At 51.6% G+C, this 121,896-nt stretch overlaps 1 protein-coding gene and 1 long non-coding RNA gene across 2 annotated transcripts; both read left to right on the top strand.

The window, feature by feature from the left end:
* Window positions 1-18,101: 18,101 nt before the first annotated feature.
* Window positions 18,102-39,015, top strand: ASB13 (ankyrin repeat and SOCS box containing 13). The gene is made up of 6 exons (XM_042990947.1): window positions 18,102-18,160; window positions 25,920-26,107; window positions 27,109-27,259; window positions 29,279-29,413; window positions 35,447-35,638; window positions 37,342-39,015. Exons 1-6 carry the CDS (start codon window positions 18,118-18,120, stop codon window positions 37,467-37,469), a joined length of 837 nt encoding a protein of 278 aa, XP_042846881.1. The 5' UTR covers window positions 18,102-18,117; the 3' UTR covers window positions 37,470-39,015.
* Window positions 39,016-44,405: 5,390 nt separating this feature from the next.
* On the top strand, window positions 44,406-50,476 carry LOC122240558. The gene is made up of 4 exons (XR_006220339.1): window positions 44,406-44,519; window positions 44,931-45,008; window positions 45,153-45,243; window positions 49,868-50,476. It is a non-coding gene; the product is annotated as an uncharacterized LOC122240558 (long non-coding RNA).
* Window positions 50,477-121,896: the final 71,420 nt, after the last annotated feature.

Here is a 121,896-nt window from a genome sequence, read left to right as displayed (position 1 = left end):
CAGCACAGAGCCCAACTCAGGGCTCGAACTCATGAACTGTGAGATCATGACCAAAGCTGAAGTCACACATTTAACTGGCTGAGCCACCCAGGTGCCCCAAGGATGCCCACTCTTAACACTTTTATTCACCATAGTGCTGGAAGCCCTAGCCACAGCAATCAGAAAACAAAAAGAAATAAGAGGCATCCAAATCAGTAAGGAAGAACTAAAACTTTCATTATTTACAGAACAAATGGTACTATGTACAGAAAACCCAAAAGACTCCACCAAAAAACTCCCAGAACTGATAAATACAGTAAAGTCTCAGGATACAAAATCAACATACAGAAATCTGTTACAATTCTACACATCAATAATGAAGCCATAGAGGAGAAAATAAGGAATCAGCCCATCTACAATTGCACCAAAAATAATGACACGTAGGAGTAAACCTAACCAAAGAGGTGAAATATCTGTACTCTGAAAACTATAAAACATTATTGAAAGAAATAGAAGATGATACAATGAAATGAAAAGACGTTCCATGCTCTTGGTTGCGAGGGACAAGTATTGCTAAAATGTTTTCACGACCCAAAGCAATCTATACACTTGACGCAATCTCTGTCAAAATACCAGCAGCATTTTTCTCAGAATTAGAACAAACAATCCTAAAATTTGTTTGTAACTGCAAAAGTCCCCAACTAGCCAAAGCTATCTTGAAAAAGCAAAGCAAAGCTGGAGGCATCAGAATTCCCAGACTTCAAGTTCTATTGTAAATCTGTAGTAATCAAACCAGTATGGTACTGGCATAAAAAGAGAGACATAGATCAATGAAACAGAATAGAAAACCCAGAAAGGAACTTAGACCCATAAGGTCAATTAATGTTTTACAACTCGGACGAGAATATCCAATTGCAAAAAGACAGTTTCTTCAACAAATGATGTTGGAAAAACTGAACAGCTACATGCAAAAGAATGAGACTAGACTACTCTCTTCCATTCTCTGCAAAAATAAACTCAAAATGGATTAACGACCTAAATGTGAACCATGAAATCTCTTCCTAGAAGAGAATACAGCCCGTAACTTCTTCGACATTAGCTGTAGCAACTTTTTTCTAGATATGTCTCCTGAGGCAAGGGAAATAAAAGCAAAAATAAGCTATTGGGACCCCATCAAAATAAAAAACTTCTGCACCGCCAAGGAAACAATAAAAAAAAAAAACACTAAAAGGCAACCTACTGAATAGGAGAAGGTATTTGCAAATGACATATCTCATGAAGGGTCACTATCCAAAATGTATTAAAAACCTATAAACTCAACAAAAACCAAATAATTAAAAATTGGGAAGACCACATGAACAGAAATTTCTCCAAAGAAAACATCGGGGTGAGCAAGAGACACACGAAAAGATGTTCAACATCACTCATCATCAGGGAAATGCATATCAAACCCACGATGAGATGGCACCTCGCACTTGTCAGGATGGCTAAAATCAACAACACAAGGAACAACAGGTGTTGGCGAGGATGTGGAGAAAGCAGTGTTGGTGGGAATGCAAACTGGTGCTGCCACTGTGGAGCGGAGTGAACAGGATGGAGTTAAAAATAGAACTACCTTATGATCCAGCAATCATACCACTAGGCATTCACCCAAATACAAAAATACTAATTCAAAGGGATACATGCACCCTTATGCTCATAACAGCAGTATTTACGATAGGCAAAATATGGAAGGACAGCAGAATAGAAGGAACTGGTTTCTGGAAACTTTTGGAGCAGAGCCACTTGCCAGCCAGACTGCTAGCCTGCCTCCTCCTGTCAGGGGGAGGGTAAAAAAATAGTCTTGGGGTGATCGTGTTTTGGGGATTCTTCGTACCCTAATATATTTGGTAAATGTCTCCCTAGCCCAGAATGCCAGTGGGAAGTACGCTGTATTTCTATGTTACAGGCTCCAAGAACAAAGTATTTGTTAAATAGATGAGTCATAAGAAAACATAAGTCCATTCTCAGGAATTTAACCATGACTCAGAGGAAATGTATTCAGAGGAAACCAAAGAATCCTACCTGGAGAAATAAAAGTGAATAAATGAAAAGGTATCACATTCATTCCCGAGTATCAGGTTAAATTCAGAGGGATGAAGTCATTCCTGCACTGGGCACCCTAAAGCAAGTCCTTTAAAGCTTTATGTGACTGCCGCCCGGCCCATTGCTTTTGCTTATGCAGAAAGGGAGGGGAAATCACTCCCTTAGGCTTTGTCGGGGATCTCTGATGCTTCAGGCTAACATGGTGTGAACTTTGCTCAGGTGGGTGCTCCTTCTCCTGGGTGGCAACATAATCCTAATATTTACCTGACACCCTTAACCCTTACCATTTGGAAGAATGAGCGAACGAGAGCGCTAACATCTTAAAAAGGAAAAGGTAGACTTACCCTACCAAGTTATAAAACCTACAATCTGCTGTATGGTTTTAAAAGTTATGAAGATAGTATGTTTTATAGTCAACATGAAAAGCAGAGAAAAGTAGAAAGAACACATCGCCCCCTCAAAAACTATTCCCACCCGTTACTGTTAATAGGCTGGTTTGAGATTTTTTCCCCTATAATTTGGTATTATTTTAAAATACAGATGTAATCATATAATCTTCACATTTTTGGTTTTGATTTTTAACCTAATCTTATAATTTTTCAAGTTATTTTATATTGGCTCCAAACATTTTTAAAGATCCCTTAGTATAAACCACTTGCCCATTACTTTGTGTTGAAATGTAACAACTTTTTACTGTAATAATCATGCAGTGAATATCTTATTCTATATTTGCTATTTTTAAAGTTTATTTTGAGAGAGAAAGAAAGTGGGAAAGAGAGAGAGCATGTGCGCATAGCAGGGGAGGGGCAGAGAGAGAGAGAGAGAGAGAGAGAGAGGGAGAGAGAGAGAATCCCAAGCAGGCTCTGTGCTGATGCGGAACCAGATGTGCGGCTCAAACTCACAAACCATGAGATCATGACCTGAGCCAAAATCAAGAGTCAGATGTTTAACCAACTGAGCCATCCAGGTGTCCCTGGTATTTTTAGTAGATTCCCAGATATCAGACATTGGGTGTGAAGTTTCTAAAGACTCTCTTGATATGTAATGCCAAGTTGATTTTTAGAAGTTTCCTAATTTAGGGCACCTGGTTGGCACAGTGGTAGAGCACGCAACTCTGGATCTTGGGGTCCTGAGTTCAAGCCCCACCTTGGTCATGGAGCTTACTTTAAAAGTTTCCTACTTTATACATCTGCCAGCAGAACTGTAAAGTGATGGCTTCATAATAGGTTTCTCTAACTTTCTACTTAATATTAAATATTGTCATTTAATAGTTAAAATTAGAATTAAATTACCCTTCATTAGGATACATAATTTGTTAATTCTTGTGTTTGCTTCACGCAGTTGTGATTCTGAAGCGGGAATAGTCTGCGCACGTTATGGCTGACTAATTTTGTAACCTCTTCAGTGAAGCTTCGTAAACTCCACCGAGGCTTTGGACCCAGACTAACCTGAGCTATAATCGCAGCTCTGACCCTTACTATGTGTGACCTTGGGAAAGTCAACATGTCAGAATCCTGCTGGGTAGGGTTTCATGAGTGTTAACAGCAGCGTTCGGAAAGCAATTAGCGCATAGTAAACATTCAATCCGTGTTTGATCCAGTACAACCACAACCCAACACCACAGTCTGTTTTAGGTTTACCATTTGTGAGTTTGTTCTTTAATTGTTTGCTACAGCTAATAATGTACTAAATAAACCAACCATTTATCTATTTTCTAGACTTCTCAATTTTTTAGGTTTTATTTTGTTTTGGAAGCTGGGCAATTTAGCCTCTAGCTACTAATGGGACAGATATGTTTGGCCTAGACTTCTGTCAATACTTCATCTTATACTTTCTATTTTTTTGGCATTTAAAAACACTTCATTCAGTATGCCTTACGTATTTCTTTGGCGAATTCGGGGACAAAGATGTTTATTTTTAATTGTGAAGTATTTCAAACATACAAAAATAGAAATATTGATATTTATGTACTTACATGAAGATTAAAAAGATGCTAATTTTATGTTGTATTTAAGATACCCCTCCATTCTTAGCACTAAAATTGTACAAAGTACTTCTCCTCTTCTAGGGAAACATTATCTTGAAATGGAGGGGTTATCATTCCTCTGCATATTCCTGTTCTTTTGGGGCATACATGAAAGTGTGTTTTTACACAATGGCATCATACTGATAATATTCTTGTATTCTTGCCCGTCCCTTTTTTACTCAAACTTTAGAAGCAGTTTTGGGGTGCTTGGCTGGCTCAGTTGGTAGAGTCTGGGACTCTTGACCTCAGGGTTGTGTGTTCAAGCCCCACATTGGGTGTAGAGATTAAAAATAAAATGTTTTTTAAAATTTGAAAACATTTATGGGGCGCCTGGGTGGCTCAGTCAGTTAAGCGTTTGACTTCAGCTAAGGTCATGATCTCACGGTTCGTGGGTTCGAGCCCCGGGTCAGGCTATGTGCTGACAGCTCAGAGCCTGGAGCCTGCTTCGGATTCTGCGTCTCCCTCTCTCTCTGGTCCTCTCCCACCAGTGCTCTCTCTCTAAATAAATAAATATTTTTTAAAGACATTTAAACACTGTTAAAATATATATCCAGGTTGATGCATGTAAATGTTTGTTTTATTAATAAACTATTTTATTTTATTTATATTTATATATAAATATTTATATATATTTATATATGTAAATATTTATATTTATATATTTATATTTATATATATGTAAATATTTATATTTATATATTTATATTTATATATATTATATTTTTATTTTATTTATTAATAAAATAACACAATTCATTCATTCCCTTACAATTAGATGGCTTCTAGATTTTCTGTTGAAAACAGTGCCACAGTGCAGATTTCTGCACATCTCTCACAGCACACTTGGCAGAGAGGCAGAAGTGCGTCACCATAGGGTGTGTATAGAGTGACCATATAATTTACCCTGTGGCCCAGGACACTCGGGAGATGAAAGGAAGGCTTACTAATAATTATTCCGGGACAAGACGCTGAAGCCAGGAGTTTCCCCAAAGAGCCTTAGGTGTGTGCCTCTTCGGATTTCCTAGGCTTTGTTAGAGTGGTGATACCATTTGGCCCTCCTACTAGTTATGTACAAGAGTTCGTGTTTCCTCACAGCCTCACTGACCCTCCTTATTGTCAGACTTTAAACTTTTAAACCCAGCCGAATGGGTATAAAGTGGCATCTCACTGGCATATCAAATGATTTCTTTCTCTGTGACTTGTCCATCCGTATACTTGATTGGCTTATCTCTTTCTCATGGATCTGTAGAACGTCATTATGTTATACCACGGATCAATCTTGTTGACTACATGGATTGCAACTATCTTCTTTCTAACTGTGGTTTATCTTCTCTGTTTATGGGGTCTTTTGTCATACAAAAGCTTTTTATTTGACTGCAATACTTTTCACGACCAATATTTTCCTTTAGGCTTGTGTGTTTTGTGTCTTAAGAAATTCTTCCCGGGTGGCTCAGTCAGTTAGGTCGCCGACTTCAGCTCAGGTCATGATCTCATGGTTCATGAGTTCAAGCCCTGTGTCGGACTCTGTGCTGACAGCTCAGAGCCTGGAGCCTTCTTCAGAATCTGTGACTCCCCCTCTCTCTCTGTCCCCTCCCCAGCTCATGCTCTGTCTCTGTCTCTCAAAAAATAAATAAACATTAAAAAAAAAAAAGAAATTCTTCCCTATCATAGTGTCAGGACAGTTTTTTTTTTTTTTTTTTTTTTCTATGTTATACTCACGTTGTTGTTTTTCACACTTGGCTTTTTAATCTGGAGTTAATTTTCATGTATGATGTGATTTTATGTTTCTTCACATAGACATTTGACTCAATACAATTTATTAAATACGTCAGTCTTTCCCATGGATGCTCCCTCTACTGAACACCAGGTTCCCTCATGTAAGTGAATCTGTTTCTGGAAAGTTCTTTTACATTCCACATTATCATGCTGTTTTATTACCGACTTAATTGCCACTTCACAGAAAGTTATCTGGCAGGCAATCTAACTCTTTAAGACTTCTTAGTTCATGATGTGTGAGAGTCCCTAATGCACCATTTTCCAAATAGCTGTCTTATTTCAAAGGAAAAAAGTTATGATCTTATAAAAGGACATTTATGTTAAAAATGTAGTGGTTAGTTTAAAAACTACCTACTTAAAAAAGAGGCGATCAGTAAATATTTGCTAAATGAATAGAACTTTTATTATATCATAGAGAGTCTTCCCATAGATTTGAAAGATAATCAGACACTCGTAATGAAGTGAGTATACAGGGAACATACCTCAACATAATGAAGGCCACATGTGACACGCCTACAGCTAACATATACTCAACACTGAAAAGCCAAAAGGTTTTTCTCTCAGATTAGAAACAAGGATGCCCATCTCTTGCCACTTTTATTTAAAGTAGTATTGGAAGTCCTAGCCAGAACGAATAGGCAAGAAAAGTAAAAGGCATTTTCAGATGACACGATACGAACACCATAAAGTATTCCACAGAAAATCTGCTAGAATGCATCCAGTACAGTTTCAGGATACAAAATCATTCTACAGCAATCTGTTGCATTTCTATACACAAATGACAAACTATCAGAAAAAGAACCGAACAATCCCATTTACAATTCCATCAAAAAGAATACCAAGGAATAAATTGAACTAAGGAGGTCAAAGACCTGTACACTGAAAATTATGACACTTATGAGATAAGCTGAGAAAGAAAGACACAAATAGATGGAAAGGTATTTCATACTCATGGACTGAAGGATATCATTAGAATGCCCATCCTCCCCACAGCATCCATAGCTTCAGTGCAATTGCTATCAAAATTCCAGTGGCATCATTTCACAGAAATAGAACAAGCCTCATATCGGTCTGAAACCAAAAAAGGACCCTGAAGAGTCAATGCAGCCTTAAGGAACAACAACAAAGGGGGAGGTATCACACTTCCTGACTTCAAACTATATTACACAATCCGTGGTCATTAAAACGCTATAAAATTAGCATGAAGACAAACACGTAGAGGGATCGCTGGGAAGATGGCAGAGCAGGAGGACCCTGAGCTCACCTTGTTTCATGGATACAACTAGAGGACACTCACATTAGTGTGTATCACCCACAAAAGGACCCAAAGACTGGCAAACCAAACTCCACAACTAAATGTAGAGAAGGGTCCACATCAAGAGGGTAGGGAAGGGCAGGGATGGGTGGGGAGCTAGACAGACCCCAGGGACTATCCGTGGGAGGGAGGGCCCCACAGGTGCAGAGAGGTGCACTGTCAAACTGGACTTAAAACATGGGATTTTAAAAATAAGCAGGCTGGATCAAGGCGAGCCCAGAGAGCAGGAGGCAACTGAGTGCCCACCCTTAAAGAGGCAGCACAACAAACACCCTGTAGAGATGTAGACAAGAAGCAGCAATTTGAAAATTTCTTGGGGCATACAGAAGGGAATGTTACTTACTAATCTCAGAGCAACTCCCAGAGAGGCAGAGATCCTTGGGGGATTCTCCAGGAACAAAGGAGCTGGCAGGAGCTCCCTCCTTCTCCCATCCCCCACAGCACCTCCTACCATAAACACACAGCCACCTATGGGACCCGGTTTCCCTGCACTCACTATACAACTTATTCACACCACGGGAAATGCATGCTTCGGCAGATCCAACCCTCCCACCCCCAGCCAGGCCTGTCTCATTCCCAGTGTAGCAGGGCCCCTCCTGCAGAGGACCAGTGGCGTGCAGTATGTCACAACACTGCCCTGCCAGCCCGTGCGTGTTGATGATCTGCCCTCTAAAACACTCTTGGCCAGAGGCCATCCAGGATGGCTCACAGGCCTGGCAGTGTGCGAAAGCTCCAACAAGGGCCAACACCACTATACCGTGATTCCTGCCCCGGGGAGAGGGAAAGGTGAACACACATAGCAGTCAGACTGGGGCCCAGCAGTGTGTTAATGGCAGACATCTGGTCTGACTAGAGGCCCCGCACACCAACGAAAGCTTCCCAGGGGACAACACAGGAAAAGCACCCTGGAGTTTAATGCCACTGCATCTCAGGCTAATGCCTGGTCTGACTCAACTCAAGCCCACGGCAGCCCCAGACTGACCCACTAACACCACAGGGACCAAACACTGCTCACAACAGGCAAAGAGAGCCACTGCAGACAATCGGGCTGGAGGAAAAAGTGGCCCAACCACAAGTAGGGTAACACAACACACCTAAGAGACACCCTAGAAGTACCAGGTCCTGGTGCACAGGGGATACTACACTTTAGGGTACTACAGAACCCTTCTTCATAACGCCATTGCTTTCAAGAATAGGGAGATGTAACTGAATTTCCTGACATATAGAAACAGACATAAAGAGAAAGAGGAGACACAGCAACATGTCCCAGATGCAAGAAAAAGAAAAATCACAGCAAGAGACCTAAGTGAAATGGAGACAAGTAATATGATAGAGACTTTGAAGTAATGGTCATAAAGATCCTCACTGGACTTGAGAAAAGCGTGGTGAACCTGATGAGACCCATAATAAAGAGATAAAAAGAAGCAACCAGAGGGGCGCCTGGGTGGCGCAGTCGGTTAAGCGTCCGACTTCAGCCAGGTCACGATCTCGCAGTCCGTGAGTTCGAGCCCCGCGTCAGGCTCTGGGCTGATGGCTCGGAGCCTGGAGCCTGTTTCCGATTCTGTGTCTCCCTCTCTCTCTGCCCCTCCCCCGTTCATGCTCTGTCTCTCTCTGTCCCAAAAATAAATAAAAAACGTTGAAAAAAAAATAAAAAAAAAAAAAAAAAAAAAAAAAAAAAAAAAAAAAGAAGCAACCAGAGACAAAGAACACAATACATGAAATTAAAATTCACTAGGTGGAATAAACAGTAGACAAGAGGGAGCAGAATAATGAATCAGCGACCTGGAGGACAGAGTGATGGAAAATATTCAAGCTGAGCAAGTAAGAGAAAAAACATTATGCAAAGTGACAATAGACTTAGGGAACTCAGTGACACCATCAAACATGATAACATTCACATTATAGGGATCCCAGAAGAAGAAGAGAGAGTAAAGGGGACAGAAAAATTACTTGAAGAAATAACAGCTGAAAAGAGTACCAATATGGGGAAGGAAACAGAAATCCAGATCTAGGAGACCCAGAGAGCCTGCAACATAATCAACCCAAAAAGGTCCACACCAAGACATATGGTACTTAAAATGGCAAAAAGTAGTAATAAAGAAATAAATCTTAAAAGCAGCAAGAGAAGGGCACCTGGGTGGCTCAGTCGATTAGGCATCTGACTCCGGCTCAGGTCATGATCTCACAGTTCGTGGGTTTGAGCCCCACGTAGGGCTCTGTGCTGACAGCTCAAAGCCTGGAGTCTGCTTCAGATTCTGTGTCTCCCTCTGTCTCTCTGCCCCTACCCATCTTATACTCTCTCTCAAAAATAAATAAACACTAAAAAAAAATTTTTTTTAAAAAGCAGCAAGAGAAAAGATGACAGTTACATATGAAGGAAACCCTATAAGTCTATCAGTGGATCTTTCAACAGAAAGTTGGCAGGCCAGAAGGGAGTGGCATGATATATTTGAAGTGCCGAAAGGGAAAATCTGCGGCCAAGAATACTGTATCCAAAGGCTATCATTGAGCATAGAGGAAGAGATAAAGAGTTTCCCAGAAACACAAAAGTTAAAGGAATTTACCAACACTAAACCAGCTGTGCAAGAAATGTTAAAGGCGACTCTGAGTGGAAAGAACATAAGCAGGAGTAAGAAAAGTAGGAAGGATCACAGCAGGAAAATTAAGTATATCCATAAGAATCAGTCAAGAGGCTCACAAAATAAAAGGATGTAAAGTATGATGCCATATACTTAAAACATGGGGATGGGAGGGAGAACAGTAAAGAATGGGTTCTCTTTTCTATGAGTTGTACCAAAACATCTACTTAACTTCTTTCATTTATACCATTCCTTTAAATTAAGGAATTTGGTACATCTCCCCAAAAAAGAACAGGTTCAAACTTAAGTGACCATCAACTTAATATATACTACTATATGCAGAAGATATTATATGCAAACCTAATGGTATCCCCAATTCAAAAACCAGAAATAGATGTGTAATAATAAAGAGGAAGGAAGCCAATTATATAACTAAAGGAAGCCACTTTATTATGAAACAAGAGAGCAAGGGAAGAAAGGGACAGAGAAGACCTTTGGAAACAAGTAACGAAAGGCAATAAATACATAGTTATCAATAATTACTTTGAATGTTAATGGATTAAGTGCTCCAATCAAAAGACATAGGGTGATGGAATGGATAAAAAGTAAGATTCACACATATGCTGCCTACAAGTGACTCAATTCTGACCTAAACATCCATGCAGAGTGAAAGGGAAGTGATGGAGAAGCATTTATCATGCATGGGATGTGAAAAGAATATGGGGTAGCAATACTTATACCAGACAAAATAGACTTTAAAACAAAGACTATAACCAAGAGACAAAGAAGGACACTCTCTATATAATCATCCAGGGAACAAGCCAACAGGAACACATAACAATTGTGAATATTTATGCACCCAACATGGAAGAACCCAAATACATAAAGCAGCTAGTGGCAAACATAAAGGAACTAATCTATAGTAATACAATACTAGTACTTGATGTTAACGTCCCATTTACATCAACGGACTGATCATCCAAACAGAAAAGCAACAAGGAAACCGTGGCTTTGAATGGCACATTGCACCAGATGGATTTAACAGATATATTCAGAACATGCCATCTTAAAAGAGGAGAATACGCATTCTTTCAAGTGCACATGAATAGTCTCTAGGGTAGATCATGTTAGGCCACAAAACAAGCCTCAACAGATTTCAAAAGACAAAAGTCATATTATGCGTCTTTTCTGACCATAGTGACCAACATTATGAAGCTAGAAATCAACCACAGGGAAAAAGTAATGGAAAGAGAATACATGGAAAATAAACAATGTGCTACTAACCAAAAAATGATACAACCAAGGAATCAAAGAAGAAATGAAAAATACATGGAAACAAATATAAATGAAAACACAACAGTTGAAAACTTTTGGGATACAGACAAAGTGGTTCTAAGAGGGAGATTTATAACAATGCAGGCCTGCCTTAAGAAGCAAGAAAAATCTCAAACAACCTAACATTACATCCAAAGGAGCTAGAAAAAGAACAAACGGAACACAAAAGTAGCAGGATGAAGGAAATAATAAGGATTAGAGCAGAAATAAATGAAATGGAAACTAAAAAGACAAAAGAACAAATCAATGAAACCAGAAGCTGGTTTGTTGAATAGACCAACAAAATTGATAATCCTTTAGCCAGACTCGTAAAAAAAAAAGACTTAAATATACAACATCAGAAATGAAAGAGAATTAACAACCAATACCACAAAATACAAACGATTATAAGAGAATATCATGAAAAACTATTGACCAACAAATCAGACAACCTAGAAGAAATGGATAAATTCCTAGAAACATATAACCTGCCAAAATCGAAACAGGAAGAAAATTTGAACAGACTGATTACCAGCAATGAAATTGAATCAGTAATCAAAAAACTCCCGACAAACAAAGTCATGACAAGATGGCTTCACTGGAGAATTCTATCAAACATTCAATTAGTTAATTAATTAATTTTAAGAAAGTAGTTTAAGTTTATTTATTTGGGGAGAGACAGAGACAGCTTGAGTGGGGGAGGGGCAGAGAGAGAGAGAGAGAGAGAGAGAGAGAGAGAGAGAGAGAGAGAATCCCAAGCAGCCTCTGCACTGCCAGCTCGGAGCCTGATGCATGGCTCAAACCCCTGAGATCATAACCTGAACCAAAGCCGAGAGCTGGATGCTCAACTGGCTGAGTCACCAAGGTGCCCCTCTATAAAACATTTAAAAGAAGAGTTATTACCTATTTTTGACACTATTCCAAATAATTGAAGAGGGAGGAAAACTTCCAAATTCAACCTATGAGGCCAGCATTACTCTGTTACCAAAACCAGATAAAGATACCACGAAAAAAAGAGAAGTAGAGGCTAATATCTGATGAACATTGATGTAAAAATCCTCAACAAAATACTAGCAAACCAAATCCATTAGAACACCCAAAAAGTCATTCACCACGATCATGTGGGATTTATTTCCAGGTGCCAAGTGGCTCAGTATGTGCAAATCAATCAACATGCTACATCACATCACATCAACAAGAGAAAAGATAAAAACCATATGACATTTCAATAGATGCTGAAAATGCACAACATCCATTCATGATGAAAACCCTCCACAAAGCAGGCTTAGAGGGAATATACCTCAATACAATAAAGGCCATGTTTGAAAAACTCACAGCTAATAATGTACTCAATGGTGAGAAACTGAGAGCTTTTCCCCTAAGGCCAGGGACAAGACAACGATACCCACTCAAAACATTTATTCACCATCATATTGGAAGTCCTAGCCACAGCAATCACACAAGAAAAAGGAATAAAAGGAATACAAATTGTAAGGAAGAAGTAAAATTTGCACTATTTGCAGATGGCATGAAAGTATATACAGAAAATTTTAAAGACTCCACCAAAACACCACTAGAACTGGTCAATGAATTCAGTAAAGTCTCAGGATACAAAATCAACGTACAGAAATCCATTACATTTTTATATATGATAGAATGAAGCTGCAGAAAGAGAAATTAAGAAAACAATCATATTCATAATAGCACCAAAAATAATAAAACACCTAGGAATAAACTCAAAGAGGTGAAAGACCTACCACTCTGAAAACTATAAAACACTGATGAGAGAAATTAAAGATGATGCAAAGAAATGGAAAGACATCCCACGCTCATAGGTTGGAGTAACAAATATCGTTTTGATGACTCTACCATCCAAAGCAATCTATAGATTCAACACAATCCCTATCAAAATATCAGCAGCATTTTTCACAGAGCTAGAACAAACAACCCTAAAACTTGTATGCAACCACCAAAGACTCTGAATATCCAAAGGCAAAGAAAAGCGAAGCTAGAGGTATCACAATTCCTGACTTCAAGTTTTATTACAAAGCTGTAGGAATCAAGACAGTATGGTAACTGGCATAAAAACAGCCATGTACATTAATACAGATGAATACAAAATCCAGAAATAATCCCATAACTATATGGTCAATTAATCTCCAACAAAGCAGGAAAGAATAACTGATGGAAAAAAGATAATTTTCAGTAAATGATGTTGGGAAAACTGGACAGCTAGCTACATGCAGAAGAATGAAACTGAATCACTTTCTTATACCATATACAAAAATAAATTCAAAATGGATTAAAAAAAAAAAAACCTAAATGTGATACCATAAAAATCATAGAAGAGAGCACAGGCAGCACACACAGCAATGTGTGTGACATTGGATGAAACAATATTTTTCTAGATTATGTCTCCTGCAGCATGGGAAATAAAAGCAAATATAAACTAATGGAACCACATCAAATAAACGCTTTTGCACTGCAAGGGAAACAAGCAATACAACTAAAAGGCAACCTACCGAATAGAAGATATTTGTAAATGACATATCTGATAATGGGTTAGTATACAAAACATATAAGAAACTGATACAACTCAACACCAAAAAAAAAAAAAAATTCAAAAATGGGCAGAAGTCATAAACATCCATTTTTCCAAAGAATACATGCAGATGGCCAACAGACACATGAAAAGATGCTCAACGTCACTCATCACCAGAGAAATGCAAATCAAAACCACTATGAGATATCACCTCACACCAATCAGAATGGCTAAAATAAAAAAACGCAATAAATAACAAATGTCCATCTGGAGAAATAGGAAGCCCTGTGCACGGTTGGTGGGAATGCAAACTGGTGCATTCACTGTGGAAAACAGTATAGAGATTTCTCAAAAAGTTAAAAATAGATGTACTCTATGATCCAGCAATCACATTACTGGGTACTTACCCCCCAAATACAAAAACACTAATTCAAAGGGATACATGTATCTGCATGCTTATAGTAGCATTGTTTACAACAGCCAAGTTATGGAAGCAGCCCAAGTATTTGTAGATAGATGAATCGATAAATATATGGTATATATACACAGTGGAATATTATTTAGCCACAAAACGAGTGAAATCTTGCCATTTTCAACAACATGAATGGGTTAGAGAGTATGATGCTAAACAAAATAAAAGAGAAAGGCAATATCATATGCTTTCACTTATATGCAGTATTTAAGAAACAAATGAACAAAGGAAATGAGAGAAAGACAAATCAAGAAACAGATTCTTAACTGCAGAGAACCAATGGTTGCCAGAGACGACTGGGTGGGGGGATGGGTGAAATAGGCGAAGGGGATCAAGAGTACACTTATCGTGGTGAACACCGAGTAATGTACAGAACTGCTGAGTCACCGTATTCTACACCTGAGACTAGTATATCGCTGTATGTTAACTACACTGGAATTTAACAAAATAGACGCATAAATTGATGGAACAGAACGGCATGCCCAGAAATAAGTCCGTGAGTGTATATGGTGAATCAATTCACAAGAAATGAGCCGAGACCATACCATGGGCAACGGACAGTCTCTTGGACAAATGGTGTTGGGGAAACTGGATAACTACATGCAAAAGAATGAAACTGGACCACTCTTGTAAAATACACAAAAATCAACTCAAAATAGGTTAAAAACTTGGACCTAAGACCTGAAACATAAAACTGCTAGAAGAAAATGAGCGGTAAGTTCCTGGACATTGATTTTGGTGATTTCTTTTTTCTTTTTTTTTTTTTTGGATTTCACACCACAAGCAAAGGTAACAAAAAGCAAAGACAAACAACTGGAACTACATCAAAGTAAAAAGCTTCCGGGGCGCCTGGGTGGCTCAGTCGGTTAAGTGTCCAAATCTTGGTTTTGCCTCGGGTTGTGATCTCATGGTTTCATGAGTTTGAGTCCTGCCATCAGGCTCTGCACTGACGGTGCAGAATCCCCACTGCTTGGGATTCTGTGTCTCCCTGTCTCTCTGCCCTTCTCCCACTTGCATTATCACTGTCTCAAAATAAATAAACTTTTTTTTTAAAAAAAGTAAAACTTCTGCACAGTAAAGGAAACCATCAGCAAAATAAAAAGCAAACCTATTGGATGAGAGAAAACTATTTGCAAATCATAGATCTGATAAGGAGTTAATACCCAAAATATATAAAGAACTCCTACAACTCAATAGCAAACAAATGAGCTGATTAAAACACGGGCAGAGGACCTGAACAGTCACTTTTCCAAAGGTGACATACAATTGGCCAACAGGTACACGAAAACATGCTCGACATCATTAATCATCAAAATCACAATGGGATATCACTCCACACCTGTTAGAATAGCTATTAACAAAAAACCCCAAGAAATAACAAGCATTGGTGAGGACGCAGAGGAAAGGGAACACCGCACTGTGGCACAGCCATCATGGGAAACAGTATGGAGGTTCCTCAAAAAAATAAAAAATAGAACTACCACTTCTGGGTATTCATATGAAGAAAACGAAGACCCTAATTTGATGTGGTGGTTTCTTCCAACATAAGGCTGTTTTATCTACATTGATAAGCTGGCGTAGCCAACTTTGTTTTCTTTGCTAGATCTTCTGGACCTTGCTGCTTCACCACGCAGGTTTTTGTTCGGGAGACGGGCAACCCAGGTCTGCGAGTTTTTCTTCTGCGGCATCCTCACCTCTCTGTGCGATTGAGGAGTCAGGGCCTTGCTCTGGATGAGGCTTTGGCTTAAGGGAATGTGTCTGGTTCACTCTTTCATCTAGACCAAACTTTGTATCAACAATAAGGCTGTTTGCTTTCTTATCATTCCTGTATTTGCTGGAGTAGCACTTTCAGTTTCCTTGAAGAAATTTTCCTGGGGTGCCTGGGTGGCTCAGTTGGTTGAGCGTCCGACTTAGGCTCAGGTCATGATCTCGCGGTCTGTGAGTTCAAGCCCTCGAGTTGGGCTCTGTGCTGACAGCTTGGAGCCTGGAGTCTGCTTTGGATTCTGTGTCTCCCTCTCTCTGCCCCTCCCCCACGTGCACTCTCTCAGAAATAAACGTTAAAAAAAAAAAAAAAGAACAGAACTTTTCCTTTGCCTTCACAAGTTGGCTAATTGTTTGTTGCAAGAGGCCTAGCTTTCAGCCCGTCTTGGTTTTCGACATGCTTTCCCCACTAAGCTCACTCATGTCTAGCTTTTCATTTAAAGTGAGAGATGTGCGACTCTTCCTTTCACTTGAGCAGGTAGAGGCCATCGTAGGGTTGTTGATTGGCCTGATGTCAACATTATTGCATCTGAGGGAATAGAGAGGCCCGAGATGGGGAGACTGAGGGAAAGAGCCTGTCAGTGGAGCACACAGCATTTATCAAGTAAGTTTGAGGTCTTCCATGGGTGTGGTTCACGGCGCCTCCAAACAATACAACAGTAACATCGAGGATTATTGATCATAGATCACCATGATACTGAAAACATTTGAAATACTGCAAAAGTTACCAAAAAGTGACACTGAGACACAAAGTGAGCAAATGCTGTTGGAAAAATGGTGCTGATAGATGCTTGCCACAGGCTTGTCACCAACTCCAATTTGTTAAGAAAAAAAAAAAAGGCAAGATTTGCAAAGTGCAATAAAGTGAAATGCAATAAAATGAGTATGCTTGTATGCAATAAAAGGAAATTAACACAAAGATAGATAAGTTACTATTTAATAATATTTTAAAGAAATTTATTTTAACTTGGAGGAAAATTAACTTAGATTCTAACCGCCGCAAAAAATTCCAGACTTAAATACTTACCAGCAGAACAGAACAAAAATAACATACCTGCTCTGGCCCTTGCCAGGGAAGTACATTCTGAATATGAAGAGGGAACACTCTCAGAGTATGTGTATCTGAATATATAAACACTTAAAGCTCTTCTGTAATACTGAAATCAAGCAACAGAAGAAGGAAAAATTTACAAAATAAGCTAATGAGGAAATATCTGCTAACGTTTAACAAATAAGTAGTAGGTACGCACACAAACAAAAATATATGGTTTATAAATATATATGGCTTACACAAATATACAGTCTATACTAAGACCTAGAAGAGACTTTGCCAAGGAATAAAAATCAAAGAAAATACAAACATACAAACAAGGCATCGTCATAGGAAAAAACATAACATCCCGCAGCAAACACATTTTTTAAACGTACGGTTAATACAGAATGCAAGAAACTGGCAAGAAAAATGCAAAAGCCTAATTATGGTACGCAAAGGGGTGCAAAGCCACTCTAATAGGCTTGAGATGTCACTTGCAAGGCTGGGGCTGTGACTCCCCAGCAACTCTGGTCAGACCGACAAGGTTCAGCCTCCACTCATTGCGTGCCTGTGGTCTGGACCGGAGGAACATTCGAGTCGTCCAAGCGAGAGATCAGACCTTCCGCACTCCAGTAGTCCTCCTGTATTTCCGCATCAGGTAATTTCTGGTATTTTTACTTTCCAGCCCAAGCTAACTTCTACAGGTAGGCTCAGCACAGGTCAGACCGGGTGAGAAATCTCGTGACCAGGCCGCAAGGAACTTGGACAAAGTTAAACCGGCCGCATCGCGCAACTGCCTTTTGTAAAAGCAAAGCAAAGCACAAGGGCTCATTCAGTTGTCCGCCTGGACTTAGGAAACCGGCTCTTTCCCGCCGCGAGGCTCGGAAAGGCGCGCCTGCTGGGTCCTCCCGAACCTAAGCGATTCAGGTGACAGACACGGGGAGCGTCCCCGCTCCGGCAGGAAGCCCGACTCGGCGTCCCAAGCGCGGAGCGGCCCTGGGGCGCCGCGGGGGCTGCAGCCGAAGCCGGGTCGGGAGCACCAGCGGGGCGCGCACGGACTCCCCGGCGCCAGGCCGCGGCGGAACTACAACTCCCGTGGTCCCTCGGGCGGACGCCGCGCCCCGTAGGCCCGCCCAGCCAGCGGAGCCCCGCCCAGGTCGCGGGCGCCCGAGCCGCTGGAGTGTGCGGGCGGGCGCGCGGCGGCGAGCGGGCGGGCGGGCGGGCGGGCGTGCGGCATGGAGCCCCGCGCGGCGGACGGCTGCTTCCTGGGCGACGTGGGTACGTGCGGGCGCGGGCGGCGTGGGGGCGGGGGGCGCGGGGACCGCGGGGCTGTTCCCGGCCGGACAGGTGCGTCGGAGGACGCCGGCAGGCGCGTTTCGGTGGGCCCAGGTTGGAGCGCCGCCGTGTCCTCACGGGGAGCGAGGTCGGTAACCCCAAGCATCTCAGGCGCTCTCTGCGTCCGGCCTCTTGGCCCCGGTCAGCCAGTCGCGGGACTTCCCAACCTCAGACCCATCGGCGCACCTTGGGGAAGGCGCAGGGAGGGGTGGGCATGGTCATCCCCAAGTTCAGAGCACCCAGAGTTGCCTCTGGGGGACCGCTCCTAGGGCATCCCCGCAGAGCCCGGTGTGGGAGCCGGAACATCTTCCAGGGGCCCTGTGGGAAGGTCGTGTCGCACTGTCATTAGCATCCTACAGGTCTATCCGGCTGTGACCGAAGGCGTGTGCCCCAGAAGGAAGATAATGCCCTTGTGACAGGTCACCCCATGTTTAAAAAAAAAAAAAAAAGCCATCTCGGTTCTTCCTACCATTCAGGCTACGGGGGAATAAAATGGATCCGAGGGCAAAGGGACATTCTGTGGGGAAGGAGACTTCCCTACGAAGTAAATACTACAGCAGATGAAGTGACCCGAGAAAGCACTTAGAAAGCCTGGAAGCAAAAAAACCAAAACCAACCAACCAACCAAAACTAAAGTACTTTGACACTGGTAAAAACAGTGCCAATAAAAGTGAGACATCTTAAGGGTAAATTTGGCGTAAGGGGACTTGAAGTCATAGCAAGGCAGATATTTGAATGGGTCCTGGAAAATAGCCACCTTGAACATGATCAAAGACATTTAGTAAACATCTGCTTTTACTTGGCATTCCACCGCAGGCGGGTGCAAGACTTTGACCCCTCCAGTGCCATCTGTGTTTGGTTCAGTTAAAATAAGCAAAGAATGGCTGACCAGGGCCACGTGGACACGTTTTCATGCTTGTGTTCATTGTGTTCATTGATAGCGCAGCCTTCACTTTTCTGAGCATAGTTTAAGGAATCTTTAAGAGAAGAGCTTGCTCAACCAATGGGTTTTACAGCTTCTGGGGTTCATGGATATTTTTGACTGTCATTGTTTATTTCCTCTAAAAATAGGTTCCTGACATTTTCATTCTCAGCATTAAGGGATAAGCTGAATGTATTGAATCCAGAACACCGCTATCCCAGCAGAAGCAATGGCCCACTGTAGGGACTGTAACCCATTTTAACTTTCTGATCTGAAATTGTAGATGTGTGGTGTATATATACTTCAAAGCACGTAGATTTTTCTTTTTTTTTTTTAATAGAACGTCTCACAGAGGTAAAGATTATACTTATTAAGGCCATATTGTAAAGCTCTGCAGAGAATTTAGGGCAAGCCACCTCCTAAGTGAATCCTATATTTATAACTTAGCCAATGTAATACAGGTTGTTATGGACCCAAGGGCAGGCATCCTTTTGCGAAGTGGAAAAAGGGATCCTGTGTTCAGGATCTGTACTCAAGAGCTGTATTCGAGAGGCTGGCAGACAATGACAAAAGGGTACCTTAAGGATTTGAGGTTCTAAGCAAGGTGAGCTGGTTTTTTTTTTTTCTGTCATCCTTAGCCGTGAACTCTAAACACAGCTCGCTGCCATCGGGGGGGATCGCTACCATCTGGAGAGAGAAAGGAGAGACGGTTTCTGGGACCCCGAGAAGAGCCTGGTGCTGCTTAGGTTATGTGCCAGTGCTGGTCACAAGCCCAGAGGCAGCTGCAGTACGCTTATTATTGACAATTTAGAGGTACGGTGGAGTTCACACAGCTAGAAAGAGGCAAGGCTGAGGTTTAAACCCAGGCGGGGCTTTCCTGGGTTGCTGGTTTTTTGCTAAAAGGCTCACACCCTTCACATCAAGTACATTCATCTGTAATCAGTTTGTAGGGCTACTTGGATTGCTGGGCTGGGTGGATAAGCCACGTCCTGCTGTGGGTTTCTCAGGGGACACGGAAAGCTTTTACTGCCTACCTCCCACCTCCACTTGTTACTATATGGCCTTTCCCACCGTGAGACACGTGTCTGCCTGTGGGGTCCACGATCAGAAGCACAGCTTGGTCTGCATCCCCGTGCCTGGGAACCTACACAGGCACACCTTGTAGTGTTTTGGGTTCAGTTCCAGACCACCACAGTAAGTGGATGTTGCAATAGAATCACATGAATTTTGGGGGGTTCCCAGTGCATATAAAAGTTATGTTTACACTGGCCTGTCGAGTATGCGATCCTCTGAAAACATACCTTAACTGTAAAAGTGCTTTAGTGCGAAGAATGCTGTCATCTGATCGTCTTGCTGGTGGAGGGTCCTGCCTCGATGGTGATGGCTGCTGATTTAGCAGGGTGGTGAAAGTTGGGGTGGCTGTGGCAGTTTCTTAAAATAAGATAACGAACTTGGCCGCGTTGCTGGACTCTTGCCTTCACAAACTTTTTCTGGAGCATGTGATGCTGTTTGATAGCAATTTATCCCCAGAAGTTCTTTCAAAATTGGAGTCAGTCTTTTCAAACCTTGCTGCTGCCTGGTCAGCGGAGTTTATGTTATATTCTAAATCCTTTGCTGTCATTTCAACAGTCTTCACCAGGAGTAGATTTCATCTGAAGAAACCACTTTCTTTGCTTCTCCGTGAGAAGCAACTTCTTTTCCGTTCAAGTTTTGTCAGGAGATTACAGCCATTATTCCACTTTACGGCCCCACTTCTGATTCTGGTCTGCTCTCTCTTTCCATCTCATCTGCAGTGACTCCCCCCACTGAGGTCATGAGCCCCTCAAAGTCCTCCACGAGGGCTGGAACCAACGTCTCCCAACTCCTGTTATCCTGTGAATGTTGATATTTTGGCCTCTTCCCATGAATTATGAAAGTTCTTAATGGCATCTGGAGTGGTGAATCCTTTCCAGAAGGTTTTCAGTTTTCTTTGCCCAGATCCATCAGAGGAATCACTATGGTAGCTATAGCCTTATGGAATGTATTTCTTAAATAATAAGACTTGAAAGTTGAAAGGACTCCTTGATCCATGGGCTGCAGAATGACGTCGTGTTAGTAGGTATGGAACCATGAATCTCATTCATCTCCATCGGAGCTCTTGGGTGACCAGGCACATTATTAATGAATATTTTGGAAGGAATCTTTTTCCAAGGAAGAAGTCTCAACAGTGGGCCTAAAGTAGTTAGTAAACCATGTTGCAAACATACGTGCTGTCACCTGGGCTTTGTCGTTCCATTTATAGACCCCAGGTAGCCTAATTCTTAAGGGCCTTGGGATTTTTGAAATGGTCAGCGAGCACTGGCTTCAACTGAAAGTCACCAGCTTCATTAACCCCAGCAAGAGAGTCAGGCTGACTCCTCTCTAGCTATGAAAGTTCTAGATGGCGTCTTCTCCCAATAGAAGGCTGCTTCATCTCCACCGATCATCTGTTTGGCATAGCCACCTTCGTTAATTTTCTTAGCTACATCTTCTGGATAGCCTGCTGCAGCTTTGACATCAGCACTTGCTGCATCATCCTGTGCCTCCATGTTTTAGAGCTGTCCTCTTTCCTCAGACCTCACAAACCAACCTCTGCCAGCCTCCAGTTTTTCTTATACAGCTTCCTCACCTTTCAGCCTCCATGGAATTGAGGAGAGGTGGGGCCTCGCCCTAGGTTAGGCTCTGGCTTAAGGGAATGTTGTGGCTGCTTTGATCTTCTGTCCAGACCATCTGAACTTTGTCCAGATCAGCTGTAAGTCGGTTTCACTTATCATCCACGTGTTCGCTGGAGTAGCACTTTTAATTTTCTTCAAGAAAATTTTGCATTCACACCTTGGCTGTGGGGGTCAAGAAGCCTAGCTTTCAGCCCGTCTTCGCCTCCGACACACCTCCCTTACCGAACTTAATCATTTCTAGCTTTTGATTTAAAGCGAGGGATGTAGGACTCTTCCCTTCACTTGAAGACCCAGAGGCCATCGTAGGCTTATTAATTGGTCGTAATTTCAGTGTGGTGGTCTTAGGGAATAGGGAGGCTGGGGAAAAGAGCTGGTTGGTGGAGAAGTTGGAACACAATGTTTGTCGATTCAGTTCACCATCTTACGTGGGCACGGTTCATGGCATCCTGAAACATCACCATGCTAACAAAGATTATTGGTCACAGATCACCATGACAGATGTAGTGAAGTTTGAAATATTGCAAGAATTAGCAAAGCATGACAGACACAAAGTGAGCAAACGCTGCTGGAAAAATTGCAACACGGGATTGCCACAAGCTTTCAATTCGGAAAAAAACGCAATTATCCACAAAGTGCAAGAAATGGAAGGTGCACTGGCTTTCCTGAGCTGCATGTCCCTTTTTTGCTATATGATCCAGGGCCTCGCCCTGCCCTCCTCTTTTGAAGGTTGCAACCCCTCGTCCTACCTGTGGGGTTTTGCTTCTTCCAGTGTGACTCTGGAATGATAGCCACTTTTCACTAACCCCCAAGACAGGTGTGCCCATGCCTGGTAGTCACTGCTAAACATACATACTGGGGGGTCCCCTTCGTGAAGTGGTAAATAGAAAGTTCCACACGCTTGGCTTTTATATTTTGTGAGAGTCAAATCTGAGTTTCAGCTCTCCTTTTGCTCCATCCTCCACCCCCCCACTCATACGATCAAGTCCCCATTTCATGGGGTCACAGGCTCTTTGGCTAGCAGACAAGACAGGTAGGCACGATTGGGGAGGAGGGGTATTATAAATGGACCGCATTTACTGAGCACTTTGTGCCAGGCCCCACACTAGGTGCTTTCACTCATTATAATCTACTGAATTTTCATAACCCACCAATGAATAAACTATTATCATCATCCCCATGTACAGGTGCAGAGACAGTCAAGGGAAGCTACGTCCCACAGAAGCTGATAAGTGGCTGAGCCAAGTTTCAGATGTAGCAGAGCTTAGTCCCTGTGCTGTCCCTGTGGTGTCCTTTCCACGGGCTGGTGGGGACAGGGAGGCAGGCTGACGGGACACAGACGAGATGCTAACCCAGGGTGGGTAGGGGCAGAGGTGGGGCAAGTCCTCCTGGAAGAAATAAGCACTGGATTGCAGCGTGGAGAGGTACAAGCAGAACTCATCCAGGGTGAGTGGGAAAAGGTGGGAGTGAGGTGAGGAGATGGGGGGAGAAAAGGGCCTTCATTCAGAGGGAGAGGTATTGTCTAAAGCAGTGGTTCTCAAAGTGCAGTCCCCAGGCCCCAGCGTCAACATCAGCATCATGTGGGAACTTATTAGAGACGCAGATTCTCAGGCACCAAGACCTGCTGACTCTGGGGTGGGGCTCAGCAGTCCATTCTCATAGCCCCCAGGTGGCACTGTTGGACGCTCAGGTGTGAGGGCCACTGGTTAAAGTGATCAGGAGGTCAGAACACTTTTTGTATAGCCAAAGGGAGTGATGGGGAGGGGTGAGCCAGTGTAGGAGAGAGAATTTTACTCCCATTTTGGGATCAGAGCAGTGCCTTGATCAATTACAGGTTTGTTGAATGTATACATTGAGGTTGGAATGAATGTAAAAATAGTTTTAGTTTGAGATGAATAAAAATGAGGATAATCTACCAAACTCATGAGAGGAGAGTCCCAGTAGCACTTGAAGGACTTTTATAGCTGTAAACATTTAAGAGGAAACGGCTCAAATCAATATCCTTCCACCTTAAGACACCGGAAATAGAAAACTAGAGCTGAAGGAGGTAGAAGGGAAAAAATAATAAAGATTAGACAGGACATCCATGAAAACTGGAGCTGAAGGAGGTAGAAGGGGAAAAACAAAGATTAGACAGGACATCCGTGAAATAGGGAATAGAAAAAACAACATAGAAAGCCAACAAAACCAAAAGTTCTCTGGAAAGAGCAATGAAATCGACAAACCCCAAGGAAAAAGATGCAGATCACGAAGATCAAGGAGGAGAGGGATGACGTTACTCTGGCCCTTCTAGAAACAAGGACCACAGAGGGACAGCGTGAACGGTGGCATGTCAGTCTGCCAGGGCTGCTGTGACAAAATGCCACTGGGTGGCCTGCACAGTGCACGTTCATTTTCTCACAGCTCTGGAGGTTGGAAGTCCAAGATCAGGGGCTCAGCCGGGCTGGTTTTTGCTGAGGCCCCTCTACCCCTTGGCTTACAGATGGCCACTTTCTAACTGTGTCCTCACATGGCCCTTCCTCTGTTCAGGCCCATCCCAGGTGTCTGTGTCTTAATCTCCCCTCATGAAGACTCCACTTAGATGGGTTTAGGGCCGGCTCTAATGACCTCACCTTGACTTTATTACTTCTGAAACCGTGCAGACTCCAAGTGCAGTCACATTCAGAGGTATATAGGGTTCAGGCTTTGCTTACGAATTTTGGGGACAAAATTCAGTCCATAACCAATTGTAGGCCAACAGATTAGAGGATGTACACGAAGTGGAGAAATTCCAATAAAGACACAAACTACCAAAATTGGCAAAAAATAGACACCAAAACGGACTCAAAAAAAAAAAAAATAGAAACTCTGAATAGACTTGTAGCAAATGAAGATGTGGAATTAGGAATTAAAGCTTATAGCAAAGGAAAGCCCAGACCCAGAGATCTTCCCAGATGAACTTGACCCAACATTTAAAGATTCAATACCAGTGCTTTCCAATTTTTGGAAGAGACAATAATTTCCTGACTCATTCTATGGAGCCGGAAAAACCAGATAAAAACATCAATCATAAGACAAATGACTTACGAGTGTAGATATAAGAGTCCTGAGAACACTAGCAAACCAAACATGCTATGGCATCATGACCAAGGGGGTTTATGCCAGAAATACATAGTTGGCTTAACATCTGAGAGTCCGTTAATGTACTAACCACTTCCACAATTAAGGAAGGCCGGCAGGAGCACTGCACTAGATGCAGAAAAAGCATTGAACAAAAATCCAACGCCATCTGGTGATTAGAAACAACAACAACAACAACAACTAGAAAGGGAGGTGAATGTCCTCCACCTGATAAAGGCCACCTGTGAAAAAGTCACAGCTAAGCTCATCCCTGACGTGAAAGTCGACGAATAAGGCCGGGACGTGCTCTTACCGCTTCTGTTCAGCATCGAGCTGGAAGTCCGAGCCAGGGCAGTGAGGCCGGAAAGAGAAGAGGCATCCAGATTGGAAAGGAGGTGGTGAAACTACTTCCGTTAGCAGGTGACACGATTTTACATGTACAAAGTCCTGAGGAACCTGTTAAAGTGGATTAAAGGTGGTCCCCACTTTCAAGGCACTCCTGGGCAAGGATGGGGTGGAGAGGGCGTCAAGCTGTAAATGAGGGTGTGCGCGCGAGTGTCGTGGAAGAAGGGGAGACTTCAAACGGGTGCAGGTACGGCAAGTGACAGGAGACTCTAACGGGAGATTCTCCCATCCCGGCGCTCCAGTCTGCAGAGGTGGGGGATCCCAGGCGGAGAGGCAGGTGTGGAAGGGCGGTGGGCACGGAGCAGCTACAGGTGGCACCGGAGAGGGGTCAGTGGGGGGGGGGGGGGAGGGCTCAAAGAGGTGAGCAGGGCCCAGGTCGCCACCCCCGACAGGCCGTGCCAACGAGTATGACCTCCACACTCTGGCAGTGGGGATGACCCGAGCATTTTGAGGAGCGTTTCGGCCAACTCCGTGATCCTGCATCGGGTGCTGGGTTTCATGAAGTGTCCTTGCGACCCTGCCATGGTCTCCTGACCTGGGTACACGTGTCCCCGGGTCTCAGCACTGGGTCTGCCTTCCTTTCCAGGTTTCTGGGTGGAGCGCACCCCTGTGCACGAGGCTGCCCAGCGTGGCGAGACCCTGCAGCTGCAGCAGCTGATTGAGAGCGGGGCCTGTGTCAACCAGGTCACCGTGGACTCCATCACGCCCCTGCACGCGGCCAGCCTGCAGGGCCAGGCGCAGTGTGTTCAGCTGCTGCTGGCCGCCGGGGCCCAGGTGAGGGGCCCTTTGGGACAGACCCCCGGGGACGGGAATGGATGGAGCGCGTATGGAGGGAGGGGAAATACTAAGAGGCTCGGGATTCGAGTTGCAAAATGCACAGAAAGTAGACAAACCACGGGGGAGGGGAAGGAAGCCTCCAGCGTGGGGTGTAGTGGAGGCCAACAGAGGAGCCGGCTCTGGGGCAGCAGTGGTCACGGCTGGGCTGCCGGGAGGGCACGGGTGGCCAAAGAGCGGGCGGTTCTAGTTTCTCGCGAGGGAGACGTCTGTGAGGGCTGGAGGCCGTGGCTGAAGAGCCACTGCCTGGGTCCAAGAGCAGGATTCTAAGCGCAAGATCGGCATCTGCTTCCCTGCGCACCTGCTCCTGCTTGCGGGCTGGCTTGAGCCTCCAGCCGTCGCCGCGAGCAGAGTCGCTGGGCGGAGGGCAGCGGCAGCAGCGGGCCAGGAGCCCGGAGCGTGGGCTGCAGCCTCCGGGCCGAACGCACTCAGGAGCTTGGCTGTGAGGGCGCTCCCGCAGGAAGCGGACCGAGCTGTCGCGCGTACCCACGCAGCAGCTGAAGTCTGAGCACAACCCGCCAGCCTGGGGGTCGGCTTTCCCCTCCGGGTCATTTCCCGGCTAGAGGGGGCACGATAAGCAGCTCCGGGCAGCCCTAAGCCGGAATTAAAACGCCCTTTTTACATCCTGCCTTCGTCACCATGCAGTCTTGGGGGGGAGGGGGGCCTAGGGGACGGGTAGGAGGTGGCAGGAGTGAGACCGAGTTGACCCTGTCCCAAGAGAAGAGCCTGGAAAAGGGCCCCTCCCGCACTTGGTGGGCTCAGAGGCGCCGCCAGCCCGTCTCCCTTTGTCCTTGAACGCCCTTGCCTGGGACGGCACCTTGGCACACGCTGCAAAACTGCTAATGAGGGTCTTTGCAGAGATGAATGTGTGTCAGGATGAGGAAGCGAGTCGTGTGGGCTTTTCCCCTCCACCCTGACGCTCGTTTCTTCCTCCCCACCAGGTGGACGCCCGCAACATCGACGGCAGCACGCCCCTCTGCGATGCCTGTGCCTCCGGCAGCATCGAGTGTGTGAAGCTCTTGCTCTCCTACGGGGCCAAGGTCAACCCCCCTCTGTACACGGCGTCCCCGTTGCACGAGGCCTGCATGAGCGGTGAGTCCGCGCCAGCAAAGCGAGCACTGTAGCGGAAGCCGTCAGCCGGCCGAGGTTCCCCACCTGCCCCCATTCGGTTTCTGGAGCTCGGGTACCCGGCCGTGGAAATCCTCAGCTTTTCCTCCTGTAGACCCTTCCCCGCCAGGAGCAGGGGCCATGGTTTCTAGGGTAGGATTCTACTTCTTAGCTGGGTCTCCAGGGCCTTTCAGATACTAACGCTGGAAATCAGCCTACCCTGTGGTGGCTCACTTGGTCTTCACCGTCTTCTGCCCTGTGGACCCCTGTTGTATTTCGAGGAGACCCAGCACGGGCCCAGGACAGGGCACTCATCCTGGGGGCTCGGGGAACAGGTGGGATTTCAGCCACCCTGCAAGAAGGAGTAGGTTTCAGAGGAAGAGGAAGGCCACTCCAAGCAAGAGAAAGTGACTTGTCCAGGCTCATTGGACCGGAAGCTCCCAGGAGAGGGGTGACAGAGAAGACGAAATTTAGGGCGAGACCGGCAGGTGGGAGATCTTTAAATGACACACTAAGGAGTTTGGATTCTACTCTTCTGAGCGAAGTTTGCAAACGTGTGGCCAATATTTTGATTGGCGGGCACAGTGCCAGCCAGTGTTGTGTTCGGGTGTCTGAGACGCCACTTGCACTCAAGTCAAGAGAACGTGGTACGGTTCCAAGGGCACTTTATGAAACCCAGGACCCTGCGTAGGATCACAGAGTTGGTCCCAACGCTCCTCAAAATCCTTGGGTCATCCTCACTGCTGGACGGCCCTACCAGTCATACTTGTTGGCCTGTCAGGGGTGGCGACCTGGGCCCTGCTCACCTCTTTGAGCCCTCCCCCACCACCGGCCCCTCTCCGTTGCCACCTGTAGCTGCTCCGTGCCCCCCGCCCTTCCACACCTGCCTCTCTGCCTGGGATCCCCCACCTCTGCAGACTGGAGCGCCGGGACAGGAGAATCTCCTGTTAGAGGTTACGTGCTCCACCTGGCCTGTAGAGTCCTCTCATGCTCTGGGCTAAGGGTCTGGAATTTTCTCTGGTCATTACTTTGTCTTTCCTGGTAGAGGGGGATGGGGAGACCGTTTTGAATTTCTGTCCCGCTGTTAGGCAGATGGGGAGGGGGGCAGAGAGCTTTTCTTATATCTGCCGTGTAATTGCTTTAAGCTCAAAATAATCCTTATGCTAAAGAAGCAGATTTTGGGGGAGGCGTAGCTGCTGCTCTTCCATAGAGGAGCGATGGGGCTGGGGTATCCTGACGTGGAGAGAGGAGTTGGAGCCCAGGCAGGGCGGATTCATTTAGAAACCTTTAGGGGAAGAGTCAGCAGGATTTAGTACGGGGGACAGGACTACGCAGTGGTCCAGACATCCCCAAGAGAGTGGCCAGCAGAGGGCTGTAGGGAAGAGGCTGGATTTCAGGGCCACACGTGGAAAACTTGGCCGCTGCTGGCGATGAAGCATGAATAAGTGAGGAGAGAGGATGGAGCCTGGGACAGAATGAACCTCCACCCAAACCCAGTTAAAGATGCCGGGAAAGAGGCAGAAAAACACCTGCCAGGGAGAAGGCTGGGGGACCTCCGAGGTCAGGAAGCTTCGGGAAGCTCCTCCAGGGGGCTCGGACTCGGGCTGCCAGTAGCTTCAGCTTATCACCTCCAGGCCTGGTGCTCCCGACGCCACTTAGGAGACCCCGGAGGTGGGGAGCACCTTCCTGCTGAGGAGCCGGGTCTGGCTGCTCAGAGGTGCTGTTCCCAAACCTACTGCTCTCCCCCGAGAGGCTCACCCGTGCCCTCTGTCCCTCGTGCCGCCAGGCCGGGCCGGGGGAACCGTGCACGCCCAGAAAGCACAACGTTCTGGCTCCGCAAGGCAACTTGGGGTTGTGACCCACTTTCAGTTGGGGTGCGGTTCTGGTTCCCCGTTCTCCCCCAGCAGGCAGGCGTGGGCTTACCTGTTCAGCTGTGCTTCTCTCAGGCTTATTTCAGATGTGTATGCTCATTAACGGTCCTCATCCTTTTCCGCTTGCTTTAAGGAAGTTCCGAATGCGTGAGGCTTCTTATTGACGTGGGGGCCAATCTGGAAGCACACGACTGCCACTTCGGGACCCCTCTTCACGTCGCCTGCGCCCGGGAGCATCTGGACTGCGTCAAAGTGCTGCTTAACGCAGGTGTGCTGGCGCCTGCTGCCGCTGGCGTGTCGGTATTTATGCCGCGCGGGCGTGGTGGGCTTACACCCGTGGTGCTCGATGTGGGGTGTTGCATTTATACGCGTGCTCCTCAGTGCAGCTGTGTTGTGTTTACTCCTGCTCTTCAGGGCAGGTGTGCAAGTCCATTGGCTTTTATGGCTGCTCTCCTCAGGGCAGGTGTGTCCTGTTTCTGCCTGCCCTGCTCGGTGCAGGGGTGTTGGTGATCGTATCCGCCCTGCTCGGCACAGGTGTTCTGTTTACCTGCACCGTGCGCTGGCCGTGCGCTGGGCGGTGGACTCAGACCAGGTTGAAAGTTGGCTCTCCCTCTTGCCAGCCGAGACCGTGGGCCTCAGTTTCTATATCTATACAACTGGAAAAGGAAACCTTATTTTGGAGGGTTGTCGGAAGGATTTGTGATCATGTTTCTGCAGGGCCTGATGCTGAGTGCATGCTAATCGTTATTTTTGGTGGCCTCGGGGCCATCCCCAATACCTGCCTAATTCGATCGCCATCTAAATTTTTTTTAATGTTTATTTATTATTGAGTGAGATAGAGTGTGAGTGGGGTAGGGGCAGAGAGAGAGCGGGAGACACAGAATCCGAAGCAGGCTCCAGGCTCCGAGCTGTCAGCACAAGCCCAACAGGGGGCTCAAACCCACAACCCACGAGCTGTGAGATCATGACCTGAGCCGAGGTCGGACACTCAACCAACTAAGCCATCCAGGCGCCCCGGGTGCCTTCTAAATCAGAAAGAGATGGGGATCCGAGGGAAATGGAGCTGGCAGCATGTGGAATCCAGATCCTTGTCGGGTGTTCAAAAAAGGATAGGGAGGCTCCCAGGATGAAAAATAAAAAACAAGATGGAAAACAACCCAGTGAAGTAGAGGTTGGCTTCGGGACCTGTCTACCACAGGAGTTTGCAAATGTAGCCAAACTGGGTATTGGGAAGGAGTTTTCATTATGAACCCAACTTAAACATTTTGTTGGAAAATTTTAGCTCAGCCATGCTGGGTGCAGCTTAGGATAAAAAAACAAAACTGGTCAGGAATAGAAAGCTTACCAGTTCTCTCCGGAGGACGGTCGTTTGAGCTTAGGTTGTATGTACTTTTCTATTTGTGAGTCTTGCTCACTTTAATGTGCACTTTTAAGTCTTGAGCAAAAAGGATTCATTTTGTATAAGGTTTGCCATTGCGGTCGTTTTTATTTATATATAAAAAAATTTTTTTTCAATGTTTATTTTTGAGAGAGAGAGAGAGAGAGGGTGAGCAGGGGAGGGGCAGAGAGAGAGGGAGACACAGAATCTGAAACAGGCTCCAGGCTCCGAGCTGTCAGCACAGAGCCTGACGCGGGGCTTGAACTCATGAACTGTGAGATCATGACCTGAGCCAAAGTCGGCTGCTTAACCGACTGAGCCCCCCAGGTGCCCCACGCTTTTACTTTTTATATAGTGAAAGAATGTCTAGATGAGAAGCAGCCCTAGATCTTCTGGCCAATTCACTCAGCTTTTCTATCAGCCTAGGGTACCTGCCAGGCATTACTTCCGAACTTTTGAAATAGTTTTCTGGTCCATAGCCATCTGCAGAGCGCGTGGTACCTGTGTGCTCAGTACACCTCAGCACCCGTCCTTTTTTCCTTCCTCTCCTTGTGGCTGTAGGGGGAAGGATAAGACTCGGGGTTTGAACCCCAACATCCTTTCTGCACAAAGTCCTAACTTAATGGAAATGGTTCCTCATGTGTAAGCAATGGAAAACCCACTGTAGGGGCTGCGAGGACCAGAAGGAGGCAGCTTTCGAGGCCAGTTTGTCCTGAGGGTCAGCAAGATCATCGAGCCCTCACGTTCCCTGAAATTTGGAGGTCTCCTGTCCAAAGTGTTCACTTGATCCTATGCCCGGGGCCCCTAACGGCGTTAAAATGGCTGCATCAGGGTCGGGCTGAAATCCAAATACTTTTTGCTCAGGAGGCTTCTGGAGGCTTCTGGTAGCTTTCTGAGAAGAGTGAAAAACCACTTGTCCAGATGCCTGCCTAACCCTTCCCTCTTGTGTCCAAGAGGAACCTGCGCCCAAATTGGAACCTGGGTCCAAACCGAATCCGGGCCCTTCTTCCAGACTCAGCCGAATTCTGATTGGGTGGGGCCCAGATTATTTGAACCAATTACTGGGGCTGGGGAGAGGGATTAGCCAATCAGGACCCACACCCAAGGCTGGAGCCTAGGTCATCCCACCCCCACCCTAATAGCACGCGGCCACTGCAGGCTGTCAGCGCGGCGGGGCTGGCTGGTCAGAGTGGGAGGGCGGCAGTGGGGTTCACGCCGGTCTCAAGCAGGGGTTCCCCAGATGCGCCAGTGGTGGCCGCCACCACCAGGCCGTCAGCTCTGGGCTTGACTGCAGCTCTCCTGTGACAGCTCCTCCTCCCTAGATCAAATGGATTCTTTTCAAAGAAAACGTTTTCAGCTGCAGGAAACCTCAAGCATACAGAAAAAGTAGGGAGGGCAGCACGTGGGTTGCTCTTAAAGTAGCCATTCTTCACGTTGGTGGGGGGGGGGGGGGCAGGCCCCTTGGAAAGCCCAGTGGAAGCGGCATCTCTGGAAAGCAGGTGCCCCCCGACCCACGGGGTGGGCACCGGATGGCCCAGCTGCAGGTTAGTTGTGCAGAGGAGGGGGCGGGTGAAGGTGCAGCGTGGGGAAGTAATAGCGACGCTTAACAGCTGCCACAGGATTTAGCTCCGCAGGAAGTGGTCAGACGGAGTGATGGGTGTTACAGGGCCAGGTACTGAGCTGCTTGGCTTTAATGTCCCTGAACCGGCTCCGTCCCCCTCTTTCCCTCTCCCTGTCTCCTCCTCCCCCTGTCTCCTCCTCCCCCCTCTCTCCTCCTCCCCCCCTCTCTCCTCCTCCCCCCCTCTCTCCTCCTCCCCCCTCTCTCTCCTCCTCCCCCTCTCTCCTCCTCCCCCTCTCTCCTCCTCCCCCTCTCTCTCCTCCTCCCCCCTCTCTCCTCCTCCCCCCTCTCTCCTCCTCCCCCCTCTCTCCTCCTCCCCCCTCTCTCCTCCTCCCCCTCTCTCTCCTCCTCCCCCTCTCTCCTCCTCCCCCCTCTCTCCTCCTCCCCCCTCTCTCCTCCTCCCCCCTCTCTCCTCCTCCCCCTTCCTCTCCCTCCCTCTCCCCCTTTCTCCCCTTCCTGTCTTTCCCTCTCTTTCTCCCCCTCCCATCTCTCTTCTCCCCTCCCCCTTTCTCCCCCTCCCTCCTCCTATCCTCTTCCCCTCCCTCTTCCCCTCTCCCTCCCTCCTCCTCCCCCCTACCCCATCCCTCTTTCTCCCTTTCCCCCCTGCCCCCCTCCCTCTCTCTCTTTCTCAGTTCAAGGCACATTATCATCATCAGTTCCCAGGAAGCCACCTTCTTCCCCTTCCCTCTTTCCTCTACCCTGCCCCCATTCTAACGTGAATGTGTATGTGCTTCATCTGTGTTTTTGTAAGACACTCATTACGGGTTGGGACATGTATTTTTAATCGACCTAAGTGGTGCTGTGTTACAGAGTTTGCCTTTTTGCTGTTTTTTGTCCTGCTCTGTAGTTTCAAGCCCCCCACCCCCATCTACTCTGTTTGCCCAGGGGTGTGGCTCCCCAGCTGCAGAGCATGCCGGACCCCTCCTAGTCTCCCCGTCCAAAGGAGCCCAGCGCACGGTGTAAAAAGGTCCTGTTTTGTACCTTGGTATGCCACCTGGTGGAAAGAGTCACCGTCCGAGGCCTGGAATCCTGAGAAGCCCTAGTAAGCGGGATGGAAGGGAGGTGTGAGTTGTACAGCCACCCCTAGCCATAGTGTTCTCCTTGACCTTGAGAGGAGCTTGACCGCCTGGGCCCCCTTCTCTCTTGCTATAAGTAGAGACAGTCTCTTTCCTCCGCACTTGGCAAGATTATTGTGACAGTTAATGACCTGCGAGACAGCTGCCTGCACTTCAGATCGTTAGACTTTACAGTTTATTTTTCGTTGCAAGTTTGCATCTAGCGTCCAGACCTGCCTTTGCTTTATGACCGCGGAACTATGCGAGTCTGTATTCTGCCGGGCAGGTATTGGAAGAGCGCCCTCAGGTGGTGGAGCGGGTGCACGGTGCGGGGATGTTTTTTGAACGGACTGCCCTTTAGTACTATTTTTACCATGCATAGCTGTTGAATTAAATAGCTAGGTAATGTAGTCTTCTTCCTGAGGGATTTTTTTTTTTTTTTCCCGTACCTGACTTGGGAGTTTGGGCTGTGGGCAGTGGAGAGCATTACTTGTATTGTCTCATTGCGGTGCTTGGGGATTAAAACTATTTTAAGTCAGAAATCCGAATTACCCACTATTTTCATTGGGACAGGAAATCTAATAGCCTTACACCCCTTATTTCCTATTTTGGGCCTCTAAATTTATCATTACATGGAGACAGGCTGGTGATATGATTTCTTTAAACCCCACTTTGCTGATATTTTGTGACTGTGACTTGAATCTATTTTGGGGGGATAGCTTCAGTGATGCTGGACTATTTGCTTGGCTTCTTTAAAATTCTTCTGGCCACCTGGGTGGCTCAGTTGGTTAAGCGTCTGACTTTGGCTCAGGCCATGATCTCCATTTGTGAGTTTGAGCCTCACATTGGGCTCTGTGCTGACAGGTGGGAGGCTGGAGCCTGTTTCGGATCCTCTGTCCTACTTTCTCTGTGTTCCTGCTCATGCTGTCCCCAGAATAAATAAATATTTAATAAAATAAAATAAAATGCTTTTCTCCTACCCCCCTTTCTCTTATAACGTCCTTATCCATTAGGTGCAGACTTCAAAGAAGTTGGTATTTTCTTAAAAAAAAAAATTCCAAGGCTGTAGGAGATCCCCTTGCATAGAATTGGCGATGGCTGTGCCCTAAGAATGACGCCTTACACAAATCATAGTTTTAGCAAAATCTTTACTTTTTAAAGCATCTAAAACTACTGTAATTAGCTACTACTTGTTCACCTCTTTCTGGATGTCTACTATTGTCCCCAAAACAGATGGATTCACAAGTGAGACACCTCCTCTCTTACCTGAACTGGTGGATGATGTTTGGGGAACATTACCTGTTTTCCCTTTGAGCTTCTCTTTTGTGAAAGATGTTTATGTTTAAGGACTCTTCATCCATTCATGCAGCACACGTTGTCAGCGCCCCTGCCCTGCGCCCGTCGTGCGCGTGTGGGAACCATCAGAGAGCCTCAGGACCAGTGGGGACGGACTGCATAGGGTCTTAGAACTGCTTCTGACTCACAGAGGAGTTTTCTGTTTTATCTTTCTTCTTTTTGCTTCTGTTTCCAATTATATTACTTTCTTACCGCGATCTGTGTTTAGCTCTCTTGCCATAAGAAAAAACGTTAATTACCGCATTTGGATCTTGAAGATGATTTTGAGTGGGGCGCCTGGGTGGCTCAGTCAGTTAAGTGTCCAACTCTGTACTTTGGCTCAGTCATGATCTCACAGTTCGTGGGATGGAGTCCCTGAGTCTGGCTCTGCACTGACGTCACGGAGCCTGCTTGGGATTCTCTTTTACTCTCTCTCTGCCCTCCCCTCCTTGTGCATGCACTCTCACTCAAAATTCTCTTTTAGTGTTTATTCATTTTTGAGAGAGAGAGAGCAAGCACAATCGGGAGAGGAGCAGAGAGAGAGAGGGAGACCCAGAATCTGAAGCAGGTTCCAGGCTCTGAGCTGTCAGCACAGAGCCCGATGCAGGGCTCGAACCCATGAACCAGGAAATCATGGCCTGAGCTGGAGTCAGATGTTCAATCAACTGAGCCCCCCGGGCACACCTCTCTCTGAAAATAAGTAATAAACAAATATTAAGAAAAAGAAGACAGGTGGAAGGCTCCATGGTCTTGTAGACAAAAAGATTTTGAAAAGGCTGTGGCAGAGTCTGTCTGGATTTTCTCTCCTGGGGGATCGCTTCTGTGCACTGTGCTGAACGAGAAGGTACCGGTCGGGGTTTCTCCTGGCTGTGCGTACCCTCCTCAGTGATACCGTTCCTTGCTTTGGACCCACAGGGGCCAATGTGAACGCAGCGAAGCTTCACGAGACAGCCCTGCATCACGCAGCCAAGGTGAAGAACGTCGACCTCATTGAGATGCTCGTCGAGTTCGGAGGCAACATCTACGCGCGAGACAACCGGGGCAAGAAGCCGTCTGACTACACGTGGAGTAGCAGTGCACCCGCCAAGCGCCTCGAGTTCTACGAAAGTGAGTAGAACTCACTTTCCTGTTGTTGTTGTTTGAGTGGTGCTTGCTTGTTTGGAATTGCACGAATCCACTGTGCAGGAAGCTTTGTCCCAGATGGTCTGTCCAGCCCTGTACAAGGCAGTCAGCTGTACTGATCCCTGTGAGCAGCCCTCGCTCGCCCTTCAGGGGACAAGGGACAAGTGATCGGGAAAAAGGACAAGACTTCTCTGGGTACAGATTTTTAAATGAGTTCACACCACCTTACAACCACATGAGGCTTTCAAACACCTCTTGCTTGCGGTGGGGGGGGGGGGGGGGCGGGAAATGATTTATTCAAATTTTTGTCGGCCCCACCCAACCAAACTCCAAAAGAATTTAGAGGCAAGTACCATCCACATCTGTCAAATGTTTCCTGGAAGACAGTTTTCCTGCATCCAAATAATCTGGAGATAAAGGAACATGGGAAAATGAATTTCTCCAGGACTTGTTTTTTCTCTCACAAAGAACGTATTTCATGAATCTGCAGAAGTTGAGAATATTGTGTTTGGCTTATTTATATTTTTATCAAGCAGATATTTGCATCAAACATGGGGGTTTTTTAAATATTTTTTTTAAGTTTATTTATTTTGAGAGAGAGCGAGCAGAGGGGAGGGGCAGAGTGAGGGGGAAAGAGAGAGAATCCCACGTAGGCTCCACCGCTCAGCGTGGAACCCAGTGTGGGGCTTGATCTCGTGACCGTGAGATCATGACCTGAGCCGAAATCAAGAGTCGGACACTTAATGGACTGAGCCATCCAGGCACCTCTCTACTTGGTTGTAAAGAATCGAATTGTTCTAGGGGCACCTGGGTGGCTCAGTCCGTTAAGCGGACTTCAGCTCAGGTCCTGACTTCAGCTCAGGTCATGATCTCACAGTCCGTGGGCTCGAGCCCCACATCAGGCTCTGGGCTGACAGCTCAGAGCCTGGAGCCTGCTTCTTATTCTGTCCCCCTCTCTCCCTGCCCCTCCCCTGCTTGCACACACATTCTCTCTCTCTTTCTCTTTCAAAAATAAACATGGAAAAGATTTTTAAAAAATTAAAAAAAAAGAATCAAATCGTTCTAAAAGGCAGTTGTGAGGCCAGACTCTGCACATGTTCTGGCACCTCAGCTCCAGGGGCCTCCAGGTCCTTTCCATCTTTGGCCCTGGTTTGCTGGCCAGCTAGCGACAGGCTTCATCTCTGGTCCTGAAGGCCTGACCCTCAGCACTGGGATGTGCATGCACAGACGGTTTCAGCCGGAGCAGTTTTGTGACACGTGTCACTTCTCGTCGGGTGCCTTGGCCCTGCCGTACACGGTGCTGAGAGCCTGGAGCCACAGGAGCTGGTGGCCAGGCCCCTGCCCAGCACTAGCCCTCGCCCTGGCCCTCATTTGTCTGCAAGTTTGAGAAACGAGCCTAGTAGCCTTAGATTAGTCCTTGGCTGACAAATCTGTGTGTCAACTTACGACTTTATAGAAAAGAGGAAAAACCTCCCCAGGATCCCACAAAATGAAACCCCAGCACACATCACCCGTATCCCATTTCCTGATCTTCCTTCCTAGGTCCCGTCCGTCCGTCCGTCCTGGTAGCCATCCAGGGAAAGCATGCAGGGCTGGCCTATTTCTGGTTCCACCTCGGTATTTGCTAAGTTGAAGGATGTTATGCTATTTCCTTAGGCTGACCTCATGTGCTTCCTGTTCCCTTTCAGAAACCCCTCTGTCCCTGGCACAGCTCTGCAGGGTGAGCTTGCGGAAGGCCACTGGCGTCCGAGGACTGGAGAAAATCAGCAAGTTGAACATCCCTCCCCGGCTCATCGATTACCTTTCCTACAACTGAGCTGCAGGCGCGCGAGGCAGGAGCCGGCTGGGGGCCCCCTGGCCTCTCCGAGCCCAACGCTGGGCTGCTTGGCCCTGCCTGGTCTGCGGCCGTTCCACTGCTGTAGATAGAGCAACGCTCCCAGAGGCTGTGCCGGCTGGCCTGCTTTGTCTTCTCTGCAGACTCCTGGACAGTGTTGCCAAGGCACTGAGAAGGCCCTGCCTGGTCCCGGCCGTCCGGCGCTTTCAGGAAGGGCTCTGCAGGGAGCGCAGGGGAGGGCCAGGCGGGGCCGGGCACCGGGGTGGCCCTGGGCATCTGGAGGGAGGAGCCTGAGCTACAGAGGTCAGGGTCGGTCCCGACCCTGTGGCCTGGGACAGCTGCTTTGGTGATATCCTGCCGCTCGGATGCTCTTTTCTGGAGCTGCGGTTGGCACTTTCCAGGGCCCACCTGTGCCCAGATGCACCCGTCACTCAGGGGGCTCTACACGGATCTCGGTCGGGGAAAGGCTCGGGCCGTTTATTCCCCACAACCAGCACAGTGCTTCTTGGGACCTTTTCGGGCCCCAACTCTTAAAAAGCTTATGTGGGGATAAGACGCTTGCAGAGCGTATATAGGCTGTAGCGCTTGGGTGCTGTCAGTGGGTCTCTACGACAGGTGACGTGTTCCAGGAGTTGTTCCAGGCGCGGAGCGCCAGCCGACTTTAGGGATGAGGTCTCCTCTGTTCCTGCTGTTGCCGACTGAAACCTTCTCCTACCCTGAATTTTGCTCACTCCTTTGAAGCTCTGAAGTCGGTAGAAGAGGTCGCCAGCGCCCAGTGGGTACTCACAACCACCGATTCGTGCATTTTGCAGCCACTTACGGGATATCTGTTACGTTTCAGGAGTTGTCGGAGTGCTTTGAACCGGTGGGAATCAGGCTCCCGGTCCAAGGCAGTGAAGGAATCTGTTCCTGTAGTGCTAGAAACAACGAATTCCACCCTGTAGGCAGGAGGTGAACTCACTGATATTCGGATTGCATTTGTCTAAGATTCTGTCTCCTAATTGAAAAACCAAAACCAGGGAGTTAAACTAGAGGACGTTTGTACAATTAGCTCATGTGTATCTAGTTTCTGAGGGAACGGGGAAAACACCCTCCTGTGAGTCATGCCCGAAGCCGGCGTCCCCAGAAACGCGAATGTCCCCAGGCGCTTCCGGGAAGGCCTGCCCAACGGAAGGAGCCTGGATTGCTGGGCTGCATGACCGACCCGCGGGGTCTCTTCACGGTTCCTCGTGGGGCCCACATCTGGGGAGAGTTTCACGGCTGCCGCAGGTATTTTCTGTCTGCGCTGTTTGAGCTGAGAATGAGCCACTCCCGTTCCGTTAGAGTCTGAGATCCGAGTTGGGGGTAAATCCGTGTTTTTGCATGTGCCAGTAACGACAGCGACAAACAAAGCACCGGGATCTGCCCGGGCGTCTCTGGAACAGAAGCTTGCCCCTAGCAGTGAACGCCGACGACACTTCCTCACGCGGCACACCGAGTGCAGGGTCAGACCCCACACCCACTGCTCAATAAAAATCGTTTGGGTCCATCCTTATGTTCCCGTGGCCCTTGTGTTGGGAGCAGAAACGCGGGACGGGCTTCGCCCTGTCGAGAGGGGCTGCTGTCGTCTTCTCGTGTTTTGGAAGGTCACGTGATGGGGCCTTGCCGCCCCCAGATTCATTCCTTTCTGCCTCTCCTTGCCTCCTAGTGCTGATGTACCGCCCTCAGGTGGGGACACGCTGCCCCGGGGGATCAGATGACTAAGATTTTAGGGCCTCCTGTCCCTCCCCCACTCCCCCGCCCCCGGCTTTAGTGAGATGTAATCGACACGGAACCCACCCGAACCCTTAGTAGGGCTGTGACCGTAGATGCATCTCTGTCCCTCGGAGCCCCGGCCTCCCCCACTGCAGCGGAAGGATGGAGGCTGACATCGATCATTAGAAGGACATCGGTGACCAACTCCTCAATCTTACACATTTGGAAGTGTGTTCACTCCTATGTTCTTGTGAAGCTGAAAAATAAGGTGATTAAAAGATGCCTTGAAAAGTATAAAGTGCTCCCCAAACATAAAAGTTACATGTTTGTGTCTGTACTGTGGTTTTGTTGATGTCTGTAGACTTTACAGCCGTGTAAATGATTCTCTTCTGACCCTGGGATGGTCCTGGCTTATTTCAAGATAGTCCTGACTTAGGATGGTCCGGACTTATTTCATAGATCAGAAAGAGCGCTCAGTTTACATCTTATTTTATATATATATATATATATATATATATATATATATATATATATATATATATATATATTTTTTTTTTTTTTTTTTTTTTTTTTTTTTTTTAAGAGTATTTTGAGAGCACAAGTGGGAGAGGGGCAGAGAAAGTGAGAGAGAATCCCAAGTAGGTTCTCGCTGCCAGCACAGAGCCCAGCATGGGGCTCAAACTCACGAAGCCATGAGATCATGACCTGAGCCAAAACCAAGAGTCAGACTTAACTGATTGAGGCACCCAGGTGCCCCTCTCAGTTTACATTTTAAAACTCGATGTGTCGCTGACAGATTTGGAGAGACATTTGCAGCACAGATAACAAATGACTGGTAATCAAAATATATAAAGACCTAGAAATCATTAAGAAAATGATTCATAACCCAACAGATGAAAGAAAACAGGCGAAGACTCTGGACAAGAAATTTATGAAAGAGAAACCTCGAATGTCCCCTGAAGGGAAAGGGTGGTTAGTAATGATCAAGGAAATGCAAATTAGTAAATACTTAATTCAACAAAAGGATATCAATATATAGCATCTTCCTGATTAAAATTAAAAGGTCTGATAGTTTATGTGGATGGGGCATAAGGGGGACACAGCTAATGGGGGTGTCAGTTGAAGTGTGTATTTTGAAGGGTAGTAGATGATACTGAGCCCCATTAGAAGTGCATACCACACGTGCTCAGTATTTCTCCTTTTATAAACGTGCGTTAAACTCCGGCATATCCTGCAGAGACGTGTACGAGGACGTTTACGCAGCAGTGTTGGTAACAGTGAGACCCCGTTAGAAGGGGTAAGGTAGAGAGTATATTCCTACAATGCCTATGTTCTGTTAAGGTGAAGATGAATTAGAGTTACGTGTTTTCACTAATAGACTAATCTAAATGCTAATAGATCTAAGACTTAGAATGGGAGATGGAAAAAAAGTTGTGCACCTTATTTATGTGCAGTATGGATCCATTCATATCCTGAGTATCTAAGGATACCTGTGTGTATAGTCCATGCACACCATCACGGAGCCAGTGTCATGCTGGGGGCTCGTCCGGGCGAGGAAGGGACGTGTGACTTGGGAACAGGCGCAAAGGGAGTGTCATCTCTCTGTGACATTTAATTTCTTAAAGTTATAAGCAAACACAGAATTCTATTTGTTCAGGTTGGGCAGCAAACAGGTAACATGGGTGTATTCTCTATGTGTTTTGGTGTTTTGTGTTTTTTCATAATAACAATGTAAGGCCCAGAGGAGGAACAAATGGCAAAAATGTCTTTTAAGAAAAGAGGAAGAGATCCCTGCCACTGTTATAAAGTGGACTCTGTTTAAGAATACTTTTCAGCTTGGGGCACGCACCTGGGTGGCTCAGTCGGTTGAGCGTCTGACTTCGGTTCAGGTCATGATCTCACGGTCTGAGTTCGAGCCCTGCGTCGAGCCCTGTGCTGATGGCTCAGAGCCTGGAGCCTGCTTCGGATTCTGTGTCTCCCTCGCTCTCTGCCTCTCTCCAGCTCATGCTCTGTCTCTGTCTCTCGCTCTCAAAAAATAAACATAGAAAAATACTTTTCAGCTTCGTACCGGCTACGAGGTCCTATTTTGGTTGGGAGACCTTACGTTTCACAACAGTTGCTAACACTCGCTCACCGCCCATATTTTTGGGCAGGGAAACAGGTTGTAGCTACTTTCTTAGGTAAACTAGACTCCGAAAGCCCTGAGCGTGCCGTGTGGCTCCCAGGGCCTGCCCGCCTCTCATCTGAGGTTTTAGCCCTTAGGTGATTGTGAACCTTCTAGATGTGGCTCTGGGCAACGCTCCCAGCCACAAATCCTCCTCTTTGGAGAGATGGGAGCCTGAGGACCTGGTTCACTAGGAAGACCCATCTTCGGGCTCCGGGGCGCTGCCGGCCCCCCCACAGGTTGAAGCGAGGGGAGGTGCACTGTCCTGCCCCTCTCTGGGCCCCCTACTGTCAGGACGGAAGGACGAGGCGTCGCCTCCTTTCCTCCTCCCCGCTCTGATGTTCGCACTCACCGAAATGCCGCACGTGGCATCCCGTCCTTACTTCGGGATGAGTCTGCGCAAAGCTTCGAAGTTGTTGGGGACAAAAAGAATGCCTTTCGTAGCACGTCCCCTTTCCCTCCTGGGTTGCTTGGCCGTGCTTTCTGTCCGGGGGCAGCAAGCCACCCTTACTTTCAAGCCGCCGCGCTCCGTTACTCATGAACGTGGGCCTAACGCGGGCCCTGCACACAAGGCCCCCTGTGTGCTCATGTCGTGAGCCGCCGTCTGTCCCACAGCCGTCAGGAGGGCCAGCAGGCTGGCAGCTGTCCCGGCCTCGGGGCGGCTCTGTAGCCTTTATTCTTCTCCCTGTAATGGCCCAGAAAACACCTCCAGCCCTGGGTCTTTGCTTTCTCTCTTTCCTCCGTGTGGGCACCTCATGGCATTGACAGCCGAGCCCCATTATGTTGGTGTGAAAGTCTTGTGATCTCCGGCAGTTTGAATGAAACCGTGTCTTAAGTGCGTCCAATCTAAACAAGGCGCCTCCTATAAGCCTAATGTCTCAGAACCATAAATCAAGGGAGAGAAGATTCATGAGAGGTCTCCCCCACCCCACCCCCACCCCCCAAACACACACTTACTTCTTTATATGAAATTTTCCTTTCCAGCAGCTGGTCTGCAGGTGTGTGGTTCTGGGGACCCAGACGTCAGAGCGGAGAGAGAAGTTGAAGCTGAACCCTGAGCCAGGTTGTGCGATTACTTCGGCTTCCTGCTCTCTGCGTGATCGATGCAGGAAACCCCCAATGCTTCTTGCTGTTAATGCAAATCCTGAGACTCATTCTGCTGCGTTAGAGACAGAGTGCCAGATGGGACAAGAGGCAGGAACGTTGACTCAAACCTCGGTTCACTTTCCCCGTGCAGCCAGCCAGCCTGCCCGCCCGCTAGCCTACCCTCCCTCTAGCCACCCATCCAGCCCTCCCTCCCTCCCTCCCTCCATGCACTCAGTTTCCCCTCCTGCCCTCTCTCCACCCAGCCAGCCAGCCAGCCATCCCTCCTCCCTCCCTCCATACATTTATCCTTTGTTCCTTTCTTTTTATTTACTTTAAAACAGTTGTTTCATTTTAGGTTCTCTGCTGGTCACTAAGGATTAAAAAAAAAAATCCATAAAAACGAAGCTTGGCCCTGAAGGATTTCAGGGACCATTTCTCGGGGAGGAGACATGGGAACAAGTGCTGTGTCCAGAAACGTGGTGGTTGGGGCATGAGCCTCACACAGGACGAAGAGCTAACTCTGCTCTTGGCAGAGGAGGGAAGCGGGATGCCCGGGATTCGGCTCCCGGGTCTTGGGTTAATCAGTGCAACTGCGTTCATTTTTATATTCACGGTGCTGTGTAGTTTACAAAGCCTTATAAAATGGCCATTACTGGCTGTACGTTTCTGTGGTAAATGACTCGTTAGGTTTTTTTTCTTTTGGTGGCGGTGAGTGGGGGATGGAAGTCAGAGGGGTCCCTTGCTTCTTTTAAAAAAACAAAGAGGGGGCGCCTGGAGGGCTCAGTCAGCTAAGTGTCCAACTTTGACTCAGGTCATAATCTCACAGTTTATGAGTTCGAGCCCCACGTCGGGCTCTGTGCTGACAGCTCGGAGCCTGGAGCCTGCTTCGGATCCTGTGTCTCCCTCTCTCTCTGCCCCTCTCCCTCTCACACTGTCTCCTTCTCTCCAAATAATGGACGTTAAAACAAAGAGTATACAATTTTATTCAAGGAACATAGCAACAATATGCTTTGATTCCATATACCAGACTGGAAATGGAAGAAGGGCAGGCAAGGGAAACCAGCTGTCCTTTGTGGCATCAGCGGAGGGGACACCAGCCAGCGCCGTGTGGGGATGGGAACTTTCCACTCAGAGCAGGTTGACAGTAGGGTGCAGCTTTGGATGCCTATGGTGCCGACCAGAGCGATGTTATCTGAATGCCTGGATGACATCCGCCTCTCCCCGCCCCCGCTGTCCCACCAACGAGCAATTCTCAGACCTGAGAGCTGCACCTGAAGGGCTCGGGGGGCCTTCCCCAGACAGTCTGACCTTGTCCGCGGATCACGCCTGTGCAGCCCTACAATAGGGCAGCATAATAACTAAGCCTCAATGAAGCCAACTGACATTTCTAGTGATGAGGAGACTGTGGCCCAAGACGGGGGCCTTCGGTTCTTATTTTGAACACGTTCCTTCACAGAAACAAATATTACAGGTTCCCAGGCCAGCAGCCTCCAAGCACGTATCCCTTCACATTCTAGAAACACTTAACTGTGATGGTTAGGACATTCTGCGGGCTTCTGCCTGGGTCCTGGAGGAATGAAACCCAGAGTAAGGCAGCCGGCCAGCTGCAAACACAGGTTCCTGCTGGGGGCTGTCGGGAACGGGCAACCATGTCCCGTAAGCACGTATGATGGAGTCCAAAGGACAGATGGTCAAGAAACGTGACTGCATCTACTCGAGCCCAGCAAAACAAAACATGATTTCCAAGATAGGCTTCCGATTTGTCCGGACCATGAGAAAAAGCAGGAAGAGGTGGAGGGGCGGGGAAGCTTTCCTGGGATGCCAGAGGGGCTGTGGGAACCTGGAAAGGTTTTACAAGTTTGTACCATCGGGTGGTTCCTTCTCATCACAGGTGCACTTCCAGATCTATTGTGTGTCACCAGAGAGGCCAGTCTGAGCCAACAATGGCAGGGGGAGAGTGAGAAAGATTTGAAAAAAGTTTCTCAAGCTACTGGGCAAAAGTCAGGTGAGAAAGTGACAATGTTGGGACGCCTGGGTGGGTCACTCAGGTAAGCCTCTGACTCATGGTTTCAGCTCAGGGCATGACCTCACAGTTCGTGAGTTCGAGCCCCACATCAGACTCTACGCTGACAGTGTGGAGCCTGCTTGGGATTCTCTGTCTCCCTCTCTCCGCCCTTCACCTCCACCCCCTCCCTACTCTCTCAAAGTAAATACACATTAAAAAGATTATAAAGAAAGCAACAATATATAGGTTAGAGATAATCAGAAATCTGGCCCAGCATAGCCTAGTTACTACCTGGAAAAATATTCACGGACAGGACACTTGAGGGTAGATGGCGAGAAAGGGATTCTATGAGGGGTGTGAGGGTTAATTTTATGTGTCACCCTGATGGGGCCAAGGGACGCCCAGGTAGCTGGAAGGTTATTTTCCAGCTATTATTTCCACTTATTATTTCCAGGCACATGCGTGAGGGTGTTTTCACAAGAGATGCACACTGTGTTTGCAAGACTGGGTAAAGCAGGCGGCCGTCGGCAAGGTAGGCATTGCCCACTCGGCTGAGGGCCTACGTACAACAGAGAGGTGGGGGAAGGGAGAATTTGCCCTCCCTGCCTGAGCTGGGCCATTGCTTTTGTCCTGCTCTCAGACCAGGACTTACACGACAGGTTCCCTTGCTTCTCAGGCTTTTGCGCTTGGACTGAATCACACCAGCGGCTTCCGGGTTCTCCAGCCACAGATGGGAGACGGTGGGACTTCTCAGTCTCCATAACCACGTGAGCCGACTCTGATAATAAACCCTTATATCTGCATGTATCTCTCTATATCCCGTTAGTTCTAGTTCCCTGGAGAACCCTGGCTACCACAACGACTGAGTGGTTCGCAAATCTCGTTGTCATAACTCAACGTGGTGATCCCGTTTGACCTTGAACCTAGGACCCATCATTTGCTATGCACCAGTGTTGTTTAGATTTGGCATTTGTGAAGATACAGCCTATTACCTCCTGGGCTTTTTGCTTTTTGTCAGGGCGGTAATGTAGGAAAGCAGCTAGGCTGGGATTTCCGGGGCTCAGGGTCAGACGGAGCTGAAACGTCAAACCCCTCGCCCCGATTTACCAGGGGGGCGGCAACGGTGGTCATGCAACCTTCCTGATCTATTCCAGTTGCTCTCAGCGCGGATCAGTCACCTGGAGGGCTTGTTCAAACAGATCGCTGAGCCCCACTCCCAGAGTTTCTGACTCGGTGGGTCTGGGGTGGGGCCTGAGGTACATTTCTAGTAAGTTCCAGCGCTGCTGCTGCTGGTGGGGGTATCGGGAGAAGCCACACTGTGAGGCCACTGCCCTCGTCTGCTGCAGTCCGCCCTTCACCAGACTGTGTCGTTTTACTTTCTAGCCCGGGTGTAAGGAAATGTCCTTGAAGCCTCATTTGTTAGGGAAACACGGAGTTTCGAGACTCCGCACCCAGCCAGGCTGTTTCCCATGTGGACCCTGCTCCTTGCTTCCTGGAGGAACCGCTTGGACCACATTTCTTTCTTTCCTTCTTTCTCTTCCTTCTCTTCCTTCTCTTTCTCTTTTTCTCTCCCTTCCTTCCTTCCTCTCTCTCTCTTTTCTTTCTTTCTCTCTCTCTTTCTTAAAATATATTATTTTTTTTAATGTTTATTTTTGAGAGAGACAGAGACAGAATGTGAGTGGGTTAGGGGCAGAGAGAGAGGGACACACAGAATCCGAAGCAGGCTCCAGGCTCTGAGCTGTCAGCACAGAGCCCGACGCGGGGCTTGAACCCACGAACCGCGAGATCATGACCTGAGCCTCCCCAGGCACCCCAGGGACCAGGTTTCTAAGGCTGAGGCCCCAGAGATGCGCTCTGCAGGCCTTGACCGTAAGGCACACGGTGGTGTTGTCCCCCGTGCCGCCCTCTGCTTAGGCGTCCAGCTATGGCCCAGCCGCCCGGTGAATGTGGTGCTGACAGAGGAGGGCACATTACCTGACACTAGCTGCAAACCATTTTCCTCAGGCCACTCTGGCCACTGAAGGAAATGATTGATGAACGGAAGGGGCCCCACGACGTCAGATAAATCTCTGTCTTACCAGTGAGTAAGCCCTTGCCCTGCAAAGCGGGGTTCTTTGGTGTTTCTTCTACTTCCGAGCAAGTCAAGGCCCTTTGGAAAGCCGGCCCTCCGCAGCTTTGTGAGGTCAAGGGGACGAATCCTGCCATCTTTCTGCACCAAAACACGGAAAACAAAGACGCAGCTTAGGGGGACAGTGCTGCCCACCAGAAGGTCACCTTGAGACAGCATCTCTCCGTGAGATACCCGCTCATATTGGGAAGCGGCCACATCCAAGCACATGGCAGGACGGGGAAGGCCTCTCACTTTTGGGAATTTGCCAGACTGTGTCCTGGGCCGCACCCTATTTCCTCAGGAGCCCCTTTGGCCCAAGCTGGGACATCTGGTCCCCTTAGGAAATCAGGATGCCCCCCTGGGCTTGTGGCGGGCTCCCCGGGGGACATGGGGAAGGCTGCTGCCTGGGGTCGGGATGATTTCCTGCAGGGAGGGAATGGGACAGCAGCCCAAGGTGAGGGACAGGAAAGCTGAAGCTTTTAGGAGCGTTTAGGGTGTATTCGACCACAAGGAGACCCCAGAATCAAAGTGGGGGGCGTCGGGGTGGCTCAGTGGGTTGAGCATCTGACTTTGGCTCAGGTCATGATCTCGGGGTTCCTGAGTTCAAGCCCCGCGTCGGACTCTGTGCTGACAGCTCGGAGCCTGACGCCTGCTTCGGATCTGTGTCTCCCCCTCTCTCTCTCTCTCAAAAATAAACATTAAAAAAATTTTTTTTTTTTTTAACTGTGTTCTCTCAGGGAACAGGGAGTTGAGCTGCAGGCAGGCCCCAGGTCATCTAACCCCCAGCCCTAGACCATCGCAGGTGGTCCCCTGGGCAGAGGGCCACTGTGACGCCCCCACACGACAGTGTCCAGAGGAGGAAGCGACATTGTCTCTTTTCTGTTGTTCTCTTGTGGGAGGGGGAAGCATTCCCTAAATCTCCCCAGCCGACATCCCTTGTCTTTCTACAGCGCCCCCCCTCTCCGCCCCACTCAGCAGACACGGGGTAGATTTGAATTCACGTCCAACCCTGAACCAATCGCCAACAAGGAGTCACTGAGATTTGTTCACACTATCACTGGGGGGAGTGGGTGTCGGGGGTCCACGGGGACCCCCGTGAAGGGAGCGCAGGGAATAGAGAAAAAGACCACCTTCCGTGGCACAGGACACGTGAGGTGCTGATCCGTGAATAAGGAGGAGGAGATGGCTGGGCTGTAAATGCCAGGGGAAGGAGCGCAGGGGAGTTTTATTCCGGGGACGGATTTCAGTCAGGGAGTGATAAGAGCAGAAACACGCATGCATATTCTGGAATGTTCTGGAAGATGGGCAGCAAGCAGCAAAGGGGGACGCGGGGTCTGTGAGAGGTATGAGAGGGAGGGAGAAAAGTGAGGAGGGTGGTGCCTGTCAATCCGGACTACTGTCCACTGGATGGGTGACCAACAGGGTAAGTGTGGGGGTGGCTGGTCTGGTGAATCCAAGCCTCAGCTCCTGGGAAAATGGGATGCCGTATAAAATAACATAAAGGGATGGAGAAATGGGGCAGGCTGCCCTGCGGCCACTCCCTCACCCACCTGAGGACCCTGGTTCCCAGTCACCTGACAGGGGTGCTCTAAGGTCACGCATCTGAACTTGCCGCTCAGAGCCGGGAGGCAGAGGCAGTGAAACAGCCAAGTCAAGAATGAAAAGACTTACGGACCTCGGAACTGGTGGAAATGAGGGCCGGGGAGCCTGGGTCCCGCCCGTGTGCTAACGGCCTAACTCCCCACTCAGCCTGTAGCATCAACAGAGCCGAGATTCCCAGAGTACAGAACTTCCTTTCTCCCCGCAGGGGCCAGCTTGTCCTTGCTGGCACTCAAAAGCTCGAGGGCATCCTTGGCTCTCTGACCTTGGCCAAGCTGGGAAGGTTCTCTCTCCTTTTATGTAACCCAAATAGCGACAGGAAGAGAGTCCCCGCAATCTTTATTTGGGGGAGTTAGCCCCCTGAAAGCAGTCCCACTATTTCCACATGTTTCCAGCATCGAGCTCAGCCTAGGGGCTCGTTCTCTCCTGTAAAAACCCTGGCGTCCAGTCTCGTCACCCTTGTGAGTCGGTTCCTCAGGGGAGAAGGAATGGGACCGTCCTCTTGAAAGCCTGAGAGTTCCACTCTGAGCCTTCTCCAAGGCTCCATTCTTCAGTCTCTGTAGTGGTCAGGGGAGCCAGCTGCTGTAACAAATAGTCCCAAGCCCCAGAGGTATAATACGATATAGTTTACGTTTTCTCCATGGCACTGGGGACGTGGGTTGGTGGGAGGGCTCTGCTCCCTGTGGTCAACACGTAGGGCCTTGGGATTCTCTGAATCTCTTCCCACAGATACGGGAAGAAAGGACATGTGGAAGACACCTTCTCCCCCACCTCAGCTGGGGCGGGTGGGGGGGGGGGGGGAGATGCCCGCCACTGCCACTTATAGCCTATTGGGGAGAACAGGTTCCCCCTCGATGGAGCGGAGCTGAGAATGTAGCATAGCTCTCTGGTGGGGAGTTTGCAAGCATGGATACTGGCGAACAGCTAGCCAGAGTCTGCCACTGTGCCCAGGTCATGCGCACGTATTGAGACATGCCAAACGCATCCTCCTCCTAGAATTTCCCTCGGTGTGGTGGGCCAGATTCAGCTCGTGGGCCATAGTTGGCCAACCCCTGCTGTCAAAGCTTAAATATGCCAGAGCCAAAGTTTTTCAACTTTCTTGACTTTTCCCACGTGGTCCCAAGATGGCTGCCACAGCTCCAACCACCATGTCCTTGTTCCAGGCAGGAAGAAAAAGCAAGGAGCAGGGACAAAGCGGGGTCTGCCAGCTACATAAGCCTTGTTTATTGGAGGCCCCGCCCAATAGCTTCAGTTTTTTTAAAAAAAACTGAAAAATTAAAAAAAATTGTTTTAATGTTTATTTTTGAGAGAGAGAGACAGAACGTGAGCAGGGGAGGGGCAGAGAGAGAGGGAGACACAGAATCCAGGCTCTGATCTGTCAACACAGAGCCCAACATGGGGCTTGAACTCACGAACTGTGAGATCATGACCTGAGCCCAAGTTGGACGTTTAACCTACTGAGCCACCCCAGCGTCCCTAATAGCTTCTATTTAATGAAGATATTCTTATTAACGAAGAAAGAAGAACAGATAGTTAAGGGGTGACTTAGATGAATAAAACTTATAAGAAAACAAATAACAGATGTTAAATAGCACCCAGCAGTTCCTACCACTGCTGCTTGTTTTTTGGAAACAACCCTCCAAGGATCTGTCCATAAAGCCTCCCCCGTTCACTCATTTCAGGTCACGAACTTCACTCCGTGCTGAAGTCCTCAGAGGAGGGTACAACCTTCACAGTGTAACGCTGCAAAAAGACTTCTGGAACTTTCTGATCCTTGTCGAAAACAAGAGGCCACACAAGTCAACAACTCCTGTCCAGCTGCGTGGGGAACGAGAAGGCGGAGGCCGGGGAGCAAGGATGTGGTGTGGGGCTGCCCACAGTGACCGTGGGCAGCTGGAGGGGGCAGCTGGAGGCTCCCGGCCTCGGGGACAGGACCGACGGCCCGCGGTGGGTGCCTGGGACTCTGTCCGGGGAAGCAGATTCCATGACGTCTCTGGGCCGTCATTTCTAATGCTCCCTCTTCCAAAAGCATGTTATGACAGGGTGGGAGTTCTCGAGCCCCAGGTTTTGCTCTGTTTTTCTGCAAGTGTCTCCAAACTGCAGCAGAGACCCTGCGGACACTCTTGGTTCCGAGGCACGGAGTGCTGCAGAGAGTGCCTGACCTGCACACCCAGGGAGGCCCATGTCCTTGGGGACGAAAGTGTCATAGTCTCTTCCATTCTCTTTCCCAGCATCCCTTTCTCCTCTGCAGAATGGGCGCCTTCTTTTGAGCGACTGGTGACAAGGACAGGACGAGAAGTTACCATTAGAACCCGGGAGGGCTGGTAGGGAAGAGGAGGGGACTGCCATGCCCCCCGCCAGCCTGTCCCCTTGGTCGAGTGACGGCCCTAGGCGGTGGTTTGCGTCCCCTGGTTTTTACATATTTTTAGTGACTCTGACACCCATCTGGGCCCCTCCCTTCTCTTTCTGGCACTTTCTCGTCCAGCTTCCATGTTTTCTAGTGTGTGGCTCAGACCCTGTCCGTGCAGCTGGTGGTTCTGGAAGGAGATTCGTGCTGGATATCTGTGGCTTTGGGACTGGAATCTGTGTCTCCCACCATAATCGGTACCCCCACCACCGCCCCCCGCCAGACATCCTTGTGAACACGAGGAGGCGTCTGGCCAGCTGCAAACCCCACGCGGCCTTCTCTGCCTCTCCTCCGTCTCGCTGTGAAAATGAGCTCAGACTGTGTGGAAGGCTCGCCAGCTCAGAGCTAAACTCCTCGGTTTTCAGGGCTTCAGCTCATGTGGGGCCTTTTCGGAATCTTCATAAATTCTCTCCGACCGAAGACATGCTCCCTCTCTGGGCTTCCGCCTGTGTTACTTACAACCGCACTCAAAGCACCTGACGCTTCTGTGACAGTCTGATCAGACGCCATTCTAATAATTAATTCATGAGCTTGTGGAGTTGCCCAAACCGTAGGTGCCCTGAGGGTGGTGACCGGGTCCTGGCTCTCATCAGCCATAATCCTGGTGACCTGCCTGGGTGTGCCTCAGGATGGTGTGTCCCGTCTCCGGGTGCCCACAGTGCGGGGGAGGGGTGCTGCCGCGCCCTCCCCGTCTCTCCGGTGCATACTGGGCACTGAGGAAAGAGCCCGAACATCTCAGGACTTTATTTTGTTATCATTTCCACGGAGACACTGAGCCACGAGTAGCACGACTGCAGGCAAAGCCCCCTGGAGACGCTGAGAGGTCCAAGAGCGGACAGCTTGGCTAGGCCATTTCTGGGGTCAGTGGCTAAAGAGAGGGGGCTGCCTGATAGCGGAGTTTGAGCTTCAGCTGCAGCGTGGCATGAACAGGTGATGACGTCCCTGCCCTGAGCTTGTTGACCAGACAAGGCAGGAAGCCTTCCATGGAGATTTCCAGAACCTGCCAGAAAGAAGTAGCCTTCTGGCCAAGATGTCGGCCACCACCAGCTTCACCCCCACAGCGGACAGAAGTTCAACTGCCCTTTGGGCTTTCTGACCTTTGAACCAGTAGTGATCGGCACGTCCTGGCCTCACGACCAGTCTGCAGAACCTTGTCCTCAAGCCGGAGTCTGTAACAACCGGAGACAAAGCTGGGTGGCTTCTATATCAGAGACCAGCCCTGCCATGCAGGGTGGTCAGTGATGGGCCAGCTCCTGGAGGATCAATGGAGGAGATCGCTCGCGATTTTTCTGGAACCTTCTGTGAAGGTTCTCTCTCCCAAGGCCGGTCCTCCCTCTCTCCCAGGGAGAGAAGGCTTCCTCCTCCGTCCCCTGTATCTCCCAAGGGAGTGTATGTGCCCTGGTCTGGCCGTCTGTCCTGAGCTCTAGCCGCCTCACCATCCGGTGCTGAGGGGACCCTGCTACCTGAGGCAGGGACTGGCCACCACCACCAGAGGGCGTCTGCCCGTCTTTGGACAAGTCAGGATTTGCTCTGAGAGGACAGGGAAGCTTTTGAATCATGGGCCTTTGCTCTATCCTTGGGACTAAAGGAAACATGTTTACTTTTTCTGCAAATAACAATGACGATGATGATTTGTCTTCATCAGCTTGGGCCGCCTTAGCCACAGACATTTATTCCTCGCGGTTCTGGAGGCTGCAAGTTCAAGACCAAAGTGCTGGCAGATTTGATTCCTGGTGAGAGCTCTCTTCCCAGCATGCAGATGGCAGGCAGCCTTCTTGCCATGTCCTCACATGGTGGCGAGAGTCAGCTCTGGTCCCTCTTATAAAGACACGAATCCTCCCACAACCTGATTCCTTGTCACTATTATGAAGCTTCCATTTCTCTCTTATTTTTTTTGAAGTTTATTTATTCTGAAAAATTCCCGTAAACACAGCATTGTATTGGTTTCAGATGGACAATATAGTGATTAAACAATTCTATACACTACTCAGTGCTCATCGCGAGGAGTGTGCTCTTAGTCCCCACCACCTGCTTGCTGTCCCTCCCTCCCCCTGGTGACCATCAGTGTGTCCTCTGTATTGAAGAGCCTGGTTTTTCTGGTCTTTTTCTTTGTTTTCTTTCTTAAATTCCACATGAGTAAAATCATACGGTATTTGTCTTTCTCCGACCGGCTTATTTCACTTAGTATTATCCTCTCCAGATCCATCCGTGTTGTTGCCAATGGCAAGACTCCATTCTTCTTTAAGGCTAATCTTCCACTGTGTATTCATAGCACATCTTCTTTATCTGTTCATCTGTCGATGGGCCCTTTTGGCCGCTTCTACAAATTGGCTATTGTATGTAATGCTGCTATACACATAGGGGTGCATGGATCTTGTCGAATTAGTGTTTTTGTTTTCTTTGGGTAAATACCCACTAATGGGGTTACTGGATCTTATAGCAATCCTATTTTTTTAATCTTTTTAAAAAAACTTTATTTTGAGAGAGAGAGAGAGAGAGTATGAGAGAGTGCACACACGCACGAGGTGGGGGAGGGGCAGAGAGGGAGGGAGACAGAGAATCCCAAGCAGGCTCCACGGTGTCAGCACAGAGCCCAAGGGGCTCGATACCACAAATGGTGAGATCACCACCTGAGCTGAAGTCAAGAGTCGGATGCTTAACCAGCTGAACCACCCAAGCACCCACCCCTAGTAACTCTATTTTTAATTTTTTGAAGAACCTCCCTTCTGTCTTCCAGAGTGGCTGCACCAGTCTGCATTCCCACTAACAGTGCAGGAGGGTTCCCCTTTCTCCACATCCTCTCCAATACCTGTTGTCTGTGTTGTTTCTTTTAGCCATTCTGACAGGTGTGAGATGATATCTCATTGTCGTTTTGACTGTCATTTCCCTGATGATGAGTGATGTCGAGCACCTTTTCGTGTGTGTGTTGGCCATCTTTTTGGAGACATGTCTGTTCATGTCTTCTGCCCATTTTTAATTGAATTATTTGTTTTTTTTTTTCTGATATTGAGTTCTATAAGTTCTTAATATATTTTGGACGTTAACCCCTTAGCAGATGTATCATTTGCAAATATCTTCTCCCATTTGGTAGGTTGTCTTTTTGTTTTGTTGATGCTCTCCTTTCCTATGCAGAAGCTTTTTATTTTGGTATAATCCCAATACTTTAATTTTGCTTTTGTTTTATCTTATTTTGCTAATTTTGCTTGCTATAGGCGATATACCTAGAAACATGTTTCTATGGCTAATTTCAAAAACAAATTGCCGCCTACGTTTTCTTCTAGGAATTTTATGGTTTCAGGTCTCACATTTAGGTCTTTAATCCATGTTGAGTTTATTTTTGTATATAGTGTAAGGAAGCGGTTCATTTTCATTCTTTTGCATGTAGCTGTCCAGTTTTCTCAACACTATTTGTTGAGGAGACTGTCTTTTTTCCCACTGCGTATCCTTGCCTCCTTCGTCATAATGGACCGTGTAAGCTCTATTCTGTCCTACTGATCTATGTGTCTATTCTTGTGCCAGTACCATTTTTGATTACTATAGCTTAGTAGTATATCTTGAAATCTGGGATTGTGATACCTCCAGTTTTGTTATTTTTCAAGATTTCTTTGGCTATTCTGGGTCTTCTGTGGTTGCATACAAATCTGAGGATTCTTTGTTCTAGTTCTGTGAAAAATGCTGCTGGTATTTTGATAGGGATTGCATTAAATCTGTAGATTACTTTGGGTAGTACGGACATTTTAACAATGTTTGTTCTTCCAATCCATGAACATGGAATATCTTTCCATTCGTTTGTGCCCTCTTCAGTTTTTTTTTTCATCAGCATTTTGCAGTTTTCAGCATACAGGTCTTTTGCTTCCTTGGTTAAGTTTACTCCTGAGTATTTCGTTATTTCTGGTACAACTGTCGAGGCAATTGTTTTCTTAATTTCTCTTTCTGCTACTTAGTGATTAGTGTGTAGAAATGCAACAGATTTCTGTATACTGATTTTGTATCCTTGAGCCCTCATTTCTTGAGCATGCACGATGTGTCCCCAAAGCTATCCCAGATAAGTGTGCCTGTCTTGTTTTCAGATGAGAGAAGGTTCTGAGAAGTTAAACCATTTACTCAAGATTACATTGTAAGGAAGAGACGGCAGGTGGAGAGGAACCTGGGTGTACCTTCTAGTTTCTTCTTGTTGCTTTGTTGCTTGTGGAGATGGCTTGCGTGCCCCACAGTCCATCTGCCCAACCCTCTGAGTTTTCCTGTCTCAACGCTAAGTGTCTCCCTTCCCTTCATCACTTCTTCAGACGACTTCACCTTTCTGGCTGCATGGCCTGACCTCGCTCCCTCAAATGACTGCCCTGCGTCAGAGAACAAATGAACTTCTTGCAAACAGGTGAGAATGTGTTAATCGTGTTCCTTATCTCTGGAAATAGAATTTTACTTTATTTATTTAAAAAAATTTTTTTTAATGTTTATTTTTGAGAGACAGAGACAGAGCATGAGGGAGGGAGGGGCAGGGAAAGAGAGGGAGACATAGAATCCAAAACAGGATCCAGGCTCTGAGCTGTCAGCACAGAGCTCGACACGGGGCTTGAACTCGGGAACGGCAAGATCGTGACCTGAGCCGAAGTCGGATGCTTAACCAACTGAGCCACCTAGGCACCCCTAGAACTCTTTTTTTTTTTTTTTAACATTTATTCCTTTTTTGAGAGGCAGAGAGAGACAGTGTGAGCAGGGGAAGGACAGAGAGAGGGACACACACAGAATCTGAAGCAGGCTCTAGGCTCTGAGCTGTCAGCACAGAGCCCAACGCGGGGCTTGAACTCATGAACTGTGAGATCATGACCTGAGCCGAAGTCAGATGCTTAACCAACTGAGCCACCCAGGAACCCCTATAATTTTACTTTAATAAGAGCTTTCTGGAGGCATGTCGCGTTGAGGCCCACATTATGAGTGTTGTGAGCCCTACACACTTTTGCTCTCATGGTCTCTGCCTCCGTTAAGAAAAATTTTTTAAATTAACCACTGTATTGGTACAAAGATGAATTTAATCCAGGCTGGGCTCATTATTATATATTCATTATTATTATATTCATGTTTTCTTCTCATTTTAAAAGAGCTTGACGTTACAAGTATTGTGGGCCTGAAGCACTGTCCCTACTGTGCACAGAGACCAGGTGGCCCTGTGTGTCTTAACCCTTGATACTGAGTAGGAAGTTAGTCACTGGGATGGGTGGCTAAGAGGCTGTTCTAGAATTCTGTAACTGCTGAAGACAGAACCAAAGGGGAGGTTCTGGAGGTTAGCTTTTTTAAAAAAATGTTTTTAATGTTTTATTTTTGAGAGAGAGAAAGGCAGCGTGTGAGCAGGGGGTGGGGAGGGGCAGAGAGAGAGAGGGAGGCACAGAATCCAAAGCAGGCCCCAGGCTCTGTCTCAGCTGTCAGCACAGAGCCCGACACAGGCCTCGAACCCACGAACCGTGAGATCATGACCTGAGCTGAAGTCGGACACTTAACCAACTGAGCCACACAGGTGCCCCTGGAGGTTAGCTTTTTAATGTCACCGTTTTGCTCCTATAAGCTTGGGGTCCCCCACGTGTCCTCAGCTTTCATAAAGGAGCCAAGGGTTTGGCCCAAAATATTGGCCAGCCACGGGTAGGACACACATTTATAGCCTGAGTCTTACTCTCAATTAAGGCTTCCTTAGCGTAAGGCCAGTGACCCACAGGGGTGAAAGGTGCCGGTTGGTTGGGGCAAAGTGGCCCTTGCACTATGGGTCCCCAGCCTGGCCTTTTGTGTTTGGCCACATGGGGGCACCAATGAGTCAGCCTGCTGCCCTCCCTGCCCAGGCCTAGTTTTGCCCAAGGAATCTCTGTGGCTCTCACCTGCCTCCTCTGTAAGAGAGAGGCCTTTCACTGGGCCCCCAGCCTGTCCGCAGCGTCCTCGGGCCCTCACGACCTTTGCCTTCCCTCACCTGCCTCCCAGGGTGGCTGCCAGGCCCTCTGCACATGGAAACTAGAACCTTCCACCTTCCTGCTGTTCTAAGGCTTAGGGGTATGGGCAGAAAATGGGAGGAGGGCCGAGCCCCAGTTGCAAATTCCACTGTCTCATCCAACAACTCATCTCCCAACAAGAGCTCTGCCTTAGCCTTGCTCAGAGACCGTTGCAATGAGAAATGCTGATTGTTGCTTTTTAATGGCAGTGCCTTCACGGTGCTGTGAATGCCCTTGTACTTGAACATTTCCGTGTCTCCAGCACGGGGCCCAGGGGCTGGCAGCAGCAGCCCCCCACAGCAGTGGCGCACAAGAGGGGGTGTTGGTGAAGAAAGCAGAGTTCTAGGCCCTGTTCCTGAGACTGATTCCCTAGGCCTGGGGTGGGGCCAGAAATCGCCATTCTCCCAACCAGCTGGCCAGGTGAAATAAGGCCGTAGAAATGTTGTTGAAAGAACAATTTTCATTAGTGGGTGTTCTTTATTTTTTTTTCTTCTACCCTTTCTTTTTTTGTTTCTTTTTGTTTTAAATCGTATCTCAGTGCCTTGGAATTCTGGCATATGGAGGATGTAAAAATAGCCTCGTTGCGAGCCAGCATTTCCAGTCTCCTGTTTAGTCTGGGGCCGCACACATCCCCACCCCCTCCACCCCCATCGGCCCTGGGGGGAGGCCTGCGTCCCGCCCCTCAACGACCCCAGGCACCAGGGGTCACTCCAGAACACGGACGCCGAGTACTCGCATTAAGGGCTCCCTGCGTCTACCTGTCTGTCCCTGTCCCGCTCACCTGAGGGACCTCACAGAGCCAGGACGCTGCGCGCCTCCTGCCCACCGCCCGCACCCCTGCGGCGCATCTGCTCCCCCAACGCCGGGGCTCCAAACCAGCCCTAACACCAGCACAAAACAAAGGGGGACAAGTTAAAAAATGTATCTTGACCTCAAAGCCCAGAGCTGGGTTCACTTCCAAAGCACCAGTAAGGAGAGGGTCTGCCCGGGGAAGCGGGGGAACGCGCCGCAGGAGGGACAGTCACCGTGCGGCAGGGCTGGGAGGGGGCCTGCAGAGTTGGGTGGGGGGGAGGGTCGGGGAGTGAGCGGGCCTGGGCCTCCCCTGGTGCGGCGGGGACTGTGCTCTGGCCCGTGGCCTCCTTTGGGAAGGGAGCGCCCCTTTCTTTGCTCACCTTTCCAGGAGGCGGGGCGGGTCCGGCCCTAGCACACCTGGAGCCCGAGGGGTCCCCGCAGGAGGGGAGGCGCGGGACCCCTTCCTGGGGCCTGGAGCTGGCCCCCCCACCCCCCGCAGACTGGGCCGGTACCCCTGCCACCCAGGAGAGGAAGGCGTCACTCACCCGCTCGTGCGTCCAGGCTTTGAGCATCTCCTGAGCACTCGCTCTGTTCCAGGCTCTTTCTTAGCCTGGCAGGTGGCCCTGCAGGTGTGGGGCTGGAAAGACTTGGTCTCTAGGCTCGGGCTCCTGTGTCCCCTCTGCTGCGAGACCGCCCAGCCCGGAGCTGGAGCCTTGACCGCAGCCGCGACCGTGGCGGGGCCTGCACCCAGAGCTCGCCCGCCAGCCTGGGGCCCATGCTCCGGAGAGGAAAATCCAGCCCCTCCCACAACCTGTGCGGAAATGCAGCTGTGTGTGGTCTCACGGAGCCGGCGGAGCCCTAATTCTGCCCACCTGAGCCCTCCAGGAAATCAGCCTCCAGCACATGGCCCTCCATAGCTTTTGTCCCCCTCCTTTTGAACACCAGACACCGCGTAAGGCTCAGGCCGGCACGTCCCTCCTCCCTGACCCGAGTATGAGAAGGGGGGCCAGCCTCCCGAGCATTACCCTTGCACGGCCCTGCCATTCTGCACATTGTTTAACCTTCTAAGCTTCATTGCCTCATCAGGAACGCGAGGGTAATTGCCGTTCTTACCTCCGCAATCTCAAGAGGCTCATTATTATTCGATTTTCATTTTATGGTGGTCTCACAAAACACCAGGTGTGGCGCTCAGCGTTTTACGCGTGCTCAGACTGTCTCTACAGAGTAGGTGTTACCAGGATGGCCAGTTTGCTAGTGAGGGAGCAGAGGTCCAGAGAAAGTAAAGCATGTGTGCAAAGTCACATATCTAGTAGAGGTGGAGTTGGGATTCCATCCTGGATGTTGGTGGGACTCCAGAGCCCCACCTGCCGCACCCCTCGGCCTCCCTGAGGCCCGCTTGACGTAGAACATCGTGTCCGTTTAAGGTGTACAACTGAGGCCCGCAGTAGCCATGGCCCCGTTTCACCTCGAGGTGCGGAAAAGACGGTCAGCCACCAAGGGCCCCTGCTTTATGGCACCTTGGCCTTCCCTTCAAAGCAGAATGCCGAGTCCTGCCCTGCCCTGCCCTCCCCCTCCCGCCCTTGGGCGATGGGGCGAGGTCACTGTGCTGGTTCAGTTGCGTGACCACCGTCCAGCATCGGGGCGAGGATCTCTCTCTGAAGCATAGCACTCTTCCTTCCTTCAGAAATCCTCCTTCTGGCTCCAGCCCTGTCTCCAGAGGTCAAGGCTCCTTCTTGCCTTGACGTCTCAAAGTTGTTGGGTTTCCACTGGGCCCTCTTCTTCTACTTCTTCTCCTTCTTCTTTTTTTAAACTGTTTTTTGAAGTTTATTTATTTATTTTGGGGGGAGAGGGAGAGAGAGAGAGAATCCCAAGCAGGCTCTGCACTGTCAGCACAGAGCCCAGTGTGGGGCTTGAACTCACATACTGTGAGATCATGACCTGAGCTGAAACCAAGAGTCGAATGCTTAATGGACTGAGCCACCCAGGGGCCCCCCTGGGCCCTCTTCTAATGTCATGTATGTGAGGGCCGCCCTCTCCCCCAGGCGTTGGCCGAATCTTCCTGTCTGTAGTCTCACCAAGCCCCCTTGACATCCTGCTGAGGACCTTTGGTCCTCAGAGCAAACCCCAATGTCCTTGGCCTGTTATTCGAGGTCCTGCCGCCTGCCCCAACTTGCCTGTTCAGCCCTCCCTGTCCCAGCTGCCTGCAGCCACCTGCATCCCTGTCTGCCGCCCCAGCCAGCCCATGCATCGGCCGCAGGGCCCGCACCCTTCCCCACCAGCTGGGGAGCTCCCACTCCCTCTGCCCTGCACCCCCCCCCCCCCCAACCTCCTTGGGTCAGCGACTTCCGCCTGAGTACCTTCTTGTCCACAGGGAAAATTGTGGAAAGCTGACAGTGACTATCTTGCAGGTGAGAGGATCCAAACTAAAGATGTAAAGGATTTTCCGTCAACCCCCAAGAAAATCCACAGGAGAATCCAGACAGGAGCCCAGTCCCGTGGGGTCCCGGGTGAGGCTGTTTAGGGAGCCATAGGGCCTCCCTGCCTGCGTCCCTACCAGTGCACTGAGAAGGAGCCCAAAGAGGACTGTCCCCAAATCCCAAATCACGGGCAAACATCTCCTACTGAGAAAACTTACCTTCTCCCTCCCTTCCCAGGCTCCTGTATCCGGATAGAGGGAGGGAATGCGTTCAAATGAAAAAACAAAACATGTTCCCCCAATCCCCAAACACCCTTTATATTAGAGTTATCTGAAGGATTAAGTAACAGGGATGGGGGGGAGACCACACAGTTTTACCCCCAGGCTCATGTGTCAGACATACACCTGGTCCCGAGGGGAGAAACCCAACCATGAGAAGAGAGCAGAGGGCAAGCAGACGGAAACTTGGCGAGAGCACGCAGGCTATTTGTAGCGGCAGCCAGACCAGGAAAACCGAGCCGGTGTGAGCAGAAATGGCTAGAAGGGGAGGCTTTTCCAAGAACTTACAGAGGGACCTCCTTCCAAGGGGCTGCGGGCCTCTGCAGACATGATCTCATCGCCCCCTCCCCCCACGGCCTCCGGGGGTACCTGGGGGTCTCTGCCCGGTCCCAAAGCCAAAGAAAACTCAAACCACCCCCTTTCCTAAAGACGCCTGGATCTGATGTTTGCTCACCGACAGCGGAGGGACCGCAAGGTTCCCCCAACAGCCGATACAACAGAAGTCTCCTCGAGCTTCAAGAGTCCTTAAGAACACTTGAGATCTCTCAGGACAAAAATGACTGGAAAACAACAACAACAACAACCACCCTGCAGTTATTCAAAGAAGAGAATTGCGTCATTCTGTGCCAAGGGGGTTGATGGTCTCAATGGCTTTGGTGGGAAGAGAGAGAGGAGGACTCAGTGTATCAGGTGAGGAAGCCTAGGAAAAAACAGGACCAACGGGACACACAGGACACACAGAAGAACTCGTTCTTGCCATTAAGGACGTGAGAAATCCCACCATCTGCAGGCTGGACGCCATAGTTCCGCTTCAAACCCAAGGGCCAGGCTTGGGAAACAGCGTCCCTCTGAGGGTGGGACAAAGTGGATGTCTCAGCTCGGAGAGCTAATTCTCCTTGCCTCTACCTCTCGTTCCATTCGCGCCCTCAGGATTGATGATGCCCCCCCATGCCCATCCCCCCCATGGGGGAAGGCTCCTCCCACACTCCGAGCACCCATTCAAATGCTAAACCGCCCTGAGACACCCACCAGAAAAATAATCCTTCCCAGCTCTCCGGGGCCTCCCTTAGGAGGTCAAGGTCACACATAGAATGTGTCAATGTGTGACCTATGTGTCAAGGTCACATAGAATCAACCATGCCCCGTCCGTGTGGGGGGTGGGGGGGGCGGGGAATGCCCAGTGCTGTGGGTAGAGAGCGTTTGGGGGATCGACTAAGCAACGTTTGGGGGCCTCGTCTGTGCTGTCAGCACTTTGCTAGATGCTGGAGGACACAGAGGTGAGCCAGGGCCAGGCTCGATGGGTAAGGGGCAGATCCTGTGTCGTGGTGGGGAGCAGACGTGCTAAATGAGTGTCACAGCGTGTTCAGAAGAAGAGAAGTTTGGTGGCCGTGGGCTCTCCAGCAAGGCTTGGTGGGGCCATCCATGGGGTGCCAACCACGAGCCGGCTCTGTGTATCGATCCCTCTACCCCATCGTGTTCAGTCTGTACCATACCTGTGGCCGAGGGGCGGGGGAGCTTAGCAGAACCTCCCACTCACAGAGCTCAGCACGTACCAGGCACTGGATTCCAGGAGGTTCTTGAGCCAATGGTTGACGATGACGTTCGTTGCAGGAGGGCTGTTCAGGAGACTGAAGCCATGGGAGAAAAGTAATTTATTGTCAGGTGCTGAGTATATGACCAAGGGAACCAGATCCAGACCCCAGGACCCCAGGGACTAGGAGCCCAGGCAGACGGCCCAGCCTGGACCCGGTTGTGCCTCTGAGTGGCCGTGTGTCCTTGGCACAGTCACGGATTCCGCAGCTATTGATTGTAGGATTGAGGTAAGAAGATCTACTTCAGAGGGCTGTTGGGAGGACGAAATGATGTGATACATATGCACTTGCTTAGCACAGGACTGGCCTATAGAAGGCACTCGATCAATTATTTCATGAGCTTCCTTCTGATGCCGGGGCTGTGAGAGACTTAGTCTCTTGCTTCATCTACCGAGATACCATTTTCTCACCCTCCTTAGTGTTTCTTCTTCCCACAACTTCGGTTTAGGTTACAAAGTCTTGTGAGGTCCATACAAAATGACAGGGACAGGAACCCACCCAAGGAGACAGGCCTATTTCAGTTGCCAACACGATTCACGTTAGAGCCTGGATAGACCTTGCTGACTGTGGCCATTGAATGGCACTGGAATAAGCGACCGCAGCCTTTTGGGGACTCACCTTATCTAAACACTCTGAAAAATAATAATGATGTTAGGGCTCAAGATAAAGAAATGCATAGGGGCGCCTGGGGGCTCAGTCGATCAAGCGTCTGACTTTGGCTCACGTCTCGATCTTACAGTTCACGAGTTCGAGCCCCGCGTCAGGCCCTGTGCTGACCTCTTGGAGCCTGGAGCCTGCTTTGGATTCTGTGTCTCCCTCTCTCTCTCTACCCCTCCCCCACTGACTCTCCCCCCACCCCCCTCAAAGATGAAAAAAAAATTTTTTTAAACATTAAAAAAAAGAAAAATAAATAGCTAAAACATCACAGCCAAGAAGAATGAAAATCAATTGCTATTCAGGCTCCTATTTGAATCTCAGTTATGATAAATATCTGCTTACTTAACAAAGATTCTGTATCTTGCAGTGGGTTATTACAGGAGAGGACTGATGGCATCTGAGCCCCGGCTGTGAAACACTAGCAGTTTATCCTTTAGGGACATAACGAAAGCAGAACCCTTACCCAAGCCAGCCAGGACTGTCCTTGAGCCTCACCTCGTGGACCGCACCCCACTTCGAGCGTCTGTTAATGGTTTGTCCTTGCTTCCCAGCAGCGGTAGGGCAGGGACACCCACGTTCGTGACCATTGGAGGAAGGGGGTCTTTTCCACTGCAGCTGCTGACCTAAAGAAACTCACGGAACGTTAGCAGCCAGGGCCACGGAGACGCCTTTAGCCGGCCGTGGTGTGCAGCTGAAACGCAGTGGACGTGTGTGTACCCTACAGAGAGAAGGACCCGCGGCTCTCAGCCCTCTTTTCCAATGCTCGGGGTTTATTTTGGCTCTGGGCACCAGACCCTCCTGGGGATAGAGGAACCTCGTGGACCAGGGCAGGGAGGAGGCATTTGAAAACCACAGGGTTTGTGATGAGACAGCGCAAAACAAACCTGACCAAAATGCTGAGTTTAGGGTGGGTCGGGCGGGGTGGGTTTCAGGGGATCCCATGACCGTCAGGGGTAGTGTGCAGAGCTGAGCACACCCAGATTCCGAGTTCCTGGCAGACATCGATTTCCTGAGAAATATTCCACAAAGTGATCACACAGCTTTAGCTAAACGGCCCTCATTAGATCCCCCCCCCATCCCCCCCGCTAACCACAGGCAGCAGCTTTGAGGTTGTTGAATTTGTACATGAACAAATGTTCCTAAAGCCCAGGAGAGGTTCCCATTTGCCTCCCCAGCCCCACCCAGGCTCTCTGGGCTTGTGAGCCTCAGTAATGGCCCCTGCACACACCGGGCCTGCATACGTCCATCCCTGGCATCCCTGGGGACGCCACCAAGCTCTCCGATGGGCTGGAGCCTCACCAGAGTCTATCACCTCTAGCTGCCAAGCCTCCCGGAGCCTGCAGGGAGGTGACAGAGGTGGGACAGAGAGCTGCGGATGTCAGGCTGAGTCTCTGGCGGGGCCCAGTCCTGAAGAAGCATGCTTCCAGGCGGGAGGGACTGTGAACCATCAAGTCCTGTCTTCCCGGCAGTCGTCTCTCAGTTGGCCACCATAATTCTGCTGGAACGGGAGAGGTAACCCCCCACATGGCTGTCCAAGGATTCCATGGATTGACTATTGTCTGCATTATGCTTCCTGATCAGCAGGGCTAAGGGGGAGCCTGTGGCTTGGCTTCCCAGGTCCCTTAACCACCTGTTCACACGCTTGGGCTCTGGGCCCTTAGGACCTTAACTGGGTAAAAGGTCAACGGTCACCCTCTGTCACTTCCAAGCTGCCCCCACATCCCCCTCCCATCAAACAAAACAAAACACAACACACAAGCAAACAAAAGCCCTTCCAAACGCCCAGACCTTGTCTGCTTCGGGAAATTCAGTCTTGACTAACGGAGAAGCCACCAGATTCAAGGGGCTTGTGAACGCAGGTCTTCTGTCTGCTTCCTGATCGTCAGTGTCACCCCGTGACATGGCTTGGCTTGTGGACTTCAATAAGAAGCAGACAAAAATGCCAGGCCTGGGGCGCCTGGGTGGCTCAGTCGGTTAAGCGTCCGACTTCGGCTCGGGTCATGATCTCGCGGTCCATGAGTTCGAGCCCCGCGTCAGGCTCTGTGCTGATAGCTCAGAGCCTGGAGCCTGTTTCAGATTCTGTGTCCCCCTCTCTCTATGACCCTCCCCTGTTCATGCTCTGTCTCTCTCTGTCTCAAAAATAAACGTTTAAAACAAAAATTTAATAAAAAAAAAAAAATGCCAGGCCTAAGTGGCCTGGGTTCGGAAACCTGTCCGGGCGGCCCCTCCTTCCTTCCACGCTTCTGTGGGAAGGCGGCAGGCCTTTCCAGGGGAACCCTGGTTCCATCCCACCATCTTTAGGGGGTCGGGTTGGGCAGGTTGGCCATTACCAACCACACGGAGGCCATCTCCTGAGCTTAAGACTCTATGCTTCAGAGAGTTCCTTCTGGGCGGCCGGCGGTGTGAAGGCAGAAAAAGGAGCCGCAAACCTGACTCACACCCTGCGCTGCCCGCAGGTTTCCAGGTAAGGCCGGAAGCTCGGAAGGCTTTCCTCTTTGAACCGTTCACTTACAAGAAGTAGTGGCCAAGGACTCAGCTTCCGTTTTCCCCTTGCCCAGCGCTCGGGGTGACGTGATCCGAGATTATCCTCCTGGATGGCCTCCGTTTGTACCTTACGGGCGGGGATGCGGCCTCATCCATCCTTGTATCTTCAGGCCTTCACACAAAATGTCGCACAGAGTAGGTTCCAGATACGTTGAGTGGGCGATGAGGGAGGGAGGTGAAATGCCAGAGGGAAATGAGGAAAGAAAGAGAAGTTACCGGGGCGCCTGGGTGGCTCAGTCGGTTAAGCGCCCGACTTTGGCTCAGGTCACGATCTTGCGGTTTGTGAGTTCGAGCCCCGCGTCGGGCTCAGGGCCTGGAGCTTGCTTTGGATTCTGTGTCTCCCCCTCTCTATGCTCCTCCTCTGCCCACGCTCTGTGTCTCTCTGTCTCTCAATAATAAATAAATATTTAAAACAAAAAACAAAAAAAAAAGAAAGAGAAGTTACCTGCCAGGGGGTGGGGCCAGGTGGATGGGGAGGGAGGGGCAGGAGAAGAACCCACTTTTCTCTCATACCTTCTGATGCCACCTGCAAATCTCACCGACACACCTTCTGCTGTCTTCCCTAGATATTTCCTTACAAGGCCAAAGAGAGAGGGAGTTACCCAGAGACCGTAGTTCTCTCCTCTCAGTGGCCAAGAGCCAAACGGACTGCTGAGGGCCGTGGGCCGCAGTGAGCCTCCCCTCAGATCCCCAGCCTGATCCTCGTCCACTATGGTATTGCACACGCACACGCACAGACAGGGCACACCGACAAGAGAGTGGATACCACCAGACGTGCTCGTCCTCGCTGGTCCGCCAGAGCCTGGGAGAGTCTGGAAGGCAAGACAGGGGAAGAGGAGATTTGCCGAGATGCTTCCGTGTGTGGTGCTGAAGTGACCTGACAAATCAAAACCGGCCACTTGGTGGCTCCCGCGCTGGTGAGCAGACCTGAAGGACACGCGAGTCCGCAAACGCGTCCACTAGCGGTGTGCCCCAGGGACCGACCGCAGCCTGAGGACGCAGAGGCTCAAGCGGTTCCGTTCTTGTGCGCTCCCCTCTGATAACACACAAGCATTTTAGTGCAAAAGAGGAGGTCAGCATTCAGATACCCGACTGCCCCTTTGGGGTCAGACCCCTCACTCTGCCCTGGCTGGGGTCTCAGGCACGGCGGTCTGTGCGGAGAGATTAGGAGAGACGGAGCTCAGGCTCTAAATGCAAAGCGAGGGTACATCCTGCTGTCTGGAGGCTGTCCGGATCCGGGAGCAGTGCGGATGCCAAGATTCGCTGTCGATGGGACAGTAACCAGAGGGACGGGTTCCAGCAGGGCCCTCCTGCCTCCTAGGACAGCAGTGGGGGAGATCGGGGCGCAGGACAGTTGCCCTGGGTCTCTTCTCCTGGGCCTTGACCTTCTCCTCTTTGGACAGGTCATGCCCGCCTTGCTTCATAACCCGTGCACAGGGAAATCCCGAAGTCGAGCCGTGCACAGCCGCCTGGAGGAACAAGGAGGCCCCGGCGTGACTCAGTATCCCCATCCGCTGGCCGAATCCATACAGTCAACCGCGTGAGAACCTTCCAGCCCCTCTCCTGCCTTCCTCAGCCGTGAACCCCCGAGGCCTTGCCCTTGCCTCACGGTTGCTGATCCCGTGCCCGGCACTGGCCCAGGCTAGCCCCCCACACCTCTGAGGGCCCCGGGAGACCGGGACCGCAGTCGAGCTTGTGTTTCGAGGGCTCAGCCCGCGTGCACGGTGTGCGGATGGTGTGTGCCTGGGGGGAGGCAACCAGCACACCCCCCTGCGCGTGCAGGCGCTGTCCTCACCCCCCCCCCCATCACAGAAGAGAAGGGGGGAGGGCCCGCAGCACGCATCCCCGGGAGAGAGGGCCCCCTCCCAGCCCCGCAGCATGCCCTGAAGGCACGAGACGCTGTGCTGGAAGGCTCGGGGTCGCTTTCCACCGGACCCCAATCTCTCCTCCGGGCTGTCCCTGTCAACGAAGAAAAAGACTCGGTGATGCTACGGTCCCAGACGCGTCAGTCCTGGAGGTGGTGGGCCGGATCACTGGCGGCCCACATCTGGCCCTTTTCAGAGTGAAAGGGGTACGCAGTGGCAACGCCGGACGTGGAGGGGCCCTGACAGGTGCCCACAGGAGGTCTGCGCGCCAGGCCACGAGGCCACGGGCCGTCCTGGCTTCCTCCACGGCTTTCCCGGCTGTTGGACAGTGTGATTCTACTGGACGCTGCTTTGGCCTCTAGCTCCCAAACGGCAGTAGTCCGGCTCGTTTCTGCGGAGGGGCGACCTGCCCCACGTGTTCCAGAACACCTTCTGGAAGGGAGGGCCTTGTGGCTGAGCTTGCCTCGTAAGGCGCCAAGCCCCGTGGCCACGTGTCGGCACCGGTGATATTTGCCCCGTGACCCCGCGGGGTGTTTGCCGTGAAAGAGGAGGAACGGTTTCTCCATCTCTGCCTTCGCTGCTTTGAGCAGAATTGTGATTTCTCACGCTCTCAGGCCCGCCACTCTCCCGCGTGCCCGCCGGAGCTCCCACGCCGCCCCTGCCAAAGCAAAGGGCGCGAAACTAAAAGAGTGGACGACGCCGCGGACCGTCTAAGGCCAAGATAGCCGCCTCCACCACCCTGCGGGCATCGCGGTTCATGTCACCAAGGCGCTAAACCCCCCACCCTGCCCATTTCGTCCTTTGTGAAAGCCCGCCGGCTAACTCCCTCAGGCCATTTCTCCCCGGAGGGGCTCTCGCACTCCCTCCTTCCTCTCTCTTGGCCTCCGTTGCTGCCAGCTGCCGCTGGTCTGCGGAATCCCTCCAGACCGGCCTTCTAGAACACCTCATTCTTCACGCTGTCCATCCTGCCCGGGAATCCACCGTCTCAGGGTGCAGGGCAAGTCGGGGCGTCTGATGGGACTTTTGGGAGGCTCCAGAGTATCTCTAGGAGGACGGTCTGGCGGGAGGGAGGGGTGAGGGCTCACCTCGGAGGCCACTTCTGTAGCAGGCATACTGGCTTTACCTCTTTGCCATCACGGATGCCTACGAACAGCAAAGGTTTCTGAAGGCGATTTTAGCAGAGGGCTTCTGTTCAGCAACAGAAAATCCACATCCTACTGCCGTCAACAGAAACACCCAGAGGGCAGTGAGCTTCTTTCCGGGTGATTTGCTCTGCGAGTTCTCAGTCTCTTCGGGCCTGCATGTTATTCGCTGAGCCCCCAGCTCTTCTGAGGGGCAGCCCGTCCCCAGGCTGGGACCCTCGGGGGAGGCACGTGCCTCCTGGTTCACCTCCAGGAGGAGGAGGAGGGCGCCTCTTCTCTCTAAGGGGGAACAAAGCCTGCATTTCAGTCCGAACGCACGAATTGAGTTTTCGTGTCCCTCCCCGAACCATCTGTAGCAAGAGTTCGCCGGGAGCCTGGGGCTGTGTCAGTCCCCGTGCAAACGGTCGGCGTGGGCGGGGTGGTCCCCGGTGTCCATAAGATTGAGAAGATAGCATCAAATGTTAGCAAGGTCGAGGGGCGGTGTGGATGGGGGCCCTTGATGGGGATCATGTGTGAGTGTGGGGAATGCTCAAGCCCCAGCTCCTGCCCGGCCCCCAAATGCGAGGCTTCTGGGCATGAGGGAGCCGTTCTAGAAAGAGGCAGTATTTGAGACAGTGCGGGGAGCTTCCTGAGAGAACCACTTACGCTTTGAAAAGGGGGGGTTGAGAAGGACCTTCTCTTCGAGTTTGGCTTGAGTCCAAGCAAGGTACCTGAGAGCACATCACGTCTGCGGAAAGAAGAGAGGGACACAGGCAGCGGGGCCCCTTCTGGACGCCCGTCCTGGGATAGCCCGACCGGTGACGTCCAGTATGGCTGCCCTGAAGGACTAGAATCGTTCCTCTCCGCCTCGCACACACCTCCAACTCTTTCTTGGCAGTGTGAATCTTTTTTACGTTTTATATAGTTTTGAGAGAGAGAGCACGAGCAGGGGAGCGGCAGAGACAGGGGGAGACACAGGATCGGAAGCAGGCTCCAGGCTCTGAGCTGTCAGCACAGAGCCCGACACGGGGCTCAAACTCACGGGCCACGCAGACTGCGAGATCATGACCCGGGCCGAAGTCAGACGCTTAACCGACTGAGCCACCCAGGCGCCCCGTGAGGCAGTTTAAAATTAGCCCTTTGCTGAACGCGTTGGACCTGGTTCACACTGACCCAGCTACACGCCTCGGTTTCTCCAGGGAGGAAGCAGAGACGAGTCAGCAGGAAACCAGGAGAGAGGCTTCTAGTTACCAGGCTTCACCTCGAGCACCGATCTGATACGTGATTTCCTCAGAACTGGTATCAGCCCTTTCTGTTTCTTTTATGGCAGAAAGTCCGGAAGAGGCCCCTGCCCACCCAGTTGGCGATGATATGTGACCTCTCCGTTCTTTGCTTCCTGGAGGCCGGAAGCCACAGGCGGCACTTGCGGACCTCGGTGTCCAGCCCCACGGCATCGCCTAGGCGGGAAAGCACGTTAATCCGTGCGGTGAAGGGAAGGGGCTCTGGCTCCCAGGGAAGCTGCGTTCCGCGTTGTTCAGTGCTGACTGCTCTGTGACGGGGGCCTCTGCACCCACTCGCGGCCACTGACTCGGGGGTCACTCAACGACCCCTGGGAGGCACTGGGCCTGCCGGACCTCAAGTTTCATAGCAGTTAGACCCACCGGTGTGAGCTGGCTGGACCCGGCGGCTGGGGCCCTGTGGGGACTGACTGTCGGACCCCACGAGGCACCGCTGCTGAGGGGGGTTGAAAGCTGAGATAGGACAACCCGGGAAGAATTGAAAAAGACACAGGTGACCCTAGAGGTCATCGGATTCCCTCCTTCGAGCTGATATAGAAGGACATTGATGCCTAGAGAAGAGGACAAGATTTACCCCCAAAATTAAGCACTAGAAAGGGATGCCATTAGAACTTGAACTTGGACTTACTGCCTCCTGATCTCCGTTCCTGGACTTCTTATTACAAATATATCACGTACGTGGATACATGTCACCTTTTAAAGAATTTATGGCTCCTGAGTGGCTCAGTTGGTTAAGTATCTGACTCTTGATTTCTGTTCAGGTCACGATTTTACGGTTTGTGGGTTCAAGTCCCATGTCAGGCTCTGTGCGGACAGCACGAAGCCTGCTTGCGATTCTCTCTCTCTCTGTCTCTCTCTCTCTCTGCCCCTCCCCCACTCATTCTCTCTCTCTCTCTCTCTCTCCATAAATAAACATTAAAAGAAGAATTCATGGCTCAAATATTGTACACTCTTGACTCTTTTGAGACGTAAAGGCAGAAGTATGAACAGCCCCGGGGAATCCTATCGCCTCCCTGTTTCTGGTCTTCCACTCACAACGGGATCGATGCTCACCTGTCCATGACGCCCAACTCAGGTGGGCAGGGGTCGCCCCGGCTTTCATGGAGCTCACTGGCTTGGGAGCGGCTCCCCAGTCTGTTTCGGGGACAGTTTTGCCTTAAGATGCTTTAGGAAAAGTGTGACGCGAGAGAGTCTGCCAAATAAAGATTTTACTGTGAGTCAGTGAGGTATTTCTGGAGGCATCCTGAAGTCCTCAGGACTTACCCTGGGGACATTGTGGGCACTGAAGGGGATGACAGAGCGCAAGAGGATATTCACAGGGTCTCCCCAACAGGGTCCACGCTTGCTTGTGGGCATGATGTTTATATTTGAGAACAGGAATTTACCTTTTCACTTTCCTTGCTCTGTATGCCTTTTTGTAACTGTGGGCTGGTTTTAATTTTTTTAATGTGTATTTATTTTTGAAAGAGAGAGAGACAGAGCGCGAGCAGGGAAGGGGCAGAGAGAGAGGCAGACACAGAATCCGAAGCAGGCTCTGAGCTGTCAGCGCAGAGCCCCAGGCGGGGCTTGAACCCACGAACCGTAAGATCATGACCTGAGCTCAAGTGGGACGCTTAACCGATTGAGCCCCCCAGGCACCTCAGCTTTGGGCTGGTTTTAAAGCCCGATTCTATTTTCGGGTGGAGATAGATATTACTTACTAGGTTTTGTGAGGCGTGGGACTCAGCGTGCCTGATGCGTGTTCTGGGAAATAAGGTCGTGTTTCCACCCGAGTTTTGGCCGTCGAGCTGCCTGAGGAATGTTGCTCGGACGGCACCCTGATTCTGGCGGGCCCCCTGCGGCCTCAGTTTACATCTCACATTCCAGGTCTTCCTCAGAAGAACCTTGTGGTGACGCACGTGGAGATCCTTCAAGACGAAGTCAGGGGAACGGAGTCTAGTTCTGAGACAGGCGGGGAGGGTCTTGGCCGGGAGTGCACACGCACGTCTGTGCAGGTGCCCGCATTAGCTGAACACAGGGCCCTGCTCCGCGTCCCGGGGCCCGAGGGTCACCCAGACCTCCGCATCATGGTGCCGGTTCACTTTGAGGGGTCCAGTGTGGACAATGGGACAGTGGACTTCAGAACTTCCCCCTTGCGAAATCCAAGAGTAGGTTCTTCCTGATTTGGGGCATGAGACATTACTACAACTTTTATGGGGGGCAGGAAGGAAGTCTTCCGTAGAGGACAAGCCAGCACACAAGTCTGCAGAAACCCCGAACATTTGAAGAGTGGCTTAGCTGTGCTGGCCTTCTCTCTCTCTCTCTCTCGTTCTCTTTAGCTTGCCAGTGAATATACTTACAGAAAAACACCCATGCCAAGAGTGTTCAGCTAGGTGAAATTTTATACACGTGAGCACCCAGCTCAAGAAACACAACCTCGGGCCCCCGGAAGTGCCCTGGCTGTCCCCTCCACGCCCCCCCCCCACCCCAGGGGAGCTGCAGGGCCCATGGCGAATGGCCCAGTCGGTTCGCCTGTACTTACAGCTCGGATGAGTGGGAGCAGACAGAGCCTTGTGCCTGGCTTCCTCTGGCTGCCGTTGTCTGTCCCTCGTCTTCTGAGGGACCTGAAAACGAAGCCGTGTCATCAGATGTCTGTGAAAACTGGCACCTCCAAATAGGACCGCGTGCACAGAAGGCGGGCGCTTCGGGGAAACCTCGGTCCAGAGCCGGGAGCGATGCTGTCCCCTGCTGTCCCACCACGGCTCCCGGGGCTTGCCCACCTGCCGACCTGCCAGAACGCTGGGGCGGCTGAGGCAGGCGGGGAGCCCTGTCCTGGCCCAGGAGGTCGTCGTGAAGGGACCACAGCCACCGCAGCCCGTGCACGCGCTGTCGCCGGGAGCCGGCTTCCTCTCCCTCCTCTCTCTCTTCCTTTTGTTCCTCTTCCTCCCTCTTCCTCTTCCTCTCTTTCTTCTCTAACCAAATTCTTGACCCAGTAATTTAGAAAAGAGGCAGATGTCTCCTGAGAATGACGTGTGCCTGACGCCTGCCATTCACCAGCCTGAGAAAAGCTCACGTGCTTCCTTGAAAATCTCTAAAGCAACTCACACGTCACCAAAGCCTCGAACCACCTTTCTTTCAGTTTTCCTCACGCCGCTAACTCAAAAGGAGACTTTTCTCTTTCACCCTACTGGACACACGGAGAAACAAGGAACAGAACATGAGGTCAGGTTGGGCAGAGAGCTCAGCTTCCCTTTGGAGGCGCGAGAGCAGACCACGCGGGCGGGTGACAGGCAGGAGCCAGTCCCATCGCAACTTGCTGTCAGCATACCTGTGCCTGCTTCCTCCTGGGGCCCAGCCGGGTCCCCCACCTGCAGGAGCACCAGGCGCAGGCGCCCCAAGGAACGCCTTCGGGCTTCAGCCGTCCCACAGACGGCTGGAGCCGCATCCGACTCTCCAATGCCCACCTCTTCTCCCCCGACACGGGCAGGTCCACGGCTTTCGGAACACGCTTGGCGATTAAAATGCAGCCGGCCTGGCGTGAAACGACAATCCAAGACCCAGTTGGAGGCCTCTCTTTTATACCCCCTTCGAGGCTCTAGTTATTTGTTATTTGTTTCCATTTGCCGGGGCTGTTGTAACAAAACACCACACTGGGGCTCCAACGAAGATTCGAGAGGAAGACTGGGGGGCAGGGCTGGACCCTCCCGAGGCTGCGAGGGGAGTCTGTTCGTGCCCCTCTCCTGCTTCTGGTTTGGCATTCCGTGGCTCGTAGAGGCATCAGCCCCACCGCTGCCCTCACCGGCTCGTGGTGTTCTCCTCGTGTGTACCTGTGTGTCCAAATTTCCCCCCTTTATAGGGATCCTGGCATGTTGGATTAGGGCCGCCCTACTCCGGTATGACCTCATCTTAACCGATCGCATCTGCAAAGACTCTATTGTTAAGTGAGGTCACATTCGGAGGTCCTGGGTGCTAAGGGCTTCAACGTCCGCAGTTTGGAGAGACACAGTGCAACCGTGACGCTTCCCTAGTATTCCCAGGGTGGGGGGAAAGGTAAGAAATGGTTGCAATCAAAGCCAGACAAAGCTCTTAGAGGGCAGCGCTGGAAGTGAGGGCAGCAGGGATGGTTGGGAGGAGGGAGGACGGAGAACCTTCAGGGAGGTTCTGGGGCCCGGCCATGCTCTGCCCCCTGCCTGCACCCTGTGGCCCCTGTCTCCCCCCGACCCCCAGATTCACATGTTGAAACTCTGCCCCCTCCCTGATGCCGAGGTACGTGGACGTGGGGCCTCCCGAATGCGATTCATGCCCTTATAAAGGTCCCCGGAAAGCCGGCTTCCTCTCTCTGCTGTCGGCCCTGGGAGAAGGCGGCAGCCTGAAACCCGGAGGAGGCCCCAGCACCCTGACCAGGACGGAGGAGGACGTCCGCGTGTGTCTGTCCCGAAAGCCGCTCAGCCTGAGGGGTCGGTTGTGGCGGCTGAGCAGACAAGACGGGGTGCAGACGCGGTTGCTTCCTACCTGCTCTTCCTTCACGAACATCGCGGAACGCTTGTATTTTATGCACTCTTCTCAATGTGCGTTACGCTTTACGATTTTTCAGGAGTTAGAAGAAAGAGGGGGTGCATAGCAGTTTGGCTTACCTGAGCGAGAGTGTGGTTGGTGGCAGTGACCCCCGGTCTCAGTCCGGTTCTGCGGGCGCTGAGGCCTCTGCTGTTACGGCAGGTCCTGTGTAGATGGTGGGTCTGCTGTGTGTATGCGCCTGTGTGCACAAGCGTGCCTGCGTATGTGTGCACAGGTGTGTGTATGTGTGCCTGCGTGCACAAGCGTGCCTGCGTGTGTGTGCACAGCTGTGTGTGTGTTGATGTGCGCATGCGGTGGTCCTTGGCTCCTTCCGTGGCTGGAGGCTTTCTGAGAGACGGGCTATGTTCCTCAGCGTCCCCCCCCCCCGCAGACACCTGCTCATCTCCTTCCTGGTGGGGGGAGGGGTCTGCTGCTCCCGCCTCTCCTCTTCCCACTCTGTTCCTCTGGGTGACCATGGAGGCTGATGGCCTTTCTGACTTTCCAGAGTCTTGTAGAACAGGGACGGATGTCCTCTTCTTCCCTTAGCTGTCCTTCTAGCCCTTGGCTGGCATCTGCTATTGTGCTGATAGCTTGTGAGTCAGCAGTGGGCAAAGGGCTGGGGCCACAAGGCAGACAGACACCTGGTCCCTGCCCTCAAGGGACTCTTGTCCAGAGGGGGACAGACCGGAAGGGCAGACGATGGAGGTGTGGGGTTAGTGCACAGATCGTGAACAGCAAGGCTATGTGAACACGAAGAGCGCCCAGAGTGAGACATCGAGCCGGGCTTCGTGAACCCCGAGAGATGATCGGCACTGGGTTTTACCTCTTTGAGCCTTAGTTTCCTCATCTGCAAAATGAGAAGGTTTTTTGGTCATTAAATGAGACTCAGCAGGTAAAAGGCCAGTTAGATCACAAGCACTTAAGAAATACTAGTTATTTTATATTATGTATATTAAACATTATTCAACATATTATATTGTTATTTATATTATTTTGAATTCTTCTTCTTATTGGAACAGATCCCTAAAATGTAATGTGTCAGGACAGAGAAATGTGCAAAGAACCTCCGCTCATCCTCATGAAGAGAAGCCTCATGAGAGACCTCGTTGAAGAGGAGTGATGCGTGACAGCCGAGCAGGAACTGGTCAACAAACAGACCAGTGTCTTTCCCTGCACGGGGGGGCATCAGGGGAGTGGGGGCATGGCTTATCTGGGGCCAGCAACCTACCGATGGTTAAATCTAGAAGTATAGAAAAGGAAGTATAAAAGGTAGCTATGGACCAAACCAGGGGTGTCTAAGGATTTAGAATTTGAGGCTGATGTGACTTCCTGACGGCATGCAGGGCTGGTAACTGGTTCTGGAAACGACACGAAAATGGAAGGAGCTCCATTTGTCATGGGCATGTGTCAGTCATGTCCTCCAGAGAAACAGAACCGATGGGTTGTGGATATAAACGGAAAGAAACGTGTCTTAAGGGATTTGCTCCCACGATGATGGAGTCTGACAAGTCCAAAATCTGCAGGGTAGGCTAGCCGATCGGAGACCCGGGGAGAAGGTGGTGTTGCAGTTCTAGTCCACAGACCTGCTGTTGTAGAATTCCGTCCTGCTCAGGGGAAAGTCTGTCTTCTGTTCTATTCAGGCCTTCAACTGGTTGGATGGGGTCCATCCAAATTAAGGAGGGCAATCTGCTTTACAAAAAGTTCATTGATGTAAATGCTGGTCTCATCCAAAAACCCTCACAGAAGCATCCGGAATAATGTCTGACCAAATACCTGGGCACTGTGGCCCAGCCAAGTTGACACATACAGTTGACCATCACGATGTGTTACTTGCAGACTAAAGCACTTAATTGTTAGTGTTCAACTTCCCAACCCTCGGCCATGGTGAACCTCCAAGTTTTGACTGAGACATCAGCACGGTGAAGCAGAGGAATCTCAGTGAATCTGGGGTCCTAAGTGAGGCTAGTCCTCCCTCAAGCCCACACTGGACCTGTATCACGAGCAAGAAATAGACCCTCGCTGTTTAACTCAACAGGACTTTGGGATTGTTTAATACTGCAACCAACCTGGCCTGTCCTAACCAACGATGTAGGACTGAAATTTGGCAGTGGCCATGTGGATGGAGAGGAAGAACAGATCTGGAGTAAATTAAGGGCTCAAATCAACCAAGGACAAGGGAACAGGAAGGAGTCTGCCATGATTCATGGGTGGGACTTGGGGAAACCCATGGAAGTTGCCACCATTTTCAGAGCCTGGGAGCTGGGGAGGCAAGTGTTTGGGCAAAAGATGAGAACTCAGTTGGACCTTGTCAAGGATGAGGTAGTCATGGGCCTCTGGGGGACAATGGGGTGGCAGGCACAGAAGCATTTTCTCCATCCGTTCACCAGTGCCTTTCCTTTTCAATTCTAGGTCTCAACAACATAAACAAAACTCTTGAGCAAGCTTAGGTCCTTGAAAAGGACTCTGTATAAAGTAAAACCCCAGAAAGGGAGAAAAATTGCCTTGTGTCATCATGGGAAGGGTTTTCAAGGTTCAGTGTTGAAGCCCTCCTTATCTGGTCTCCTCCAAAATCTTGTCCTCTAAGGTCCTATATCTTGAAGTTGTGCCTGTGTTAAAATTGTTTTAGTCACCCCCCTCAAATAGTACCATATAATGACCAGTAGAGAAACGTTACACATAATGTGTCGATAATGTTTTTAAATATAACAGGCAGAAGCCATGTTAAGAAGCAGTAGGATGTCTCTTCTGCATCAAACTCACTTGAGCTTAAAACTGGGAGAAGGTGCATGTACTATACCCCCATCTCTGTGTGGAGTGTAGCGGGGGGGGGGGGACTCAGTTGGCTGGAATATGTTGGGGAAACGCTCATAAACGACAATGCTTGGATCTTTGGATACTTGGACACGCATTGTGGCCTGTTGGTTTAATTTTACCCATTAACCGCAGACTGCACCCCAAAATCTAAGTCCTTTTGCACAGGCATGTCTCGATCCATTTGGGCTGCTGTAACAAGAATCGTAGACCTACTCACAACAGACATTTATCTCTCACAGTCTGGGGGCTGGACCTCCTGGATCGGGGCGACAGCACAGGCGGACCCCCCTCCGAGTTGTAGGCTGTCACCTGCTCATTGTGTCCTCTTGTGGCTGACAGCAGAGAGAGGAAGCCAGCTCTCTTGCGATGCTCAGAAGGGCGCTAGTCCCATTCAAGACGCTTCACCCCCATGGCCTTATCTACCCCAGTTACCTCCCGGAGGCCTCCCCTTTCGATACTATTACCCTGGAGGGAGGGTTTCAACACAGGAATTCTGGGTGGGCACGAGCACACCGTCCGTTACCCATGTGTTTTCTTGGTCTAAGAATAACGAGATGAGGGTGTGACAGCCTTAACACCGATCTGCCACCATGATGAGAAAAGCAGCTTGGTGTCCATGCCAACGTTAGCGAGGACCACCCTGTGGCTTTGGCACATCGAAGAATCGGAACACGAGCGCTGCAATCTGCTCGAGGCCGGATCAGAGTCGGGCGTCTGGCCTCTGTCTTCCGCACCGAGCCTCAGTGCCCTTTTTGGGAATTCCAGCTCGTCCTCATTATAATCCATTGCAAACTTGAGCCTGCCAGACCCCCACATTCCAAGCCCTTGGGGAAGACGCCGTAGCTGGGGCTTCTGGGTCCACTGCAGTTCAGGGTCGTGTCATTGACGACAGCAGCTCTAGAGAAAGGTGTTCAGCAAGAACAGAATGTTTTCTCTCCTTGAGTCTAAGTTTTTTGGTGTGTCTGAAGACTAGGTGCAGACCCAAGTGCGACGAGAACCCGGAAGGTGAAGGGACTTCCCGTGAGCACTTCCTCTGTCACGAACGGACGTTTGACCTGTGTTGTGGATGAGGTAGTGATACCTCAGGAGGAACTTGAAGCCGAGTGTTGATGCCCGAGCCCTTTCTTTCAGGGGCAGGGGGTGGTTTGGGAACTTGTTTGCTTAAGGTCGGATTGGCAGAGGGCAGAGACATGAAGGTCACGTCCCGTGAGATGCTTTGGGGGACAACTGAGACCAGGAAGCCAAAGTGAAGGTCACATCCACAAAGTACCAGCAGCCCCGCCGAAGTTAGGGAGACGCACCCAGATGTTTCGCGCCGGGCAAGGACGGACGGGGCCTGGAGTGAGCAGATTAGGAACGGAGGAGGGGCTTCAGATGCTCCTGTGACAGCTCTGAGGACCCCAGGCCCAACCCGCTGGGCGGGTGGTGCAAGATCTGGCCGGTGCTGGGCCCCTGGGGTCCTCGGACTGGCAGCGGGGACCTGGCCCAGGAAGAGCCTGAGCCGCGTGGGGGACGGGTCTGTTCCGCTAGACTTTCCGAAGAGGTCAGAGAGCCCTCCAGCACCAGCTTGCTTGCCCAGCACGGACGCAGCCTGGCGCCCCGGCAATGACTCGTGAATGCGCTGAATTGTGGACTCTCGCAGCCAAGGGAGGGAAGGGGCATAACACTGGTGCTGCCTGCTGCTTGTGGGGGAGAAAACAGGGGCGTGCGAACAGTATTTGTGGGGTTCGTTGTGCTGAGACAGCAGTTGCAGCAAAGAGAACCATTTCCAGTGGCCCCAGGGTCTTAGCCTCAGACCCCTCGCTCGCCCCAAACTCTTTTCCTGGTGCCGTGAGTCTCTCCAGACTTTAGTGGGGCCTTTCTCTTTCTTTCCAACTTTTCTTTCCCTCTCTCTCTCTCTCTCTTTTTTTTTTCTGATTCTTTTGGGATTTGGGAGTTCATAATGTTCCTCTGCGGCTCACCCATCATCTCGGGTGTTTATCATTCGGGTCTACCAGCGCCCAGGGAATGTGCAAGCCTAGACCAGCTTGTTTTTCTGCGTGGCCTGTTGGATTGGCCAGAGGGGGGAATAGGGTCTTCCTCCCTCTCCCCTCGTCCCTCTTTCCCCAGGCTAAAGACGATAAGGTTAAAAAAAATGGAAAGAGAAAACTAAAATTAGGCACGTGTGGCCAACGGTTCTGCTGCGAGCGATGGAAAACTACACCATGCCCACATTTCTGTTTTTCCCAGGATCTGAAGAACGGCCTTGGCTATTTGGGTAGCTGGCTATTCCTGGGCACATTTCAGAAATAACTCATGTTTATTTATTATTGGGTATTTATAACAGAGCAGGTTTCCAAGAACCCCACAAAGAAGCGTGGGTCCCAACAGTGGCTGGGGTGGGGGGGAGGGGGGAGGGAGGGTTGCCATCCATGCTCCAACCACCGCCGCCTCTCGCCTCTGCCTCTCGGAAGCATTCCTGCCTGCTGAGGCCGCAGCCCCGGGCAGGGGTGAGGGGGGGCTGACCGAGCTTTGTTTCTCTGTTTCTCTGCTGAGGCTTCCCTGAAAGGACGTCAGAGCCTAAATCGGATTACTTCTAACATTTGATGGAGTATGCACACACATACACCCGTGCTCTGGGCCCAGGCGGAGATTGGAGGTGACATTGCAGGAGGCACAAAAGGAGGGTAGATTCCTGAACAGTCATCCACAGACCTGAGCCACCAGGAATGCTGACAGCCCCCCGGCACTGACCTCAGCACCCCCTCCTGGCTCTGGGAGGAACCCTCTGACCCCCAGGTCTTAGGGCAATTATTTTTAGCCAGGAAATCCATCCTGTGGCATTCCCAGGGTGCCCTGAAGGGAGCCAGGATTTCAGGGAGGCCTCCTTTGACCTCACTGAGATTCCATCTCGACCTCGGCCTGAGCAATTAGAGATTGGAGAGGATGGAACCTCGGAATCCATTAGTCCAAGGTCTTTGTTCGGTAAATGGACCTGGAGAGGCTGAATGTCTTGTTCAAGGTCAAACAGCTGCTAATCTGCCCTCCTGGCTCTCCCACCCCACCCTTCCTCCTGCCCTTTGTCTGTTATGGAAGTTCCCAGGCAATTAGTTCTCCGGATCCCCTGCATTCTGACAAATTATTGAGGATTCCCAAGAGCTTTGGTTTATGTGTCTCCTATCTATCGATACATCCCGGGTTAAAAATTAGAGCTGAGAAGTTTTAAAAAATAGGACTTATTCATTCACTCAAAATTGGTTAATAAACTCGCTGCATGTTAACTTACAACGTTTTATGACTAATCGCTATGTTTCCCAAAACAAAAGAATTTAGTGACAAGAGTGGCGTTAGTCTACATTTTGCCAATGGTTTTAATGTCTAGTTTAATAGAAGACAGTGGGATTGTGGTATCTACTTCTGCATTCAATCCCCGCCGTGAGGGAACGAGGATGAAAAGTGCAACTTCATGTCTTCCGAATATCATGAAAACATCTGGGACACCCCTTGGGGTCCCTATACCACACTTTGAGAACCACCCATCTGTAACGTATCTGTATTTGCCTCCTCTAGAACTCTCTTTTTTACTGGCGCTCATCCAGTCAGTCATCCAAAGAGTAGTCATGGTAGAACTACCAGGTACCAAGGTGGGAATTTAGACACAAATACATCATATGTGAACCTCAGTCCAAAAACTCGGTTACAAGAGAAACAGAGCCAACTTTATTTTAACATAGGATCTGGTTTCATTCCCACCGTCTGCCAGGTTGCCGGGAAACAATCTGAACCCTTCTTGGGCTCCCAAAGATGATGGCGTATTCTCGGGGTCTTGGATAGTGCAGAAGCTTGGGGGGACGGTCCTGTGGCCCTTGAGGCTCACTCTACACAGGGGCAGTTGGGGGAGGCACCGTCCGGTCCCACGACCACTTCCGTCCTATGCTTTCATGTCAGGCTGGAGGCAGGGGGCTTCTGGCCCGTTTCCACCTGCCTCTCTCCCCCAGGGGAGCCAAGAATGTGGGTGCAGCCCCCCCATCACCTCCCGCCCCAGAAACCACGGATCCTCTCTCTCATTCCTTCTCTCTGCCCCTGGCTCCCTCCCTCCCAGGCCAGATGAATCTCTTGTTGGGGGAAATCTTTGCAGCCACGTTTCTTCACAACGGTCTCCCATCCTCCCAACAAAAGTCAGCACGATGTACAGGCTATTTCTGATTTCCACCCTGCCTCGCGCCTCTCCCTGGGGATTAAATGAGTTAATAATAAATGTGCCCGGCACACACTGCGGACCCAATAAATGTTGCTATTAATATTCTTTAAAAACTTGTTTCCGGCTTTAGTGAGATGCAACTGACGTGTAACCTTGTGGAAATTTAAGGGGTACCAGGTCTTGATTCGATGCACTTAGGTAACTACCCGTCTTGCCACTTTTGCTCTGGGATACCAAGGTACAAAGTTTGAATAAGAAAAGGGAAAAAATTCAGGAAGGAAACCATTCAGAGTTCACATGGGCACGTGTCCCGTGACAATGACACGTGGTCCCCTCTTCACTGGTGGTCTGTCGATGCGAAGTGGAAGGCTGAGAAGCGCCCCCAGGCCCCCCCCTCCTCCGCAGCCATGTTTTTCCTTGGATCAGCCCCCATGTTTACTTGCAGAGAAGTCTGCTCCTGGGTGTCCCGGTGGTGGGGTCATTGTCATGGAATGTGAGCATCAGCAGGGGCTTTGGAAGCTTCTGCAGTCCCTGGGTCCCCAGCATCGCCCTGCCGAGGCCCCTTCAGGGATGCGCACGTCTACAGAGACATCCCCTTCCTCTTCAGCACCTCCGCCCTCCTTCAGGTAACCATCTGCCGCTCAGGAGTCTTTGCAGCATTAGCTGTGAGCTCAGAGCCTTCTGGAAAGCACCCCCTGGCAGTCTGATGGGAGCTGTGGGCCAGTCCAGGCCATTTCCGGGGGCAGGCAGAGCATGGCAGGTCCATTCTGTAGGCCGTCAGCAGCTATTCCTGGAGTGACAGGTGTGCGTGGGCAGAGCAGTGGGTCTGTGTGCAGACTGACCGTGTCCTCTGTGGGATGACGGTGGAGTCGCTGTGGCCTCTCCCAGCAGAACCGGAGTTCTTTTTATTTATTTATTTTAATTTTTTAATGTTTATTTTTGAGAGACAGACAGAGCAAGGGGCGGGGCGGGGGGCAGGCAGAGAGAGAGGGAGACACAGAATCCGAAGCAGGCTCCAGGCTCTGAGCCGTCAGCACAGAGCCCGACGCGGGGCTCGAACTCACGGACTGTGAGATCGTGACCTGAGCCGAAGTCAGACGCTTCACCGACTGAGCCACCCGGGCGCCCCTCAGAGCTGGGGTTTGGACTCAGTTCTGTCTTCACCGAGACTCATGCTGGTCCTTGTTCATGTGCCCATCCTGATGGCGCTGCTAAGGCACGTCACTACTAGTCGTGCGTGCGTGCGTGTGTGTGTGTGTGTGTGTGTGTGACAGGCGTGTCCACAGCCACACGGCGGAGAAAAAAGGTGCAGCTGTAATTCCCTCCATGGAGCCTTAGAGGGAAGTCTGGAAGAAACTTGGCTGATGGACAATGAAGATAGTTTTTAAGTGGAAGAGGCCCTTTGCGTTTTTCTCTGGCTGCGATGGTCGTGGCTGGGTGAGCGTCCAGCCTGGCGAGAGCTGCTGTCGAACTTCCTTGCGATGCCAGGCTGTGGGGGTCTGGTCCCGACCGGCCCCTATGGCTGGACACCAGGCTCCTGTGTGACTGGACAGCCTTACCCTCATGGCCCCCAGAGCGGAAACTGGAATTGAGCTGGGTTCCTTCCAGCCGCAACCCACCCCCCCCCCCATCACCGCCCAAGGTATGAGCAGAAAAACGGAATTAGGACTGAGCCCACGGCCCCCAGCCCCCGGCTTCCTGCACAAGCTAACTGAGCTGTGGAGGCTCCGGTCAAGATACACACTAGATTGCCGCTCAGGAAGAAGCCCGCACCGTCTGGCTGGCAGACTCGTGCGAGGTGAATCAGAGGTGACTCACGTGCCTTCGGAGGAGGAAATGACTTATCAGATTGACCTTCCTCGCCGGGCACCCATCAGTCACTTGCAGAAAACAAAAGAGAGCAAGAGAGCAGACAGTTTGCAAGCTCCTGGTTGCAAGCTTCCTTTTTTCCCCCCGGATTTGATGGGACTGTCGCGGCTGGCGAGGCTCCTGGGGACGTGGGGGTGTTTTTTGGCCAAGTCAGGCCCGATCTCTGAGGTGGAGAAGTTCCCTGCAGACAAAGGCTATTTTTCTCCATGCACTTTTCGTGGTCCCTCTTGCGTAGCAAAACCTGGGTTCTTCTCCTGGGGCTCAGCGCCAAGGCTGGAGCCCCTGGGGCATCACACAGCAACCCTTTAGAGACCTTCCTTTAGAGGCATCTGTGGTTTAGAACCCAGATTCCATCCTGTGCCCAGGACTCTGGTTACTGCAGTTACAGCCGTCCTCGACAGGGGACTCTGGGAAGGCATGGGACTTTCTGTCTAAAGTGCTTTGGGCGGTGGGCAGTCCGCCCTGCCCACCACTACGGTGTAGCGGTATCTCAAGGCATGTGTGACTTCACGTGCCGATCATTTTATTTCCACATCTCATAAAGGTGCTTCGAGTCCTAGAGAGTTAGACATGGAGGGGAATTCAGATCATCTAAACCCTTAACCTGCCGGTAGAGGACACTAGGGCTCGATGTCTGCGACATGGCGAAGGTCAAGGAGCAGATTTACGGAAGAACCTCTCTGTTTGGTCCACGGCGTATTTGGTGGTCTTCCCAAGGCTAGTTAATAAAACTACTGAGTAATAATAATAATGATGATAATAATAATAATAATAATAAGTTGCTTCTGTCACTCCGGAGATTACGCCTTAGGTTTGGGACGCAGATCTCCGTGTCTGTCCCTGTGAAGTCAGGTGTGACTGTAGCCCACGTTTCCTGAGGCAGGGAGCTGCTGGCCGAGACGAGCCAGTCATGTTTTGGGGTGTGATTTCTCTCTGTAGCCTAGAATCCAGATTTTTTCCCTCCTCTGTTCTTAGTCAACGCAGGACTCCGTCTCCATAAGATCTGGGGACTGTTTCACTACAACGAGACTGTCATCATTTCATTTCACGGCCCCCATGGGTAACACACACGGGTGTAATTGATGTGGTTCAGAGACCCGCGTCGAAGCAGTAAAAATGGATCCCTTATGACGCTCCAGCGTCTGGCTTTCATGGGAGCGGGAAATCGCTAGCAGATGACGGTAGTGTTCCCAGAGCTAGCGTCTCGGGCCGTCCAACAAAACCCGTTCCTCCTGGCAGCTCGTCCCTCCCACATGTGCTCTGCAGACGCGGGTTATTTGCAGGACGCCCGGAGCGAGGCGATGCTAAATGTATAGCAGCAGGGGCTGCGTGTGTGACGGCTGAGGTCATGGCTTATTCATTTCAAGCTGTAGAGACATTTGGTTTAAAAAACCCCAGCGACTGCCCCGGGATTGGCTTTCAGAGTTCTTTTCCTGTCCAAAGCCGGTGGGATCAGCACTTACATCACTGGCCCCACTTAACCCTTTGGGGCCGGAGAGGGTCTGCTTCCTCTAAGTCATTCCGGGCAATTTTGCCTTTTGGAGGAAGATGGCGTGAGTCCCTGTGATTAACCATGAACTCGCTAAAAATGTGTGCGATGTGTGTGCACTCAAACCAGAGGCACAAAACTAAGAAACGATACAAGACTCAGAAACACACATCTCGGGGCTTTGCAAGAGGCCTTCAGATGCGTCCATTTCTGGAACCAGGCTCCTCACTTGTAGTATCAAAGTGGCTGGGGGCACAGGGACCAGAGTATTTCCCAATCCCTCTCCAGCTTCTATTATGCGAGGCCACGGACACACTCAACCACGTACTCCAAGTCTGTGTTTAATCTGTGAGCCTCTTCTCCCACGACGGATGTTCCCTTGAGGTCAGGGGGCACATCGGGGTGCACATGGCTATTTTTCTAGGTCTTCCTGCCCCTCTGGGTTCACTACTCTTGAACCGAACAGGTTAGATGAGAGGCGGGGAGGAGGTGAGGAGTGTCCCCACATCCCACACTGTGTCACAGGCGTGCACTGGGGAAGCGACGGCAAAATGGGATGAGAGCGCGGGGAGGAAACGAGGAGGGGCAGGGACTCGCCTCTCTTTGCACAAAGTCGTCCAGGTTAATGGCAAACCCGAGGGATGGTGTGATAAGGAACCACCACTGTTCCCAAAGGGTGGCTCTTTCCAGGCACACAAAGGGGGTCATCACTGTCACTGAGCCTCCTTGGGACACGTGCAATAACACAATCGAAGATAAACCACAAATCAGCACCCTAGTTAACAAATGACAGTGTAGCGAAACTCTGCTCTCCCAGAGAAAGAAGATTGGAAGGGGGGGGGAAGGGTTACCATGCGTGCGAATGTGCGTGATTTGTATTTTCTTCTGCTTCGTCACTTGTATTTTCTAAAGTTTCAACCGCAAATACAGACCACTTATTTCCGGAATGAGAAAAAACATTGTGTTTATTTTTGTAAAGTTTATTTATTTTGAGAGGGGGTGGGGAGGATCGGTGAGAGAGAGAGAGAGAGAGAGAGAATCCTAATCAGGCTCCGTGATGTCAGCACGGAGCCCGACGTGGGGCTTGATCTCACGAACCGTGGGATCATGACCTGAGCTGAAATCAAGAATCTCTCAGTCGCTTAACCTACTGAGCCACCCAGGTGCCCTCTTAATCCCATTTAATTGGTAATTTAGGGACAATGTTAGGACCAGGGGAGGGAGTTTCTCAAAACGGGCTTCCCACAGCCCCCAGGGAGAACCGTGCTCAGTCTTCCTCCCTCTCGAGGGGATTTGGGGGATTGTGCACACTCCTCTTCCCAAAGCAAGACACTGAGCAACGCGTAGACTGCCCTGACGCCCAGGCCGGGTGAGTCCTGTCCCCTCGCATCTCGCTCCCGCGTGACCGAAGACACCAGACTACCTTCCTCCTGTGCTGCCGACACATGGCGGGTCTGCTTGTCAGCCCGCCTCTCCAAGTCCTCAAGCAAGCCACTGAGAGGGCCAAATTTTGCCATTTCCCTCTTGAGTTCTTTCTCTTTTTTTAATATTTGTTTTCCAGCTTTATGGAGATACGACGGACATATCATGTTGTATAAGTTTAAGGGGTACAAAGTAGAGATTTATATATATGGCAAAATACACACACATATATGTTGCAAAATGATTACCACGGTAAGATTAGTTAGCACATCCAAAAAATATGGAACGCTGCACGAATTTGGGCATCATCCTCGCTCAGCCGTCAGGCTAATCCTGTCTGGATTGTTCTGATTTTAGCACTCAAGTTACTTCTAATGGCCTTGCTTGGTGCTTCATACATATGAAACATTAAGAAGTAAGTGCCAAATGCAATCATTAAAAAAATGTCTTTTATTTAATGTTTATTTATTTTGAGAGAGAGAAAAGAGCGTGAGCAGGGGAGGGGCAGAGAGTGAGAGGGAGACACCGAATCCAAAGCAGGCTCCAGGTTCTGAGCTGTCAGCACAGAGCCTGACACGGGGCTTGAACTCACGGACTGCGAGATCATGACCTGAGCTGAAGTCGGGCGCTCAACCGACTGAGCCCCCCAGGCGCCCCCAATGCAATCGTTTTTGAGTTGCACAGATAACACCCCACTGCCTACTGCTGAGAGCCCGTGAGACAAGGATCTGGGGGCATCCCAGGTGGAGTTTGGCAGTTACGACAGAGAAAGGGGCTGTCAGAGCATCAGGGGCGTGACCCTGTGAGCAGGCAAGACACACAGGGACAGGCCGCGAAGCCTTGTTTGTCACCGGTCACCTGTTTGCGTTTGCCTCCCGCGTGGCCTGGAGGGGCTGGCGGAGAAGACAGACCTTGATGGAAAGCACAAGCACGGCCGCTCAGGCTGCGGTTTCCCGCCCTGGAGATCCGCATACATAACCAAGAGAACAGGAGCCGTCGAGGTACAGCAGGTGGGAACTAGGCCCTCCACCAGCACAGCCCCAGGGTCGGGTCAACACAAGCTCCCAGCCCTGCCGGCATCAGCCATCGGCGTTTGGAGGCTGGGAGTCCTGCACCAAAAGGCTCCAGCAGGAGTCTCGCCGCATTCCAGAAGACGCGTCTACATCGGCGGCCGTGTGCTTGCTCAGGCCACACGGGGCCACACGGGAGCTGGAGCCAGCCTCCCCTTCGCCGCCCGCCTGGCCCAGGCTCCTTATCTCCCACAGCTGTCAGGCCAGGGGACAGCACGTGAAAGCAGGCGGCTCATCATTCCCAGGAAGCCTTTAGTTATGCCTGCCCCTGCCCCGCCAGCCCCACAGACCCCCAGCTTAGCACCTTTCATGCTGGGAGGCCTGCTCTCCCAGCCAGTGTGACCCGGAAGGGCCTCGTCCAGACGCAGCGCTCAAAAGTTCCCCATGGCTGGGCCTGGGAAGCTGCGTGGGGGCCTCTCGAGGGCCTTGCGTGAAATGCAGGCACAGGTGCCCGCAGACCCTGGGGAGCTCGGCTGGCCGCCCCCCAAGGCTGCGGGTCAGAGAGCACATTCCAGGCCCAGCTCCCCTGTCACCCCCATGGCAGCTCGTCTCCTGGACCTCAAGCAGGCCACTGGAGGGTGGTGACTGTGCTATCATCCTCTAAAGTTATTTCTATTGGCTCGGTCCGGTACATATAGTACGTAAAGCATCTAGAAACAAAGGCAAAAGGCAAATGTGTTGGAACAGCACGAGAGCATCCTGCTGTCTGACACCCTGTGACATGAGGACTTTAGGACTCTGGATGGAGCTGCCAGATGTGGCCGGAGGAGAAAGCCTGAACCGCAGGGGGGCACTGAGGGGGCTAGAGGCACAGGGCTGTGGGGGTCTGGGCGGGGAGACTGGTGTCACTTCCTCCCGCAGCTCCCTGCGGATGCATAGACAGGATGGACAGAAGCTCCCTCCTTCCTCTGCTCTCCTGGCTCAGACCTTCACCTCTTTGTCACCCCGTTGCTTCCCCCCCTTCTTTGGTGGTGGAGGAGAAACGACTCACATGAGCTGGGAGGCCTGAGAAGGGAGGCAGTCAGGCAGGGGGCTGGGCCCCCAGGTCAGGAGAAGAATGTGTGAAATCAGGAAGCTGGGGGGAGCCGAGCCCTGGAGTCAGATTAGACTTGAAGTAAAATTCGGGACTCCTAGCAGAAGGGCCTGGGGCTGGCGGCCTCGGAGGGCACACAGGCTCCGTGCAGGCCGAAGGGTGCAGCCTGCGATCCCCAAAGTCGAGATCGGGAGGGCCCCCACGGAGGGTGGCTCCTGGGGGCTGGGGCCGGCCATGGGTTGAAAAAGAAGCCTTTCTCTGTCCATCCCCCAGGATTTCCTCTTTTTAATCCTTGGCCTCTTCAGTCCAGATGGCAGCACTGGGGCCATCACAGTCACATGCACAGAAAGAGGGTAGCGAGATGGGCCGATTCAGCCCCAAACTCGGCTCTGGCCATGTCTGAAACCCCTGGCACCAGCCTCACTGCTCGCGGAGCTGCTGAGAAAGATGCCTTTTAATTAGGCTGCTTTGGTCTCTGTGAGGGTAATTAGCGTCCCCGTATCAGGCGTGCCAGCCTGGAACCCAGAGTCCTTGTAACCCACCCCCTCCCCTCCCGCGCCCCCTGGAGTCAGCTGACCGCCTCCTCCCTCCTCCTTCTGCTGATTAGCTACCCCCGAGCTGTCCTCCCGCTCGCCTCCTGGGTCACAGGCGAGCGTGGGGGGGCCGTCCTGACAGCCCAATAAACTGGCTTCAAAATAGCTTCGCTAAGCCCACTGGGGACACCAGGCCTCCCGCCTCCTGCACCCCCATTTCTCTGCCCCGTGGTCCCAGCTGTGCCGTGGTGATGCTGTCACTCAATGGCCTGGAGCTCAGGGCTATTTGGGGGCAGCTCCTGGCACAGGCCAGCCTCTCTCTAGGGCACCTCCCGAGGGCCCCCGGGTCCTCGCTCCCAGACCCACAGCTGCTGGGCGTCCCTCGGTTTTCTCAGGGAAAAGGGGCGCTGGCAGGGGGCAGGCCGGAATCTAGCAGAGGTGGTTCAAGGATTACGCGGCGACGGGCTCGTGGAGAGAGGACAGAGTTGCTAAGTTTTGGGTGGGCTGTCCCTGGAGTGGAGAAGGGGAACACCCGGGTTTGGCGACCACGGGGTCCTGGCCGTGAATTCCATGACAGAAGGGCTCTGGGCGCGGGAGTGAGGTGAGCCCTGGCCACACATTCAAAGAGGCGCTGGCTCTCAAGTGTGAGCAAGTCCCCCCTGCTTTCCCTCTCCCCTTGGGGGCAACCTCACCCTCCGGCGGGGCGCTAGAGCGAAAAGTACCAGGGTGAGAGGGCGGGTGCCTCCCCCAGACCGCATGTCTGCACCTGAGCTTTCCCATCTGCAAAACGGCTGCAGTAAAACCCTGGCCCATCCACCTTGCAGGGTTGCTGTAAACACACAACCTTTCGCTGCCGGGACACGCAAGCTTCCGGGAGTGTAACCGGGAGCCTGCTGTCGTCCGGCCCAGCTCTGCATCTCCGAGACAAGGGTCACTCGCAGGAGAGAGAGGGTGACCGGGCTGCAGGCACTGGCCGGGAGCTCCCGCCTGGGGCCCTGGAAGAGAGGCCTCCTGCACAGGGACTGGACGGCTGCCAAACTTCCTCAAAGGACAATGGAAGATGCCGTTTTCTCCGATGGGGAAGCCGGAGGGGCGGGTGCCTGCAGGTCCCCCAAAGGGCAGGCAGGACGCCAGGAGCGGGCATCACGGTGCCCAGCCCTTCCCAGGGCCTGGGTGTGGGCCCCCCACCCCGGACGAGCTCTAGGAGCTGGTCGGTCCTGCGTCCCGGGGCCGCGGGGTGGAAGGAAATGACACCGGTTGGTCACTGCCACTAGTGTTAATGGGTCAATACCACACAAGCCATTCGTTGATTGCCTTCGGTACACCGTAAGAGGTTTTTACAAAGATGCTATCTGCGCCTTCTAGAAGATTCTAGGCTTCTTACGGGACATGCAGACCAGCATGACAGTGAAAGGCAGCGCGGTGGGCTGAGACCAGGGACCCGGGAGCTCACCGCCCAGGTTTGAGCCCTGACTTGACTACTTACTGGATGTACACCTCGGGCACGTTACTCCATGCCTCAGTTTCCCCTTTCAAGATGGGAGTGGAGATAATTACGGCCTCTCCTTCATTAAGCTGCTGGGAGGGTCAAATGAGTCACTGTCTGCAAAGCCTTTAGAACAGCATCTGTTATTACACACTCACAGTGTCCGTAACATAAACAACATGGAAGTGAAATAAAAACGTGGCCACGCGGGAAGAGACGGCCCATGGGAAGAGAGATGGGATTTTCTGTTTTTCAGGTGAGGCCTGGCAGTCTTCCAGCACGGGGTTTGTTTTTGAAGCCTAGTTTCTGTTGCTTTGCTTCTGTTCGGGGTTTGTGGGACAGGCGCTCGGGAGGGAACGCTGTGCCCGCGTAGGAGACCCCACGAGCGGCTGAAGGCCGCGGCCTACCTTCTTGCAGAGCATTGTGCGACGTGCACATCACTTCTCTGACCTGTGCTCCCGAAATCAGTACGGCCGGGCGTCAGGAGACAAGCCTTAGCCGGGGTCACGGGGCGTGAGGTCATCTGCGATGGTGCGTGGGGCCACTTCATACAGATGTGGGGACTGAGTGAGAACGGGACAAGTAGGGCAGTTGTATAATGTCACATCCCTGTTGGGTAAGGCCCCCAGGGGCCCCCAGCCTGAGACCCCCAGCCTGAGAACAGAGGTGACAACATGGCTTTTCGCGGCTCCTGCCCAGGCTGGAGCTCGGGGTGGAAAATGTGCTTTCTGGGCGTCCACAGTCCTCAGACCAGTGGGTCCCTGTGGACCACCCAGAGAGAGCCAGCCCTGTCATTAGTGGGTCCCCCCAAGGGCAGTAACGTGGGTTGGGAGCTTGTAGGCTCTGGGTGTCCTGGGGAGAGAGAGGGTCATAGGTTCCTCTAACTAGAGCTACCTGGGTACAGACCTCACCCTCACGGGCACAGCCTGACATCAAGCGGCAAGAGTCTGGAGGTCGAGTTGCCCAAGCATGCTGAGGCTGGCCAGGCATTCAGAGTCCAGAGCCTTCTAGGCAAAAATAACTCCTGAACCTTTTAAAAGTGCGCAGCTGAGGGGGCACCTGGGTGGCTCAGTCGACTGAGCGTCTGACTTCGGCTCAGGTCATGTTCTCCTGGTTCATGGGTTCCAGCCCCTCGTTGGGCTCTGTGCTGACAGCTCGGAGCCTGGAGCCTGCTTGGGATTCTGGGTCACTGTCTCTCGCTGCCCCTCCCCACTCGCCTTCTGTCTCTCTTTCTCTCCCCAAAATACATAAACATTAAATTGGTCCCCAGACTTCAAATTAAAATAAATAATAAATAAATAGAAGCACACAGCTGCGTCACTGATCCCAGTGGCCACCGCTCACGAGCATTTACTACGTGCCAGTTGCTTTTCTGTGTGCTTTATCTTGAGCGGCTGGCTCAATCCTCCCTAAAACCCTAGGAGTGTTATCTCCATTGTATAGAAACAGACACAGAAAGGTCAAGTCGCTTTTTCAAGGACACACAGCTTATGAGCACTGGAGTTAGATTCAAACCCGGCCATTCTGGCTCCAGAATTCTTGCTCTCCACCACAACAGGAAGCAGCTCGAGTCCGCCCCCCCCACCCCCCCACCCCCCCGTGACACGCTCACGTTCTAAATACAGTACTGGAACCCAGATTCAAATCGCATCAGCCACGAACTTCGAAGACCTGTACACTCTCCCGGAGGGAGTCCCAGCCGTGGGGCCTGGGGGGCAGGTGATAACCAAGCCGCTAAGGTGTCATGTTCCGATTGGCTCCCGCAGGGTGTGTGAGTGATTGGAACCCTCGAGACAATTTCCGTGCCGCCGAACCTCCCCGGGTGTGTATTTCTCAAAATGACTGGGTTGGGCCCATTACTCTAATCTAATAACGTCTCTGTTGGGAATAACCTCGCAGTCATCTGAAGCGCGTGAGCTCTGCCCGCAGCTCTGGGGCATCTGTGGGTCTGACAGGCTCCTCTCCTCCCCAGAGAAGGAGGGCGACGGGGCCAGGATGCGTTCTCGGTTTCTTGTACTGAATCAACCACGGAGGGGTCCCACGGTGGACACCTGCTCCTGGATCTGGGGCAGCAATTCCCTGCTACTTCTGGGGCTGCTCTCCCCGCTGAAGGGCCTCTGTGGCCCCTGTTTACCTTTCCTCCGACCCGTTCCCCCCCCTTGCTGGGGCGTGGGGCGTGTCCTTGGGGACAGATTGTGAAACCAGAGCTGTGGCTGGCATTCTGGCATTCCCTCCATTGTCTGGAGAGCCTCCCCACAGAACAAACCTGCCTGGGATTTGCATTAAGCTCGGTGCCTCAGGAGGCCAGGGGGGCCAGCGGCAGCTGTTGCTAAGGCAACCCGTGGGGCCCAAATGAGTCACAGAAAAGAGCCCAGAGCCTTGGACTCCCCGGGGGTCAAGGAGTTGAGGGAGGGCCCGGGTCCAGTGTTCAGGAACAATTGTTCTAAATGTCAACTGCCAAGGATCCCCTGCTGGCTCTGGTCAGCCAGCTCCACTGACAGGTGCTCCTGAGGGTCTGCCCCGTGGGGCAGCAGGGGGGGGGGGTCTCCCCGGCCCTCCTGGCTGGCTGTTGGCAGTCCCTGCTCCCCTTTTCTCTTCCTTTGTTGAGTCTCTGACCCACCTTTCCCAGGTATGGGAACAACAGCATCAAAAGACTGAAACGTAAAACAAACATCGATGGAAACAAGGCCTGGGTGGGACAGATGGGGGTCAGACCCACCCTGAGCCTCAGCCAGCAACCCCTGCTCCGAAGGGCCTGTCTCAACATCTGACCCAGGCCAGTGACTCACCAGACACCACGGGGGAGGACCCACAGTAGTTTCCTTTCTGGGGAACCAGAGACGCCTTTTTCCTTTGAAGACCTGGAGAGACCGGGCCAAGCCCTTTCTCTGCTCCCTGGTCCCTCCACACCCCATCCTGTGCAGCTACACCTGGGGGCCGGCCTTTATGCTGGGCCCAGACAGGGCAATTTTCACACCCGGAAGACGGATACCCTGCAGGTTGTGGGTACTAACGTACTTCCCTCACCTGAGCACAGGGAGACCTTTCCTCACTCCTGAGCTGGCCTCTGCGCCCTCCCCACCCCACCTGCAGGCTCACTTCTAATCCCTTGACGTTCCAACAGACTTTTTAGTTAGCTCTTTCTCAAACTATCCACATCAAAAGAATCACTCAGAGGCATGTGTCTCGAATTCAGATTCCTGAACCTCCCCCCGCCCCACTACCACCCCCAGAGACCTGCAGAATCAAATACTCTGGGAAGGCTGCCTGGGCATCTGTCTTGGACGAATTGCCCCAAATGATGCTCGTGTTTGGGCGAGGCTGGGGAATCTCGGCCAAGTCACGTGCTTCCCTGCCAGGACTTCCCAGCCCCTCAAGTTTGTCTCGGGGGCACAGTTGAGGCTGCTAGGAGGAACTGATCCCTGGAGGTGGGCCGGCCAGTTGCACACACTGCCCACCCCCACCCCCCCCCAGGGAGGCACGGCAGATGGCGCTGGTGAGCATGGCCCGGGCCCACTGCCGGCTTCACACTGGCCCCATTGGCTCTGTCTGTTCCCTTCTCCACTGCCGTCATTCCCAGCGTCATCTGGGTGCCCCTGGCCTGCCGTGGTGTGGGTGGCACATTGTTGCCTATTGGTTTGCAAGCAGCTTGAGCCCCGTAAGAAATGGTGGGAGCCCCGCAGTGCCTACCGGGTATCTCCCGTCTCCTGGCTACAGGAGGTGATACACCTCTGACATAAGCTGCCACGACCATGTGCATCCACCCTGTGACGCTCTAACATGCCATCCTGCTGTTGCATTGTGGAAACACCAGGTACGGTGGTGACAGCAGGGCGGGAGCTCAGTAGCTCTGGGTGGCAGTTCTGGCTGCCACCGGCTGCTGTTGGGATCTCAGAGCATTCAGTGTCCTTATATGTAAGACATGGTTAATAATGGGGGTCATTGCAGGGTCCAGCCAGGCTGATTGGTTAAACCTCTCTCACTTCTCCTTCTTTCTGGTCCTATTAAAACACTTCTGGAAGTACCTGGGTGGCTGAGTCGGTTAAACATCTGACTCTTGATTTTGGTTCAGATCATGATCTCATGGTTGGTGAGATTGAGCTCCATGAAGACCACTTGGGATTCTCTCTCTCCCTCTCTCTGTTCCTGCCCCATGCCTGCACACGTATACACACACTCTCTCTCAAAATAAGTAAGCATTAAAACTTTTTTTCCGAAAAAAGTCAATATATAAAAATCAATTGTATTTCTGTATATTAGCATTGAATAATTGGAATATGATATTTAAAAACACCAATGTCATTTACAACATTGTTTAAAAACATTAAACACTTAGAAATGAATTTAATGAAAGCTATGAAAAAATTCAACGTTCAAAACACTAAGCATTGCTGAGAGAAATGAAAGAAGACACAGAGAAATAGAAAGGTATCCTATGTTCATGGATTGAAAGATTCACTATGAACATGTCAATTTTCCCCAAATTTATGTATAGCTTCGGTACAATCCTAATCATAATCCCAATAGGCCTACTAAAATTTATTTGGAAACCTAAAATCCCAGAAATAGCCAAAATGACTTAGAGAAAGAAGAAAAAGTTGGGGGGCTTATGCTGCCTGATATCAAGATTTACTGCAAAGCTCTGGTTATTAAAGCTGTGTGGTCTGACATGGGAAGAGACACATAGATTGATGGAGCAGAGCAGAGAGTTCAGAGGTAGACCACACTTATAGGGACATTGGTCACTGACAAAGTCACCGAAGCAATCCACTTCAGGGAAAGGATGGTCTTTTTGACAAATGGTGCTGGTAGAACTGGAAAACCACGGGAGAAAAATGAACGTGACCATTTACCTCACCATACACAAAATATTAATTCGAGATGGATTATTAAACAAAAATATTAAAGCAAAAGCTCTAAAACTTTTAATGGAAAATGAAGGATACTAGCTGTCTGATCTATGGGTAGGCAGAGATGTCTTTGCTAAACAAGCCTCAGACTGGAAGAGAACATTTACAGAGCAGATTATTTAACAAAGGACTGTAGTGAGAGTACATAAAGGATCCCTACAACTTGATTAAAACTCAATTTAAAAATGGGCAAAAGACTTGCCAAACTCTTCATGAAGGGATATATTCAACCGGGCAATAAATACACGCGAAGGTGTTCAACATGAGTACTCATTACGGTGTTTATTTCATGAAATTCAATGGATTAAATTGATTAATTTCATGAAGTTAAAACCGTGATGAGATACCACTTTGCCCCCTGGAATGGCTAAAATTAGGAAGATTTACAGCGTCAAGCGTTGGCAAGAATGTGGATCTCTTACTCTCATACATTGCGGCGGGGGTATAACATGGCGTGTGGCCACTTTGGAAAAAGGTTGGGCTCTTTCTTACACAGTTAAACAGATACACTATCACCGAGAAATCCCACTCCTAGATACTCCGCGAAGGGAAATGAAAACGTACCATCTATAACAATACATGTCCGAGAACGTTCAGAGCAGTTAAAAACTGGAAGCGATGCAAATGCGTGCCAGAAAGAGAATGGAGACACAGAGTTTGGAATATCTGTATAACTGATTTCTACACAAGAAAAAAGGGTAAACTCATGATACATGCAATGATATGGATGACCTTTATAGACATCATGCTCCACAAAGAAGCCAGATACAAGAAGTACATGTACTTGTGTGGGATTCCATTTATATCATGTTCCAGGGCAGATGGAGAATCCATAGTGATGAAATCCGACCCGTGATTGCCTCTGGGTGAGGGCTTGATCAGGAAGGGCCACCAGGAGCTCTCTGGAGTGATAGAAAGGTTCTACATGTCTTGGTAGCGGTGTGGCTTACGTGGGGATATGCATTTGTCAAAACTCACTGAATTGTACACTTACGACTTGTTCATTTCATTGTATGTAAATTTCACTCTAAAAAAAAAAAAAAACCCTACAAACAGGTATTGACCGTTTGTGTCTTTCGATGGTATGGGTTAGTAATTCTGAGACTACGTTGTTTACTACAGGCTTGAGCAATCAAGAAAAATATGTTAGTGATCGTGGGGGCCAAGTTTCTCAGTTGGGGAAGTAAGTCAAAAATACGGAAAGAGGGCAAAGTAGCTTTGTGGTATTGGATTGGAGGCATCAGTGTGAACTCAGTTTTCAACATCTTTCTATTTTTATATAGACATAGGCTATGGATATTGTTGTAGATGCAGAGATAAATATAGATACAGAGGGGTGTGTGTGTGTGCATTCCTAGCTTCTTGAACTATTCTGCAACTTTTCTGTAAAGTTGAAATTATATCAAAATGAAGAGTGACAAAATACAGGCACCTTTTGGAAAGCCACCTTAAGTTCCTTGCTGACATCTAGAGCCAAGTTAATGTACAAAATGCCTTGAGAAAGAGCCCCATCTCCCAGTCTCACTTCTTTCATTGAGGAACTTGCAGGCACACATGGAGGTCACCTCTGGCCACTCCTCCCTCACCTGTAGGAGACTTCGGTTCCAGACTCCAAGGAAACAGGCTCCTGGTGTCTCCCTCTGCCCTCTTGCCATCCGATCGGGCCTCCAGGGCGTCGCAGGCCTGCAGAGCCTCCCTGCACCCCAAGTTGGTGGGTGAAAGGAATCTTCTGCTTTCCTTTCATTGTTGTTTTCGGCTCATGTCAGCAGCAGTGGGGTCTTCGGGTTTGTTTGAGACTGAGACTTCTAACCCAGAGGAGGTGGCTTTATTCTAGGGACCTGCCGGTGCCTTCTGATGCCCCCGGGTCTGGCGCTCACGCCCTCTCCGCGGACGCAGCTTCTTAGCCTCCAGAGCACCAGCTCTGAACGTTTCTGCAAGTCCTGGGAGGCCACAGTGGTGGAGCCGTTCCCATGCGAGCTGGGTTCATGCAGAAATCCCACCCGAGTTAGAGAATCTTTTCAATTGTGGGCGCTGTGAACTGTAGGTGAGGGCCCCCCCGGTGCTGGAGGAGTGACAGAATCACAGAGGCCACTTAATGCCCGGGACTGAGTGGTCTGGGCCTTGAGAATGTTTGGTTTCCTACAATTTGAGCTGAGTATTGCATCTCGCATATTTTGCATTGCTTAGGCTGGCTTGCTTGGTTCATACACACACCCATTATCTCCATGGAAATGCTGAGGAGCAAAGTCTATGTGTGTGTGTGTGCACGTGTGCGCGTGTATGAGTGTGTGCTGTGTGTGTCAGAGAGACCAAGAAAAGAACAGAGGGAGAAGAGACCATAGGCGAGATAGTCGGGGTGAGGTGGTGACAGAGGCTGAGAGGCAGCCGTGTAGACAGGAGGGGTGTGTGCACGTGTGGGTAGGGGACCTTCGTGTCTTTGCGAGAGGTGGGGGAACATAGGTGAGCCCCGCCTGGGAGAGGGGCCTATGGCCCAAGGGTAAGGAGGCCTCTCCTTGCACACATGCATGTGCACACGTGTGAGGGTGCACAGTGGAAGGCTTCCGTGAGTGTGTGCGTGCCTGAGAGTGTTGGGGTGCTCTTCTGAGTGCGTGTGCGGGGTTGTGAGTGAGCACGTCAGAGCATGCCTGGGAATATATGTGTGCATGTATGTACGAGCATGTGAGCATGTGCCTATGTGAGTGTGTGCATGTGGATGTGTGTGTGAGCATGCCAGCACATGCCTGTGAGTGTGTGCGTGTGCATGTGATTGTGTATGTGTTGATGTGCATGTGTGAATATGTGAGTGTGCGTGTGAATATGTGAGTGTGCACGCGTGAGCAGGGCGCATGTGCTTGTGGATATGTGTGCTTGTGTGTGTGTTCACGGGTGAATGTGTGCATGTTCGTGTGTATGTGTGCATGTTAATGTATGAGTATGTGTGTGTTCATGCACAAGTGTGTGTGCATGTTCATGTGTGAATGTGTGTGTGCCTGAGTGTTCGTGTGTGAGCATGTGTGTGCCTGTGAGTGTGCCCATGCCTGTGTGAGCGTGTGCCTATGAGTGTGTGTGAGCGTGTGTGCCCATGAGTATGTGTGAGCGTGTGTGCCCATGAGTGTGTGCATGTGTGAGCATGTGTGTGTGTGCCCGTGAGTGCGTGTGAGCGTGTGCGCTCACAAGTGTGCATGTGTGAGTGTGTGTGCCCGTGAGTGTGTATGTGCCTGTGTGAGCATGTGCCCATGAGTGTGCATGTCTGAGCGTGCCCATGAGTGTGTGCATGTGTAAGCATGTGCGTGTTTGCCCGTGTGTGCGTGTGTGCACCCACGAGTGTGCATGAGTGTTCCCGTGAGTGTGCATGTGTGAGCGTGCCCACGAGTGTGTGCATGTGTGAGCATGTGCGTGTGTGCCCTGAGTGCGTGCGTGTGAGCGTGTGCGCCCACGAGTGTGTGAGTGTGTGTGCCCGTGAGTGTGTGTGCCTGTAAGTGTGCATGTGCCTGTGTGAGCGTGTGCGTGTGTGCCCATGAGTGTGTGCACGTGAGCGTGTGTGCCCACGAGTGTGCATGTGTGTGTCCGTGAGTGTGCATGTGTGACGTGCCCATGAGTGTGTGCATGTGTGAGCATGTGCGTGTGTGCCTGTGTGTGCGTGTGAGCGTGTGTGCCCACGAGTGTGCATGTGTGTGTGTGCCCGTGAGTGTGCATGTGCCTGTGTGAGCGTGTGCCAATGATTGTGCATGTGTGAGCGTGCCCACGAGTGTGTGCATGTGTAAGCATGTGCGTATGTGCCCGTGTGAGCGTGTGCGCCCACGAGTGTGCGTGTGAGTGTGTGTGTCCGTGAGTGTGCATGTTTCCTGTGAGTGTGCATGTGTGAGCATGTGCGTGTGTGCCCATGAGTGTGCATGTGTGAGCGTGCCCATGAGTGTGTGTATGTGTGAGCATGTGCGTGTGTGCCCATGAGTGTACGTGTGTGTGTGCCCGTGAGTGTGCATGTGTTCCTGAGCGTGTGCGTGTGTGCCCGTGAGTGTGCATGTGCCTGTGTGAGCGTGTGCCAATGATTGTGCATGTGTGAGGGTGCCCATGAGTGTGTGCATATGTGAGCATGTGCGTATGTGCCCGTGAGTGTGAGCGTGTGTGCCCACGAGTGTGCGTGTGAGTGTGTGTCCCCGTGAGTGTGCATGTTTCCTGTGAGTGTGCATTGTGAGCATGTGCATGTGTGCCCGTGAATGTGAGCGTTTGAGCATTGCGTATGTGCCCGTGAGTGTGTGCGTGTGAGCCCACAAGTGTGCATGTGTGAGTGTGTGCGTGTGTGCCTGTGAGTGTGCATGTGCCTGTGTGAGTGTGTGCCCATGAGTGTGCATGTGTGAGTGTGCCCATGAGTACGTGCATGTGTGAGCGTGTGCGTGTGTGCCTGAGTGTGTGCGTGTGAGCGTGTGTGCCCACAAGTGTGTGAGTGTGTGTGCCCGTGAATGTGCATGTGTTCCTGAGCGTGTGCGTGTGTGCCCGTGAGTGTGCATGTGTCTGTGAGCGTGTGCCCATGAGTGTGCATGTGTGAGCATGCCCATGAGTGTGTGCATGTGTGAGCATGTATGTGTGTGCCCGTAAGTGTGCATGTGTGAGCATGTGCGTGTGTGCCCGTGTGTGCGTGTAAGCGTGTGCACCCACGAGTGTGCATGTGAGTGTGTGTGCCCATGAGTGTGCATGTGTGAGCGTGCCCATGAGTGTGTGCATGTGTGAGCATATGCGTGTGTGCCCGTGTGTGCGTGTGTGTGCCCACGAGTGTGCGTGTGTGTGTCCGTGAGTGTGCATGTGTTCCTGAGCGTGTGCGTGTGTGCCCGTGAGTGTGTGCCTATGAGTGTGCATGTGCCTGTGTGAGCGTGTGCCCATGAGTGTGCATGTGTGAGCGTGCCCATGAGTGTGTGCATGTGTGAGCATATGCGTGTGTGCCCGTGAGTGTGTGCGTGTGTGTGTGCCCACGAGTGTGCGTGTGTCCGTGAGTGTGCATGTGTTCCTGAGCGTGTGCATGTGTGCCCGTGAGTGTGTGCCTATGAGTGTGCATGTGCCTGTGTGAGCGTGTGCCCATGAGTGTGCATGTGTGAGCGTGCCCATGAGTGTGTGCATGTGTGAGCATATGCGTGTGTGCCCGTGAGTGTGTGCGTGTGTGTGTGCCCACGAGTGTGCGTGTGTGTCCGTGAGTGTGCATGTGTTCCTGAGCGTGTGCATGTGTGCCCGTGAGTGTGTGCCTATGAGTGTGCATGTGCCTGTGTGAGCGTGTGCCCATGAGTGTGCATGTGTGAGCGTGCCCATGAGTGTGTGCATGTGTGAGCATATGCGTGTGTGCCCGTGAGTGTGTGCGTGTGTGTGCCCACGAGTGTGCGTGTGTGTGTCCGTGAGTGTGCATGTGTTCCTGAGCGTGTGCATGTGTGCCCGTGAGTGTGTGCCTATGAGTGTGCATGTGCCTGTGTGAGCGTGTGCCCATGAGTGTGTACATGTGTGAGCATGTGCGTGTGTGCCCATGAGTGTGAGCGTGTGAGCGTGTGCGCCCTCGAGTGTGCGTGTGTGAGCGTGTGTGCCCGTGAGTGTGCATGCACTCGCAGCAGGCAGGCACAGAGAGGCAGAGCGGCAGACGCCGCTGTGGTCTGTCCCCTGCTCCCCTGTGTCCCAGGTCCCACGGGACCACGTCAGGGCCTGGGCCTGGAGCAGGAAGGAAACCGTCTCTGGAAAGAGGCCCACAAAACCCCAGCGGAAGCATTCCCGGCAAAGAAAAGCCAGGAGGTCTGGCCTGGGCTCTGCCTCTCTTCTTAGCCCCCGGCCCACCCCCAGGCCCCGCTGGGGGGAAATGGAAACAAATGTCTGGAGACAGGCCAAGAGCAAAGCAAGCTGTTTGGAGGAGGTTGCGGCCTCTCTGGAGGAGAGAGGGAGAGGGAGGAGGAGAGGGAGGGTGGGGGAACTGGGGGGAGGGAGACAGACACCAGCAGGCCTGAGGGCTGGGATCTAAGGGGACAGGAGGGGAGGGCATGGGGGGCACAGCAGGCAGTGGGGGGGGGGGGCGACTTTGCCCTGTGCTGCTCCTGCACCCCTGAGGGAGACACCACCCTGTCCGCACCCGGCCAGGCTCATTTGTGAGCAGGTAGGGCAGAGCAGGGCCTTGGCGTGCAGGTGAGTGGCAGACAGGGACAGCTGTCCCCTCTGACCCCACCGCGGCTGCCCGTCCAGACACAGCAGGCAGGGAGGCCCTTGGCTCCCTCCGGTGAGGCTCAGACACCTGGCGGGGGGCTCAGCTGCCGGGTGTCGACCGCCAGACGCTGCCGTGTGAAGAAATGCTAGAACACCGGCCTCTCTAGTGCCCGCACGTAACTGCCGGGTCCTTGTCCACGGCTCTTCCACGCCCACCGGCCCACGCCAAGTGGGGTCCCGTCCTGCAGCCCGGGGGCGTCCGTGTGCCCCTCAGAACTGCCCTGTGAACCCAGGCCCTCTGCCCGGCCCTGCCTCGGGGGCCACGGCGCTGCCTGCCCGGGCAGTCCCACGGGTGACCTGGGACACCGAGGGGCTTGCCCTTGAAGGAGTCGGCGCCTGATTCCTCTGCCCCTGGCTTACGAGGGACGTGAGTAAAGACCGGCTGGTGAGGAGGAAGCTGAAGACCTACCTGTCTCTAATTTGGAACACACCTCGCGCCCTTCCCTGCTTGCCGTGAGTGCGGCCATCTGGCCCGATCACGTCCTTAGGAAGGAACGTGTCCTGTTTGGAGTTATTTATGATTCCCCCCCCTCACTGGGCATGATAGTCAAGGTTGGCCTCTCACTTCCTGGGCACCTCCTCGGTGGAGGGGCCGTGAGGACACGGTCCCGGCCTCACGGAGTCCACCCTGTGGGACAGAGACCAGTGCTGTGTTGCCCGGCGCCCCAGCGACCCGGGAAGACAGCGTGATGTGACACGGGGCTCGCCACCTGCTTCACAGACACTTCTTCATCGAACCCTTTGGCTTTAAGTTTTACAAGGGGAAACTGAGGCACAGAGCATTTAAGAGCCCCCGAAACCCGAAGGCACATGGCTGGCGAGTCGGATTCGAGGCAAGCCAGGTTCCTAGCCGCTGCCCACTGCGGAGTGGACGGCGGGAGAAGGCTGTCCCGGAGGCCGGGACCTCCCAGGGAACGTGGAGGGGCGGGCTATTCTGGAGAAGGCAGGCGTGGAGCAGGTGTGCACGCGTGGGCAGCGGGGACAACGTACCCACCCTTCCTGCAGTGACGGCACGCGGGGGCGAAGCTGGCACACGGGGAGGAAGTGTAGGAGCATTCGCGTGCGCTGGCTGGCATGCCTTTGAGAGTCTGCTAACGCAGTCATTACGGTCACAGGCTGTTTACGGCCACCCATAAAAGAGCAGGTGCCTGCACTTTGGATCCCGAAGCACCTGTCAATCATTGGCCAGGTGGCCTCCCTGGCTGCAGAGGCTGAGGCTTTGCAGGGGTGGGTGAGAGCCTCGGGGGCGTGAAGGGAGGCAGGCAGGTCTAACTAGCTGGTGCGACCTTGGGCAAGCCTCTGTCCCCATGCCTCAGTTTCCTCGTGTGAGACGGGGAGACAGGAGCCTTCCTGGCATGGCAGCGTTTGCTGAGGGGTTGAACGAGTGCCTGGTGGCCGTGCTGGTCTCCTGGAACGTTCTCTCTAGGTGTTGGGTATTGTTGTCATCACAAAGTCACAGTAATGGGCTGCAGTCTTGTTCCTGACTCTTGGCCGGCGGGGCGGATGCCTCCGCGGCCTCTCCGAGCCCCAGTCTTCCCCACAGTCCCTGTCGGTCTCTCAGGCCGAGGCCAACACAGGTCCAGAGGACCGTGGTTAGGACCACGTGGCTTCCCTCCTGCAGCGGCTCCCTCGGCTGGCCTTCCAGCAGGCGCGGGCGGCCCGGGAGCTCCTCCTCGCCAGATAATGAAATTCCTGCTACATTTATCAGGCACAGAACACCGTGTGCCACCCACTCTGTGCCCAGCCTCCTCCGACCTCTGAGCCGGGAGGGGCGGGCGCCTCGGTGGCGAGTGGCACAGGCTGGCCCACGTGCTGCAGGATCCAGGGTGCCCGGACGTGGGATGTGGCTCCAGATGCGGCAGGCACGTCTCATGCCGGCGGGGGAGGGCCCCTGAGGCCCAGTGAGCGGTGTAATGGGCCCCGGATGTGCAAACCCAAGCTGCTCGCTGGGTGTCTCTGGGTGCTCGGTGCCCCCGGCTCCCGGGGCCGTGCTGAGCACTTCCTCAAGTGATGCACGGGTCCTGAGGCACACCGGCTCTGTGCCGAAAACTCCTTAATTCCAGCTTCCCCCTGGGGGGCCCCACTGACTTAAATACCACACGCTCCCTGGCCTGTAAGCCCTCTCCGTCCCCTGCTTGCAGACTGCCACACGACCTCGCTCCAGTACCGGTCCCGGGGGGCGGGGGGAAACACCGCACACACGAGCTCGTGTCCTGACCGGGGGGCTGCCCGGGGCCGTGTTCCCTGTCTCAGCTTATCCTCTAAACTTCACCAGCCCCGTCGCAGAGCTTCCCTTTCCCTACGCCTCATTTCTGTGGGGGCCCGGCCTCGGGTTCTTTGTTTCAGTGACGCTGGTAAGGGCGGCTGAATGACTCAGTGGCCTGTCATCTGCTTGTCCTCGGGGAGGTGTTTCATCTCCCTGAAATCCAGATCCCTCGCGCCGTAATGCAGGCAGGCGCGGCAGCACCGATCAGCTCCAGACTTTGCGGGCACAGAGGGTCACGTGAATGAGTGCTCTGGATCACGTACCCAGGAGAGGCATGAGGAAGCTTCTGGGCTCGCCCGGAGAAGGGGTGCACGGAAGCGGGCAGAACGTTCTCGGGCGTGCTGCACCAACCCCCACAGGGAGGCTCAGAGCGACCCTCGCAGGCGCCCGGGCTCCGAGGAGCTCGTGGACTGAAGGCCCCGATCCGTCGGAGGACCAGTTAACCCAGAGAGGTTGTGTACAGGTGACGATGACAGAGAGGCACGTGCAAGGCCGAGGCAGCCCTGCCCCCCTCAAAGCCGGCCTCCTGCAGCGGGGAGGCCAGCCGGTCAGGAGCGGACCCGCTGGAAAGGGTCATTGCCCTCACCCAGGCCAGCTCGGCCCTGGGGCCCTGCCCCTCTGAGGGAAGGAGCCGGCACAGACCCTGTGGCGTGGGCTGTCCCCCGGGGCCCCCCTTGCACTGCTCCAGTGTCGCTCCAGGAAAGACAAGGGACCCTGACCCGGACCAGGATCTCAGGTATTCAGACCCATCGTACAAGCCAGGTGCTTCCCCAGGAGCTGTGCTTGCGGCCTGCCCTCACCGAGCCACGGCCCCGAAGGGACACAACACGTGGAGAGGGGCCGAAACAGGATCCACCGGACTTACGCAGTCTTGGGGTGTTTTCAAGCCGCCCTTGGGCCTCAGTACGGAACCAGACGTGAGCAGGTGCGTCCACACCGCAGCGCGTGGGTGGGAGCAGCTCTTTCTCCTCTGCCCCTCGATGCCACGGGGCGTAGGGAACCTTGGGCCCGATCGCGGCCACAGCTAGGTTTCCTCTTCCTCTGCTTTGAAAATCCCAGACACCGAAAGCATCTGATGCACTGTGCAAATACATCTCAATGTATAGAACACGCGTGGAATCCATAACTTGGGCTTCCCGACCTTGTCCCCATTCACCTGAAGAAGACTCTAAACCCAGCGTGGGGTATGTAGTAGGCGCTTAATAGGTATTTGTTGAATGAATTGTGTTCCAAGAATTCTTCCCTCCAGCTCTGCCACCTGAGGAGTGACAGCTGCAGGGACCCGTGTGCCCCATGGTCCTGAGAACAGAGCCCGTGACTCAGGAGTACAGGGTCCCCACAGAGAAGCACCCGGGCCTTTGTTCTAAAGGGCGTGGCCCTGGGCCTGCGCAGCACTTTGTGTGAGTGTCCAAGCCCAGAGGACGCACATTCCCACCCAGCAAACACACCATCCACATTGATGAGCAAGGCACAAAGCACACATTTGTGCAAAGGCATGAACAAAAGTGAAACGGGGGCGCCTGGGCGGCTCCGTCGGTTAAGCATCTGACTCTTACTTTCGGCTCAGGTCATGATCTCAAGTCAGTGAGTTCGAGCCCCACGTGGGGCTCTGAGCTGCTCTGAGCTGCTGACAGTATGGATTCTCTCTCTCTCCCTCTCTCTCTGCCCCTCCCCCACTTGCTCTCACTCTCTCTCTCTCTCTCTCTCTCAAAGTAAATTTAAGGGGCTCCTGGGTTGTCTCAGTCACTTAAGCGTCGAACTCCAGCTCAGGTCATGATCTCACGGTTCGTGAATTCGAGCCCCGCGTCGGGCACTGTGCTGATGGCTCAGAGCCTGGAGCCTGCTTTGGATTCTGTGTCTCCCTCTCTCTCTCTAAAATAAATACAACATTAAGAAAATTACAAAAGAAAAAAGAAAAAGAGAATGAGCATTTATCTCCTACTCGCTGTGGGCCAGGCTGACGCCAGGCTCTGGGCAGGCCCTGCCCTGGGGTGGTCGGCGAGGCAGTGAGAGAGGCTGACAAAAGTCAAGGACCAGGACTCAGGGCACAAAGTCCTGGGCATATTGGCTTCCTCCAGACTGGGCCCCCTGGACCCGTTAGCGCCATCGACCCGATGGGTTCTGAGACCCAGCAGAGCCCGGAAGGCCCCGGGGGGTTGCCTCTCACACTGGGCTGTTCAGGGAGTAGCCCCCAGCTCCCCACCTGTCATCCAAGTGCGACGGGCTTCCTCCAAGGCTGGGCTGGCCGTGTGGGGTGCCAGGTGGACGCCATGTCTGTGCATCTGCCGTCCCCACACCCCTCTGGTGCTGTGGATGCCCCTTCTCACAGCACGTGGCCCCTGCTCTGCTCCCGAGAGGGCAGGAGAGACTGTCAGCTGGGCGAAGCTTGGCCCCGACACGCAGCACCCCTCCTTGGAGTATCCCCTGGCTCTGGGATCCCAATACTTCTTTCCACCTCGGCCTTCAGGCCGTCCTGTCCCAGGCCCTTGGCCAAGATGCACAAACTCATCTTCAGCTCCCCTGGTGGGCGTCTAAGAAACACCCTTTCCTGCTCCCAGCCTCCAGGATGTTCCCAAACGTTTAGGGTGGGGGCTGGAAATCTTGTGTCTTTCTTTTAACTTAATTTTTTTTTTGAGAGAGAGAGAGAGAGAGAGAGAGAATCTCAAGCAGGCTTAAGCTTCTGTCGTCACTCTGGAGTCAAAGTGTCAGGCTGGAGTCCACAGGGCACACTGTATGCACGGGGGCGTCTTTCCCCTTCCGGAGCCCGGTCTCCTCCCCCACAAAGGGACAGCCACTCGGAGTAAAAAGATGATGCGGCAACAATACAAATGCTTGGGAGAGACCTGGTGTGTGACAAGGTCTCAGTAGACATTAGCTGCTTTTGTTATCCGTTTGTTGCCAAATGAGCGTAGAATTTGGAGGATCTGGGCCTCACCCGGGCCGGCGGCCAGGCTGTAGAGAACACAGCCAGACGACTGGGGTCACCAGCTGGGACTGGAGGCCGGGCCCGGCTTCACCAGTCACTAGCTGTGTGACCCTCAGTAAATCGCTCCACCTTTCTAGGCTTTCCTGTCCCGGCTTCAAAACAAAGATGAAAAGCCTGCCCTGGTTACTTCACACTTGGTTGCAAGAATAAAATGAAGTAATTTAAGAGGGTTTTGTGCAACATGGTGTTACCCAGCCACATTGTTCCTATCACCCCGCCTTTAGGGGAGCCCGGGAGCTCGGGGCCACCTGCCCCAGGCCCGTGCCTTAGGCTCTGCTTTCTGGAACAAATTAGCTAAGACGAGAACACATGCTCATTGTGGAAAAGGCGGAAAAGAAAGAAAACACTACTCCAGTCATCAGCGCCCAGGGGTCACCAATAACCTCAGCACCCAGTGTAGAGCACACCCAGGAGCCAACGTATCTCCCTCCAGGCTTTTCACGCTTTCTTTTCTTAAAAATTTATTTTAGAGAGTGCGGGTGGGGGAGCGGGGCAGAGGGACAGAGAGTTTTAAGCAGAGGGTTAAGCTTAAAACAGAGAGTTTTAAGCTGGGCGCGGAGCCTGATGCGGGGACTCGAACTCACAAACTGTGAGATCACGACCTGTGCCGAGATCAAGAGCTGGACGCTCAACCGACTGAACCACCAGGCGCCCTGGCCTCTCACCTTGAACACACACAACAACATACGTGCAGTACACATGGTTCGGCATCTTCCTTGTTTAAAAAGATAAACATTTAGTTGTGAGCATTCGCTAAAAATGGTTTCCGATGCTGTTTCTATTGGCAGTATACATCATCATCTATTTAACCATTACCACACTGTTGAAAAATCTGATTCTTTCAGCATGTGGTTGGTATAAACGACACTGCTAAGAATATCACCGTAAGTGACTTTATCCTCATTTCTGATGATTTCCCAAGAAGAGTTTATTCGAAGGGAAATGACCAGAGCAAAGGCAAAGGCATAGAATTACTATTGAAGCAGACAATGCGTGCGCCTGACTTCCCACAGGACTGGGGATCTTCTTTGGGTTCCTCCCTTGCTCCCGCCTACAGCCCCTTCTACGATGGGTTTCGGCTGTGAAACCCTGGCCACGGCCACAGGCATTGCCACGGGGCGGGCCCCACACGTCCACGGCTCGGGGGATGCCCTCAGGCATCCCCCCTCCCTGCCTTCCCCTCCAGATGTGTCAGAAATCACAGAGCACTTCCTGTGGTCCACGGTTGCCTCTCCCCTGTGGGAGATTCTGAAGCTCAAGGTCACCCGCCCAGGGCATTCTTTAGAGCAACACTCGTTGAACTGCTTCCTGAACCTTCTTTACATTTTCTCCAGTGGGGGCTCTCTTGACTCGCACCATGCGAAGTGAATTCCCGGAGTGTAATGAAAATCTGACATTCTTAAACAGCCCTGGATCCCAAGGGTAAGTATGCCCGGAGTGGGGGGTGGGGGGAGCTCGGCGGCCCGAAAGCTTGGTGAGTGATGTCACTCTGTGTTGGGGTGGAACAGAGCAAGAATGAGCTGAAGGAGGGTAGAGGCTGTGGTGCCCAGGTACCGCCTGGGTGACTGAGCCCTGGCCCCTTACGACTCTCGTTTGGTCACATCTCTGGTCAGTTGGTCACCTAGAAGGAAAGCGCACGGTCCCGGGAGGCAGGAGGCCTGAAGGGTTGTTTCACGAAATGTCTGTAACGCAGAGGGTGAAATGCCTTGTGCACGAGGGGGTGGGGTGGGGTGGGTTTCACCATTATCTCAACCCCCCCGCCAAAGCTTGGGTGTTGGGGTCTTCCTTGTCCTACCACCCGACCCCTCTGGGTATCAAGGTCTTGACCATTTGTTTTGGAGCTTAAAGGTATTCTGGGCTATTAAGAAATGAATCCTGAGGGTGCTCAGGCGGTTGGGCGTCCGACTTCGGCTCAGGTCATGACCTTGTTCATGAGCTCGAGCCCCACATTGGGCTCTCTGCTGACATCTCGGAGCCTGGGGCCTGCTTCAGATTCTGTGTTTCCCTCTCTCTCTGCCCCTCCCCCGCTTGCACTCTGTCTCTCTGTCTCAAAAATAAATAAAAACATGTAAAAAATAATTTTAAAAAATGACTATAGGCAGGAGTTGTGGTGGATGTCCAGAATAGGTAAGCAGTGGGTTGTAGCCCTTTTGCAGGGTGATCCACAGGGCAGTACCGTGAGCAGTCAGTGGACAGTCCTGGCCAATAGCACTGAGGACAGGAGTGTCCCCTTTAGTGGGGGATGCATGGATTCAGCTGCCTGAACAAGACCATGATCTGTAGGCAAAGACCATTGCCTTTCAAACATGGCTGATCTTTGTAACCCCCTGGGGAAATTAAAAAACAAGTCTTGACAAATGCCTGGTTTCCATCCCAGAGATTCTTCATTGTCCTGGAGTACAGAATGGACCTTGAGGGTTTTAAGAGCTCCCCAGAAGGTTCTAACATGGAGTGAAGCTTAGTAACTATGGGGATGGATGGGGTGGCTCCTTCCCTTGTCTCCACCTTCCAAGCTGAACCTTTCAACGTACCGTTGAAACTCATTACTCGTGGATCCCATATTTGTGAATTCATCCACCTGCTAAAATTCATCGGTAACCTTGAAATCCACATTCACAGTGCTTTCAAACTCATTCGTGAACATGCACAGAGCTGCGAAAATTTGAATCACCCAAAACACACCTTCCCAGCTGCAGTCACACTAGCTGACGCTATGCCTTCCTGATTGAGCTCTTGCCCTAGAAATAAGTGTCCTTCCCATGGTCTAGTTGGTGTCACATTTGTCTCACTTTTGTGCTTTTGGTGGGTGATTTCACTGATTAACATGGCCCCCACGCAGAGTGCTGAAGCGCTGTCTAGTATGCCTAAATGCTAAAGGATGTGATGTATCTTACAGGGCAAACACGTGGGCTAGAGAAGCCTCGTCAGGCAGGAGTTATAGTGTTACTGGCCGTGAGTTCAATCAATGAGTCAACAGTATGCATTAAGCAAGAGGTCTTTAACCAGAAACACACAAAACAAGGTTATGTGTTGATCGGTGCATGAGACCGTGGTGACCAGAGGGGCTCAGGAACTCACCCCGTGTCCCCAAAAGTGGTGGTTCCTGGAGACTTTAAAGAACACAGCTATGTGGGGAGCAGTAACTGACTGTACAAATACCAGGTGAGAAATAGGGAAATACATGAAGAGAATACAAAAAGCATAAAGCAGGTTAGCTTACGAAGTCCGAGATGAACTAGCATTTACTGACTCCTGACTTAGAAATGTCTCTCCTAGCCCTTATTTGTGGGTGGCATTTCACAGATGTGTTGCCTGGCTCCCTACTCACCCTTCCCGTCTTTCTACACTTGGGGATGCTTTTTATTTTTATCTTTTAACGTTTATTTATTTTTGAGAGAGAGAGAGTACGAACAGGGGAGGGACAGAGAGAGAGGAGGACAGAGGATCCAAAGCAGGCTGCTGAAAGCACAGAGCCCGATGAGGGGCTCAAATCCACAAACCGTGAGATCATGACCTGAGCGGAAGCTGGACACTTAATCGACGGGGCCACCAAGGCGCCCCTTTGGGATGCATTTTAACACCTCTGTGGTCAAAGCCAAGAGAAACTGAGACTCTACCTGAAGATAATCTTTTGCACTCCCTGTAATCATTTCTTTTTTTTTCCTTATGTTACATATTTTATAACCTGAGAAATCAGCACTGCATCAAAGTGTGGAATAGTTCTCTGATCAGGGCACCTGGGTGGCTCAGTCAGCTGAGTGTTCTATTTTGGCTCAGGTCATGATCTAACAGTTCGTGAGTTTGAGCCCCACATCGAGCTCACTGCCCTCAGCGAGGAGCCTGCTTCGATACCTCTGTCACCCTCTCTCTGCCCCTCCCCTGCTTGGGTGTGCCCTCTCTTTCTTAAAAATAAATAAACATTAAAAAAAAAAAAAAAGAATAGTTCTCTGATCATTTTAGATCTGAGCCACATACCTCATTATACTTGTGAATGACATTAGGAATGATGTCACCTTTTAAAAGAGATTTCGCCCCCTACACCTACATATATAGGATTCATATCACAGGAGAAAATAAAATATGCACATGTATTGGGGAAGGAGGGTTACTCCCTTACACCATGATGAAAAGGTAACATGGATATTATTTAATTAGCTGATTCTTTTAAAACTATCATGTAAGGATACAAATTTTGAAGAAGACCGTGTTCCCCTTAACACTGGGCAAATATTTATGGAGGACCACTTTAACAACATTTATTTAAATCAATCCCTTCTGAATATTTTTTGGCTCACAAATACCATGATACTATTTGGGGGCATCAAATGTGTCCTGTATGTTTTCCACAAGATCTAGCGAGGTCTGCGAAATGGCTTTCATTCGTGCCTGTGTTTTTTGGATTGACGGCTAGCTTTATTTTTGAGCAAAATCACCCATCAAAGCAGTTTGTGACCATGCGTGTGAGAAGAATCTTCAAAGCAGTTTTTGTTATAGGTAGTATATCGTAATTTTTTAAAAGATTTGTTGTTTTGAGAGAGAGAGAGAGCTCAAACGGGGAAGGGGTAGAGGGAGAGGGGTTCAGACTATCGGAAGGGGGCTCTGTGCTAACAACAGTGAGTCTGGTGTGGGGCTCCAACTCATGAAACGTAAGATCACGACCTGAGATGAAGTCGGTCGCTCAACCGACTGAGCCACGCAGGTGCCCCAGTAATTTTTTAAAAAAAGATATATGTTTTATGATCTTGCATTATAGTTTTTTTTTGCTGTGCAGGGACCTAGGGCACGCCCCATTTTATCACTGGAAGAGTTCATTCCAAAGGCAAATAGCCTATTTCCTGCCCCCAGGAAAGGACTTTCCTGCCTACCCAAAGCTTACTAGTCATGAAGTTGTCCTAGCTACGAGGAAACAAATTGCCCAGGCAGGGAAGTTGAGCTCATCTCCAGGTTGACTAACCAAGGTTGACAAGTACAGCCCTTGCCTGTGGGCCGGTCCCTGAGAGGGGTTGGGGTAGGGAAGCTGCCGTGATGATGGCCAGTCAACATAATGAAAGAGGAAAGAGAAATTGGATTTCAAATGAAATGTGAGTCCTAAAAGGAGGGGGTGTGGGTATGGGAGACAGGAAGAAGGAAAGGCAGTGGGGGTATTTGAGGCCTAGAGATGAGGGGTGATCACACAGTTATGGAACGTTGGCCTTCAAAATACCTGGCCGTGGGCCAGAAACCACAGCCAGTTGCCATGACTGTCAAATTGAGATGGTGCCCTGAAGCTAGGTGAGAAATCAGTTGGCGTGTCCCCAACTTTGTATTAGGGTCCTCGAAAATTTTGTCTGGATTGGGTTGGAATATGTATGTGTTTCCATTTTATGGCTTTTCTGGAGCTATGAGGGGAAAGACTGCCCATGGGAAGTCAGCTCTCCCTACACTTGGATTCTCATGACCAGAGGCATCATATTCTGCCTCTTAGGCTTAAGATCATCTGGGCCTTCTCTTCTTCCCGGCTGTAAGAGACAAAGGGAACACAATCATCCCAAAGAAGAACAGATTCTCACGAAACTGTCCTCCTTGCTCTTCTCCTTCTCCGGGGGACAGAGGTGTGAGAAGCAGATGTGAGAAGAAGGTATCTGAGGGGTCTGGAGGTCTGATGAGCACAGGTCACTGAGAAGTCCAGGGGTCTAGGGATTAGCAGGAAGTGTGTCCTAATGGAGCCTTGATGAGGATGGGGGGCTGGGCTGGGAGAAGGAGGGATCTTTCCTGATCCTGAAGAATTGTCACCACTGAACAGTTACAATCTGGTGTTGCCTTAATCAGTAGTAACATTAGCAACAGGATCTCCCAAACCAAGGTGGGAAAGTACTGGGGCTCCTATTGGACATCACAGCCAGCAACTCATGATCTCACAGAGGGTCCAAAATCCTTTTTTTTTTTTTTCCCAATGTTTATTTATTTTTGAGAGAGAGAGACCGAGTGCGGGCAGGGGAGGATCAGAGAGGGAGGGAGACACAGAATCCGAAGCAGGCTCCAGGCTCCGAGCTGTCAGCACAGAGCCCGACGAGGGCTCGAACTCACAAGCTGTGAGATCATGACCTGAGCTGAAGACAGATGCTCAACTGATGAGCCACCCAGGCACCCTGAGGGTCCATCAATCCTTGAGGGAAAACTCTGAGATGTCTAAACACTGGCTGGAGTGGGGAGAGGGGCCCTTCAGAGTGATTTCGCACTGTGGTAGGGATGGGGCCTCCTCAAAGCGACCTCGCGCTGTGGTAGGGATGGGGCCCCCCCAAAGTGATCTTGCACTGTGGTGGGGATGGGGCCCCCTCAAAGCAATCTTTCCCTGTGGTTGGGATGGGGCCCCCTCTGAGTGATCTCGCATTGCCTCACCTTTCCTTTCTGTGCTGATTTGTCTGCAGATGTTGAGCTTCCTTTACTGCCTGGAGCCTGGTCTGAATCACTCTAAGTGTTTGCACTCTCATCCTCACATCCTCTTTAGCAGTTTGACTCTGCCCCCAAGATACAGGGGCATCAGCCAACACCCCTTCCATTGCTCCTGTTCTCTGCACATCGATAAGCCTCTGCAAGGGCAGGAAGACAGCGTGGGGAGAGGTTGGGAAGAGAGTCTTAGCCTCTGCCTCTCACCTTCCATTTGTCTCATTCCACCTGCTTCCAAAAGCCTGTCTAAACAGCTGACTCCACTCTGAGTCACACCTTCTCAGACAGAGACACCCCATTCTGTGGCTTTGTCCCCACAGACTCCTTAAGCCTCTTTAATGTGCATTGAGGAAATTCAGAACCCAGTCATCCTGAACTTGTCTTCTTCGGAGAGGAACTGAATGTGTATTTGTGGATGATGGGTGTGCATGTGGGTGTGGGGGGCACATATTTGTCATGGTACTTCCTGCAGAAATTTCCAAATGTTCTGGCAAATCAGGGTGACCTCTCAGCCTCTCCTGAGCCTCTGATAACTACCTAGTGCCTCAAAAAGCCTCATGAGTAGGTGTCTAAACAAGACAGACAGACATGATGCCCACTTACATTCAGAGATCATTCTAGAAACCTTCCAGCCCCCACCATCACCAAAGGCAAAGAAAGAAGGAAACTCATTACTTTGGTATCCACCATGGGCCATGACCCATTCGAGCACTTTTATGTGTCGTTCCATTAAACGCAACATTTCTGTCAGGTAGGTGTGGCAGAAACAACCTGAAGCGTTCTCCAAAATATTTAATTTTCCACATTTCCTGCCCCACCTGCCCCGGTTTCCAGATGGGGGCCATTGGATGTACACCACTTCCAGCTGGCCTACACCTCCTGAGCAATCCTCTGTGCCCCCTCTCCTCACCCGGCGGCAGACCAAGTCCCCCCGTGGGGGATCGGGACCATGAGGCTGCACAATGGGCAGAGCTACACGTGGGGGAAACGCGGGGTCCTGGGCTTGGAGATGCGCCACCCGAGGGAGCCATAGTCACACCCAGCTTTGTGTGAGAAGTGTTTTATTGCCCTTAGTCACTGAGATTTGGGTTTGTTTGTCGTAGCAGCTGAGCTTACTCTAATACAGGAGGTGGTTCACACATTTTACATCAGACTCAAATGGCAGAAAACGGCACTTGAACTCCAGTCTGCCCACCTTCAAAGGCCATCCCCTTTCAGGAACTCTGGGCTACTGCCTTCGATGTGCACTTCATTGAGATGTCATCTGCACCAAACAGGGAAATGCTGACACACAGTGAGTGTTGTCCAGGCCTCACTCTTCCTGGGGTTCAGCCTCAGTAGCTGGGGCCACAAAGGTGGCAACGACAAGGCCTTTCTGCTGCCAAGGTAGGGCATTATCTCTTTTTTTTTTTTTTTCAACGTTTTTTTTTTTTTTTTTTTTTTTTAATTTATTTTTGGGACAGAGAGAGACAGAGCATGAACGGGGGAGGGGCAGAGAGAGAGGGAGACACAGAATCGGAAACAGGCTCCAGGCTCCGAGCCATCAGCCCAGAGCCTGACGCGGGGCTCGAACTCACGGACCGCGAGATCGTGACCTGGCTGAAGTCGGACGCTTAACCGACTGCGCCACCCAGGCGCCCCGGTAGGGCATTATCTCTTGAGAGCGTTCTCATTCCTTCACAAAAGAATTCCGGATGGGGAGGAGGCTTGAGGGTGGACACGTGTGTCTGAGGAACAGAGGTGTAGGGAAAGCAGAGAATACGTCGCAGGCGCAGTTACTTAAGTGTCTCAAAGACAAACAGTAAGGATCGCTGAGAAGCCATTTCAGGGCTGGCGCTCTCAAATGGGGCATGTTGTCTACACCAAGAAATCATCTGCCCTCTGTATGTGAGTACTCACCGGGTGCCAGACACTGTGCTGGGGAACACAGTGGTGAATTAAACAGTCCCGGCCTTCCAAGTTTAGTTTGGTGGGGGGGGGGGGGGGCATTTGGGTTGCCTTGGTAGACCACCATTGACTGGGGGTGCTTATCAACAGCAGACATTTATTTCCGGACTGTTCTGGAAGCTGGAGGTCCACGATCGAGGCTCCAGAAGATTCGGTGTCCAGTGGGATCTCCCTTTCTGGTTCACAGGCGCTGTCTTCTTGCTGTGTCCTCATGGGGATGAAGGGCCGAGGTGGCTCTCTGGGGTCTCTTTTATAAGGGCTCTATTCTCATCCGCGAGGGTTCCATCTCATGACCCAATCGCTTCCCGGGTTTAATCACTGAGGCTGCAGAAACAGGGTGCCACACTCAGATGTGTGGTTGAGACAGCTCACTTTGGCGGCTCTGTGGGAATGGAATGGAGCAGCCAAGATGACACATGGAGGTCACATAAAGGCTGCTGCTGTGGACACCAGCGACAGCCATCGGTGGGCTGAATTAAGGTGACAGAGGGGAGGGGACCGAGTCGTGGCAGCCAACACCCCTGCTGGAAAGAGCCACCTGGGTCCAGCCTGGGCCCACTCAGCCTGCTCTCTCAGCTCTGAATCTCTTCCAGCCTCCGTAAGATGGAAGGGGGCAGCCTGGACCCTGGTCTTCAGAAGGAAGTCAATGGAGAAGGGAGGCCGTGTCCCCTAAGCTCCCTTAGAACTAAAGGGAAGGCACCAGCTACCCCCTGGGCTCAATGTAGAGTCAGGAGTGGGGAGGAGTCCAGCCCAGGCCAGGCACTGGCACAACAGACCCATGATTCCCAGACCACCAAGATGGCGGAAAGGGTGGGTTGAGGGGCTGGGGCAGGGCGACCTCCCGATAGGCTGCCCCCCTGGAAACTGACCGGGGGCGCTGCATTCTCAAACGATCCTGAGCCAACCCCAAGATTGCCCCAAGGCCAGCAATATCTTTCTCCAGAGTCATCCTGCCAGATTCATGGACGAGGGGCCGGGCCTGGAACAGGAAGCTACAGAATTAAGATGTCTTGGCTTCCCCGGGGAGCCTGAAATTCCTTCAAAACAGAGCCTCCAGACATCCCTTTGGCTCCTCTGTCCGAAGGTGGAGGGAGAATTCCCACGACACCATTTGTTCAGCGCCCCATCTTGACGCCCTCCAGCAGTCTGTTGTTTTTGGCGTCTGTACTTGGCGGGCCACCTCCAGGTCCTCCTCTGAGATGTGTCGCGGGCCTCACTGTTGACGTCAGCGTTTCGCTGACTCAGAAAGAGCCGGAGCGTGGACTCTGCAGACGCGTGTCCAGACCAGGGCCGCAGCTTTGCCGAGGGAACTGCCAACGTCGGGCCTGTGAGGCAGCCCAGCCGGGGTGGGGGGGCCTCCGTGGCCGGCGGGGCCTGGACGCACCGCCCTCCCAGACTTCAGTTCCAACTCTGTCTGGTTTGTTGAACTGGCAACACACCGCCAGCCGCGTCCCACCTGTCCCCAGCTCACAGGGCCCCCGATTTTATGTGGGGAAGCGAAACAACGAGAGAAGCTTCGAGGCGGTGTTATGGCCATGGGTTTGCACAGCTTAACCAGCCAACTTCTGAAACGTTTTATGAGTCTTGTGCTTTGCGTGGGAGGATTTTACAGGGACTAGATTTGTACACATACGCAAGTCATCAGGTTGTGGGAACGAGCCTCTGTCCGCCTTCGTCATCGACAATGATCGAGTCCCAACCAGCCTCAGGCCACCCATACCCCTGACCCCTCCCCCTCCCCCCACCCCCCCACCCCCCCGTGCCATTTCTGAGCAAATCCTGACATCACACTGTTCTGTTCTTAAACATCTCAGTATGGATCTCTGACCAGATCTTTTTATTAGAATGTCCAGGTAGGGAGGAAATGGGGCAGTTTACCATCTGACTTTTACTTTGACTCTGTCTAGTCAGGTCTGAAAAGAAGAGACAAGGGGAGAAATAGACGACGACAATTCATGTGGAAGACTTGCATATGGGGGCACCTGGGTGGCTCCGTCGGTTAAGCGTCCGACTTCGGCTCAGGTCATGATCTCACGGCTCGTGAGTTCGAGCCCCACGTCGGGCTCTGTGCTGACGGCTCAGAGCCTGGAGCCTGCTTCCAACTCTGTCTCTGTCTCCCTGCCCCTCCCCTGCTCATGCTCTGTCTCTCTCTCTCTCCAATATAAAATAAAAAACATAAAAAAATTAAAAAATAAAAGACTTGCATATAAACAAGGGGCCAGTGGTGGCAGGTCTCTGTTGAGGCTGGATTAGGAGAGGGGCCTCCAGCACCCCAGCCCGTCCTTCCTGACCGTGCATGGGTGGGGAGCAATGAGGTTCCCAGGGCAGACATGGAGACTAACGGTGGTCAGGACGCTGGCCGTGGTCAAGAGCAAGCGGGGGAAACACGAGGCGACCATGATCTCTGGAAGGGAAAGGTCAAGGAGAGGCAGGGTGTGGGCTCTGCAGCTACACCCCAGGGTCTGAATCCTCACCCTGCCACTTTGAGCTTTTGGGAAACGTCCTTAAGTGTCCTGTGCCTCGGTTTCCCCACCTGGAAAGCAGAAGGCCCTCCCTGCAGAGTGTGGGGACTGAAGGAGCCATTCAGGTAAAATCACGTGCCTTGCCCGTGTGAAGCGTCATTTTTATTATGATCATGGCTAGGAGGATGTGACGAGGATGGGGGATGGGAGCACCGTCCCCAGCCTCGGCACCTGCTCGGCCTGCCTCTATGGTCATCCCAAGCCTCCTCCCACATGCTGCTCGTGCCAGCAGACCTCGACTTCCTGCTTCCCAAGCGCCCTTGTGCCCCTTTCTGTGTCCTTCCCTTTACCTGGGATTCTCCCCTCCGCCCCCGAAGCTCCAGTCCTCTCTCTAACCCTGTCAAGAGTCACCTTGTCCGTGAAGTTCACGCCTTCCCAAACTCCCACGGCCGTCCCTCATCGCCCATGAGCCTTTGAGGACCAGTGCGGACCATGCTCTAGGACTGTAAGCCCCGGAGTCGTGGACTCAACATTATTGAACACAACAAACACGAGCTGGGGGCCTGCTGTGTGCTCGCCCCGGGGCTGGGTGCTGGGGATTCGACATGAGAAAGACACAGCCAGATCCTAGAGTCCAGCAGAGAAAGCAGTGAGTCAACAACTACAGGGCGACATAATTGAACTATAACGAGATGTGAGTCAAGCTCTCGGAGAACCCAGAGCACTGATCTCCTGCTTAATTTTTGCACCCTTCAGCAGGCACACCGTCTGTATCAGCGGATGATCAATAAACAGGTCGCATGAGGAATTATCCCAACGTAGCCTTTGTCTGACTCTCCACAGACTCCCATGCACCCTGACCCTTGGCCAACCCTTCATTCAAGATTTAGGCAACCGTGGGGGCTCCAGAAGGGTCTGCTGGCATTTTACCCCCCGGGTCTGGGCCAAGGCCAGCCATATGGTGGGGACGGGTGCGTAGAATGAATTCTAAGTGTAGGACGTGGCCTGTAGTCCCCCCAGTCTGCCCTTCGCCCTTCCAGGTCTACCTCGCCTGGTAGGAAAAGGGGTGGGTCTTTTCCCGGAAGGGATCTTGCTCTCAGGTCACTGGAGGTATTCTGCGGTCTCACCCCGGGAGCACCGTGACAACGCCCTCTCGCCAGGAGTCGCTCAGTGGGACGTGGTGTGCAGGATGGAAGGCAGGCCAGCAGAATGAAAGCAGACAGCCCCAAACCTCACCGTTTATGAGAAAGCAATCCTGTCTGGCCAAGACTGGAATAAACCAAGCCCAAGAAGAGTGAGGGTCATGGTTGGGATGTTTAATCTCCGGGCTCTTGACTGGACTTTAGAACATGGTTCCTGCTCAACATTTTCCTCTGTGAACATCTTCTTCCAGAGTCCCTGTGTTGCCCTGATCCCCGCCCATCAGAGACTCTCTCTGAGCTTCCATCAGTTTACGGACTGTGCCGCGAACCTGCTGCGTCTCGTGGTGCCTTGGGGCGCGATTTTACAGATAACGGTGGTAACCCACCTTCATGGAGGACTTGCCTGTGCCAGGCCCCTTGGGTACCTCCTCATTTCACCTTCCACAGACCCCGAGGCAAGAACTGCTATCCCCATTTTACAGATGAGAAAACCAGAGCTTCAGGTGTTCGATAGCTAGCCCAGAGCGACAGAGCTGGCAGGAAATAGCAGGGCTGGACCTCTGTGCCTCACCAGTCGTGCCGGGTAACCTGGCTCCTCCCCTCTAGGAACTGTATCCTAAACCAGTTTGGGACACAGAGCCAATACTCGGTTTTAGTTTTCCTGCTGTTCTCGATGAACAGCTATCGATGGATCGCTTGACCTGCCAGACTGTTTTAAATAGAATAGATTATGCCTCTTTTAAGACATCTAAATCTCTCAAAAATCATTTCCAACTTTTTGCGAAGCATCTCCGGACAAGAACAATCTACTGCTCCCTGACCTTGCGGTCACGCCCCACACTCAGCGCCCACGTGGACCTTTTCCTGTCTCGCACATGCGGCCTGGAGACAAAGCCAGGAGCACCGAGACAAAGAGGCAAAGACTAGAATCTATTTCAGGCAAGACCCTGAGTGGCTGAGCTAGAGGTTTGCACAGAACTCCAAACGTAATTTTAGGAGAAAGCACGACTCACCCCTTTAAGCCCTACCCGTTGGTTTTGGTTATGTGTCATTGTTTATAGTTCATAATTCCTCGCATTTTCCCCCCACGACTGCAGTTAATTTAGAAGCTGGCTTGAGGACAAGATATTTATGGATGTGTATGCCTGATTAGGCCTAGCTGCCTGTGAGTTTCTCCAGCCACTGGGAAAGGTGTGCTTTATAGAAGGGCTCAGAGAACCCTTGACATTATTTAGACATCCAGTTCATTCGCAGTTTCCTCCCTGAGAGGACTCCCGGCTCGCTCTCTCCAGACGGGGTGTGTGTGTGCGCGCGCGCGCGCGTGCGTGTCTGTGTGTGTGTGTGTGGTAAGGGGGCAGTATGCGGGGGTCCGGAGGACAGAGACATGACTGCAAGATCAAGGTCAATGTGGTTTTTCTTATACAGGAGATTACGTCATTCATACTTGAAATTCCCATGCAGAACAATTTGATTAAATACTTATACGGTCCAGGTCACCCAGTGGTGAGGGAAGAAGACAAAAAGCCCAAGGCACTTGATCAAAGATCCCAAGTTCACAGACAGCAACGGTAGGTGCCTAACTGTGGAGGGTCGATGTGCGAAAATATTTACTAACACGTTATTCTCGATGTATGAAGCACTACCCTGAGCCCTATCTCTGTGGAAGGGAACACCTGTAAAAACTTTAAAAAAAAAGCGCACCTACATAAAGCTGAGTTATGACTACAAGATGAGTCTCCTTCCCATATAAGGAATGCTTGGAAGAGAGTTATGGACGGGATCATCTGTTATTTCTCTGGGCCCGAAGACACCAAAGCACGCGATAATCTTGAGTGGGAACAACTATATTCTCCAACGTCTCTCCCGTCTCCAAGACAGGGGTTTCAGACAGGATGGCCTCATCACTTATAGAGGACAGTGGAAGCAGCTGGTTGATTCCATGGGACGGAAGATACCAGAGCTGTCCCCAGGCAGGGGGCTCCTTGTTGGAAACTCAGTTCGGGAAATAGTTTGGAGAACTTTCTTTGTGCCGGACAGTCTGCCCATCCAGGACAACGGGACATTCCCAGATGCGTGTGACAGCCCTCAGGGAAGCCTGTTGCTGTAAGGGCTGGAAAGAGAACGGTGTGGGGGGGGCTCTGCACGGAAAGGTGGCATTCGAGACGGGCGTGCAGGACGGTGGGTGCTGCTCCTTCCTGGGTCTTCATGCAGACTGCCCCCCTTGCCCTCATTTCCGGCCGGCAGCCCGCTTCCAAGGAGGCAGCCAGCGGGCACCGTGTCCTTCCCCACACTGGGAGGAGCTGTGGGCACCAGTCACGGACAGCGCGTGCGTGGAGGGCAATGTTCCCAGAAGCGCGGGAGTGGGGCCCAGCTGGGCAGCTGCCCTCCCAGCTTCTGGGCTACAGCCATGTGGCCCCGGACGAAGAAGGGGCATGCAGGGGGCAAGGTGCTGTGGGTTCTGGAGCGACCTTGTCACCCCAGGCACCATCGCTGGCCTTCTCCAGGGGGTGCACTGTCCCCTGCACACAGGGTCCCACCAGCGCAGCTGCATCCCTGACGTGGGGGAGCCCTGCTCCAGCCAGTCTCTGGTCTCCTGCCCTTGGGTCTGCTGTACCGCAGGACCCGTGTCCCTTCTAGAAGAGCCTGCCCTTCTGCGGTGTCCACTTGGCTTGTGGGAAGGGTAAGAGAGGCAGAGACGGTGCCAGACTGATGCTAACCTGTTCCCCCGGTCCTGCCAGGAGACTCTTCGGGCACGAGGCCCCCAGGCTTCCTGTAAGGAGGGTCTCTGGGGGCCCCTCAGCCAGACAGCTCAGTGGGAGCCCTCTGCGACCTTCACTTAGCTTGCAGTCAGAACGTGGGGCCGGGGAAGGACCCTCCAGGGAAAGGAGGAGAGATGCCCTGTGTACCCAGATTCCCCCAAGAGAAAGAGCGTCTGACAAAGGCATGGAACACAGAGCAGGCCCCGGGAGGAAGCGCGGAGATCTCAGGCAGGGAGAGGGCCCTTCAGGCTAAGATTTCCTTCTGGAATGCTAGGTTGCATTTGTTCCGGAATAGTAACAAGACAGTCCCCACTTTGGAAAGAAGCTGCCTTTGATGTATTGTCTGGTGGCAGACCACAGCTTCCCCTGGTCCACAAACAGGACGTGCGCCATGAAACACCGTGCCCAGCTGAGCCCAAGGGAAGGTCTGGCCGGTAGAGGAGCAAAAGTCCAGCCTGAAAGACACGCATGTCCTCATAATGCCGGGACGTTTCTCTGATGTAAGGTGGGAACTTTTCACTCGATGAAGTGTCGGGCACAGCGTGGGGAGCAGGGAACCCCTGGGCTCGCCAGATGCTTCCACACGTGGGGAGCCCAGCTGAGGCCCCAAGGGGTGTGCCTAGCAGCGGAAGAGGGTCTGGGCTCCCTGGAAGGGAGGACTTCCTAATTACAGGGATCTTCTTCCAAATCTAGGTAGGGAGCTCCCCGTCACCAGAAGTGTTCAAGCAGTCTGTACAGCCGTGTGACGCCAGACTTGAAGCTTCTTGCCAGTCCTGCTAGACTGAAAGCAACTTGAAGAGACCTCAGACCACCCCCTGCCCCCCGGTGGTTTGAAAGCTCGGACTGTGACCCAATGCGGATCATTTCTGGCTTACCAAGGGAGCTCGGCCATCATACTTCACCGGGTGGGTGGGGGGGTGTCTGAATATTTTATGGTTTTGTTCCCAGCCTTGTGAGGTCAGTGGGGGGCGAACCCTTTATTTCCGGAAGGTAGCAGGAGCTGAGAGGAGCGTGTGTTCAAATTCACATTCCCCTATGTTTTTGGAGTCCCAGGGAAAGGCTCTGACTGGCCAGAGCCCTCTCCCCTGCACCTCGTTATTGCCAGGCTCACCCAAGCTGCCACAGTCTGTCATTCAAGGAGCACTTCATCTCGAGGCCTTGGCTTTGGAGGGGAAAAGGGGGGGATGCTTGCCCCTCCTTTGCAATGTATCTC

Source organism: Panthera tigris, chromosome B4 (genome assembly GCF_018350195.1).
Source record: "Panthera tigris isolate Pti1 chromosome B4, P.tigris_Pti1_mat1.1, whole genome shotgun sequence".
NCBI lineage: Eukaryota > Metazoa > Chordata > Mammalia > Carnivora > Felidae > Panthera > Panthera tigris.
This window is presented reverse-complemented; position numbering and strand designations above follow the sequence as displayed.

Excerpts from the sequence above, each read along its gene's own strand:
- ASB13 (XM_042990947.1), top strand. The coding sequence starts at position 18,118 with ATGGAGCCCCGCGCGGCGGACGGCTGCTTCCTGGGCGACGTGG. Across the intron at positions 29,414-35,446 it reads CAAAGTGCTGCTTAACGCAG|GGGCCAATGTGAACGCAGCG; the intron begins GTGTGCTGGCGC and ends TTGGACCCACAG. Across the intron at positions 35,639-37,341 it reads GCGCCTCGAGTTCTACGAAA|AAACCCCTCTGTCCCTGGCA; the intron begins GTGAGTAGAACT and ends GTTCCCTTTCAG.